At 53.4% G+C, this 121,896-nt stretch overlaps 23 protein-coding genes across 23 annotated transcripts; 17 read left to right on the forward strand and 6 right to left on the reverse strand.

The window, feature by feature from the left end:
- Window positions 1–3,967: 3,967 nt before the first annotated feature.
- Window positions 3,968–9,573, forward strand: BESB_038180 (RNA recognition motif-containing protein; the record flags this gene model as incomplete). The annotated part of the gene is made up of 10 exons (XM_029362404.1): window positions 3,968–4,668; window positions 4,994–5,079; window positions 5,502–5,569; window positions 6,379–6,480; window positions 6,820–6,881; window positions 7,486–7,546; window positions 7,663–7,728; window positions 8,070–8,153; window positions 8,699–8,794; window positions 9,223–9,573. The coding sequence occupies 10 exons, from the start codon at window positions 3,968–3,970 to the stop codon at window positions 9,571–9,573; spliced, it is 1,677 nt and encodes a 558-aa protein (XP_029221369.1).
- Window positions 9,574–12,097: 2,524 nt separating this feature from the next.
- BESB_038190 (putative DNA repair protein RAD51) lies at window positions 12,098–14,732 on the forward strand (the record flags this gene model as incomplete). The annotated part of the gene is made up of 5 exons (XM_029362405.1): window positions 12,098–12,166; window positions 12,608–12,701; window positions 12,859–13,151; window positions 13,682–13,850; window positions 14,299–14,732. 5 exons carry the CDS (start codon window positions 12,098–12,100, stop codon window positions 14,730–14,732), a joined length of 1,059 nt encoding a protein of 352 aa, XP_029221370.1.
- Window positions 14,733–17,377: 2,645 nt separating this feature from the next.
- BESB_038200 (uncharacterized protein) lies at window positions 17,378–19,107 on the reverse strand (the record flags this gene model as incomplete). The annotated part of the gene is made up of 4 exons (XM_029362406.1): window positions 17,378–17,426; window positions 17,849–17,968; window positions 18,152–18,225; window positions 18,970–19,107. 4 exons carry the CDS (start codon window positions 19,105–19,107, stop codon window positions 17,378–17,380), a joined length of 381 nt encoding a protein of 126 aa, XP_029221371.1.
- Window positions 19,108–22,304: 3,197 nt separating this feature from the next.
- On the reverse strand, window positions 22,305–28,824 carry BESB_038210 (T-complex protein 1 delta subunit; the record flags this gene model as incomplete). Its single annotated transcript, XM_029362407.1, has 13 exons — window positions 22,305–22,516; window positions 22,784–22,875; window positions 23,266–23,393; window positions 23,816–23,902; window positions 24,546–24,713; window positions 25,276–25,466; window positions 25,694–25,865; window positions 26,010–26,159; window positions 26,525–26,683; window positions 27,013–27,102; window positions 27,551–27,603; window positions 28,132–28,233; window positions 28,800–28,824. 13 exons carry the CDS (start codon window positions 28,822–28,824, stop codon window positions 22,305–22,307), a joined length of 1,629 nt encoding a protein of 542 aa, XP_029221372.1.
- A 3,781-nt stretch (window positions 28,825–32,605) lies between these two features.
- On the forward strand, window positions 32,606–34,063 carry BESB_038220 (rhoptry protein ROP18; the record flags this gene model as incomplete). Its single annotated transcript, XM_029362408.1, has 1 exon — window positions 32,606–34,063. One exon carries the CDS (start codon window positions 32,606–32,608, stop codon window positions 34,061–34,063), a length of 1,458 nt encoding a protein of 485 aa, XP_029221373.1.
- A 1,870-nt stretch (window positions 34,064–35,933) lies between these two features.
- Window positions 35,934–37,901, forward strand: BESB_038230 (phosphoglycerate mutase family protein; the record flags this gene model as incomplete). Its single annotated transcript, XM_029362409.1, has 8 exons — window positions 35,934–36,119; window positions 36,223–36,290; window positions 36,390–36,479; window positions 36,611–36,693; window positions 36,789–36,852; window positions 36,960–37,004; window positions 37,368–37,478; window positions 37,628–37,901. The coding sequence occupies 8 exons, from the start codon at window positions 35,934–35,936 to the stop codon at window positions 37,899–37,901; spliced, it is 921 nt and encodes a 306-aa protein (XP_029221374.1).
- A 549-nt stretch (window positions 37,902–38,450) lies between these two features.
- BESB_038240 (uncharacterized protein) lies at window positions 38,451–39,948 on the forward strand (the record flags this gene model as incomplete). The annotated part of the gene is made up of 8 exons (XM_029362410.1): window positions 38,451–38,679; window positions 38,733–38,839; window positions 38,895–39,007; window positions 39,067–39,136; window positions 39,192–39,226; window positions 39,285–39,350; window positions 39,671–39,786; window positions 39,842–39,948. The coding sequence occupies 8 exons, from the start codon at window positions 38,451–38,453 to the stop codon at window positions 39,946–39,948; spliced, it is 843 nt and encodes a 280-aa protein (XP_029221375.1).
- A 1,668-nt stretch (window positions 39,949–41,616) lies between these two features.
- BESB_038250 (uncharacterized protein) lies at window positions 41,617–43,841 on the forward strand (the record flags this gene model as incomplete). Its single annotated transcript, XM_029362411.1, has 2 exons — window positions 41,617–42,979; window positions 43,423–43,841. The coding sequence occupies 2 exons, from the start codon at window positions 41,617–41,619 to the stop codon at window positions 43,839–43,841; spliced, it is 1,782 nt and encodes a 593-aa protein (XP_029221376.1).
- Window positions 43,842–44,496: 655 nt separating this feature from the next.
- BESB_038260 (putative ribosomal protein S17) lies at window positions 44,497–45,196 on the reverse strand (the record flags this gene model as incomplete). Its single annotated transcript, XM_029362412.1, has 3 exons — window positions 44,497–44,677; window positions 44,838–44,925; window positions 45,115–45,196. 3 exons carry the CDS (start codon window positions 45,194–45,196, stop codon window positions 44,497–44,499), a joined length of 351 nt encoding a protein of 116 aa, XP_029221377.1.
- Window positions 45,197–47,478: 2,282 nt separating this feature from the next.
- On the reverse strand, window positions 47,479–48,360 carry BESB_038270 (uncharacterized protein; the record flags this gene model as incomplete). The annotated part of the gene is made up of 2 exons (XM_029362413.1): window positions 47,479–47,683; window positions 48,080–48,360. 2 exons carry the CDS (start codon window positions 48,358–48,360, stop codon window positions 47,479–47,481), a joined length of 486 nt encoding a protein of 161 aa, XP_029221378.1.
- Window positions 48,361–50,607: 2,247 nt separating this feature from the next.
- Window positions 50,608–55,665, reverse strand: BESB_038280 (putative GTPase activating protein for adp ribosylation factor; the record flags this gene model as incomplete). The annotated part of the gene is made up of 12 exons (XM_029362414.1): window positions 50,608–50,646; window positions 51,168–51,229; window positions 51,493–51,526; window positions 51,721–51,823; window positions 52,289–52,393; window positions 52,728–52,878; window positions 53,315–53,540; window positions 53,637–53,843; window positions 54,215–54,281; window positions 54,543–54,582; window positions 54,786–54,838; window positions 55,214–55,665. 12 exons carry the CDS (start codon window positions 55,663–55,665, stop codon window positions 50,608–50,610), a joined length of 1,539 nt encoding a protein of 512 aa, XP_029221379.1.
- A 5,200-nt stretch (window positions 55,666–60,865) lies between these two features.
- On the forward strand, window positions 60,866–67,989 carry BESB_038290 (cell division protein CDC48CY; the record flags this gene model as incomplete). Its single annotated transcript, XM_029362415.1, has 15 exons — window positions 60,866–61,163; window positions 61,733–61,822; window positions 62,284–62,393; window positions 62,798–62,921; window positions 63,277–63,399; window positions 63,664–63,759; window positions 64,139–64,333; window positions 64,681–64,868; window positions 65,230–65,446; window positions 65,629–65,885; window positions 66,215–66,493; window positions 66,753–66,881; window positions 67,029–67,152; window positions 67,501–67,652; window positions 67,945–67,989. 15 exons carry the CDS (start codon window positions 60,866–60,868, stop codon window positions 67,987–67,989), a joined length of 2,427 nt encoding a protein of 808 aa, XP_029221380.1.
- Window positions 67,990–68,925: 936 nt separating this feature from the next.
- On the reverse strand, window positions 68,926–74,376 carry BESB_038300 (3'-5' exonuclease domain-containing protein; the record flags this gene model as incomplete). The annotated part of the gene is made up of 9 exons (XM_029362416.1): window positions 68,926–68,982; window positions 69,419–69,458; window positions 70,275–70,377; window positions 70,994–71,104; window positions 71,394–71,504; window positions 71,993–72,147; window positions 72,538–72,626; window positions 72,810–72,890; window positions 73,174–74,376. The coding sequence occupies 9 exons, from the start codon at window positions 74,374–74,376 to the stop codon at window positions 68,926–68,928; spliced, it is 1,950 nt and encodes a 649-aa protein (XP_029221381.1).
- Window positions 74,377–77,745: 3,369 nt separating this feature from the next.
- BESB_038310 (SAG-related sequence) lies at window positions 77,746–78,421 on the forward strand (the record flags this gene model as incomplete). The annotated part of the gene is made up of 2 exons (XM_029362417.1): window positions 77,746–77,966; window positions 78,385–78,421. 2 exons carry the CDS (start codon window positions 77,746–77,748, stop codon window positions 78,419–78,421), a joined length of 258 nt encoding a protein of 85 aa, XP_029221382.1.
- A 1,305-nt stretch (window positions 78,422–79,726) lies between these two features.
- BESB_038320 (uncharacterized protein) lies at window positions 79,727–80,740 on the forward strand (the record flags this gene model as incomplete). Its single annotated transcript, XM_029362418.1, has 1 exon — window positions 79,727–80,740. One exon carries the CDS (start codon window positions 79,727–79,729, stop codon window positions 80,738–80,740), a length of 1,014 nt encoding a protein of 337 aa, XP_029221383.1.
- Window positions 80,741–87,687: 6,947 nt separating this feature from the next.
- Window positions 87,688–88,695, forward strand: BESB_038330 (SAG-related sequence; the record flags this gene model as incomplete). The annotated part of the gene is made up of 1 exon (XM_029362419.1): window positions 87,688–88,695. One exon carries the CDS (start codon window positions 87,688–87,690, stop codon window positions 88,693–88,695), a length of 1,008 nt encoding a protein of 335 aa, XP_029221384.1.
- Window positions 88,696–93,621: 4,926 nt separating this feature from the next.
- On the forward strand, window positions 93,622–94,629 carry BESB_038340 (uncharacterized protein; the record flags this gene model as incomplete). Its single annotated transcript, XM_029362420.1, has 1 exon — window positions 93,622–94,629. One exon carries the CDS (start codon window positions 93,622–93,624, stop codon window positions 94,627–94,629), a length of 1,008 nt encoding a protein of 335 aa, XP_029221385.1.
- Window positions 94,630–97,696: 3,067 nt separating this feature from the next.
- BESB_038350 (uncharacterized protein) lies at window positions 97,697–98,695 on the forward strand (the record flags this gene model as incomplete). Its single annotated transcript, XM_029362421.1, has 1 exon — window positions 97,697–98,695. One exon carries the CDS (start codon window positions 97,697–97,699, stop codon window positions 98,693–98,695), a length of 999 nt encoding a protein of 332 aa, XP_029221386.1.
- Window positions 98,696–103,428: 4,733 nt separating this feature from the next.
- Window positions 103,429–104,406, forward strand: BESB_038360 (uncharacterized protein; the record flags this gene model as incomplete). The annotated part of the gene is made up of 1 exon (XM_029362422.1): window positions 103,429–104,406. The coding sequence occupies one exon, from the start codon at window positions 103,429–103,431 to the stop codon at window positions 104,404–104,406; it is 978 nt and encodes a 325-aa protein (XP_029221387.1).
- Window positions 104,407–106,544: 2,138 nt separating this feature from the next.
- On the forward strand, window positions 106,545–108,122 carry BESB_038370 (SAG-related sequence; the record flags this gene model as incomplete). The annotated part of the gene is made up of 2 exons (XM_029362423.1): window positions 106,545–107,459; window positions 108,018–108,122. 2 exons carry the CDS (start codon window positions 106,545–106,547, stop codon window positions 108,120–108,122), a joined length of 1,020 nt encoding a protein of 339 aa, XP_029221388.1.
- A 1,632-nt stretch (window positions 108,123–109,754) lies between these two features.
- Window positions 109,755–110,738, forward strand: BESB_038380 (uncharacterized protein; the record flags this gene model as incomplete). The annotated part of the gene is made up of 1 exon (XM_029362424.1): window positions 109,755–110,738. One exon carries the CDS (start codon window positions 109,755–109,757, stop codon window positions 110,736–110,738), a length of 984 nt encoding a protein of 327 aa, XP_029221389.1.
- A 1,803-nt stretch (window positions 110,739–112,541) lies between these two features.
- BESB_038390 (SAG-related sequence) lies at window positions 112,542–113,519 on the forward strand (the record flags this gene model as incomplete). The annotated part of the gene is made up of 1 exon (XM_029362425.1): window positions 112,542–113,519. The coding sequence occupies one exon, from the start codon at window positions 112,542–112,544 to the stop codon at window positions 113,517–113,519; it is 978 nt and encodes a 325-aa protein (XP_029221390.1).
- A 2,237-nt stretch (window positions 113,520–115,756) lies between these two features.
- Window positions 115,757–116,611, forward strand: BESB_038400 (SAG-related sequence; the record flags this gene model as incomplete). The annotated part of the gene is made up of 1 exon (XM_029362426.1): window positions 115,757–116,611. The coding sequence occupies one exon, from the start codon at window positions 115,757–115,759 to the stop codon at window positions 116,609–116,611; it is 855 nt and encodes a 284-aa protein (XP_029221391.1).
- Between the last annotated feature and the right edge of the window lie 5,285 nt (window positions 116,612–121,896).

The following is a 121,896-nucleotide window of genomic DNA, read 5'->3' on the forward strand; positions in this document are numbered from 1 at the left end:
GATGAAATGATCCATGTAGACAAGTCGCAGCGCAAGCGAGGGAGAAAACTCTAACCTGCTCAGAACATGGCCAGCGTCCACCGACGCAGCAACGCTCCGGTGTATAGAAAGCTGTAGAGCTGGAAAGATGGCAGGAAAGTCGGTCCGCGCAAAATACAGTGGGACGAGTCACTCAGTCACGCAGAGTGAGAAGGGCTTCGGTTATATCCGGCAGTTGCTGGAGAAGATGCTAAATCGCATGCAAGGCATTGAGATTTGCCGGAAGGGCTTTGAGCCCCTTCCATGCGAAGGTAGCATCGAGAAATTCACCGCGGAAAAACGTTTCAACGGTCAAGCCCACCGCCGCGAGAAATCTGCCCGTTCCGACTGCTGGAAGGAGAAAGAAACACAAGGTATAGAACGAGCTAAACAGCACAGTATCGCAGTGAACTTGAGTATATATTTCTGTCATGCATGCATGCAGAGAAATCCGGCCGTACTAGAGAGCATCGACAGCGTGACCCTGTGGGACCAGCCTTTGCGTTCTCTTCAAAAATACGGGGGAAGTGGTGACTCCTCTTGCAGTTTGCCAGTTTTCTTCTTTTCAACACACGCGGTTGGAGGCACAGCTGAGCTGCGATAGAACCAGGCGTGCTTGATAGTAATTCCCCCCGGCGTTGCCAGCGGGCACAAAGTGACTACCACGCTCTTCGTGGGGGGCGAGCCGTCTCTGAGGCCTTCGCTGGAACGGATGCTTTCATATAGGAGGTTTTGGGGAGAAGGACCACCAAAAAAGTGAGCAACTCCACACAGAATGAGACATATATCAGGTGAGTCTAGGCTGCAGCCGATTCGTCGCGGTTTTCCTCTTGATTCTGATAACGCAACCTACCATGGGAGCTCTTGGTCGGAGACGAGACAACTCGAAGAAATGAGATATAGGGAGCCGTGAATATGTAGCCGTGATTATATAAAAGAAATCGATGTATAGGCCGGCGGCCTTACGCAGGGAACGATGCTGTTAAACGGTATACGCGTGGCACAGTTCACTGTGCCAGAAAACCGTGCAAAGTGGTACAAAAACATTGGGTAAACGCAACTAACGCTTCGTGATGCAGAAGCACGATGTATCACCTCTGGCCCCCAAGTTTCTGGATTAATGACCTAGCGTCACAGCTGCGTAACCGCGCCTGAAATTTTCACACAGGTGTTTCCTCCGCCGGGTGTTCGTTGGACCCACTGAGAGCCACAGTGTTGTCGACCAGTCAGCCGTTCCACCTACTGGCCACACCAAGTCAGCCTAGTGAATATATATATATATATATATATGCGTAAGCCGAAATTGACTTCGTGCCACATTCAGATCGAGAGAGTCGAGAGCCGATCGCTCTGCCTACGCGTAAGGCGTGGCGGCGATGCAGAGAAGACAGCTAATGACTGCGGAACTCTTACAAGGTCTCACAGATTTATCAGCACCTAAGAGCGTGACGGAAAACTGGAACTAGAATCCAAGCTTTCATTCATTGAGGACCATGGCGTGTGCAGTCGTATATCCCGACAATAAGGTATAGAAGGCCTCAGCAAGAATTTTAGTCCACGTCCTTCGTCTCTCGCTGCTGCTGTTAGCAAGTGCGGCCACGAGCCGCCCAGCGGAATGGCCGTGCCCACGAATGTTTGCGCAAAGTGCCCTATTTTATTTTTTTGAAGCACTTTTGCGCTTATTATAAATTGTTTGAATTTTATTACCGGATACGGACCGAACTGTCTCACGACGTTCTGACCGCTATAATGGGCGAACAGACCAACGCTTGAGATCTGCTACAGCCTCAGGATGCGACGAGCCGATATCGAGTCGCCATTTTAAATTATTAATTAGATTAATATTTTTGACTTCAAAATTAACCCATATGGTTGAAGATAATTTAATTATTACATCTATCTTTACAAATAAATTAGAAATAGGCAGGAATTTTTTTAATAATAATAATTTTAAATTATTAATTAGATTAATACTTTTGACTTCAACATTGACCCATATGGTTGAAGACAATTTAATTATTACATCGATCTTTACAAATAAATTAGAAATAGACAGGAATATTTTTTTAATAATGATAATTTTAAATTATTAATTAGATTAATACTTTTGACTTCAAAATTGACCCATATAGTTGAAGATAATTTAATTATTACATCTACCTTTACAAATAAAGTAAAAATAAACAGGAATTTTTTGAGGGGTAGTGAAATGCGAAGATACGAAAAAGAAGAAAACGTATTAGTGATTGACTGATTAATTTGTCTTATAATCATATTATTATCTTTTCAATCTTTTTGAATAAAATTTTTCAATCTACTTTCATAAAATTAAAAATTTAGAAACACCAAAGATAATTCTTTATTTATTCAAACTGGAACGAGTCCCTTCTTCCTTATTTATTTATATACGTGTGGCTGAGTGGGCAAAAGCGTTTGTTTTTTTCTATTCGTAAAACCAAATTTTCCACATGAACAAGTAGTTAAAATACTTTTTTAATATTTTAAAAGATTTATTTTTATCAAAATTGTTTTCCCTATTATGATATTATATTATATAAATTAGGTGCCCCGTCAATTCCTTTGAGTTTCACTCTTGGGGGCGTCCTATTCAGGCGGGATACATAACGCGTCAGCGACTCAAAAGGTCCGTCTCTTCACTGTGGCTGGCGTCACGTGTAAATAATCCAAGTCGGTGTCTGCGCATGCCTATACTGTGGCTTGGGGGATATATCCAGTAATCTTCTCTCAAGGCAAGCGAAGCTCGTTTCGCATTTTTTCAGAAAACCGCAGGTGTTTTGGGTGGATTGTAGTTTTGACTTCAGCACTAGAACCGCAAGGCTGGGCTGGGAGAGGCGCAGGAACGCAGAAGCCGCTACCGAGGTTTGCTGACGGATCATACGTTTACAACGTTCCATGTCGTCCTTGGGGCTTCACGCAACAGTGTATCCTCATGTTTGTCTATCAAAGTCGGAACGTTCTTTTCCTGCTGCTTCTCGAGCGCTTTATTTCCCTTGTATATTTGCCGGAGGGCGCGCGTGCCAGAAATCCCTCTGTTGGGAATACAGTTGAACGTATCCGCTTCGAAATGCCTGGGCTTTTTCCCTGCTCCACTGTGGCTCGTGTCGGTCACCGCGGCTCGACAGAAGGTTTTATTATAAATGACAGTCTGCGTCAACAACAGCCCACTGGATTCGGCAGCTAACCGCTCGCTTAGGGCCAGTGCCTTCCCGTACGCATGCTTTGTTCAAAATAGTAACGTTTGTCGTTTTAACGTCTGTCTTGACACCGAAAAAAGGTATGCTCTCCCAACTTACAATTCACATCCTGCGTATGATAGAGCCTCCCTTGTGCGTATACGTCCCCTGTTATGGTTCGGTATTCCTGTTCCTTCTCTGCCGGATATTTGATTCGGTTTTCGCGGTTTGTCAACTGGCTTTTTGACAATTCTCACACAACAGTGTCACGACTTCTGCGCGGAAAATTGCTGTGTGTCTTGATTTGCTCCACGCGTGGTTGTGGCTTTTCTCTCCTTTTCATAAGTCCACCTGCCGCAAGTCCTAGCTACGGCATACCCGTTTCTCGGCTCTTTTTGTTCGCGAGAAGTCATTGAGCCTGCTTGCGCTGTTCTGCGGTGAGTCGCCACGGTGGCAGTTTCTTCGTAATTGTGGTATGAGCGAATTCAGGGTCACGCAAGGGCAATTTGAAATCCTCTACTGTACCGTCCTGTTTTTGTGTCGCGGTGCGTGTCGCGCCTCTTTGGCTTGGTTTTGGCCGTCTCTTGTCTTCAGTTGCCAGACGCTGGCTTGCAGCGAAGCCGCTGCATTCCGGTGGAGGGTCACGCGAAATTTAGCGTCATATGCGCTCGGACGTACACATGAACCTCCCATAAGCGACAACGTTAGCATGCTCGTCTGGCTACGGGCATTCCCTATACCGGCTTTTTATGACAATGTTTGTCCCCGGTTCCAGAAGAACAGACCCCCTTGGCCGCTCAAAGAGCTCCCTCGCTTCTTTAGCTTCTCCTCCGAGAAAAAAATCCCGAAACGGCGAAGCCGGGGCGGGTTGTGGTCAGCAAGGTGACCTTGTTACGGCACCGTATGCCTTGTTCGCTGACGAAGAAAGCGTAGACGAATTCTACAGGGTTCAGGAAGAAAAAGAGCTGGAGGCTGCACTTCAGCAGCAACACGTTGGAGTGCAGCCCTCGCAAAACCCCCGCGTGGCGTCTTCAGTTACTGGCGCCGAAGAGAATCCCGAATGTCGGAGCATCCTGGTCACACATCTCCCCATATCCTTAGATACGGACACTCTGAAGCTGCGACTTGAAGAGCTGTTCACCAACGAAATCAGTAAGATCCTGTCTGAGACGCCATATTACTGCAACGCACCGTCGTGTCCGCCACAACCAGGGGAACCGCAACTGGTCAAACCAGAGGCATCGGACAAATATGCGAATAGCCGCGTGGTTCACCCACGTCACCTGGTAAACTTGGAAGTATTGGACGTTCCCTTTGCCGTCTGCGGCGTTCGAGTGGCCAAGCCGACAAAGGCAGGTCATCTATCGTACGCAGTAATCGATTTCGCTTCTCCGAAGCTCATGCAAACAGCTCTAGAGTTCTTCGGAGCGACAACCGTCTTACCTGGCACCTTCCAGTGAGTTTGCCCGGGTTAATAGCCTTCCAAGCAGTGAATGCCATGCGCCTTGTTTCTTTGTTTGTCGCGGCAAATGGTTTGTCTTCTGTCTGGACCAAACGGTGGCGGACCACCCTCAGGACCTATTAACTATCTCCACCCTCAGCCATTTTTTTTCACACTGCTGGAAAAGATCACGCGAACCGTTGGGGAACTTAGGGTGCTATCTTGCCGTGGTGCGTAGCATATCGCCTGTAGAACCGAGGCCCTCATATAAGGGCGAACGCATATCTGAGAGATGTTAATGCGTGTTGTAGTCTCTAAAGCGTGCAAATTTACTGTACAGCCACATTCACCTCAACCCGTACCGCACGTGGGCTGCGCCAGTGCCCGTCGATGAATATCACCTGTATATCTCAGGGCTCAAACGAGGTACGTACGAGCATTCCGCAGAAATCTTTTTTAGTTCGCGGGTTCGCTTGTCTAACGCATCCTGGAAGTGCTGCGGATATTCGCGCAGAAGCCCGTATAGGGGCGTTCCTCCCGGCATACCCGATCATGCGTGCGTCTACGTGGCAAGAGAGGCGTGGCTAATGCTATGTTTTTCGTCGATCGTGTGAATGTTTCAGTTAGCGAGTTGAGGTATATTCTTGCAACGGCGAGTCCCTTTTATCATTTCAGTAGTCAACGCCTCAAAGACTCAGCTGCGAGGGCATTATTAGAATACGAATTGGAAGTTACCGATCACAAAGGTGCGCAGCATAATCTAACGACCCCTGTCACAGAAATAAAAGTGTCAAGTGGTTCGACTTCTTTCCCAATCATTGCGCGGTAAATGCCTGGTTCGCCTGCAGACACGACTGACGCGGATGTACTGGAGGTCCTGAAGAGTCTAGGCACTGAGGTGCCCCGCTCCATTAAGGTGCGTTGTGCTCGCTGCACGCGTTCTCTAGAACGCTCACCCGATCAAGGAGGTTGTTTATGTACATTTACTTCTCATCGGCAGTAATAGTGTCGAAATGAAGATCCTAGTGGGATGCACACCCTATCATGGAGTTTGGTGCCCCTCTGGAAGCTGGCAAGTGGTAAGAGACCCACCAGGTTTCTACGAGCAACGAAATCTCACACGAACTCGTTTCTGGTGCATACAGCACTGCTCAAATGCGTAGTATTATGCTCCTGAATATCCCCCAAGTGTTTCTTCATACAATACTCAACTTGAATACTCCGCCGAGGATTGAGTAGGGCGGGAACAGACGAAGGCAATGGGGAACCCGGATCACTCGATTCTTGAGTGCGGGGTGGCACAAGCACGTCGGTTAAGCAGTTGGACATGAGTGACTATCTGTACCGACGGTATCAGGACCAATAGTAGAACGCATGTGCTGTGAACTATAAGTACCGTAAGGGATTTTCACATTGTCTAACTACGTCTTTATATATAGATATGCGTATAAATATATCCGTGCACGCGTGCTCATACACGCGAGCGTCGGTGGGTAGGCTCGTGTTTTTCATCTAATCATTTCTTCACGCACGATACAGGCGGTACCTACGGGGACGCATTAACTGACACAGCTAGTCAAGGTGAGCACTGCATATCTGATCTTCAGTATTGTGATAATCTTGCTGTGGACGAAGCGTGGCGGTTGCTTAACGTCTACACAGTTTGCAGGACAACCTTGTCGCTGTTGAGTGGCGTCAGTCTCAGTGCAGTTCGTGTTTCGGCAGGTCATCATGGACGCAAAATGCCGATACAACCGTTGCCTTGGTTTTGCGTTTCTCCGCTTCAACACCCGTGAAGCTGCCGATCGCGCTCTGCAAATACTCGAGGTAGGTGGCTTGCATGGCCATCCTGTATGTTATAATGCATGCATGTACGTAGCACGAGGATATATCTTCTAATACAGAGGCGTGAATGCGGAATTAGCTGCACCTCACTGCATCACCGGTGTTCAGATACATGTGCATGCGTATGAGATGTATTTGGGCAGTGAGTTTGGTCTTGAATGGATTCACCCACATGACCCGAGTAGGCGTTTCGTCGTCTTCAGCGACGGCTGCGTCTCCATCCGAGACCGTTTCTGCTTCCATTTATCCCTTTCATTGTTCGTCGCCGTCCATTCGGTCCGATGTCGCTATCCTTCTTCGGGATGTCCTCTGTGTCTTCAGGCGCGAGGTCCGTCCCTCGGGCTTATGGCCAGGCGCGTGTATGTGCCCCCCAATAACAGAAGGTGCGCTCCGTAAGGCCCCGCGATGGCGGAAATGTTCGCTTTCTGCCGCCTACATCTTTGCACTTCACAGGTTTCCAGTGTGTCCTTAACCCAACTTCTCCAGTTTCATGCGTTCTTCGCTCTTCGTACAGATCCATATATATATATATATATAGATATATCGTGAGGAGTGCGGAGACACCAGTTGAATACAGAACCGCGCATTCTGTAGATGGCTCACGGGGTATTCTATCCTGCTTCGGAGGCAGCCTGAACAGTGACACCGTCTCTCTGCTTTCGCTGTCCCTGCGGAAGCAGAGATGTGCCGCCGCGCGAGCGGTGTGGCGAGGAATCGCCAGCCAAGCTATAGATGCCAAAAAGGAGGCGTAATGTGTATCTTCTCTCCTTTCTCGCGTCCCTCCACCGTTCTTGTCAAGAGGAACGCTTGGAAAGCGTTCGAGCGGGTAAACGCGGGGCGCATCGCTCACGGGTTCCTCAAAGTCACATGTGCGCGTTCTTTGTCCAAGAAGTCGCTGAATGGATGCGAAGTATGCTTGGTTCTGCATGCCTTTCGACACTCACCCCTGTTTGCTTCGCCGCTGCTTGTGCGGTGTCTCTTCCACAGAGTGACAAGGGCGTGCAGTGGCTCCATTTTCTTGGCGAACCTTCCCGCAGATGCAACGAAGGTACAGTTGGAACTTGGAGGCACTAGCCGAGCTCACGTCCCACATATGCTGGATTGCTTTTCGCACAAGCGTGCCTGTTCACCCCTCTCTCTCACCTGCGTTTTCATTTTGTGCAGGACGAGCTGCGAACTCTCTTCAGCTCATTTGGAGATGTTAGGTCCGTCGTCACACACAATCAAAAGGTAAGCACTTATGCCGCAGCAGATTATGTTTCCTCAGCTGCAAAGCACGCATTGCTCGCATAGTTCTTCTTGGATGAAATACATCTGTGGATGTTAGCTCAACCGCGTGCATGTGTGTATTTATACATGTTTCCCCTGTATCTGCATTCACGCATCCGTTTGACGGCCGCATCGAAAGCCTCATCAGGCCCTCAAGCGTATCTGCCCGTGTATAGGCCTTGCAAAAACAGCTACATTTTAAAAAGTTCGTGGCAATTTGGTGCCCACCCGCGAAGCATAACAATCCTGGAGAAGATCGCGCCTGTGGAGGCTATGATGTTACTGTTATGTTTCGCCCGCAGAGAATCGCTTTCCTCGAGTTCAACTCGCACGAGTCGGCGCTGGCGGCGATCACGCACATGCAGGGCTACAAGCTCCGCTTCCAGGTCAGTGCTGAACAAGAGCTTTTCTCGTCGCGAACGACATTTTCCTTGTCCAACAGAGTAGCAGGCAGGGAGAAGCAATCAACGCACAGACGCACGTGCGAGTCGTGCGCCAAAGGGGAGTCTGGACTGAAGGTTTATCCGCTCGCCGCGAACAGCATGACAGTTGGCAGTTCCCTGTGCAGAATCAGACTTAGCATGCAGCTCACGGCGAGAAGGCAACGTAAGTGGCTGGCACCTGTCCGATGCGCTCCAGGCAGGGAAGTATATCTGCGTGCAATACTGCATGTAAATATAAATCCATACACATATACATGTGCACGTATACACATATGGGTATGCGAGTAAGCGGAACAAGAAAACAGGCGGCAAGTACAGAATCATGCACGCATTCGGTTTCGTTTTTTGTATCTCGACTCACTGGTTGCCTTCGGGGTCTCCGTGGCACGCTGGCCTTACGGCGAGCGCTGATTATCGTTCCCTCTCAAGCGTATTCCGCTTGAAAATGACGGCAGCAGTATGACTACATGCTCTTCTTCGGTGTTCAGAGTCTCGCTTGCGCATGGAGCGTTCGCCGCCACACGACGTATCAAGAAGAAGGCATTGAGGAAGACGAAGGTTATCGTCAGTCGGAAGAGGTTTGTGTGGGGTGGCCTTTGTTCAGACTTTTGCGCTTCTTTCGAGTAAAATGGAGAAAGCTTTTCACATGCACTCCGCATAGGCACAGCTCTAAGTCGCGGGTTCGCGCGTCAACAGGCCAAGGTGTCACCTGCACAGTCGTCTTCCTCGCTCAAGTATGCATGTCGTTGCGTACATAATTCGTTGCCTCAAGATCAAAGCATCAGGAGACATGTCGGATTTAACTCGCAACCGCGCCCTCCTTGTGTGTATGTGGTCCGCTGTACGCGGGCGCACGAGCCTCCTCGCATGCGTGTCTATGCGACGAAGTATTTTCTTGAGCGCGTTTCAAGAAACACGCGCCAACACGCATCTTTTTGTTGACGGGTGTGCGCCGGTTCACCGTCGCATACCCCCTCGGACTTTTGTCTGAAGTCCTTTCTTGTTTGAGCAGGCTTTCGCGTACGAGGCGGCGAAATCCTTGGAGCCTATCATTCCGCGACACCAGCGAAATCGCCACAACACAGCGGGCAGCTGTACCCAGAGTGATTGCAAGTCTCCCTCGAGTTGCGCAGGAGGGGCGCCGAACGAAAACGCCGAAAACGATATGTGTCGCCGCTCCTCGAGTGCAGAAAGCGATGGCAGACAAAGTAATTCTTCGGATCTCAGTGCGCAGCAACAGCTCTACTGGCTCAGCTTCTACGCAGCCGATCCAACGGTCTGCGCGCGCAAGCTGATAGAGGCCATGAACGGAACTCGGCCTTCGGGGCCTTGTCCTGCGCCGGCGAAGACGAGTGAGACTTGAAGACATCAGGCGGCCGCGGCACCGTTTACACAAATTCAAACAGGCACGCCCGTGACGGGTGTGCAATGTACGCAAGTATTCAGATAGGCGTATTTGTTTCGACGGAGTCTGCTTCTGCTTGGGACAACTTGTTTTTTCAACGAGCAAGGACATGTATACATGAACATTTTGTATAGGGTGCAGTCAGGAGGCGGCATCCACATACCCTCACTTACGAGACAAGCCTCTGTAGTCTCGCGGACGCATCTTTTTAGATGCACATATATACGGGTTCCTCGGTATCTGGTCGTGAGTGTTTCTGAGGCCTATGAAGGGGTTCAGGCCCCAGCACCTGTGGCGGCTTGGCCAAATAGAGTGCCGGAGGGAACGAATCAACAGAGCAGGCGAGGGATGTCTATTCCGTGCGTCTCCTTGAAAAGAACGAGTGTCTCGAATTCGCTCAACGTGACACAAGAGCTTTTCCTTAGCTACTCCACACACTGCAACCCGCCCTTAATGAAGGACGTACAGGAAGGATAGCCTGGTCACACAGCAGCACGCACATGTGCGGGACGCGAGCATTCATGAAACGTGCATATCCGTCGTCTGGTTCATTTCCTAGCGTCTCCTTAACTCTCAGACGATGGCAAGTCCTCCGGTTCTGCGGATGTGCCCTATTCTTTTTTCCGAGTAGCTTGCAAGTGTAGAACCCATAACGTAGTGCACAGGCAGCAATGCCTCCGGTGCCGACGTATAGTGATGCGGGAGGCTGGAACTTAGTACTGTCGCGGTCTACAGAGATTCTCTACTTCAGTTTGCGGTTCTGGCAGCATACACGACACATTTTAGCTGCTGAGGTTGTATGACTGGAGAAGCTAAGTATATATGTATACGCACAAACGTATATGCCTTGCCTAAAGAGCTCATGAATGCTTATGCAGGGATTTCCTTCCTACGAACTGCCGAGTAAACTAATTCAGGAGCCCTTCTCCTCTTCGTCTCCGTGCCTCTCATGTGCATACTCGAGCGTCTGGATATTCTGTCCTACATATTTCCGCCCTCCTTAGCAATTGAAACATCACTGCCGATCACGCGGGTCTGAAGGCTTTGCATCCAACACAGAAATCTTGTAAACAAGGCACGTGACGCTTTTGCCGCCAAAAGCCTTGTTTCAACCACCACGTGCTTGCGCGGGGCTCGATTTATTCGTGTCTTGCGATTTGAGAATATAATCCCGATATCACAGCTCGTGAAGGCAACGCCTACTGCAGAAAATAGACCATGCATGTGAGTTCACTCTGGTTGGCACCGTCCGTGCATAGTTCTTCCCCTCTGGACGCCCAGTTATTAGGGTCAATCGCCCTCGTTAGCTGCCGTGCAGCCGTTCCAGTAGTCTTCCTGCGCGGCGAAAAGTCGCAGGCTTGCTCGAGACAATCTTGACGCGCTGTGCGTAGACAGCGCAGCGCTTGGTTGCTCGCGGCCGTTACCCTGTCTGCATTATGAATCGACGCCGCTTCACTTTCCTGGGTCAGAAATCGTGGAGTTCCCTCTGTCTTGGTAAACAAAAAGCATGCTCTTTGTTTCCACGAAATTCAATCCTGTTGGTTTCTACGGGTGTCTGCTGGCGTCTCGTCCGTGCCTGCATGCGCGTGAGTAAACTGGCAAGACACCTCCCCGCGGTACAGCGTATTTTTGCACACCCCCCAGTGCGTTTTTCCTGTCGTGCGGCCTTTGAAACATCCCGAAGAGGTGGCCATAGAGTCCCTCCCCTCCAATTCCAGTCAGCGAGCATGTACTGGCTGTAATGGCCCCTGCAAAGCCGTGATTTTCCTCAGTTCCGTTGTCTCCTCTGCAGCCGGCCGCGTGGCAAAAAACCGAGCGGTTTCTCTGCGACTTCCTTGTCCCGTTCGTTCCATGGTCTAGCTTACGCAACTCTGCAGTATTAGACGTGTCTGTGTGTACGCTCTACTCTCCATAAGACTCCGCATATTTCAAGCCTCAGTCCGACGTGTGCGGAAACAGTATTTCGAGTGTTCCCCCAGGCGGCTGCTGCCGAGGTCGTTGCCACAGCCATACCAGCCCGCAGCAGTCCTCCTGTCTCCCGTTCCTCTCCCCGCTGCATTCACCGACCGATCAGACTTTTGTCTGCCTTTTATACGTTATCTGTTTGTCAAACTTTGCGGAAAAAAGGGGGTCTGAGAGGGAAAAAGCTCTCACGTCTTGGCTATATCACTCGAGTTTTTTCTTCTGGGGCTACCAGAAGAGTCGCGCGTTCGCCTCTCTCTCCAGCGCCCGCGGTCGCTTCTTCATCTTTGCAGTTTCCTTTGCCTGATCCTACCACTTTTCACCTTCTGTCTTGTGAACGTCCGATCCCAGCTGAGGGTTTTCTGTGTCTCTTTCCCGCGAATCTCTGCATGAGTATCTGTGGCCTCGAGTATTAGTTCAGAATATCTGCATCGCTTCACATACATATTTATCTACCTCGGAGTATTTTATTGAAGACGGCGAGCTTTCCTTTGCGCGTTGAGACAGCCCTTCGCCCAGCATGAGTACGGCTTCTCTCCTGCAAGCTCGCCCTGTTTCGACTCAGGAGAAGGAGTCTCAGCCTCAACAGGTGAGAAAGTAGGAGAAGAACGGGCTTGAGACTCCTTAACTTAAACTGGGGAGTCAAGTAGGTACAACCGTACACGGCTTAATTATGTCCATCTGTGCATCTAAGTTGAGACTTCGTTCGCCTCCTTTTTACTCCCGTGCATCGCGAGAAAGGCACCAAGACGTACTTATTTGCGTGCGAAGCAGCGGGCGTTCCGCCAAGCATACAAGCTATGAGCTTTGCCAGAGTCGCCGACAGGTGTATGTATGAATTTATGTATATATATAATCTACGTATAAAGGCATAAACTGCAGCTCAATTCTCTCTGCTCAGGCAGTGGACCGTCTGAATCTCTTTTCAGATCTTTCCGCAGGCCGATCCCAAAGTCCTTGTTTCTCCGCAGGGACACAGCGATTTCACTGCATTCTCGTTTCTTTGCTTTCCTCCGTGTGGTCCCAGCAGCAGCTGGCTGAAGATGTGCAGTCTGGGCCTCTGAAGCTCGAGCATTTGCTCGCCAAGGGTTTCACCAAGAAAGACTTGGAGCTCTTGAAAGATGGTGAGCTAGAGAAAGTCGCCGTTTCCTCAAACAGCGTGTTTCCAGGAGCGGCTTTCTTCTCCGTAGACGTCCAGCAGGCAGGCGGTTTCCTATAAAAAAGGTAAGGAAATAAGGTTTTTGACTCTTTCCCAAGAGTTCTGTCGTCGTTTGCTTGCAGCGGGGTACCAGACGGTGGAGTGCGTGGCGTTCGCGCCGCCGAAGAATTTGGTCGCAGTCAAGGGTCTCAGCGAGCAGAAAGTCGAGAAGCTGAAGAAGGCCAGCAAAGAGCTCTGCAACCTGGGATTCTGCAGCGCCCAGGAGTACCTCGAGGCGCGCGAAAACCTCATCCGCTTCACCACCGGCAGCGTGCAACTTGACACGCTTCTTAAAGGAGGAATCGAAACGGGCAACCTCACGGAGCTTTTTGGGGAGTTCCGCACCGGAAAAACGCAACTCTGCCACACGCTCGCCGTAAGCCCGACCGCCTGTCAGCACGTAAACACTTTATTCCAATCTGTGTGTACCTGTATGCATTTGCAAGAGTCGTGTCGGGTTATGCAGAGAAGCTCCGCGTGAATGAATGCAACCGCCTCTCTCTCGTCCACATGCCATGTGTGTCGGCCGTTGAGTTAGGAAAGCGAATCACCGGAAGCAAGGTCCGCAACACTCCCTCTGTGGGTCCTCTCCTCTCTCAGTCCCGGTGCAACGCGTCTCAGCTGGAAGTGGCCCGCACTGATATCTGCATGCATATACACAAATATATATATGCGTATATGTATATATAAACATATAAGTATATGTCTCTGTGCACCGGTCTTTTTCGCCCGAGTTTGGTGTGCGATCGTGTCTTCCGAGCGCCTCGCGCCTCTCACCCTGCGGGGTGTGCCGAGCAATCCGCGGCGTGTCTGCGTTTGCTTCGATGGTCGCCCGCATCATTTCGTACAATCTTATGCGTGTCCTTCTCGCGAGCTGGTTCTGTGTTTTTCTCTCTTTTGTATCAGGTCACCTGCCAGCTGCCGATTGAGCAGGCCGGCGGCGAAGGCAAGTGTTTATGGATCGATACGGAGGGCACTTTCCGCCCGGAGCGAATCGTCTCCATCGCCAAGCGCTTCGGCCTGAACGCGAACGACTGCCTAGATAACGTCGCCTACGCGCGCGCCTACAACTGTGGTATGCAAGTCATCTGCGCGAGCTCGGAGGCGCCCGCATGCAGCTCGTGACACTCCGTATTCGTATCTTTTATCGTTTTGTCGCATGTAATCAGTGGGATCTGTTTCAGCTCAGCTGGCTCACGTCTTCTGTTTGTATATATACATGTGTATGTGGGCATGCGGTGCACGAGTCGATGTGCGTCTGTATTGCCTGTCGCGTCCTCTTCGTATTCTGTGCGCCGGCACAAGTTCACGCGTCGTGATGCTCTCTTCTCTTCGTTCTCCTCTCCGTCTCTCTCTACTGTTCGGCGTGTCTGTGCGTGCGTGTCGACGCCGCTGCCCTCCTGGCAGAGTTTTATTTCTGCGGCTTCGCCTGCATCACCCCCCTCTTTTACCCTAAATCCTACTCGGTCGCGCGCGTGGATGGTGGATGGGTTATCGCTTGTTGCTGTCGTGTGCGTGTGCAGATCACCAGATGGAGTTGCTGATGGAGGCGAGCGCGATGATGGCGGAGAGTCGCTTCGCGTTGTTGATTGTGGACAGCGCGACGGCTCTGTACCGCTCGGAGTACACCGGACGCGGCGAGTTGGCGTCTCGGCAGACGCATCTCTGTCGCTTCCTGCGCTGCCTGCAGCGGATCGCCGACACATACGGCGTCGCAGTCGTCGTGAGCAACCAAGTCGTCGCGAAAGTTGACAACATGGGCGGCATGTTTGCGGGCAACGAGAAGCTCCCAATCGGCGGAAACATCATGGCGCACGCCAGCCAGACGCGCCTCTACCTGCGCAAGGGCCGCGGCGAAAGCCGAATCTGCAAAATCTACGACAGCCCCAGCCTCGCGGAGGGCGAGGCCGTGTTCGCCATCGGCGAAGGCGGCATCGGCGACTACGAAGACAGCTAACTCGAAACGCGCGCCTCCAAAGCGCCCGCATAGTGAGGCAGAGAGAGCCAACGCCCGAGCAAAAAGTGAACCTCGTGAGCAAAGAAAACCGGCATATTTATACATCTTACACGTCGCGAGGAGCTGGGCACGCGCCGGCGCTTACCGCGGATGGTGCCAGTGGCGGACATGTGGTCGCGTGTGTTAAATGCAAGCGCCGGCGTCTGCGACTCTTTGCCATCTGGTCTCTGCAACTATGTGTAGACGCACATCTACGCCTATACATGTATAGATAGAGATATCCCAGCTTTCTCGGGCTGTGGATAGTCTGCTCTGCGCCAGCACGTGTATGTGTGCCTACATAAAAGTCCGCGTATATATATATGTATATGTATATCTGTGCGTCACAGGCGAGTAGGCCTGCCGGTTTTAGTTTCGAGGTTCCCTCTAGCGATACATTTTTGGATCTTGTCTTTTGAACAAGCGAAGAAGAGGGCTCTGTGCCAGCATGCAGTTTGTTTCTCTCCCAAGCCACGCAGACTGCGCGGGAATTTTTTTCTGCTCGTTTTCGTGTCGGAAGGAAGCACCATCCATTTTTGTCTGCTCTGCGGAGCGTTGAGACTGGGAGAGATGCGCCAGTATTATTCATCTAGCTTGCATGCTGGCAAATGTATCCCGACGCATATTCCTCTCTTTTAGCACCTCTGCCTGCTTTTCTCTGCGACACGCGCTCTCGCTGCTTCTCAGGTGTGGTCCACCTGACCTACGCTGTCCCTAACGGAACTCTTCTTGCGAGCTGGCATTCTTTTCCCGTGTGAATGTACCTGGCCTTTAAATGTTGAAGTTTTTAAACTGTTTTCACGCCGTCGCGCGACGTCAAGCTTCAACGAGACACGCAGGAAGCAGGGACAACATTTCCGCGTTCGATGCCAAGTCCGACAAGGAAATAGTCTGCGTAGTTGAATTCATTTAGATATAACTAAATGGGTGCATGTACAGTCTTTCACGCGTTAACGCGTGCATTGTCTATGTATATAGACCCGAAAGAGATGCTGCGATATATGTGTTGACGGATGTAGGGCTCGTACACTGGAGCTTTAACTTAGCAGCCTGGCAAAAGAAAAAACTTCAGAATCTGAACGACGAGTCCACGTGGGGCGTACGTCTCGGAACCCGTTCATCTTTGAGGCCAACAGACTGGCTGCTGGGTTTTCCTCAGCAAACGTCCTGCCAATGCGCCAGGCCTGAACAGGAATGTGTGCGCATTCATTTAGGCTGCGTTGGCAATGGCAAGAGCCGAACTTGTGTTAGCTCAGAGGTGTAGAGGGTGCTGTGCATGCATGGAGAAGTACGTGTCCACGAAGAAGCGCATGCGCTCATGTTCAGATATGTATACATCTGACGGCCAGTACAAAACTGTATCCGTGCAGCCATCTTCACGCACAGTGCCGGGATGCCGCGCTTGTGTCTTCGCCGATATCTAGATATACCCATTCATTGTGAATGTCTACGCTGAAGAGGCATCTGATTGTCTCTCCTCCGTTTCCAACCCCCCCTCCTCGTCTCTCCTCCGTTTCCAACCCCCCCCTCCCTTCACAAATAAAGTGGTTGTGCTAGGGCAGGTAATGCATTCGGAAGCAGCTGTGGCGAATTCCACAGAATCTGCGGATTCGTGCTTTAAATGGAGGCTTCTCTCCGAGGAGATGCCTGGGCAGGCCGGATGCTTCAAGAGCTCACCAGGATGCGGAATGAAGAAGGGAGAAGCCACAGCGCATCCGAGGACAGCGTACATCAGGATGCCCCCCAACACTCCGTCCGGCAAGACCTCTCCAGTGTGCATCAATCCAAGGGAAAAAGCTATCTGCACGGATAGTTGTAGACATGTTTGTGCCTTTGTATTTGATTCAGTTCGTGTTTGGAACACCAGCACTTTGCTTGCATATCGACGCAGAGGTGCAGATATCCGCCAGTATATACATTTTACATATATATATATATGTAAAAGTGCCTGCGTTTGAGCATCCACGCTTTCCTATAGTGATGTCAAAAGTAAGTAGCGTATATCGGTGCATTGGGACACTGTAACGACAACAACGTCGTAAAGATCAAACTCTAGGGACACGTAAGGCAAGGCAGGAACTCCAGGTAGCACGCGGCCGGCATTCAATCGCGTTTGTATCCGACCCGATACGCCAAGCGCTGCTCACCATCATGAAGACTATTAGCCACGGCCAGACGGCCCAAAAAGCGATTATGCACCTGAGCAATCGCGGTCGCACGGCAGACGACGGTGTCGACGCTGACGTGCCCGAGGTGCTTTCATCAGGACCCAGCGGGTACCCTTTTGCGCAAACAACTGAATGCGCAAGTAAAGTGTATCTAGTGTTGTTTTACTCCGATGTCGGCTCTCATTCTGTCTTCCTTGGGGGGCTAACGATGGAACGCGAATTAGTGAGCATTCAAGCGAACGGCCAGAGAAAAGCAAGCCCTGAAAAGAAGGTAACTAAGTATAATCCAGAGGCTAGACTGCGACTATGTGAGGTAGAAGCAAGCTTGTGCACCTCTGGGGGTGAGGAAGTAATCAAACGCTTATGTGTGAGAAGCACGCGCGTGTACGTTACTGAGAGAGCGCGAGTTTTGGAAGCGAGTCGACGAAGTTCCGGAACCTACAGGACTTCACTCAAAAGGACGGCGACACTCAGGGACGGGATAACCCTGCAGCAAAGTCAGCGAAGGGAGACAAAGGCTAATCTTGCACCATGCAGTGATTCACCGAAAGCATTTCGATGAAAATGTCGGAAGGCTCCCCCTGGCAGACACCTGCAGATTCTGTCTCGGCGACACGCTCGCACGGTACACGTCGTTCTCATGTCCGCCGTTTTCCCTGAAGGAGGGCCTCCGTCCTAGGACGCGTGTACCAAATCGCGTCCAGAAGCTCATTCGGACGTACACGTGTACGCTTTAAACAGTGGAAATTTCTCAGTGTAAGTATCCCTGCGCATTCCGGCAGGAAGGCCTGTGGCTATCGCCGGTGCATTCGTGGCATCTGCAGCAACCGAATATCTCCGTGTTTCCGTTCGTATGCCGCTTCGCCTCGAATAAGGCTCAGTTCGCTTCCGCGTTGTTTTTGAGCTCACCTTGGAAGAAAGTCCTCCTCCTCCAGGTGGGAGTCGACGAGGAAGGGACGGCAGACGCCGATGTAGAACACGGCTAGTAAAACACCTCCGAATCCAGCCAGGCTCAGGTGCATTGGGATCCTGAGGATGGAGCGGGAACTCATGCATATCCGAGAATATGAAGTAATCCGCCAAAGTGAGAAGCGGTTTTCTCTGTTTGACGTGCTGACAGTGCATGTAAGGCGGATGCCTACCACCGCAAGCAGATCGATGCAGATGCTCTTCGGAGCTTTGAAACGTTCGGTTTCCAGTTTGGAGCCTCACCTGTAGACTGCTCGGCACGTTGCCGCGACAAAGAAGAAGTTAGAGTAGTAAAGGAGGCCTGCTGCGACGGCCACCTGTGGTTGAATCAAGACAAATAAAGACGACTCAGGACAGAAATAGGGAACCCTGATTCTCCACATACTGCGACATGCATACACGAAGAAAATAAAAAGAAGCCTCCCCCGCCAGAGCAGCTAAGCGATGTGTAAATGCCGAAAACGCAGTTCCCCAGTTCTAGCCGAGGAACAAAACTACTCCAGTTACTATCTGGCACGAAACTCGATGTGCAGATTTCGCGTGCGCCTTTTCTCATAGGTGACGAGTATCTGCAGTATCTCTGTACCCAGAAAATCGCGTTTGCCTTTCTCTGTAGGACCGTAACGAAGGAAGCACATTCGTCGCCGTTCTGTTCTGGAGCCTTCATTCTCTTCTCACATTCCTGAAAACGCCCGCACGCTCAAATCGAAATCCAATCGTCGTCGCCAAACCTTTCATGGCTGCTTATATACGCCGACAAAGATAGGCGGTCACTGCAAATCTGTAAACAGCCGCGCGTGTGTCGCCGAGCGGGCACCGCAACCTTTGGAATTCTGTGGTTGCGCTAACTGACTTCTGTACGTGCCCGGTGGCTCAATCGCTACTGTATCTGAATCTGTAATTTTATCTGCATAAAACCAGGCTTGTGAGTATGCGCATGCGTGAAGTCTGGCCGTATACATATCACATACGTTCAAACAGGCATGGATCCCTCCCGGAACTGCACCATTTTCCCAGCTTTGTGCGAGTAAATATGGTTTTACGGTGTATTCAGGCGTCACCTGATCCCAGTAAAGATCATCGCCGTCTGTTGAGATGTCGGTATCTTCGTCGATACCGCTCTCAGCGACAGGGTCGTACAAGGGACGCCCATAATGAGACATATGCGGTAAGCTTCTTCGGTCCGTCGGCCGCCGCATCTACAAACAAAGGGTGAAAAAATCAAGAAGCGCTTTGGGAGGTTAAACATCGAGTGTGTCGGTAGATAGCCGCGACACAAGCCCCTTAACCAGGTGAACAGGCCAACAAGCATTTTGCTCACCGCCGCAGGGCTGCTTCTAAATATTGAACATAGTACAGGTGGGAAAACTCCTCTGTGCCGTACATGTATGAGTATATATATATATATATATGAAGGAGCGTTAGTGTGGACCGCGAAATTTCAAGGCTTTGATTACCACTCAAGCCCTTCACTAGCTCTAAAACGCCGATACAATTCAGACGGATAGTTACTTGGTTTAGCAGATCATGGTCCAACTGTTCATAAATGGATGAGCAGCGAGCAAAGGATTCTTTTTAGAGCAAGACGTGACTGGGAGAAGCTGCACTCGTGCTGGCTCTGGACAGATCCAACCGGAAACGACAGAGCTGGTATGGCGAAGCGCGGCTCGTCACAAGGATTCCTCTCATGTTTCTAGCCAGCACCCCGAGCTCATTCCCGGTTACAACTCTATTCGCTGTTCAGACGCCACTGTGGCAAACGTAGACAGTCGGCTGAGCCAGCCACCACGTGTTTTATGCGGTGAAGCGCCTGGCTGTCGAAGGGAATATCTCGCACATCACGCAAGCGGACGCAGCACTCGTTGAATCTATGCAGTTCTTGTCTGCATCTCATGACGCTCCAGGGACGCGAGGAGCTTGTATTCTCTCTCTGCTGTGTGATGTCGGAAACTGAGTCATCCTAGCCGCCGCATGTGGTGTTCTTCTCACTTTGGTTCGGTTTCTTTAGCACGAGAAGCTTGGGTAGCATTGAAGGAGAAAGCCAGTTCGACTGACTGGCAGCCTCGGTCGAGAAGTCGGTTTTCTGTTGCGGAGCTATCTTTGCCTGTCCGTGTTTAGCCGTGTCACAATCAAAGGAGTCCGCCAAAGAGAGAAAGGCGAAGCGACAAAGCGCATCCGGTCTACGGATGACGAGGCATCGCCAGTAGTTTGCAGAGCGGAGGACAACACTCGCGCTTGCATGTACGAGACGGCACGGTCTAAGTCTGCGAAAAAGAGGAAAACCACTTGCTGATCGGGCAGGCGCTGTGTATTGATGCTGTGCCAGCATCTCAAAGAAGCATCACTGTGCTGAAGCTTAAAGCATCCTAGATTCAGTATTCCCGCATTTGCGAGCTGGGGATTTCTCGACACAAGCTTGTGTCTTGTGGAGTTCCGCCTCCTGTTCCGATTTATGTGCACTCACGCCTGCGTGCGCATAGCCATGCCTGGTACCCTTGTCCTGAGTCATTGGCTGTGTGTGCTGCTGCAGGAAAGAATGAAATACGGCTTGACGGAAGATTCCAAGCAGGCCTTTACCGGCATTAGATGCCCATTTGGACGTCGCTTGCCGCAGCACGGTTTACCGGGAGAGGTCCAAGGTTGTAAATATTGGTGCAACGGGGCTTCTGACGGAAATGTGTCGGTATTCTATGATGTCAGAACGGCATTCGCCTATTTGCACTGAATTTTGCTGGCGAAACAAGCCTTGACGTACTCGTTCGTGCCCATTGCGTAGAGGAACCGGTAGCGTTGCCTGTAGAGTTGTGCTATAAACGTGTGTCAGATTTTCAAGTTGCACGTACATCTTGGTGCAGAAAAGTGTGTCGAGATTTGGACGTCGTTGTCGGTGCGCATCAAGAGGAAGCCTCATGAAAACAGTTGCTTGCGCGCCAATGAAGGGTTCCACGCTATCCACAAGCGCGGTTCCGCTTGTTTGTTTTCTCTGGCTCTCTTGGCATACTCACCTCGTGTGCGGGAGATTTCCTCTCCTCGACCTAAAAGGCACGCAGCCTAGTTACTTTCGAGTTCAGAGCTTCTCGACCAGTGCAGTCCTGCAGACTCCATACGCTCGAGCGTTTGGCTTTTCAGACTGCATATCGCCGCGTTTGGAGATCCTGTTTCTGCACGCGATATGGAAAAACGGATGAGGGTGGACAGCGTCGGCGGTATGATTCACAGCGGGGCAGTGAGTGATACATTTATATTCCATGCTGAAGCTCGTTCTCATTTATATTAGAATTCTGGAGGGAGCAGTGCTGCTAGGAATTTTGCAATCTTGCGTGTGCTCTTTTCCATCGTACACGATCCGTCCTTCCGCTAGGTACCATATTCTTGTGTGAGGATGCCGGTGATTGAGAAAAATACGATACGTAGCCTGAACTTACATCGGTATCTTTCAGCATGTTTTATATCATCGCGCGTTAGGGTTCGTTCCGCTGCTTCATCTTCAAGACTAGAGGATGGCGGGAACGGACGTCGTTTGAGGATGCGCTTCCGACTGTAGTCACGATGAGACAATTCTCAGTTTGTCAATAAATAAAAGTATCCCGATGTACGCACGGAGGTAGATACGTGTGATTCTAAGGTCAAGCCATTTTTTGGCAACGGCCCAAAGCAGCAAAGTTAGTTCCTAACGTTTGCTTTCTGAGATTTCTCGCCTTCTCTTCTAACTGGACGTGAACAGAAAGCATCGAATGTAAACCACCGCGAGTCCCAAAAGCTTAAGAGCACACGTGCAGGGAAACATAATCCACGCATAATCACATACACAGCTCTGCTCACATGCGTCGCGGTGTGTTTATCAGCGTCAGTTATTGACTGAGTTAGCGCCGCTGGGTGTGAAGTCGGTTCTCTGTTCTCCCGCGGAGAGGAGATGTCAGTGTGTTTGGGGTTTGTGTTTCGAACTTGATATATAGCGACTGCGCCCGTGCGTGCACTCGGTGTGCGACTGCCGAGCAGCCGAACAAAGAACTCTCCATAGCTAATGAAAAGACAAACGCGAAAAAGCAATTCCGTGCGAACACACGTGTCACAGAGCAGCGCAAATGAGAGACCAGGCTATCGGGGGACAGAAAAGCGGAAAAAAGAGGTGGCTTCAGTTCATGCAGAGTACACACATTCCGACAAAAAACAGCGAAACCCATCACTAAAGAGAGATGCGCGCGACAACCGAGAGTAGGGATCGAGAGAAGACACACGCAAAGATCCGAGAGCATGGGCTTCAAAAAACATTCCCTTCCAAACGCACGACCCGTTCGCCTACCCCCGTGACTCACACGGCCATACGTCTGCACATACGTCAAGACACGGGACGCAGAAAGACGCACAAGGCGGTGAATTTCATGCGAAAACGCGATTATCGGCACATGACGATATCGTCGATCTTGAGAATCATCATCACAGCTTCCGTGGCGAGCTTGACCGCGCTCGAGCTCACCAAGAGCGGCTGAAGCACGTTAATGTCAAGCATATTCGTCACGCAGCCCTGACGCACGTTGATGCCAACCAAATTCTCGCCTTCCGCATGCTTCTTCTTCAAGTCCGTGACAATCTCCAGCGGACGCAGGCCTGCGACAAGCCGACGAAGGATCACAGAAGCGACGTGGAAATACAGAATGGGCCGCGGCCTTTCCACGAAGGTGCCCCCCAGAGACAGCCAGCATGCATAAACAGACACGGCCATCGAGGCGGACGGAGACATGTCGACATGGGCATATCGAAACACAACTCGTACACATCGGTAGCTAAGCCGGCACGATAAAAACGCATGTTGGAGAACTAATAGATCTCGATCGATTCGCAGGTCGCGAAGTCGACACACGAGGAGTCACTCACCTGCGTTCTCGGCGAGCGTGTACGGGATGAGCTCGAGAGCCTCTGCGTACATTCTGACACATAGCTGCTGCACGCCTGGCAGCGTGCGAGACCTGCAGATGCAAAAAAGATTTTAAACAGTCATGTCTGCCTCCTCGTCAGTCCAGCCGCGCGCTTGGCTCTCCGCTGACAGCAAACCTCCTGACAAGCGCCTTCTCCCCGCAACCCAGACAGCCCTAGAGAAGACCACCAAACTCCGAAAGGGGCGGGTGTATGTAATTATAGAGGTGCGTCTGGTGCTATATGCATGCACAGAAAGTGGCATGCATGCGGGAGAATACAAAGCCTAAGCCGCATAAGCACATCCACACACGCGTGATGCCTTGGCATTCACATGCGGACATGCGTGCAGAGACAACACCATCGAGGCAAACCAAAGAGGCCGAAACAGGTCCAGGAGCAGAAACCAATGAGTCGGCAGGCGCGCCGAAAAAATCATGTACCATTCGTTGAGGCGTAGAGACAGTTCAGCCTCGACTGCGCCTCCGCCAGGGAGAAGCTGACGCCGCTTCACGAGGCAGCGCACGACGCACAGAGCGTCGTGTAGGGAACGCTCAGTCTCATCCAGCATCTGCGACACAGCAATCCCGCAAGCACTCAAGTGTCTGATGACAGGGCCGCCACTGCCTACCATGCGCAAAGGCCTCAGCAGTATATCGAGAATCCAGAGAAGAGACGCGATGCGCCGACTCTGCGGCAATCGAGAACAGAATTGAGGTCTTCTCTGGCGTGCGAGACGAAAACCAGAAGTCTCACAAATCACAGGCTGTGGGATGCGTCCGCACACCTATATATATATATATATATATATATATATATATATATATACACACAGATGTAGGCAAATAGACACATACACAGGTGCATAAGGTAAGAGATCTGCGAGAGACAGCTCTTAAATGGGCATCTGAGAGGAATCTGACTCGATACATGCGCATGCACATCGAAGCGATGGACGTCTTCCGAAATTCGAGACGAGCCCTGAGTGCCTACCAAGTTGTTGGAGGCGCGGAGGAGAACCGTGACGGTGTTCTTCGCGTTAACGCCCGTGATGCGGACGATGTGGCCGCTGCCCGGCACCTGCGTGTGGAGCAGGACAGCAATTTTTTTTATTCATGGTCGTTAAACAGTCGCTTGGGCGACTACAAAGATTCGGATGCAGCGGACGTTGCGATGCGCTGTTTCGCCTGCTTCGCGAATCACAACTCCCCGTCTGTATCTACACTTTGAACTTCACTGCCCCCAAATCATACTGGAATTCAGCGTGCTGAACTGCAGAGAATCCACATTAGAATGAGTCTAGGAACGTCCTGTTGAGCCACATGGCTCCAGTGTGCGACTCGCGCTCGTACCGACGTTCCGCGCTCCCTATCCGCATTTACCTCAAGTCGCGACGGGCGTCAAGACATACATACATCTGCGGACCTATCTACCTATATATATATATATATATATATATATATATATATATATATATATATATATATATAGGGTTTAGGGTTTATATATATATATACTATATATATATATATATATCGTTACATATGTCTCGATATCTGTGTACCTCGCTATCTCTACTCTCTTCCACATTTCTGCCAGTCTGTCTGCAGGTATATCTGTATCTACGTCCCTCTGTAACTAGCTACATTTGCATATGTATACCATGAGATAGAGGGCATCGATTGGATGTGGTTGAGGAATTTGAGGCTGAGCGGTGACTCACGAGTTCGTCCTGGACTAGGTCGGCGTGACCGAGCTTGTCCGCGGTGAAGTGGTCCAGCGAGGCGACGGGCTGGCAGCCGAGCGTCCTGCTGATGAACTCGATCTCGTCGCGCTCAATGTTTTGCACGACGAGGATCTTGGCCTTCGCCAAGTAGTCCAGGGACAGATCCTGAAGGCAGAAACAGAGGGCGGTCGACCCTTCCATCACCGTGAGAGACGACGAAAATCGAGCTAAAAAGCGCGCATCTGGTGTTCCGGGCGCCACTGCGTACAGACATAGACAGAAACGCCCGGAACCGAGGCGCACGCTGGACGAAAGAATTTGCAAAGTAGAGAGGTGTGAGGCGGTCAGCAATACGCGTGCATGTGTTTAACTGCCCACTCAGGTGGTGGGGCACGCGCACTCATAGCACGCATGCACACGCATATAATACGCATGTGTATATCGAGTCACGCACACCTCTGATGAGTGGATCTCCTTCATACAGAAGCACACACGTACTCCCTTCCAGGCTCGCGGTCGCCTTCGGGGGCGAAACGAGGGTGTTTCCAAAATAGGGCGCACATGTGCGCATACATACACAGATATCCGTAGAGTGTTATATATATATATATATATATATATATATATATATATATATATATATATATATATATATGGATGTCTATGGATGAGCTACACAATGGATATACGTGTGTGCAGAGCCGGAAAGTTGCGCTTTCTTCCTTACATTGACGGCGTCTCTGAGGATGCTCTTTTGGATAAGGAGCACGTTGCAGCCGGTGGCAGCGATTTGCTTGACCATCTTGGCAATCAAAATGCGCTCTTCGCGAAGCATGCGGTCCATGGCCGAGTAGTCTTTGATGATGATGTTGTTTTCCATGTCGGTCTTGGGCGCCGAGAGGCAAAACTGAATCAGACCTGATTTGCAGCGCAAAGCACAGGACCCTACGCCAGAATATCCACCGTTTAGACTTCAACTCTGTCTTCGGAGAGACGCTCGGCTTCTTCCTTTCACGTCCTGCCTGCGTCTCCTGTCTCGGCGGCTCCTGACTAGGGCGCGAAGGCGTTTCTACGCGACGCCGGCGCAGACGCTGTTGTCTCAACGCCCCGCTTTCGCCTGTCGCGTTGCTCTCGCCTCGCCTCACCGATTTTCGCGTTTTGGATCCTGGACGGGCCGCCCGCGCGCTTGCTGACTTTCTGCTCAACCATGACGATACCCTTCACCAACTCGCTTTCGTCGACTGTGCCGCCGAGTTTCTTCACGACGCGGATGTCGTTCAGATCCACGTTTTCCGCGTTTCCTCCCTCGGGCAGCACCTGCGGAGAACAGCGCCGAAAAAAAGCGCGAAGTCCCGTCAACATCGCAGTCTACGCACCCGACACACGCGCGAATTGACATATGAACACGCAGAGGCGTGAGCCCGTCGTGGCGCGTCTACAGCGGCCTGTGAGGGTATCTACCTTGAGGACAGCATCGACGGCGATGGGGGCGAGGAGCTTGGCGTTGTGGCTGACGACTTTAGACTGCAGAGACGTCGAGGCGATCTGAATCAGCTTCTCGCGGTCGTTCAGGTCCACGGGGACGGCCATCGACTGCAGAATATCTTCAGACTAGAAGGCAGAGAAAAACACGCACGCAAACACCGCTTTCCATCCTCTGAAAACCATGGAGCCGATCCTCTCGCAGGATCGCGCCACCCAGAAACTGGCCTTGATCAGCTTCGCTCGTGAAACACCCGACGAGTGCCCTCCACCGTGGACAAAAGCCGGCAGGCCAGAATGCCTCACACACGTCACGTCGCCTCTGCGCGTGGATGCACACGCGAGATTGGACCTCTACCCGCTGGGCACATTCTTGCTGGGGGGGAGGGGGGGGCGACGTGTCCGTTCCTGACGAGATGCATGCGCGTGCGGGACCAGGTAGACGTGGGTGTCGCCATATCTGAGTAGAGAAGGATGCGTGGGTGGTGCTTTACCTGCTTGGCGGCCTCGAGGAACGAAGACGCAATCAGCTGCGGATGAACGCCGCGGTCAAGCAGCTGCTGCGAAGCCTCCAGGAAGGCGCCGCAGAGAACGACAACACTCGTCGTCCCGTCTCCAGCCTCCACGTCTTGCGCCTTGGAGAGCTCGACCATCTGAGACGCGAAACGCACCGCAGCGCATCCTGACCGCCACAGTTCGGTTGCCCCATCGAGAGTTTCCCAAACGCACGTAAATGCTTCCACACAGGAGGGGCGCCCAGCAGGCGAGAAGCGGTGCTTCGACAAGGCTTCAAAGTGAGTTCGTGAGTCTTCCATGCAAAAAAAGGTCGCGCGCTGTCTCTGATGAACGCGCACTCAACTCCGCTTCTTTTTCTGATTCAGGGAAAGCCTTCGCTCCTGCGCGGGTAATTAGCCAGCTCGCGGCACGAAGAGGAAAATCTGGAAGAAGCTCGCTCCGCGGGAAAGGTGCGCGGGGCACGTACCATTTTCGCCACGGGATGAACGACGGCCATTTCGTTGAGGATTGTCGCGCCGTCGTTTGTGATGAGGACGTCGCCTTTGGGCCCTTGGATCTGAAGCCAAAGAGAGAGAGAGAGGCCACGCATGCGGGACGCGAGTCCAGTCCCTCAAAAAGCGGCCACGCCGAGAGAACAGGTCCACGCCGCGAGAAGGCACTCTCCCCCGCGCGTCTTCCGCCGCAGACGCCGCGCTTCCACGTCTCCTATCTCCCTCCACCCCCCTCCTTCCCCCCCCCCTCTCTTCTCGTGTCGGCTGTCGCGGCTGCAGCCGCATTTCGGCGCGTTGCATATGCGCTTCAGGTCGGTATTTCTTTGAAATGGTGTTATCCATCGTGGGCGCGACACAGCGGAGACGCTCTGCACGCGTACACGCAAGCGCGCCCTCCTGGCGCGAAGGCGTCCGCGGGCGATCGCCAGACGCTAAAGCATGCAAATCCCTCGAGTCGGCCTGCGCGTGCGTGGTGGCGCCCGCAGTCGACGCGCAGGCTGCTCCGCCACTCACCATCTTGTCCATGCCGCGAGGTCCCAGACTCGTCCGCACGGCGTCCGCCACAGCTGAAGATTTGAACGTAGGCACACACGAAGGTTCCTAAGAACGAGAAGGGAGTGTGTCGGACTCGCGGCGATGCTTCGGAAGCCCAGCAGACACTGAGACGCGTCCGGACGCGCACCGCAATACGAAAACTGGGATATGCACAGAGATCCGACGCTCTACAAGTTCCCCAGCACGCTGCTCCGTCCATTGCCCCCCTTTCTACAAGCATATATCGATATATGCGCAAATGCATATCTATGTAGATAGATATAGATATGCAGATTTATATGAAGAGAGCGCACTCCCGTATGTGAGCGTCTGCGCAGAGCCGTGAGACGGGGAGCGACAAAACGGCAGATAATGAGGCATGCTGCGCGCGTTCGCGCGCGTGGGTGCACACAGCAAGTTAACGTTTTCATATGCAGATACGTGCAGGGGGGATTAGGCAGATGGTAAGATTACCAAGGGTCTGTCTCTTCAGAGCTGACTGCGATCGCCACCTATGACTCCACACATGGATGCGGACGGTGTTGTAATGGGGCACCCACCTTTCGCCGCAATAATGTTCTGTCTGCGGATGTCCTTCTGTTTCTCATCGTGGGCCCACATGCCGTCGTGCTTGCCCGCGGCAACCTTGCCTCCACTCCCTCCTGAATTGCATGCAGCACACGGGAGAGGTCTGCACATGCAAATGGTTCCTCAGAAAAAAATGGTAACAGAGGACGCACTGCCTTCTGTTCACGCGGTTCAGGCACTTCGCTTCACGTGGGTGTGCCAGAGCACGGGCGCTCATCCGCAGCACACGCACATTATTTTACAGCACCATTAGCATACCCGCCGAAAGCGCCTGTTTAACAGCCGAGAGACACGTAGATAGACACTTGCACCGTCTGTTCCTAGGCATGCAGTTGACAATACACTCGCAATTTCTGCACTACAGTACAGCGGAAGCCATCTGCTATTTGCAACTGCCAGGTCGGCGGCGCCGCACGAGTTGAAGTCAGCCCCTCCCACCGGCTCTCTAAGGGTGCCTGTCTTGACCCCGCTGCAGCTCCACACCCAGACAGAATCTTCTTTTCCTTTGCACGGGACGCCAGTTGTGCCTGTTTGTCACCGAAGAATCTCATCTCCGTGTACACGTGATGCCAAGTTTTCTTCAGCAGTGACCCAGGCGTCGTGGAGCCACGCACAATGTCCCGCGGCTGAAAACGCTTACTTGTAGCTACGTCAGCGGATGCCATTGTTTCCCAGAAACAATATTTTAGAAATGAACACAGAAGTTTGAAGAAGGCAGACGAGAGGTGGGCTCAGCCCCGGCCGCGGGTGCTCACGCGTGCACGATGAAGGACAGACGGCAGACGGAGAGGGGGGAGAAACAGGACCCGGCCCTCCCTGAGGTCTATACACTCGCAGGAAAGCGAAAAAAACAAACAGGCACAAGTGTTAGAAATGTGTCGTGGTGCACGGGTTGCCAGGGGGGTCGGACTTTCGCAAACAGGGAGCTGTGACATCACCGTCAGTCCCCTTTTTCCTTGCCAGCAGCAGTGGTTGTCGAGTAGGAGGCGCAAGGGATCCTTTACATGCATGCATGTGCACGGTTGGACGCCTAATCCGGGAGGGATGAACAATCAACAAAGGCGAGAGGGCGCAAACAAAAAGTAACAGCCTTGGCCACCGTGCTGAGCTTTTCTACTGTTCCACGAGTCAACCGATTTCCGGAAGGCGAGGGTTTTGTGGGGGGGTTGAACTGCAGACCGCAGTGCTAGTAGAGCATGTAAGGACGTCTGTCTTCCATACAACGCGTGAACACACGGAGTTGAAACACGCGATACGATGGGCGGAAATGGCCGTATAACGAGTTATCAGCACGGAGTTGTAGCGCAGGTATGTGCGAGTTAAAGGTGTGGTTTGCTTTCGAGGAGCCACACAGATGGTGTCTTTCTGTGTGGGAGGCTCTCTGGCGGTTGTCTACAGGGCCACGACCCCGACGGTGGGGGTGCGGTCGACGCGTATCTTAGTAGAAGCAGTATTGGGACTTGCACTACCTTGAATTATTTCTAAGTCTGTATCGTATCAATATTCCGGATGGTGCACTTGCGGTCTACAAGAGGTTCAGGTTGCGCCTGCCAGTAGCGCCATCATTTGCTAAACTGGCAGCCAGGGCGCGTGGGCTCAGAGCTTCACCTCCAGCATGGTGTTGCCGTGTTTGTTCGGGCGCGTCGGAAGCTTCAGCCACGGGACACGTTAATAAGAAGTCAGCGGTGACTGTTTGCGATGCCTTCCTTGGAAGTTGCCCGCGCCTCATGCCACATCGATAACTGAAGCTTCGAAGATCCCCTAACGGTTAGTGTCGGTGCTGCTCGTTGCCTCTTTGGTACAGCAGTGTGTGAAAACTGCCTTTATCCACTCAACGCCTTCTTCCCTGGGCCGGCGTACGGACAAATGGTCCTCTAGTCTCGATACGCTGTCCATGACCTTGGCACGCAGCTGATTTTAAGATAATCGCCAGAAGCAAGTCCCTCGCGCGTGCAGCTCACGTTTCAGTGGATTCAGCAGCTTTTGCAGCGGTGACAGAAAGGGCGGTTCTGTCTCAATGATGGACAGGAAAGCACGAGAAGGCGAGGATGCCGAAGTGGGGAAGGGGGGGTTACCAGATCCAGATCCCCCGTGCTCGAGATACGCGCACTGGCGAACGAGGGACAACAGTGCCACATTTGACATTTGTATTTCTACGTGGTGCTGAATTATTCCAGTGGCAGAAGGTACTTCACTCTTACTCATCAAATGGACGGGGGCACTGTCCATATGGGTTCATCACCCCCTGTGCGGCGAATCCCCGTGGCTCACTCTCCGCCTTGTACCACGAAGGGCTTCGGTGGCTCTCCGTTTTCTGTGTACAGTAGGCAGCAATACAGACGTAGACGGGGGACTCCTTCGCAAGTTCGGCGGTGTATTGCTGGCCGCCGTCTGTGTACGATGCACTCTTCGAGTCCAGCGCCGGAGTAGAGCAGGCGTCCCCTGAAAAAGGCGCGGACACTGTATGCGAACACCTACTACTGCGGCGAAAAGGGGAGTGTAACTTTAGGTGTTACGCGACCGTGCAGCTTACCTGAAGATTGGTTCTTGAACGCGTCGGCCGCTGGTTGCTCATCCCCTTCATATTCGGGTGTTCACTGAGTTTTCACGTGCCGTCCAAGCGCCGGGTGTCAACGAAAATGCTCCGCAAAGACAGAGGCCGGTCCATGCGGCTGGACGTTTCTTTGTGGACAAACTGCAAACTGTGCCGCTGAATGCAAGTGGTTCCCCCTATTCTCAGCACCGGAGCCGAAGAGACGGCTACAGTGCTCTTTTCACTCAGATATGGTCAATGAGCTCAGTTTGAGTTCATTCTTCTGTAGCTTTCTCGTGAGGTGGCGCAACTTCGCTTTCCGGCGCAACAGCCAGGTTTGGGGTCAACACTTGAATGGGAGGTCGCAACACAAGCACTGTGTACGATAGACGCACCTCTCACGCCACAGAGAAGGCACAGCACAAAAGGCATTGTACTGGATAACCGCGACACTGCATGACCGGCGAGGTTTACGGTTGTCCTCTTGAACTCGCCAAATTTCGTTCTCTATAAAAATATCGCGTTGTTGCGCGGGTGCAGATCTACTTACACAAGAGTAATCACCACGCAATATCCTGGACATACGAGCGAACAGGATGTGCTACACGTCAGTTCGTGTTTTGCTGGCTTGCTGGGTGGTTTGTGCCCTGGGGGCGCGCACGCCTGACAGTTGCGCTTCCAGTGCGGTTTTCACGTATTACAGGACAACATAAAGAAGTGTCTGGTAGATTGTCTGGATAAGCATCAATCTCGTGTGGCAGCAGCTGCCATACTTAAACGCGGATCTGTATCTGGCACAGGCAGCATGATCAGGGGGGAGCGCGTTACCACAGCATGCCCAGCCACTTGTGTCTTTCGCGGGACGTGAAAACGTTTCTCTCTGTACGCGTTTGACGTCACTGTTGCCACATCGAAGGGCGGGTGCCTTTCGTGTCTCATAACTGTGCACTGTTGCCTTTGTCGTTCGCATATTTCTGCTGTGTTTCATCAGCCGCATCCCGATAGAGCACAGTCGTGCGTGAATCACAGGCTGAGTGGACTTCCGCATTTTCCAGCCGGAGGCACGCGAGCGTTCTAGCGGGGCCTGGTTCAGGACACACAGGCGGAATCTCAGAGACGCGAGCTAGCCTGGTGCCCTGTCTCTTACCGGTGCCTGTTTCCGATACGGCCCTTGACGAAACGTGTTGAGCTCTCCATATCTTAGTTGCTTGTTTTAGTGCTTGTGGTCTGGCATGATGGACGCAGCAAATTCGTGTAAGCGCTTCGTTTGTCTCGCATGGCTAGTCGCTGCGCTAGTCTTGCTGCGACTATGGGCGAGGGGCGACGCTCTGCGTCCGTCATCCAATCATGGAAATAAGGGTGCTTTAAGTTTCGGCCTACTTCAGGATACTGGACAAGGAACATCGTCATGTGTTGGGTGCAAGAGGGCTTTCACCGCTCGTAGGCAACGTAGTGAACCGAATAGTGGTTCGTGGCTTGAGCAGAACGACGCTAAAGACAGAACATCCGCACAGCGGAGCCAGCCGTCAACGCGATGGGGCAAAATTGCACGCCTGTTCGGACTCAAGAGAGCGAGACGGAAAGACAAATCCTCAGCAGCTGCTCGAAGACATCCTACACATGTTGGAAAGGGAATCATCCAACTTTTGCGACGTGCGAAAGCACTGTTTGACCGCAGCTTTTTACAACCCGTGAGGCGTTTTGGCACACGCATACGAAATTGGTTGCTAGGGAGGAGACCAGACGAAGTCCGGTTTCAAAAAAGTGAACCGGGGGACGTCTTGGTGGCCCGTCTGTTGGCCCACCTGTCACAACGTATTCAAGAGACACCGCTAGACCCTGACCTCTTCAAGCGGAACGCCGAGGAAGCTATCTCTAGATTCTACTGGCCTGAAGGTGTTCCGGTTGAAGTGATGTCAGAAGTGACAGGATCCAGAAGGGTGCTGGTGAGGGGTCCACTTGTTGGGAGGGGGGCATTCTCCCATGTATACCTGGCAAGAGACGCTGAAACGCAAGAGAAATTTGTTTTAAAGGTTGCAATTGAAGAGGCAAAACCCACAGCGGCGACATTCGATGAGCTGCACGCAGAAGCTGAAGCTTACAAGCTCTTTCCGGCCGTCAAGACGCCACAGGAAGCCCAGGAGAGGCTAAGGTTTATGGTGCCGAGCGACGTTGTCAAGATCCCGTCCGCGCCACCGTATGCGTACCACGGTCGCAAGAGGTCAAGAATTTGGGCTCTGAACTATTTTCTTGTTATGCCAAAAGGGGATGCAAACCTCTCACAACTGCTCGACGCATTTCTCCAAGACCACTCCCTCTCCACGGATACTGGGATCGGCCGTGTTGCGCGGCTGCAGCTGACGTCCGCGGTTGTACGTTTAGTAGCGAATCTTCACGACCAGGGGTTCGTTCATGCTGACATCAAACCGCAGAACATGGTCGTCATGAAGGACGGACGCATGCTCCTAGCTGACTTCGGCTTTCTGAGAAAGCACAACTCTGTTGAAGAGCCGTGTGGCACTCTAGGGTACGTTGCTCCAGAACTCTTATCCGCCGGCCCAGTCAAGTTTCGGTATTCAGCTGATGCATGGGCCGTTGGCGCTACTCTATTTCGAATTTGGTGTGGTCAGTTCCCGGCGAAGGTATACAGGCGTCCGTGGCAACTAGGTCCCGAGGACTGCATGTCGCGTCCGCCTGAGCCCGTCGTGATCCTCATGGGGCAATTCCTACAAAAGGTTGAAAGGCGCAGGCTCCATCCCTTGGCAGCCATGCGAACCCCGCAGTTTCGTCAGATCAACGAAGAGGTGGAACGCGCTCTGATTGAGGAGAACCAACAAGATCTCTCAGGAATATCGGGAGGAGATGGTTCGATGACTGATATGGCAGCCACGCGACCCCGGCAGTTTCGTCAGATCAACGAAGACGTGGCAGGCGCTCCGGTTGAGGAGAACCAACAAGATCTCTCAGGAATATCGGGAGGCGATGGTTCGATGACCGATATGGCAGCCACGCGACCCCGGCAGTTTCGTCAGATCAACGAAGACGTGGCAGGCGCTCCGGTTGAGAAGAACCAACAAGATCTCTCAGGAATACCGGGAGGCGATGGTTCGATGACCGATACGGGAGCCATACGACCCCGGCAGTTTCGTCAGATCAACGAAGACGTGGCAGGCGCTCCGGTTGAGGAGAGCCAACAAGATCTCTCAGGAATATCGGTTGGAGATAGTTCGATGAGCGATATAGGTGCTGCAGGAGTGTGGCCAAAGGAATTCATAGGGAAAAAAGGTACTAGCAGAAGAAGGTTGAGCGAACGTAGCACAGACGACGGCGATAGCTGGCTAGTCTGGCAGAGGGACAGTCTGCCGAAGTGATTGCTATACCACAGACGGAATCCGCGATTCTCTGCCATATCTCCAAACGATCGAACTGCGAGAAATCTGAATTCGCCGCACCATTTGACTACGATATTCCGTCCACTCCTGGATTCCTGATCTCCAAATTATTCGTCGAAGGCATATGCAGGGGCTTGTGGAATTTGGTGTCCAGCCGCTCAGTCCACTTTAGGAAGCCTGGGAAAGAGAGGCATCAGTGAGGTTGACGAACTCTAAAATGGTTTCACGCCCGGGTGTAGGCACACTTGGGAGACATCGTGTTCCGTACTGTGCGATGCCAGCGGGCTATGAAGGTATTTTCGATCGCATGGCTTTTGTGCTGCGTAAGGACTGTTCATGCCAAAAATGGGCAGAAGCCCACCAGATACACATACGGATCTCTAAACTTTTGCATGACGCGCCAGTATACCACACAGTTGACACCCAATAATATACGTCGCCGCGCATGATTGCATTCGCAAAAGAAACATGTGATACCCCAGCACAGTCTCCTACCACTGCCGAGCGAGTCCCCATCAAAGCCATTGCCTTACAGCGCGGTTTGACATAGTCTGCATTCCGACCTAGCCGACTCTCTGTGTATCGTGCCGGTAACTGCGTATCTCATCAGCGGCCATCGGGAAATAAGTCGTTCTAGGTATCTTTCCACCGCAGAACCCTGCAGTTGCCAGCCCGTGTGAGTCAACAACACGGAACCTAATGGTACTAGAAAATAGGAGATCGCGTTAGTTCTTGGGAAAACGACTTCCGAACCCGACGAGCTACCAACCTGCTCTATCCCGTTTAATATTACATTAATTTTAAGAGCCAAGAGGGATGTTCCCAGATCCTCTTCGGTTCGAGGAGCCATCGTTCAGGCTCAACTCTGACATCATTTTGGGACTCGATATGCGGTAGAGCTACGCTCTCTCGCCTCTGCAGTGCTTGCATATTCACTACCACGCGCTTGCTCTTCAAATAAACAATTCGGGCAAACGGCTATGCACCCCGTTTTCACTATACATGTGCGCAGTGGATGCCCTGTCGACTCTGCGTGCTCATGTGACGAGCGTCAGCAGTGGCCTCACGCATTCTTTCGTCAGCCTTTTCAAGGCCGTCGGGCTCGAGTTCGGGGTTTGGTTGCGTACTGGTTGGCAGAGGTCGTGTATTCTTATGGGAAAAGATATACAGCCACTGACCCAGTTTCTCCGAGGGAGCTCCACGGGTAACAGCGGGGTGCTGCTCTCATGAAAATGCAACCAGATTGGATGTTGTGAAGCGAAAAACGTTTCTTGGGTGTCTTCCTTCTCTTGCGTGCTGGCTGGCGAATCCTGGCCTTCAGTTCAACTAGATGCATCTCGCCATAAGGGGCGCATGCAATCTCGCGGGACGGGCTGGTAGGGGGCAACAACCCTTCACAATTTATCCAGGCGTGGAAGGCATAGCCCCCCCGTCTGTGTTGCATTGAATAACAGTGGGTCTCTGGTTTCTAGCGAGTCTCGCTAGCCGCCGGCGTCAGTGCAGCCGTACACCGTCGTCGGTCATGAATGCTAGTTTTTTGTCGCGACGGTCGTGGAAAGCCCCGTCGGGCGGGACGCCTGCAACCTTGAGCGGACCTTGCTGATGGTAGAGCTGAATTTCTCTACCGCAGCCGGTCTCTGCACTTCGTTGGTATTCGACAGCTTCAGCCACGTGCTCGCCCTCTCACACTAACTTAAGCAAAGCTAGTCGGTGGATCGGCCTGAATTTAAAGCTGTGGCGGGATCTGCTAATCAGCCCCTGCACGGCGTTTGCTAGCGCACAGCAGGTTTAAAAGCTGGACTCTTCCATTCAAGCAGAGAGCACGATTGTGTCTTTCGTGCTTGCGCAAATGGAAGGACATTCGGATGGTAATGAAAGACATCCATTTAGCAGTGCGGCCTCGCCTGTAGGACGTGAATTCGTCGACACAGTTCCACAAAAGGATCTGAGTCGTTGTTGTCTACCATCCAACGTGTGTGAGCTACTCGTTGTTCGCCATGGCTTGACGGAATACAACAAGCTTCATAGGCTCCAGGTGCGTGCATATGTCTACCTATGTATCTAGCTAAGGTCTCTGGGTGATACTGGTGAGCCTCGGGTTGTCTCATCTCGATAAATTGTCCGTCGTTACACCACAGGGCCAACTAGACATCCCGTTGAACGACGAAGGAAGAGAGCAATGCAGGGCATGCGGAAGAGAGGTGAAGTAAGACAAGACAGGGATGGGCGCGAGTGACGCTAACGGCGTTGCTTGGAGGTTTACCATCGTGTGCCTCATGGTGGAGTGCTGCTGCGCCCTGTGTAGGCGAATGTTCGCGAACCCGGCCACAGGTGAAATTGACGTCGACGTGGTTTATTCAAGTCCCTTGAGTCGAACCGCAGAATCAACGGAAATGTAAGAGCTCTTAGGCAGCAACCAACGACGCCGCAGCGTTCGGCGGAGCTTACGCGTGTTTTGCCAAACAACTGTTCAATTACCCTCCCGCGCGCACTGTGCGTATGCCTGTTGGATGCCTTGTTTGATAGAATATGCAGGGAATCTGGTATATTAAGCTCTCGAATTCGTCACGACCCCAGGATCATGGAGTGGAACGCAGGCATCTTACAAGGTAAAAGCCGACGCGTGAGTGGTTGCTGGAGAGAACCGATGTTCGCCTGTAACAGCAGCCACACGGCACTTTCCCAAGTGTGGTTTGAACTGCAGGGTACTTACTTTCTGAAATACAAGAGAAGTTTCCGGCAGAGTGGGCCCTCTGGAGGAAGAAACGGTGAGCTTACGCGGCGGTCAGATTTACGACTAGTTTGAAGTCAGCACGTCGATTTTCGTCGAAGCGGTTCCCTGACGTTCTGTTTGGCGACTTTCCCCCCTCTCCAGAGACCCGGACTATATTTTTCCTGGAGGCGAGAGCCTGAGAATGAGGTACGTGACTATGTACAGTGGAGAGTTTCAGCGGCAGAGCGCTGCGTGAGTAAACCAGTTTTGATTGAGGTCGTCCGCTTGCATGAATATCTCCGTACTGCCATTGGCGTTAGTCTGCATATGTTCATTAGCATTTACATACGTGACTGTGCGGCACCTGTGACTAGAGCAGCACCAAGCATCTCTTGGCGAAGCATGATGACTGATCGTTGTTCAGTCACGTACGATGTACTTCAAGTTTCTATTGATCCCCAAATGCTACTGCATCCCACTGCTCTATTCACGTGGTCACAAAGCGCATATCGCAACGCACCGTCGTGGTGATTCGATGAGTGCTGGTTGTCTCGTGTGGGCTGGCTTCAGGTACGCTCGAGTAGCGTCATTTTTCTCAGAAATTGTTCGCAATCAACAGGGCAAACGCGTGTTGGTCGTCACGCATGGAGGTGTCTTGGACGAGCTATTCCGAATCATCAAGTGAGTTCACGGGAGGCCTGGACGTCCCTCAAGTTTGTAGTAGATGACGCTGCACTTCACGAGGTATGCTCATAATGCTCGGGAGTTGCGGCGCACCGTTATGCGGCAAGGCCTGTGGATGTGAGGTCCTGTGACTTCTGGGTTCTCAGAAGGGTGCCTCTGACTACATCAACGAATGCTCCGAAGCTGAACGCCGAAGTTCATGTTGTGCGCGCTGAACTGATGGCGGAAATGCAATCTTCGACCCGGCCTCTCTTGGACTCGACTCCAGCAGAAAATGGCTCTTTTTCCCAGGGAGAGGAAGCACGCGGTGACTGTCACGTACAATGGACGATCGTTCGCTGGGGCAAGGTTAAAGACCCTCAGAATATTCCAGCGGGAAGTTGCAGTGCACAAGTGCCAAACGCAATAGAATATGTCTGAGGATGACACTTCCACGCGCAGCAGACTGAAGTACAGAAATAACGCTGCGACGGCGCAAGGCCAGATATTACGGATCCCACATTTTGGTGGTGGCGGGGCGGCGGTCTTCTGTCTTTTCGGTAGTGACAGCAACGTTAGTCAGTAAACCTGGCTCGCCCAGGTCCCCCGGTATGAAGTAATTCAGGTGCTGTATTTCGTCATAGCTGTGATGTTAAACGGATCACTGGCGAGGCTGCAGGCTGTAAGTATTTTTGCAGCTATGTAATTATCAGGCAAGCTCAGCTGTCTACTGAGACTCATTCTCGATTTTAGAGGTATACCTTCAATCTCTCAATGGTTTGCGGTTGAGCAATCGAGTTTTGCCCCGCCGCCGTCCCCCCTCCCCCCCCCCCCGCTTTCCCGTTTTCCGCTCGCCGCACTGGTACGCGGTGTACGGACAGAGCCGTGCTGCGGCGTCACGTGGTTGCCCGTTTTCGGATCGCGGATGCGCCTAAGGCTAAAGCTGATACACGGACAACTGGGAAGCCTGTGCCTTTATCAAGCATCGTAATGAAGCACTTACGTCTTCCCTTTTGCGTGGGCGCTGCCGTACTGGCAACCGCTGGAATCTGGGGGAAAAGCCAGGCAGCGGGCGGCAAGGACCTGCCGCCCGGCATCACCCAGCGACTCGCGACAGAAGCTCGCAACGACTGGGCAGATGGTGTGATGAAACTGTCGTTCAAGCAAGAGGAAACAGATGACATTGCAAGCAAGCAGGCCATGAGGATCTGCGGCGAAGGTAGCCGCACATGCTTGTTTAGCCAGAATGTTTCGTATTTGCACGCACTGCAGGACACCGTGGTCTGCTTGCAATGATTGTAGATAGTACCGATTCCGACGCAAGGATTTTGACCGCTGGGCAGTTAACCAACCAGCAGCTTCTGATCTACAGCGGAAACGTAAGGGGGGAAGGCTGCACGCAGCCTCTGTCGCGCACACCAACTTGGCTGTCAGGTAATAGAGGCAGAGTACAATCTAAAGGACATTGTGGTTCCAGTGGAGACAGTCAATGACAAGTGCTTTGCGATTCGTGCACAGAAAGCACTGGCGACCCTGTACTGCGCCCGGTATGCTGGTGTTTCCTAGCTGGTCGTGAATCTGCGCGCCCATGCTGTACCGGTTTCAGCGATACGCGCCGGCGCGATCAATGGCTCAATTACATTCATGAAGCCATTTTTTGCAAGAAGACTGGCGTTGTAAGCTCTGGCCTCCTCAGAAGGAGAGTAGAAAGATCATGCAGTGTTTGTACAGAAAGGAAGACTACCAGCCGAACCCGGAAAGGATGTGTAAGTTGACTCCTATTGCAGTCACCGTCCTGGAGTCTTGCAGACAGAGGGCCTACAGAGAGCAGATTGCCGTTGCTGTTGAGATTGTTCCCACTGAGGAACCGTCCGGGATCAACCTCCACCTGTAAGTGTACATTCGTAGCTCGATCTCTGATTCTGCCTGAGACCAACTTGGTCTTCCAGAGCTGACACTCCCGTGGGCAAGCCACGCATTGTCATTAATGGCCTCACAATTCAGGTTCGTGAACACTGCGAAAATGCAAACTTCTGTCTCGTCGAAAGCACCTGTTGCTGCAGGAAATGGAGGGACTACAACAGGTGAGGTCAATAATCCTTTCTCATCCAAAAACTCCTGCTGATGGTTTTCTTTTCAGCGTCGCGCTGTGTCAGAGTGAGCAGTCTTTAATGCGTCAGAAGTATGTGGCTGAACGCAGTTCCTTCTAGTGTGATCCCTCAGCCCCCACATCCGAGCATCTCGGACTTTCCTAACCCTCTTGCTGAAAATGATCCCGAAAGCCCCAACACGTTTAACTCGGAGGGGGAACCGAAGGGCGCGCAAGGTACATAGAGCTTCATAAAGCAAATAACACTGTGTTAACGTCGTGCTCGCTTCAGAGCTTGTCGCCATCCACGAGGCAATGGCTGAACAAAACGAGGTCCCTATCACTGATGAAAGGGTACCGAAGGCAGGCTACGCAGCCCATCGCATGGGTAGAGAATAATACGCATCCGACACAAATAAGCTCGGGCGTGGTGAAGTGTGTTCATGCTATGCACCGGAGGCATGTGGCACCAACGCGCCTGGTTTCCAACCAGGCCCTGCGTGAGACGGCGGTGTGCTTTTTGGGCACCTCCAAGCTTGCGCGGGACACATTTTGTACCGGCCCGTTTGCTTTAACGGTGTCGTACCGTCGCTGTGTTCGACATGTGCCCCGCCGTCACCAACCAGCATCCGACGCGTCTTAAACCGTGTTCAAAGTGGGACATTTGTTGCTCCACCGCTAGTCTTCAGCTCATGACAAGAACTGTAAGGTATCGGTGTTGTCTCAAATATATGAAGTCCACATGGCAACAAAGTTCACCGGGGGCCAACCAGTGACCTCGACTGTTCGTCCCACGATCCGTACGAATAGCACATTTCTCGGAGGACGATGCCAATATCGAAAAAAGGATGCTACAAACGTGGTTGTCCAGGAAGTGGCCGTCCTGCAGACGAGAGCCTATGGCGACTTGTAGAACTCTTCGAAAGGGAGAGACACCCCGTTATCATCTGCAGGGCCTTCACAGAAGCATGGTAAGCCTCTCACTACCGGTGCCTGCATCACGATCACGATCCCAGCGACACAAACCCAAGGGTTAACGGCCGCTACACCGGCGATGCGTTATGAACTCAGTGCTCTGCTGAAGACATGTGGACTTTTACGGGTTACCCTGGTTCTCGCTCCCCTCCGACTTTTCTTCATCTCTTTCCGAGCGTTTAGGGTTTAGGGTCCTTCTTGTCTTGCATCCCGCTGCCGCTATTTGCCGAACGGCAGTGCATGCTTCTTGAGTTTTGCTATGGGGCGGCGAGTGGCTTGCCAGCTCTCGATGCTGGCTGACTAGCGACTCCACGCAGTTGCGCGGACGGATGCCCCGGAAGGGGACGCGCCAACGTTCACGCGTAGCCGCGCGTGAGCATCATTCACAGAGCAACGACGGTGTACTGTGCATGTATTCGCTGGTATTTCTGTATTTGTAGTCCGTTCCCTCGCTCGTTTTCGTGGAGCACACATTCTCTCACGGCTTTTGACCTAATGCCCTCACATTCGTTCGTCGAGTCTCTGCCATTGCTGGTGGTGCGGAACACTCGTCGCCCAGCCAACGCGTGCCACTTTTTTTCAGAGCTCACCTGCAATTCCAGGTCGTCCGTCGTGGTGCTCCACAAGGTGCTCTTTCCCGTGCGTTTACAGTCACGAGTGGTTTGTGAATTTTCAAATCACGGGCGTCTCGTGCGTACGACTTGCAGTGCGAGAGGTCCGAAAACGCCGTGGACCGGTGAGAGACAATCTCTTGTGGCACTCGGCGCCGTGATTCCGCCTAAAGGAACCAAGGTCGGACATATATGACAGATCTGACCGGCGAGCAAAGCGTCTTTTTAAGCGCGTTTTTCGCGGGACGGCGAAATTGGCGGCGCCTCCGCAGCCAGCATGCTTATCAGACACGATGGGTCACGACGCCCGCAGCTCGCGCGTGGTCGTCTTCTACAGCGGACACCGCGGTCACACGGAGGCTCCCTGTCGCCACGGCAGGGGTCTCGTTCTCGGGGCCGGTTGCGGCCACTGAAACATCAGTTGATAGGTCGAGTCTATTTCTCAAGACCTGGCAGGTGGGCCTTCGGTAGCCCGTGCAAGATGTTCCTACGGGTTTCGTCAGCAGTTTCAGGCAGCGACGATAGAGGTGACACGACGAGGGCGCGGCTGCTTTTCGAGGGCTGCAAGACCACCACCACGGAAGTCATATTTAGTGGGAAATGGGCAGACGTCCTCAACTTCGTTCGTCAAGAAGATGTCATCACATTCGCATACAGGGACACAAGTGCAGGTGAAAGTGATGGATCGCATCCCTTGGTTCGTGTGGGTGATCCGGAGAAAGACCTGGACGTGGTTGTTCATCGCCTCTTTCCTGAGAAGAGGGTAGTCATGTTCACACATGCTGCTGGAGGTGAAGTGCAGAGCCTGACGCAGCACGGAGCAGAACAGTTCTATCCTGTTTGGACACCGTCTAGCATACCGTTTCAGGATGCCACAGCGCATACAACAGATCACTCGAAGGGAACGGATTCCCGTGAAAGACAGACAGTGAATCCCGTGTGTGCGTCAAGAGAGTTCAGACCCGCGTCCCGGCAGGACCTTGCAGCACCGGCAAGCGAGGCCACCACAGAATCCGGCGGCGTGTCCAGGAGATCGACACTCAGGCAAGAACCTGAACCGTTTTTTGATATTTCTTGGGTTGAGTCCAGCAGCATCGACGGTTCTGTACTATCGTTAGCAGCAGATCGTTCTTGCGTGCCCGCCGACGATGGTCCCGGACAACGAGCATTGAATGAGTCGCAGTCCAAGGAGGCTCGTGCGAAGGCCTACGCACAGTCCGTGGAGTCCGACGTCCTATCAGATGTTCTGAACCCTGAGATTCTCAAGTTTTGCGCAGATGTGGAACAGGGGACTCCATCGGTGCGTTTCCACCCCAGTGCCTCGTGGGAAGCCTCAGCGTCAGCTCCGCCTACCGACGGGGGGACGCGTCGCGTCTCCAAAAGCTCGGAGCCTGGGCTACAGGGGGAGAGCCGAGCGGAAAGCGTCATTTCGTCGTCATATGGTAGACTTTGGGAAGGCGGCGACCTCCGGAATGCGTACCTAAGGCCAGTTCGAAGCCGGTCGGGAGTCCAGCTTTCGAAAGAAGCGAACCTGCGTCCTCCGTCCGCTCGCGCTGGATGCCCTACGCAGATGCTGCTATCTGCGGAGGGGGGTTGGGATGGTCCGACGGACAGGCACCCGGTTGCAGGTGGCGGGCCTGTTGATCCACGGCGTCGAATGCAGAACGCGAGGCTTTCGCCGCCCTATACGGATTGCCAGCCTAGTACGCCGGTACACCAGCAGGATATACCGACTGGACGAGGCCGACGTCACCCAGCAAATGTCCTATGCACGGATCCCGCGCAACCACTTCCACCCGATACCCCTGCATCAGCTGGTCCAGAATTTTCTTATAGCTTCCCAGGTAGGTCGGGTTAGCACGTGCCTTGCCGGCGTTCTCTCACCGTCGGTCCCTGTAGCTCTCCTAGCGGATTCACGTGAGCCGAGAAGCCGCTCGCCAGTGAGCGGTACGTTTCCTCTCAACTTGCTTCCGCGGTGCCCAGCCACCGCATTGCTTTCAACAAAGAAACGCTGAAGGGATCAAACAGACATATGGTTGTCGTGCGCATTTCGTGGAGTGCGCAGTTCATTACTAGACGAGCCTGTGTTGAGCTGTAATAGCCAATCCTGGAAGGCTTTTTGTGGTCCTGTGACGCCACTGAGAGGGCTGCCAGGCTAAGCTGTGTTCTGGAGGGGATCGTCCTGAGGCTCTGCTTCTGGCACTCCTTTCCATTAAGATTCGGGAAACACGAGCCGCACCTAATACGCCTTCAGCGGTCACTGTGGATTCTGTGTGTTCGCTGTCAGGGAAGGCCAGGGCACTCTTCTACCCCGAAATCTATCCGGATCGGGTGGAGGTGACAGACGAGTTCCCAGATCTCGCCGGCCCGACACATGTCGGCATGCCTTTCCCGAGTGCCCCTCCACAGATGACCCTCTCGCCGACGGCGCTTTCAATGACCTGGGCGCGCTCAAATGCAGTTTTAGAGGCGCCGGTACGCCACTCGCTGGTGTGGCCGGTTGCCGCTCAGGGCCTGAGTACCCCGCTAGCCGCGACGCCGTTGCATGGGCCTATATACCCAGTGGTGTCGCATCCGCAGTCTCGCAGCCAACTGCGGCCGTACCACAGTTACAGCATGTTTCAGCCCGCGGTCGCGCGGCCGAACGTGTATCAGTCCGCAAGGCTGCGCCCTGTCAACGATATGCACGATATCCTGACGTCATGAGGATTCTACCTCTGAAAACCCCAGAACAGTGGCTGAGTGTGGAATGCGAGTGGTGGTGTCGGGACAGCCCAGCGACTGAGCTGACTGCCGACAACTGTAAAAGCGCCAACACTGTGTGGGAAATTCAGTTGAGTGCTACGCCTTGCCAGCTTCAGAAATAATGCAGACGTCTCTGAACTAAGATTCTCGTTCCGCTCTTCAGTTTGTGCTCCGTAATCAACCTCGTGCGCCACAGTGCACTTCAGCGGAAAGCAAATCAATTCGACGCACGCCAGCCGAAATCGCTCAGCGAAAGATGCCATATGGCGACTGGCCATAAATAAGAGCCATTGCTCAGCAAATCTTCAGCAGGCGCGTGAACGCAAACGCAGAGTTCTTCTATCTTCGCACAGAGACAGACGAGGGCTCAGACAAACCGCACCGAATCATTCAAGCCAGTTGCCTGAAGGGTTCCATGCTGATACAGACTTTACAATGTTAGGTTGATACGAGGAGTAATCGACTGTAGCTGACGCGCGCAGTACGGAAGCCAAATTCGCACCATATAACAGACAGGGGCTCGCAATTACGAAAGCCGATATTCGAATGTGCGGCAGTGTTTGACCGTTCCCTGTGGCAGCCGCTGCAGGCCGCCGTCTCAGCGCCCCCTGCAATTCTAGTCTCGCGGCTCCTTATGAAGAATGCGGACAAGAACATAATTTTTCCATGGGCCTATTCGGTATCCCAGCGGCTGGATGCGGACGACGTCACCGAGCTTGGCCTCGCTCTCTTCGTCGTGAGCCCACACTTTCTTCGTGTACCGGAAAGTCTTTTTGTAACGCATGACGTACATGAACCTGCGTATGCACCAGAATACACAACACACCGTGAAATTGGAGGATCCCGGCACAAAACGCTGTCTGAGAAATCTCTAGGCCTGCATGAAAGTTGTGTGGAACTTGAACGCGCTGGAACTACACAAAAGGCAAGTGGCCCGAAAAATGAAAGACTGGTTACCTGTCGCATGCCACCCGAATGGATTTCGGATGTTTGTCGTTGATGACGTATCCAATCATCTCATTGTTGGGAAGCTTGTTTCGCATGACTGAAGCACCACAAATAATACAGAAGAGAGAAACTGTATTTCCAAGTATAGCATCCACATAAACACAGTGACGCCTAGAGGGTAGCGAACCCGCGCTGCTTGACTTCCTGTCCAGTGAACACGAAGTACAGCAGAACTGCGGCGACTCCAGTAAGCCTACATGGATCCACCATAGCGTGTAATCCTTACATGTTCGAAGATATCCGGCGGTGTTGCGCTGCCACGTTTTGTAGTGCCAGTGCAGCAGCGGAGCAGAGAGACTGAGCGCCATTTTGCCGGCGGCGACGTCTGCTGGCGCAGAGCGCTCTTCTGTTGCTTCATACACCTCAAATACGAGGCGCAATGTGTCTTTTCCGTTTGTTAGAAATGGACTTTGCTTTTCCTTGACAGGCAGATGAAGTTCACAGCTGCCAAGAAACGGCAGCCCCGTCAGCGCCGACCATGAACCCGAGGAACAAAGGTAGACCGGAAAGGAACATGAAATCCACAAGGTCAACAACCACGCGAGGAAACATCTTGTCCTCGAGCTTGTATGATCAGGAAACTCCAAAATAGACGGGCAACGACTCTGGCGCGGCCCTAATCTTACTGCGGCTTCCAACAAGAGCCTAAGAATGTGAACGCGAGTGCATGCATCGGGCATGCATTGTGGCTTATTGCCCTCGCATGACGCCGGGCGGGCACGTATTTAAGCCGGTTCACTGATATGAAGTTATCAGGGCGCCTGTTCAACGGGGCGTTCCTGTGCAATTTGAATTAGCCATGGCTGAGAGGAGAACTTGCTATCTGCTGACAAGCAAAGGGCCAGAGAACTGCGCAATCACAAATCTGCCTTCCTGAGCTGAGCATGTTCGTACCTTCAGGGCAGCCTGCCGGTACACGCCACACGCCACCGGACAGATACGCGTTTGAGTGAAAAGGGCCATCGGTGCTCGTCGGTCCTCGTGCCATGAGAGTCACAGATGCTAAGCTGTCCTCGCGTCGAAGGCACTACAACGTGCTTGCTCGGCAAGTCGCGTTCAGCCTTAAGAGTGCATTGCACTTCCTTTTCCAATGTGGTTTTGACGCATAGCTCTTATTCGCCGGTGTCTTGGCTAGTCGTCATGGTTGTCTTGTTTTGATGCATCCAACGGATATGGCTAGAGTAGGATCTGTGCATGCTCCGCAAGAGGCCACAGGAGATATCCAGGCTTCTGCCGCATCCACCGGACTGCGAGCCCGCATACAGGACTGGTTACAGGCGCACGCCTAGTCAGCTGCACAGGACGACACGAAAAAAGCACACGCCGCGTGGGTTGGGCAGCATGCGACTGTTGACGTATTTCCAGTGGAGAGGAGCCTCACATCACTCCAGTCGAGAGAGCCTATGGCAGAAGGGAGGGCAGATTCATCGATGTTGACACCTCCAGCTTCGCTTTAGGTTTTGTTAAAGCGGAAACTCGCGCCCCTCCACTACAGGGGGTCTCCTGACATGTGCGCCGATCGATCTTCATTTCCCACGATACATTTTTGCATGCCTTGGGCGAATGGGAATACGTGTACGCATTTCGTGTTCGGAAAGACCAGCGGTGGCGATGTATGAGGCAGCAGATCTGCAAGATATCGCAGTCGCAAGCCTGCTCCCCACGTTTTTCATATCCAAGAGGCATAGCAGCGATCGTAGCCCACCTGAGGTAAAAGCATAGTGGCTAGTATTGATGCACAGTGGTGACTGGGAGGTAAGTTTCCTCCTCTGGCGTCATCATAACGTGTTTATTGTTCACTGGATGCCGTGATTCCGTATGTATTCTCACAGGCTTCCCGGAGCGCGTCTAGTTCTCCATTGCGTAATCATTCGTGAACCTCCACGGACTGCTATCGTTTAGCTCTACTCCTGATTCGTGGAAGAACACATGAATTTTGCAGTAGAAGGCAACTCGCTGTGTTCCACGGTAAACGATGTCAACTATAAAGGAGGCGGTAAACTGGAGTAGAAAAGTTGGAATGCGCGCCGCGTACTTCGACGGAGACTATGCAAACACGTATTCGTATTTTGACGGCAGCTCTAGGACAGCCTTCTAGTGCCGGGATTAGTAAGATCACCGCAACGACAGAGATGCCAAAGGACCGACTGCTGGACATATCCGACCGGCAAGCAGATCAAGATTTGATCATGCCTTGCATCTTTCACAGCATAATGCTGATGCATACCCTGCCCCATCTTAAAAAACAAATTTCAACCGTCTCTCAATGTTTCCTTTGGCTCACGCACAGGCAAGCACGGAGCATGTGTAAAGAGTTCGCAATTCGGAGGGACGGAACGGCATGCTCACAGTGTGAACAAAACAGTGCGGAGTCTTTGTTTGGATGGAGAATCACGGCCATCGAACGAACGCATCGTGCCTTTTTATGCAGTGGTGCACGTGAAGCAAGTCGTCATGCTGCTGGCCTCATGAAAGCACAGCAAGAAAAGCAACTTCTAACACGGGACTACGCTGAACAGTAAGCTCTAGGTCACAGTGGTTACAGAGAGCACCCAGTCTGCAGGTGAACACCGACAAGCCTGACGGAGACTCATTTAGTTCCTGCTTCTTCGAGTTTTTTGGCAAGATTACAGTATACTCCTTCTTCGTCCAGCTGTGACTGAACAAGCTCTTTGAGGCCATTCTGAGTGAAGAACTCCCCTGCAAATTTGAGGACATTTTGTGGCCTCTCTTCTAGAACCTTCGTCATGAATAGTGCGAGCATCTCTGCAAGTTCCGCGTGATGCTGCAAATATCTGCAGGCAGCAGTCACCGAGAGTGTCAGCGCCATTCACAAAGCGGCCATGCCTCTCGCGGTGAGTACTAGACTTGTTTGACAGTTTCACTTCGAGGCACCCGTATGCCTTCACCAGGAACGGTGATACGGCCCATTCACCTTTTAGCATAATATGGGGATCGTCTCGTATTTGGTTGCTACGTGATCGAATTGTGACGCCACTGAACGTCATGGCCAGTGACTTCGTGTGAGAGATAAGAAAGTTAGCCTAGGTGCTTTAGCTAACCGCATACACGGTACCTTGATGAACGGGCACGGCACTGATCCTCTGTGGAGTCTGCCTCATTTTGAAATAGAATAGCAACGATGAGCGTCAGGCTCACACCTCAGCCTCTGCCTGGAGACTGCCGCTCACTTTTCATTCTCAATCATTAATGCGACTTGGTTCCTGCGTTGTTGCAGCTGTTGTTCTTCTGTAAGCTTCGTGGCCCCTTCCACAGGAATGCTGTCACAGTCGTCTAGTAAGACGTCACCTTCGGACGCAATTTCCTGCCGAGCGAAGACTTTGGACTCAGCTGCGTCCGCAGAGCTGCGGCTCGCACCAGAAGAAACTTCCTTCTCGCCGTGTACCGGCACCCAGCTTCCCGCCGAGCTGCAGCATGACGAACCTGACGACCGTCGACTTCCATCCGGCATGGTTTTGTGCTCTGGGAAGTGACAGACGCCGGTACGCGCTAAACGTTCGTAAGACCGGGAGGTATTACGTGGCTTGTACCACAATCGCGCAGATGGCAACCAAAACTGCTGCCGGTCTCATAGTGAGCCGGATGGTGCCTCTCTGCCCACTTTGCTAAAAATAGGTCGACGCTTCATGCAAAACCATTTTCCCAAACCCCAGATTTGACACACAAGGTTCTACCAAGGGGGGAACGGCTTCGCATGCACAAACTGCGCCGCAGCGTACGAAGCCCCGTAACGGTGCGGACTGACGGCAGTCAACATACCGCATGCACGCGTGAGACGCGTCTAATTCCTTCTTTCTTAGCTAGTCCGTGAAGGATCCATGCTCCCATAACTTGCAGCATGGTGTATAGTTTGTAGGAACAGGTATGCCCTCGGAGCCAGCGCAGTACAACGAATAGATTTCGCGACCCTTCAGCAGATAACCGAAAAACCGGGTGCCCCGAACCCTTGAGCAGCCTATTCGATACCCATGCTTCCCCCGCGCGCTTTCCTCATTGAGTCTGAAGCAGGGGGAAAGCTCTACCCTCTTTTCCGCACATGCTTCCGAAAGGGTGGACAGACAGATTACAGAGGTCGACACCTTACACCGCAAATCAGGCACGTCACTCTTATATGACGCAGACCGTCCAATGAGTTTTGCGAGCCTACTCGGTGGACTCCGAGGGATGTCCCTCGCAGCTTCAATGGTAAACTCAGGTGAAGATAGACGGGTGACCAGCATCGACGGAAGTTTCCATTCTATGGCCGCCACTCGTAGCGCGGTGCATGCCCGCTCCGTAGGGGTTCAGAGGGTTCCCAGATCCCGAACCGCTCACAGTAATAAGAGGGAGTATCGCGACCAACGCAAGCTCAGCTGGGCAAACTTTCAACAGCCTATCTCAGCCTCTACGTTCTTGAGTGAAGCCTGGCTTCTCTGGATGCTTCGTTGGAGATCGCATCAGAGGTCTCCAGTCCGACTGCGGAAAGATTTGCCTTTGCTGGACTTCCCCTCTCGTGTGTGCCTCCGGTTCTCATTCGAGACCGTACACCACGACAGGACGAATTCGTGAGTTCCGTTACAAGGTGTATAAACCAGCTAGCTGCGAAAATGTCGTGGACTGTGGCAAGAGAGCATTCTAATATGCGGGTATGCGGGACCGTGACGGCGCAGAATTCCACGCCAGAAACCCTCGAATGCCGACCTTGAGAACACATGCGGTCGCCGGCGCTTGGGCGCGACAGGTCCAAAAGTGCATGTCCGGCTGGTTGAGGCAGCAGCATATTTCGAGAACACTGAAGAGCACCGCGAACATGAAACTGTGCTTTTCACTGGCATGTGAAAATACGCAGCCGCTGACGGCAAACGAAAGCACATAAACTAACCATGCGCAGAGACGATGAGGCTTGAAGTAGCACACATCAACCACATGGCTTTATGCGTGAAAAAGTGCAGTGGCAGCTGCGCGGAGACATATTTGTGGAAACAAAGACTACGTCATACAGAAGGACTCTCTAAGCAAACTCTGGAACCTGGGCACATTCCACAACGTACAGTTTCTTTCACACGCTTGTTTGTTTGCAGGCAGTTCATTGTGGGCGAGTGCACATGCATCAGAGTCGTTAGCCATTGATTTGCCGGCCGCCGCGGACACGACACCCATTATCTTTTGTCCCTTTCTCTCCGCAACCTTCCCTTACACATTTTACGCAGCAAAAAGACACAAAAACAACGTATGCCTCGCTGTTCCTCTCCCAGCAGCCAACGAGAGAAACCAGAAACGCCCAAATCTCGACTTTCGATTGCGGGTTCAGGCGTACAGACACTTGCACGCGCTCCCCGAGACAGAGGCTCTCGCCCTCTCTTGCTTCTGCTGAATGTTCCTTCAGTGCGAAATTGTGTACAGAACCACTTTTGCAGCACAAAAGAGACTGCTGGCATATCCATCTACAAGAGCAGTCCACCTCTAGATCCTGCGTCACCCCCCAGACGAACGCCTGCTTGCCGCCGACGCCGAGCCCAGGCGAACAACCCGCTTCCTTCCCATGACAGCGTCAATCCACGCGCGGGCACCACAGAGAGAAAGCAGTCGGCGGACCAGCAAACCCCATCGAAAACGACGATATCCGCCAGACATATCGCACTGATGGCGCAGACGAGAAGAGATGGACTCGCAGTTAGTAATGGTATCTGCCAGAGCTTGCTGCGTTTCGGTGCCGCGCTTAAGAGCCTGCAAGCCAATCTCTCGCGCGGCTCATCGCCTGAAAACACGCACAGGCACCCAGAAAGGAAAACACGCACTCTGTGAATGGCCGCGCACAAGAAAATGTGGCACACACCGACCACGAAGGCCATTCCCTGGGCACGCAAGTGTTTCAGCGCATTGCCGTGGAAACCTTTAGGTATCCGCGAACCCCGGGAACCAGATCTCTTCCGCGTGCGCACTCACGTAGCCTCACAAACAAAGCAGCATCAAGAGTGAATCGCCAACCAACGAAGTAACTCTGAACGCCAAAAAGGGCATCGCCCTCCAAGGCGCGGGCTCTGGACTGGCATACACTGCGCATAAAATCCCTCGCCGGCATCTCCGTACACAGAGCGAGAAGACGAGGTCAACGCAACACGTCACACACACACACAGGCGCTCCCAGGCGCAACCTGGCCAAAGCCAGAGCTGCGACGGGGTCCCGCGGCCTTCGGTAAATGCGAAACGGAGTATCCGAGGACTACAGACCAGAGACGCATTGCATTCCCTCATGTTTTGCCTCTTTTCTGTACTTACATCGCTGCCAACAGACGCCAGTGTCGCCCACCCTTGCTGAGCGGACGCCTTGAGACTATCCACTGAAAAAAGAGAAAGCAGTGCAGGGGTCTGTCGGGTGTCAAATATGCAGGGCGCACACACGCGGCACTAGGACCGAACACGAGAGCGCCCACAGGAGGGTAGCACACATGTGCGCAGGTGCGTGTTCAGGCATAGTGAGACATCAATCTCTCAACTGAATACCCCAACCGCTACCCGCCCCTCTGCATTTAAGGGAGACAAAGATGCCGAAACCCCGAAGTCAGGATCCCCCGAGAAGCGCCAAAACAGCCTTCGAACTTACAGTGGACAACGGCTTGATCCTCGAACGCGGAAAACTGCGGGAAGAACACAGACACAAAGACCTGCATACGGTACAGCGAGACAAATACGGAGAGCCGGACGACGCCCGCGCGCGAGTGCGGCGTGCCGGAGATCGCAGAGGAAGATGGAAATCTCGAAACTGGGAGCTCAGTGATGATACACAAACAGCACGTGCGTCCTAGCCACAAAAAATGCAAAAAAATCTTACTCGACTTTGCCTCTTGGTCGGATCGACGCCAAAATACTCATCTGAGGAAATGCTTCGCTTCGAGGGATCCACTGTAATGGCCGCCTGGTAGGAACTCGACGCTCTGAAAAGAAGAAAATCACCAAACTCCGTCTTAAGGTCTCTGCCCCGCATTTAAAATACACCTCCAGAAACCACCTCACGACACTCACATACCAGAAATCAACGAGTCTACATACACTACATATACAGCTATGTATATGTACATAAGACCACACCAAGCCACTCTGCCGCGACGCCAGGCAACACAAACCTTTCCCACAGCACACATATTCATAATGTAAGAATATGTGTATCTGCGTCGCAGCTTGCCTCCACATGTGCGTGTTTATCCACCTGCGCATTCCGCTTTCCGCTACTGAACAAAATCTCCGCCCCTCACATACTTCCGCCAGCTGTTGCAAGGCATGCTCTGGATTCTCCACATGCGTGCACGCATGTATATGCATGTGTATATAGTATATTCATGTTGTATATGCATAGGGATCTGTGCAGTTTCAGAGGCAATGCGTGATCCTCGTCCGCGTACCTGTCGGCGCCCGACGTGCCGAAGTACTGGTCGGACGAAATCGACTTGGCGTTGCTGAAGCGTGTCGGGTTCGCCCGCGCAGCTGGCATGGGGCTCGTGTTGCCGCTGAAAGAGACAGACCGGGAGGAGCAGCGAGAACTTGCAGACGACCACGAGGCAACGTTCACGGGACGAACGCAGAGCGGAGTCCACACGCAACCGAGGGCGTCTGAGAGCCTCTTAACCCCCAATCGACGCGGGGCATGGAAGAAGCTCTACGCTGCGTGGCTGGGAGGACAAGAAAGCAAGCGGCGATGCGGGCGCCAGCGGCCACGCCCGCCACGGAGGCGGGCACCGCCCCAGAGAGCATACAGAGGGCGCTGCGAGGGACGAGGGAGCGAACTCAAAAAAACGAGAATGTCTCGGGGATGAAACAGAGCAGACACAAAAGGACCCTCACCCGGTAGGCGCGCTCGGACTTGCGGCCGGACTGTAGAATCCCGAGGCGCTGCCCGGCGATGAGAAAGACGAAGGCAACGAAGACGCCGACACGCCCGCAAATCCAGCTGCTCCCGAGACAGAGGGAGGCGACGACGACGGCGGAGCTACCCCTGAAAAAAGACCGCACACACTCGCACTCAAGCTGAGTTTCAATGCCTGCACCATCAACTTCCGATCGCCTTCCGCTCTTTGAAAGCTCCGCTCACGCGACGCCTGGCTGTCGAGGATCGCGGCTGCGACTCTGACGCCTCGTCCCACCCATGCCTCCCTCGCTAGACGCCGTCTCCCGAGGTCTCTGTGCCCCCCCACCCCCCTCCCCCCCCGCCGCCCCTTCACTCTCCACTCTGAAGCTGTCTTGGGGGCGAATCGCGTTCCGAGAACAGACCGATTCCTGCAGCTTGCGGGATTCTCCATTCCCTTCGCATTCACGTCGCTTCTCCTTCCTGCCGTGGGCCGCTTCCTGGGGAAGCTGATGCTCGCTGCGTTGGTTCTAATCGGGACCCAATCCCCAACCCCCCCCCCCACCCGGCCGCTCCCGCTTCTCACCGAATCCACCGGCCTTGGCGTGCGCCGGCTCGTGGAGACTCTTCTGCTCGGCGATGGCAGCTGCGTTCGCGGCCTCCGCTTCGAAGTCAAAATCGAAGTCGAGCTTCCGCGCCCGCAGGCCGCCGCCCGCGGCGCGGCCGCTGAAGCGATCCTTCGCGAAGGACGCTTCGCTCTGCGCCGAGGGAAACGACGCCGAGGCCCGCGGGAGCGGCGCGGGCGGCGCGGCCTGCCCCGTGAGAGGAGACAGGCTGGGCGCCTGCGAAAAGGAAAAGAAGGGAGGCGCAGCAACGCAGCCGCCCGCTGGAGCGGCTGCAGCGAGCGCCGCCGATGTGGGTTGAGCAAACGCCGCAAGCCCCGGTTGAGAGAACGACGCAGAAGAAGGCGGGGCGAACGGCGCAGGAGTTGCGAAGTTTGAGGCGGCGGCCGGCGACGGAGAAGAAGAGGACGCGTCAGCCGCAGCGGGCGCACTCGCAGAGGCAGCGGAGGCGATCACCCAGCCGGCGGTCTGCATCTCTTGGGAGACCGCGCGCTGCAGAAGAAACAAGGCAAGGTTACCCACAGTCCAAGGTAGCTGAACTGCTCGCCCGTCGGAGGATGCCCGCGCAGGCGAGGCTGCAAAATGCCCGCGCAGGCGAGGCTGCGGCGCACAGGTGGCACGGCTGGATCTAACCGGAGGGCGAGCAACGGGTATTATTTCTACTCGGGAATTGCGGTTCAGGTTAAGAGTCATACACACAACCTACTAAACGACAGCACTACAAGAAGGGAAGTCCCCACGCCCCGTTAAGCAGAGAGAAAAAGGGATGAGATGGGAAGCGAGTCTCGTCCGACAGCTTCGAGCGAGAGAGAGGAGAAGCTTGACAGAATGAAATTAGATGCAAAATGAAGGTAAGCCCTCACGTCGAGCTGCTGCTTGTATTTCGCAGCGAGTTTCCCGTGGTAGTCGACGGCTTTCGATGCATCCATTCTGAGAAGGCAGACAACGAACAAGATCCAACGCACTTTCCTCCACCTACCTGCCGCTACTCTCATAAAAATTTACAGACATACATGCATAGAGGCACAAATGTATGGAGAGACACCCTCACGCGGTGCCTCCGCATGCGCTTTCAGTCGACGATCACGGAGGGGCCGCGTGCCCGCAAACTTCACGAAAACCACGTCGACGGGTGCATTTCTCTGAAACGGCTTCGCCTATCCCATTCCTATCTGCCGGTGAGGGGCCTACCCATGCTCTCGAAAGAATTCGTGAGCCTTCTTGTTACCACCTGCAAACGAAAACAAAGACAACACGGCACGTTGCGTCTTCGCCCGGAGAGAAAACACCAACCGAAAAAGGGGAACAAGGTGTCGTCGGGGAGCGACGAAACAACTCCATCGCCTGCTGTTCCTCACGACGCGACACTTCACTAATCACCCACGCTCAGGGCACAAAACGCAAAAAATGCAGGAACAAGAAAACGGAGCTCACCCATCTCCATTCGAAGAAGCTGCTCCGGGTAGAACTTATCCATCTCGCAGGACCTGCACGCAGCGGAAAGGTAAAAACGCGACGACATGGAGAGGGCTCTACTGCCAAGCTATGTTTCGCTACGCCACAAAGAACTCTCTCCAGGGTCTAAATGCGTGCGGTTCGTCACAGGACGGTGGAGCACTTTTTCATCGCATTACCCACTCCTCTCCTCACAAACCCACAAGACAACCGGTTTTCCTGCTGGCGTCACGGCGCAAGCATCCTCTAGTCGCCGCCGTGTTCACATCTGCCCTTATCACTTGAGAGATGCTCAGCTTATTTCCCACATATTTGACCGGGGGCCGCAAGTGAGTTGATGAAGAAGGCACATCCCAACGACCACTGGTTACCGAAAAAAGTACGGTTCGGAGTGTATCCTCTCTCACCGGACAAAGGAAATGTGGGTGCCCAGGCGGCGATGCTTTCCACTGCAGGTGAGGCAGAGATACACTCCGTAAGTGACGCTGAGCCACGTTGGGTTCCGCGTTGCGCAATCGAAGCAAGTGCGATTGTCTCTCCTCAAACGGCGGAACACTTCGTCGCGATCGCCTTCCCCCACGTAGCGTTTCGCATCGACTGGCATCTGCATATACATTCGCGCGATGGTACCGCCGAGTGTAGGCACACCCGAGGCATCGGCGACCGCTGTGGCCTCCACACTGGCAGGTGTATGTACACCGGAAGCAGGCAAGGCGGAAGCAGAAAAAGAACTGGGGGAAGTTGCAAGGGCTTGACCGTTCGTCGTTAGAGAAGCCGAGGAGGGGTAAGAACTAGATGCGAAGGACGAGGCAGGCATCGCCTGAGATGCAGGCATGTCTGAGAAGGAAGAGGGATACATGGTGGAATCAACGAGGTCGGATCGACACGGTCGGATGAAGTAGATGGATAGACTCCGCAACAGTTCGCCAAACAGGAAAAGGGAATGATAGAGCAGCCGCGAGCCACGGCGCTGTGGGAAGAGGGTAGTTCCCTTAAGAGACGAGGAAGAGGGTGGGCGACGCGGCAGGATCGAGAAGCACGGCGGGGACGCAAGGGTAGCCAAACGCGACTGGTACCAACGAACTGGCGAGGACCGTCGCCCGGAGAGGAAAATAAGGGAGAAAAATGAGGAGAGAAGGCTGGGGCGTGCCGTCGTCAAAAGAAAACGGGCTAACAAGCTAGATCGATGATGCAATGGAGGAAAAACAGAAGTTACAGAGTAGGCAGCCAGCATGACTCGCTTAACCGCCTCTCGCAGACAGCGTTATCTTCCTCTACTCCGAAAACTTTACTCCTCGGTGCTCCGGTAGATGCCTCTCCTATTTGGAAAAGGGAGGAAGACGAGAAGGAAGGTGTCAGTTGAGAAAAGAGGGCAGCGCGTCTCTCCAAAAAGGGAAGGAAGCTTTTCCCGTGTGGCAAAGAGCTGACGCCGTGTAGTCGTCGTCGGACACTAGGGAACGACGACAGGCCTGCACCGAATCGCAAGGCATCCGAGAGACGAGGGAACGAGAGGAAAAAGAAATGAACAAGCAAGCAGAGAGAATTCCTGAAGATAGGAAGAGAAGAAAAACTGGTGGTCGCGGCGGCGTGTTTGCAAGCAACGACGCCGCAGAAGAACGAGCGGACGACGTGTTCGGCACCCAACCGGGAAAGAGAGACGCGTAGGAAGGAGGACAAAGATCTCGATATGCAGCTAGAATCAAGAGAAATGGAAGGCAGGGACGCGGTGAAACTGGCTAACAAGGAACAGCCTAATCGGTCGCGTTAAATCCAGAAAACGAGCTTTGTAGACACAATACGAACGAAACGGGAGAGAGGTTGCTTTGGTCTTGCGCTCAACGCTGCACGCGCAAGCCGGGACGTCTTCGCTGCTTTTACCCTCCTGCTCGGCGACTGCATTTCTCCAGTCATTATCACACACCGTATGGACGCTCGTAGTATAAACGCCGACACTCTCGCTACCTAGCGGCATGTGCCTTCGTAAATGGATCTCGACATGGCACTTCCCTCGGTGACACGATTTTGCGCGGTGGCGCCTTGCCCGTAACAGTACCTCTCCTGCTTGCCCAACGTGCTCACACAGTAGAACAAACCTTGGGTAGAGATGTCGTACTGTCATGAAGTTGTGTGTATTTCATGTCAACTGCTCGAGAGCAAAAAATACATATTCATCTCCTACGAACACTGTGCTGAGTCAGGCAGGGCACATGTGGTTGTAGCTTGCAAGGCTCCTGCTCTAGTGCACGAAGGGATCGAACATGATCGAATGAAGAGGTACGCGTTTCATGGCGCCCGACACATGAAACACGTTTCCAGGTTGATGCCTACCGACTGGAGTTCGTCAGTGTAATGTGTGGCTTCCATCTGTAGGACAAGTTAGTTCACTGTTGTCGATGCGCCGTGCGTACAGGCTCAAGCCCCTCGTCGCACGTTCGTGTTCTCCACAATGAAATGACCCTACGAAAACTTCTTCTTCGTCTGCCTAGTGGGATAGATAACATACGTGAGAGAAGATTCTTCTTCATAGGAAGTTGATTCACGCGCAGATCCTTAATTAAATGCAGCAGCGACACTGTTCACCGCAGTGTCGATGGTGCGTTTCACGGCGCCCTTGTACATCAGGATGTGGGCTCGAAAAGTGAATTCTACAGAGCAGCTGGAAGTCGAGTTCCAGCAGGAGACTACACACATGCATCCTTGTTGATTACGCCTCGTTTTTCCCAAACGAAAACGAACCTAACACCAGCGATGTCTTGACAGGTTTCCTTCCTCATGTATTCCCCGACCGGGGTGGTACACTGTGAATCGAGAAGTCACAGAGAGAACAGACTCTCTAGCTTTTGAAGTGAAAACTGCTTCCGTCGCTTCACTGGTGTACGCAGACAGAAAGAAAAGAGAGCGAGCAATTCACTTTAGTCCTAGGAATTTTGGTATCCTTGCATTCATGGTAGGCAGACTCATTTGCGAGCACTCCGAAGGAACTGAGAACCCTGTAACGGTATTTAGCTTCACGGAACGAGAATCGTGGTGAAAAAGTTGGTTTTCACTACAGCAGAAAAGTAGGCAGCCCATGAACGAAAAGTGCCCTTTGAATCAATCTGCAACAGGAGCAAACTGATCCCCGCCCTCATGCCCAAAGCGCACTCTGGCAGTCTTGCATTAAGCATTTTCTCTTAGAGAGCACTCGCGTCTAATCCTTGGATTGTATCAGCACCTCCAGGTCGGCTCATTACTCCTTTGTCATTGAACACAATTCAGTTAGGGACGCTAGTTCACCGTCTAATGTAATACATGAGCTGGGTTAAGAACTCACTTCTTCGTCCCACTCCAATTTAGACAGCTCCCATGTCACTGCTCTTCTTTTCAGATGGGCGCGTTGAGTTGACATGCGGCCCCGGGCACAGTGCGAAAAAACTGCGCGGCGATGCTCAGTCTTGTCGTTCTTTCCGGGTTTGAGAATATTTTGCCACTGAGGAGGTCGTGAAGCGGGAGAGTCCACGTGTATTTTGCATTTGCATCATTGCATTCCGCCAGGCGGCATTGGATTAATCCTTCGCTATCGCCTCTCGAATTGGGCACTGTCTTCTTGGCTGACTCGGTGCAGCACTGCAGCCGTGTCCGCGACTCCATTTAGCATGTGATAGCGGAAAACAACAGGGCGACATAGAGATCCGGTGCCTGTTGATTCGCAAACGTGCAGGTGACGCGGTATGCTACGAGACGGAACACGATTATTTGTGACATCATTCTCGCCGACTGCCGGGTGCCTTTAAGGGATGAGTGCGGCTGGGGCCCGGACAGAACAGGGAAGGGATGCCACCGCAAATTGGCCCAGACACGGGGCCCCGCAGGAGTTTCTACAAAACTCCTGCTAAATCCGCAGACCCGACGACCTCGTTTCGGTTCGAGAAAAGGAAGATCCCTGAGTCTCAGGGGTGACGCCGCGTATTTGCTTCTGCGCGATGTACCTCATACAATTTGTTGCTTACGGTGGACCAACAGCAGCCAAGTAGTCAGGCACACTTTCAAGCTCCGTTTTTCCGAGTTGTCTCGTCATACGCAATACTGAATGCCTTCCTCGTTCCAGAAATGTTTGCGTCCCCACCCCTCCAGCGGCGGTTCACGGCGCACGGGGCCTTCAACGTGGTAATTACGGCGTAGATAGAAAAGGATTGTCGAGGCGTTTCGCCTCTGTATTCTGAGGAACTTACATGCGTAGGCGCATGTGCCCTGCCCTAGGGTCCTTTGTCTGACGTCCGAGGCCAAAGTCCGTGGAGCACCGGTGGTTTCAACTACTGCCCGTACTGTCAGGGCTCCCTTCCTCTGCATTTGCGGAGACACTGAGGGAGACAAGGCTCGTCATATACCAGAAAACTAGCCATCTGCCTGCTGGCAAACATGCGAGTGGCTCCCAAACGGCAGCGCACTGTCACCCTTGTCCTACGACACTGGAACGTCAACAGAAGGACGCGGCGCTAGCCCAAGAGGCGCATGACCATATTTTTGTGCTGATCATGTGCAGCCGGGGTAACACAGCAACATACGACAGATACACTTCCCTTCGCCGGTGATAAATTTTGGTGTCTTTTCTGCAGGTACGAATGCGCACAGCGCATACACAGAAGTTTGGGTTTTGCATCTTACGCATCCTTGAACACAAATAGAGTTCTATGCAAACAGAGCAAGGCTGTGCGAGCGGACCGGCTGGCCGTCGTTGTTTGTGTGCAAGCGTCTTTTGTCTGGCTGTCGGCTCCCCCTTGGTGTTCCATAACCTCAGCTCCTTCTCTTTACCATAACAGCTTTGTCCGTACTGCTTTCGTGCGTTTCTCACGTCTTCCGCTTCACTCTAGACTTGCTTGTTGTTCCGCGCGCCAAGCCGTTTGATCGTTTGTCAACGTATTCGCTCTCTTAGCCGCTGTCTTCGATCCTGGACTGCCCCCCTCGTGTCTCGCGGTCCTTTCTGACCCTCGTCCTGTTCATCAGCTCGCCCTCAATACGGCTCCGCTTTGCTTTTCTAAGAATTTGCTTTTTTTAGACGGTGAATCGCCCTGGTTCGCGAAAAGTCGCGCGTATCATTGCTTTGTAGCACCCTGTCGCCGCCAACGCGCGGAGTACCACCAACGACCACCACCCCAAGTTATCTCTTCGTGCTCGGTCGTCACTCTGTGAACCCTTCCTCCATCCTCTGCTGTGCACTCTTCCAGCTTTCTGGCTGTGCGTATCTCCGTCTCAGTTGCCCGCTGTTTCTCCGAGGACTCCACCGAAACGTCGAGGAAACAGCGACTTGCTGTCTTTCCGTTGTTTCGCGCGGTAGCGCCTCTTTCCAAATCTCATTTGAAAACCCGTGTCGCGTGGAGCTCGTTTCGCACTGCCTACTCCTGCCTACTCCTCCTCTGTCAAACCGGTCGGCTCTCCTCTGCCATTGAAATTTACGGGCTTTTGGAGCAGTCGAGACACTGCGAAAGGACCACACGAGCGTGGGTGGCGTTTCTGTGCGACGTCCAGCGTGCGTTCCGCTTCAAGCGGCACGAGGCACACTGCGTCCGTGTTTTTCTCTGCACAACTTCCTTGTGTACGGCAAAAAAGAATTGTAAGCAGCACCTGTTCGACTGTGCTTCCTACGGCTGTTGATTGGACAGCATTCCTCCTTCGGGCGCCTTTCCCTTTATACGAGCCACTCGTGCTCGTCAGCTGAACTGTTTGTGCTTTTCCTACTCTCTTGTTTTTTTTCCAGTTCTTCTTTTAACTTACTGTATCGTGTTTCTGTTCGTCCCGTTTTTCGTTCGTTTCCGGCCCCGTTTCACCTGTTTTTCTCTTTTCTCTGCCCTTTGCGCTGGCGCCCACGCGTGTGACGAACTGCGAGAGAGTGGCGGTGCCCTGCTTTTCAGTCTACGCCTCAAGCGCGGTTCTGTTTTTTCCCCGTTTCCTCTGCGACTGCCGCACCTGCTTTCTGCGATCCCGCGTCCACTCCGTCCGTGACCACGCTCTCCGCGTCGTTTTTCCCTCTGCGTTCTGTGTAGTTGCAGCGAGAGAGTCTCGCACAAACAGCGTCAGACAAGATGGCGGGCGGCATTCGCAAACAGCAGCCCGCGGCTGCAGAGAAGAAGGATGAGTCTCAGAAGAAGAGGTCCCCGAACCGACTCATCGTCGAAGAAGCCATCAACGATGACAACAGCGTGGTGGCGTTGAACCCTGCGAAAATGGAGGAACTCCAGATTTTCCGCGGCGACACCGTCCTGCTCAAAGGGAAAATGCGACACGACACCGTCTGCGTCGTCCTGGCTGACCAGGACCTCGACGAGGGAAAAATTCGCCTCAACAAAGTCGTCAGAAAAAACCTCAGAGTCAAGCTCGGCGGTGAGCGCGAAAGCGAACCACGCGCCAGCCGGCAGGGGCGCCGACGTGACGCAGCGCGAAACGCAAGGGCGGCGGAAGGCGCAAGATAGAGGGAGGGCGCAAAATATTGCTGCTTCGCGTTTGTGTGCGTGAAGCACGCGGCTATCCTGAGTAGAAAAGACTCTGTGAAATCTATGCGTGCTCGCGTGGGAACGCCGCAAGGCAAAGATGTCTCGCTCTTCGTCCTAACGGCAAGCACAGCGGAGGGTGGGCCCTTCCTTGCTCGTGGAATGTGGGCGCGGGGACTCGCTGGTAGCGCTGTGTGTACGAATGAAACTGGCCTGTGAGACGTGTTTTCAGATTATGTGTCCTCCGGCATGAATATGTGCGGTGTGTGTGGCTACCAAGAGTTTGGGGATCTCCAGCACCTGCGCCTGTGAGCACGCCGCGAGACGGCCGTTGGCAGTCCGGAAGGCGGAGCCTCGCGCGGCTTCACAACCTTTCCGCTGGAGAGACATGCGTCTTCTGTGTGGCACATTCGCGGCGTGAACACGCTTGACCTGGAGAGATGCATGCGCTTTTTTTTTCAGATATGGTTCACGTCAGCGCATGTCCCGACTGCCCGTACGGCAAGCGCATCCACGTGCTTCCGCTCGACGACACCATCGAAGGCATCACAGGTGAAGAGTCGTCTGCAGCCGCAGGCTTGCTGTCCTCCGCTCTCTACAAACGTGCACAGACGCCGCGTATTCGCCCTGAAATCGCCGGCAGACACGCCCCGCGACAAACGTGTTGCGCCGCGCGTGCGCCCTGCGTCGCTCCACGCCACCCCATATATTCACCAGCTCAGCGGTGGGAGGGAAACGCGGGGAGGCACATTCGAAGGCGAGAGGCGTGTGTATGTGTGCGGAGGACTCTACCGTATGCAAGGTGTGTGAGACATGCGGCGGCGGAGCTCTCGACACACATTGTGTGACCGCGCGTGGCGCGCGCTGGAGTGAAGGCTGCATACATCGGACGGTGTGCCGTATCTGTACTTGTGTGCTGTATCTGTACTTGTGTGCTGTGTGTCGCCGGGCGCGGTCCCGACGGAGGGAACCCGATTCACCGATGCATCAACTTTCGTCTTCTGACCGTGTAGGCAACCTGTTTGATATCTACCTCAAGCCGTACTTCATGGAGGCGTATCGCCCGGTCCGCAAAGGCGACCTTTTTCTCGTTCGCGGCGGCTTCCGCCCTGTCGAATTCAAGGTACACCTCGACATATTCTAGCATACTCGCCGTCCCATGACCGAGCGGGCACACCTTTTCGCCCCGAATTCTAGTCGTCAACGACCTTTTCGATCGCAGATACATACATACATACATACACACACGTATTTACAGTTTTATGCCTATACATATATATACACATGCGTGCATGCTTGTATGTCTTCGTATTTTTTGCATTACGACATGCAGACGAACGCCGTTCCCCTCTGAGCACTGCTCGTTAGAACGCTGCATGCGCCAGTGTGGTGCGTCCGTTGCGCGAGCTGTGGGCGCTGTGCGGACCTCGCCTTTTATTTTGCTGGGTCTCTTGGGAGGGTCGTCGTGGAAAATTGTCTACCTCTCGTTCGAAACACGATCTGAGAGCGAGTGCGGTTTTTGTTCAGGTCGTCGGCGTCGAGCCCGGCGAGTTCTGCATCGTCGCGCCCGACACGGTCATCCACTGTGAGGGTGACCCCGTTAAGCGCGAAGAGGAGGAGCGCCTAGACGAAGTCGGCTACGACGACATCGGTAAGCGAACTGCAGCATCTGTTTTCTCTTTTCTTTTCGCGTCCTGCGATCCGCAAATGCGCACTCACGAGCCTTACAACGTGCGGCTTCTTCATGGCCAGTGAGAAGAACAATAGCGTTTTCCGCGTTTTCATATTCCCTCGTGTGCCAGGGAATTCACCAGGCAGATTCCATTCGACACCGAGGGATTTCCGGTCTCCAAAGAGACGCAGGGGACCCAGACCCTAACCCGTTCTTCGTGCGCTTTTTCTGCGGCGCCACAGAACCGGCCAGAACAACATTTTTCTGTTATTCTGGAGTTTTGAGTTCGACGACAGACGCGGCGAGAATGGAGAAATGCGTGCTGTCTTTTCAGGTGGATGCCGCAAGCAGATGGCTCAGATTCGTGAAATGATCGAGCTGCCCCTGCGTCATCCGACCCTCTTCAAGACGCTCGGCGTGAAGCCCCCCCGCGGAGTTCTTCTCTACGGACCGCCAGGTAATTTTCACGTCCACCTTTCGAAAGAAACGACGCTGAGCGCGCGGCAAGAACTCTCCCCATCCTTCCTTATCGTGTAACCGTATCTGGAGCGTTGGCAAGCGACGCCGTGCCTCGCGCGCTGCACCAATTGCGTTTCTTTGCGCGTTTTCGAGTGTGCGTGTGGCGTTTCACAGTGACTGAGCTTTTGGGGCGTGGCTGCGTGTGCTCGCTCACTGTGTAGCGGCCGATATCCGCGAACGCGTTATGTTCCGTGGCGTCCAGGAAGCGGAAAGACTTTGATTGCTAAGGCCGTCGCCAACGAGACTGGCGCGTTCTTTTTCCTCATCAACGGCCCTGAGGTCATGAGCAAGATGGCTGGTGAGACTTCAGACGCTTTTCGACGATCTGCAGGGACTGAAGCGCCTCACACGACCTTGTGAACACGCAGCCCATATATGGCACGTCGTGCTCTGTAAACACGCCAACATTTCTGTGCATGTGTACATATATGTTTGCATGTATGGAGTTGATGGCTGGCTGTGGATGTAGACACCGCCCCCAGCAGGCTTGTGCGTGCGTGTCAGTGGGAAAGACAGAGCATAAAGATCGTAGCTAGGCCATGTATCGCTATTATCACATTATAAGTAGCTATCGTCTCTGTGTTGCCCTGGGCAGACGTTCAGCCACCTGTGTTGGTGCACATGTGCACCTCTGCATGACACGTGGACGCGTGCGTCGTTTTTGCCTGACTTCTCAGGCGAGGCGGAGAGCAACTTGCGCCGCGCGTTTGAAGAGGCGGAGAAGAACGCACCTGCGATTATCTTCATCGATGAAATCGACTCGATTGCTCCCAAGCGCGAGAAGACGAACGGCGAAGTCGAGCGGCGCGTCGTCTCGCAGCTCCTCACGCTCATGGACGGTCTCAAAGGCCGCGGACAGGTTGTCGTCATCGGTAGGTGTCCACGCACTGCGAAACGCGTAGCCCTACCCAGTAGGCAGATATCCATTATCATCGTGTATATACGCATTTATATGCATATGCATAGATGTATATACATGCATATATTGCTACATGTATAGGTATATGGGTACAAAGATCGATATGTATTCATATATGTTTACATCCATACACACGTATCTATACATATATGTGCATATATCTGCTTATACCTATACATTCTGTATGTGTATCTACAAGTGACTTTGCGGACGTGTTGGTGTGCACGTCGGGGACGAGTGTGCCTCGTGAGCATCACGTCGCTGATGTTGATTCGTTTGTGCGCGGCTTTTTTTTGTCAGGCGCGACTAACCGCCAGAACTCAATTGACCCCGCTCTGCGTCGCTTCGGGCGCTTCGATCGCGAAATCGATATCGGTGTCCCTGATGACAATGGCCGCCTGGAAATTCTCCGCATCCACACGCGCAACATGAAACTGTCCAACGACGTCAAGCTCGAGGAGCTCGCCGCCAACACTCACGGCTTTGTCGTAAGTTCGCCCTCGAGTTTGACTTGACGATCAGCTTGTATTCTCGTTGGGTCGGCGGTTGCATGCCTGCGACTTTGGAGGCGGCTAGCAGGGCGCGCGAGAGGCAGGCTTCGTTCCCATTTTCGTTCTCATACATATGTGTGTATATGTATGCATATAATATATATATGTGTATATATGTATGCATGTATGTATCAGCAAAGCCTCTGCGACGCACCTGCGACCGTCGCAGCGTCTCAGTTGATGCGTATGCTTGGATATGCGGCATTTGTTGCGTCTAATTCTTCCGCGTCGATGCCTTTCCTCTATTTTTTGTGTGTCTCGCTTTATCCGCTTGCGTGTGGCTTTTCCGCGTCTTCAGGGTGCGGATTTGGCGCAGCTGTGCACGGAGGCCGCGTTGTCCTGCATCCGCGAGAAGATGGATTTGATCGACTTGGAAGACGACACAATCGACGCGCAGGTGTTGAACAGCATGGCGGTCACGCAGGAACACTTCACCAGCGCGCTGCAATGCTGCAACCCGAGCAGCTTGCGCGAGACGGTTGTGGAAGTCCCCAACGTCAAATGGGACGACATCGGTGAGGAAATCGGCAAAATACATAGGAAGTCGAGAGGTAAATTCAGCAGCGTGCCTCCACCTCGCGCGCGCGTCCTGCCTGTATTCTGCAGAGAGATGCCTTTTTCTTGTCACTCTGTGCTTCGCGAGTGCGTAGCTCAGCGTTGCATCGTTTTTCGCTTTTCGTTTTCGCTCTGCCTCCAGGTGGGCTCGAAGACGTGAAGCGGAACCTACAGGAGATGATTTTGTACCCGATCGATCACCCAGAGAAGTTTGAGAAGTTTGGCATGAGTCCGAGCCGCGGTGTGCTTTTCTATGGGCCCCCGGGGTGCGGTAAGACTCTTCTCGCGAAAGCCGTCGCCAGCGAATGCTCCGCGAACTTTGTCTCCATCAAGGGCCCTGAGCTCCTGACCATGTGGTTCGGAGAATCCGAGGCGAACGTCCGCGAAGTCTTCGACAAGGTGAGCAGTCGTTGCTTGACGAAGTCTGCGGCTCTTAGCGATAGGCGGCCCCGTTGTCGCCTTCGTGGGGCGATAATGCCGCTGCAGGCGTCTGCATGCAAGCTTCTGCCGAGCAGGGCAGCGTGTTTTGGCTCTAAATGTGTAGATACGTGTTTGTATACATGTGTGTATGCATGTGTACTTATGTGTCTGTATGCCTACGTACGTATTTACATACGTTTGCAGAACGTGTATGTATGTGTATGTCTATATGTGTATGTATTTGAGAGGATTTGTGGGGCTGTGCACGATGGAGTTCGTGCTCGGAGTGGCCTTCTTGTGTTTGTCAGGCGCGCGCGGCGAGTCCGTGCGTGTTGTTCTTCGATGAGTTGGACTCGATCGGCACGCAGCGCGGCAACTCGCTGGGCGACGCGGGCGGCGCCGGCGACCGCGTGATGAACCAAATGCTGACGGAGATCGACGGCGTGGGTCCGATGAAGAATCTCTTCTTCATCGGCGCGACCAATCGCCCGGAGCTCCTCGACGAGGCGCTTCTTCGCCCAGGCCGCCTCGATCAGCTGATTTACATCCCGCTGCCTGACCTGCCGGCACGCATCAGCATTCTCCAGGTGAGCCTCAGCAGCGAGCGACGCGCGGAGATGTAGGGACACAAGGAACGCAGAAGCGAGCCGAATACTGCGCCACAGTCTCCAGAGGAGAGGGACAGGAGGCGCGAGTCTCCAGGCGCACATCGGCAACACTGCAGAGTGTGAAGTGAGGAAGGAAATGTAAGCAGAAACATAGAGGAGGGGCGGAAAGAGAGAGAGGGGTGTGTGTAGAGGCGTTTGTTTTTGAGAGAGACGTTTGTGGATGCGCATGTGTTTGCAGGCGACGTTGAGGAAGGCGCCCGTCGCGAAGAACGTGCCGATTCCCTTCCTCGCGCAGAAGACGGCAGGTTTCTCCGGTGCTGATTTGGCTGAGCTGTGCCAGCGTGCGGCGAAGGCGGCGATCCGCGACGTAAGCACCTTCGAATTGAAAGCCGCGCGAAGGAGGGGGCATTGCTTGAGACAGGAGTACCGAGTGCATCGCGTTTTTTCTTCGGCGGTGTTCGACGCCGCTGAGCAGCAGGCGTGAGGTTCTGGCGGCGGTGCGTGTGTGCTGCAGGCGATCGCAGCGGAGGAACTCGCGCAAGTCAACGTGGGGAGCGACGGCATGGAGGCTGAGGAGGAAGATAAGCCCGAAATCATCTACGAGATCACGCGCAAGCACTTTGAGGAAGGGCTCTCAGGTAAACGCCGCAGGCTTTGCGCAGAGGGGGGGGGGGGGGGGGGGGGGGAAGGGGAGGAAAAACGCGTAGCGGGAAGTGTGAGGCGCCAGAGAGAGAGAAAGACAGTGCGAGAGATTGTCGCAAGAGTTTCTCTTGAGGCGAGATTCGCCTCGACGGGTTCCTGCGTGCATCTTTTTTTTCTGCGTGTGCGTGGAGCCACATGTGCATGCGTGAGCCAAGCTGTTTGTGACTATCATGTTGAGGGGATGATGTACAGTGAATCCAGCGTATATTTGAAAATTCAACATGTGTTGTACGAGCTGGATCTCAAAAAATTCACTTTCGTCGCGTCTCTTCCCCTCTTCTCAGGCGCGCGCCGCAGTGTGTCTCAGACGGATTTGACAAAGTACGACAACTTCCGCATGAAGTTCGACCCGATCTACAAGAACCAAGCCGCTGGCGGCGATGCGCAGGTCCTCATCGACTGGCCTGAGGACAACGCCAACGACGCATCCGGAGGGGTAGGCTAAACCAGGGCCGCCGCATGCGCGCGTGCGTCTCGGCGGATGCCTGCGCAGGCATCCCTCTGGCGGCGCCCGCCTGCGTGGCCTTCACTGTCTACACGCGCAGACATCTGTCTGTCTGCACCTCCTTGTCTACGTGTATCGATATATGCATATATATGTATGTATATGCATTTACATATTCATATCTTTTTATGTATTCTCCCACATGCATATGTCACGCGCCGCGTGGTGCGCTTCGCTTGAGTGAGGCTGGAGGCGTCAGCGATTTTCTTTCCTTTTTTTTCAGGTTGTCGGAGCTGACGGCGGCGACGACGACGATTTGTACTCGTAGGCGCCAAGCGCCGCGGGGCGGGCGCTAAAGAGCAGATGAGGCCCGACGCGCCTGTCTGTTTCTCCAGGTGCGTGTAGGGTGTACGCGTTGTGTTTTTGTGTGCGGCTCCTGCCGGAGGTGGCTCGCGGCTGCAAACGCCGCTTCAGGTGCCCAGTTTCGTTTTTGCGCGAAAACCGTTTCAAGATTCTTTTGAGAAACCTGAGACGACGCAGACTCGAGGCGGCAAGCCGTGACCGCGAGGTCGCACGGAGAGGCCGCGCCGCGTTTCAACTTCGAGCAGGAGAGGGATGTGCTCTGTCGATTGCGAAGGCGCCTGCTCGAGCTGCAGCAAATGGGGCGTTTTAGATGGCTGAGAGGACGCCAACAGACGGAATCCGACCTGCGGAAATCGGCGATTGCGTGTAGAGACTCTGTTTCGCTCAGTGGGATCACGCGTGCTAACAAGGGCGCAGGAGAGGGGCAGGTGGGCAGGTCTTGTGAGCCTCATCCTCTTTTTTAACTTCGGCTAGTCATTCGCCTCCATTCATCAATTCGACTGTGTCGCAAAATCAGCGAAAAAACTCCTAAAAATCAAAGAGGAAAAGAAAAGTCTCGGAAGGCAGACCGAAAGGCAACAAACAAAGGGTTCAGTGACCAACAGCAAAACCGACGAAGCAGCGCGCAGGCCACGTCACGCACGTCTCGACTAGCGCCCGCTGTCGCGCTAGCCGCGTCGCGACACCGAACAGAATGACACCTATATCCGAGCGATTACAAATATGCATATATATAAAAATATATATATATATGAATGCATAGACATGCACTCATCCATGCATTACCATGAATAAATGTACGTGCAGTCGAATACGCTGTCACAGAGGCGACGCCTCGAGAGGCGTCGGGCTTCGCTGACGCGAATGGAAACCGAGTCCTTGTAGAGACAACGAAGAGACTTCACTGTGTTTCCTCTTCGTCTGGGGCCAAGAGCAGCAGAGGATCAACCTCGGATTCCTGAAAATCGCAGCAGGTGCGCACACAGACATTCGAACACGCTGTATACATAGGTGCATGCAGTGGTAAAGGTGAAAACTAAAATAAAATATGCATGCAAAAAAATATATAAACATACGTGTATATTTTATGTACGTGTTGACGGGAGTAACTGCGCATGCTGTCGCCAGCGGCGAGCTCGCTGCCTATCCCTGAGCAGGGATTCGAGATTTCTATTTGGCGTGCCCATCTCCTGGACAGCAGAGCTTGCTAGGGTCGAGCGGCTGGAGAGTTGCATGCAGTTCAGATGTACATTTCTTGAGCGAAGCAACATGCCCTTCAGACTGGCATTTTCGCAGAAAGAGAATGAGCTCCCTGAGGAAAACTCCACAGTCTCAGCCCTTCTCTCGCATGAACAGAGCATCTGAACGACGCTGACCGGAGCCGCTGCGCTTACACTCGTTAACGCCATTCCCGTCTTGTGCCGCGTTCGAGGCCTGCAGATGAGCGCAACGCACGCGACGCAGATGAACCATAAAAATTCGCGGAAGACACAGACTGTGCAGCACATAAATCAAATAGGGGTATTGATATCGAGAAATGCGCACTAAATATACGCATGTGTTTATCGATAGTTGATACTTGGTACGTAACAGAAAATCCGCAGTGTCCATTGTAGCCCTCCTCCCCTCTCGCATTCCTGTTACCCTCATATATGATTAGTTCACGCGATTCCTTGATGCAAGGAGCATAGATCTGTAGTGCGTCTGCATGTATACTAGGATATTTATGTGCCTGGGCTACATGCCGCCAAACGCACGCAAGATACGAAGGTGGAGCAAACCGAGAGATGTAGCCAATGAAATACTTTTTACGAAATCGACGAAGAACGATTCGCTGGTGGATAGCACCCAGGTGCACCCACGTACCGCGAGCTGTGTCGCAGGCCAGACAGACCGGTGACTCCGAAGGAAAAGCGCAAAGTGGAGAGAAGCGAATCAGAGACAAGAGACAGAATGCCTAGATCATTCGACACAAACCGGCACGAGGCCATTTCGAGAAGATTCAAATCGCGACAGTCCCTGACGGATGCGCAGCCGGCGATCCCCTCGTTACATACGGAACTACACGAACCCGTAATGGAATAAACATATATATATATATATATATACATATATATAAATAAGTAGATTAGAAATGTGTTTGCTTATGCGAGCCGCACAAGTGAACCGGGTCGCGGGTGAGAAGGTCGTGACTTAGAAGTAGACGCTGGCTCGTTTGAATTACGATTTTCACTGAAGCATTCGACTTGCCTTTCCTTGAGACTCCAGTAGTTGTACAGGCCGTCGTAGCGGTCTAGGTAGACGATCTGGCCGTCTTGAGACTGCCCCGCCACCTGCACATCGACGATGTCTCCTGAGGCAACGAGATGAGCGCGGAAAAAAAAGGGACACGTGACACTGCATATGCAACGATCCAGCAGGGTTTGAGAGGCTTTGAACAAGAAAAACGCGCTTCTGAGAGCTTGCATGTGCAGAGGAAGCGACAGCCCGAGAGCCCCGGAATAAGCTGACACAGCAGTGAGAGGAAACAGGGCAAAGAAGTCGAGCTCAAACACAAAAAAAAATGCTAGTGCCTACAAGCCTACAAACACGTGCTGCCGCGCGACACGGACAGATCCGAGTGCTCTAATCAAGATTTATATATATATATATATATACGTACATACGTACATACATACATACATTCATACATATATATATATATATATATATATATATATATATACACCTATATGTATACAAACGCAGTTATGCATATATGTATGTCTGCTGGCAGATAGCGCGAGACGCACAGGACAGAACGCAGCAAAGAGGCTGAGACGGAAGCGTCGCTCCACGGACAGCGACAGAGTGTGTTCGCGAGGCACGACTACGAATAAAAGGCGAGGATGCTGAAAGGGGAGACGAAGAATTCTCTCCGGCTCCTGTTCACAAACTCTGGGTTTAGGGTTTAGAGTTAAACGGCGCACCGAGGTTCACGTCGTGGAAGCGCGAGAGCGCAGCGGGCGTTGAAACGACGCCGTTCCTGCCGCAGTTCAACTTGAAGGTTAGGCCGGCACACGTCCGCGCCGCGACCATGCCTGAGAGAAAAGAAACAAGAAACGGAAGGCGCGTGCACCAGCCCACACGTGTTCCAGACTCCCTGCACAAAATGTCACCCGACAAACATGCACGCACGCAAATCAGCACATCGCGGACATGCATCCATCTACACGCATAATCCTCCCTGAAAATACACAATTATATATATATAGATTTGTATGTATTCATAGGCGCGCGTACGTTTGCATGGGCCTGAGGTGTTACGAGAAGGAATCGCATCGACTTTTCTATTTGAGTAAACTCTCTTAAAAGCTCGTCGTGTCTCACCCTGAATGATTGCGCCGGTCGCTGAGATCTCCGCCGGAGAGTTCAGGTGGGTGTTCAGGTGTCGATATGGCAGGTACTTTCGGCAGCTGCGCCGAACGACCTCGGTGCACGCTGAAAATTGAGGACAAAGAAGAAAAGAAGGAGCCCGACGTTGGGTCCGATGCAAACACGACCCATACGTGGCAGGCGTGTCCGTGTATACATATATATACATATATATATATATATATTGTACAACGTATACGCATGTAGCTTGCCATGTGTGTAATATGCCACATAAACGTGCGCGATGCCGGATCCGCGTAGAATGTTAGATTCAAGCATTATGTGTGCGGTTTCTTCCAGCGTGAGACTCTGTTGCCATCTATGGGTGCTGCTTCAGATGGAAACGCAGCATTTTGCTTCTGTACAGAACAATCTATAAACACATGTATGCATATATATAAAGAAAGCCAACAGGTGCATATATATATCCACGTAGTGCGGATCGGGCCGCGACGACAGAGTGTGCGCGAGTAAAAAAGCACGTGTCTGTGTAGAAACACTGCAGAGACGATTGAGAATATTTGGGAAACGGTTCGCCGAAGCGGCGCGCTTACAGCCCAGATGAAAGGCGAGGACGTGCGCGAGGTCGAGGAGGTGCGAGACGCCGAAGACTGCGTAGCGCAGAAGGTCTGTGCTCAGCGGGCGCCCGCACCAGACGGAGGGATCTGCTTCCATCGCGCGTTTCGCCTGCGCCGAGACGCCGTGGTCACTGAACCCCCCGAAAAGAGAAGACACGCAGCAGACAACGAGACAGATCAGTCGTAAAGTTTAACGCACACAACACTCCAGGCCGACAAAAAAATTCACTGAAGAGACCAAGCGACGAGAGACACCTGTGGAAGAGCGAAACCAAGTCAGGGTGCAAACGCCCCCCGATCCCAGAGAACCGCAACCACTTCGAAGCCGCGGCCACGCGCGAATCTCGACAGGGAACGCTTACAGGCAGAGCTGCCCTCCACTGAAGCTGAATGCGTGAGCAGCTGTTGATACACTCCAGCTGCACATGCACAGCCTGCATATAGGCGTCGACGCGCGTCGATGATGCGGCTCTCAAATTACTCAAGTGGCCTCTGCGTGAAAGTTCAAGCGCGCGTCTCACCGGAGGTTGAGGAAACTCCGTAAGAGCTCTGTGAGCGACGCCTGGAAAGGCGCCTCGCCGTCCCTCTCGCACAGCACTTGGTGCGCCACCTGCAGGAAAGTAGGAATCGAAAAAAGCGCCGAAGAAATTCGATCAGATTCCAGGCTCGCCTCCGTGAACTTATGGCGAGGGAAGGCTGTCGCGTGTCGGTCTCTGGGCACGCAGAGAGGACGGCAGGTTTCGGGCCTACGGCGCTGCAGATGAAATCCGCGCGAAGGGCGGAAGGAACTTGCCTGCGTGTCGAATACGTTCCGCAGCCGAATCCCGTGCTGATGAAAGAGCGCCGACGCGTCTTCTCGACAGTCGTGGCAGACCTGCAGCGACAGAAAGAGAGGGAAGGGGCCATGGGCGACAAAAGCAAAACAGACGAGTGCAGAGAACAGGAAACGAGGCGACGGAGAGGAGAACATGCGGGAGCAGGAAGAAGAAGAAAACGAAGCGCGCTGACGCCGCCAACTGAGAAGAAAACCACGGGAAAAAGGCGACAGACACGCCCCCTGTTCACGCAAACCACGCGCGGAAGCACGCATCGCGCGGACGCCGCAGCCAAAGTCCCTCGGAGATGCAAGCGGCCACGACTCCAACCCTGAAAGGTACCTTGACGATATGCGGCGACTCGAGGATTTCCTTCAACTTTGGGTTTTCGCCGACGATGCCCGTTTTGAACGCGTCAAGAAGCAGCGTGTGGCTCGCGGTCGCGAGCTGCACCGTGCAGACTCGCCCGAAACGGCCGAGAGCCACGCCCTCGCAGTCGAGCGCCACAACCTGCCGCGACAGGTCTCCCGTGAGGAACGGCGACTGCGACGCAGCGATCTGCCGCTGCACGACGAGGTAAGTCGTCAGCGGCGAGGCCGGAAGCAGCGCAGAGGACGCGGGGCGGAAGAAGACCTCGTCGAGAATGGCGTCGCAGTCATCGGGGTCATCGACCAAGTGGACTTTTCGACTGCGACGGGCATCCCCAGACGCCAACGAGGAGGCGGGGCGGGATCCAGCACCTGAAGAGTAAGACGACAGCGCGCGCTCACAGAGGCGCGCGCGCGCCTGAGGAAGGGGAGGATGCCCGAGGCAAATGGCTGACAGCGGACGTGGAGATGAGCTGCGCGCTCTGACAGAAAGCCGAGGAGTTGACGAAGCGGATGATGAAGGCTGGGGCTGACGCGGGAGGGTTGCCGCCGGGCGGCGAACAGAGAGTAAAGCCGTTGAACGCGAGGCGCTAGGGCCCGGCGTAAACAATGACAGAGAATCAGGAGTCAGGAAGCGAAAGAAAAAAACTGAAAAAGCAACAGGTGAAACCGAGACAGAAGGCAACTGGCGCGTGCAAAGTCCCACCCCGGCGATTTGGCGAGGATCAGGGATTCTGCGATTCGCACTGGAACAGGTCGTGGGGTTCTCCACAAGCGGCGCTGAACGAACGAGAAAGTGTGAAGCCGACCAGGTTGACGAACAAAGGGATGCAGACGGCCGACCGGATGGAAGCGTCGACAATGCCGAGGGACGCGCTACAGCGGGCGAACACCGGCGAGGCGACGATGCACGCGAGGCCCCGGGATACGATGACAAGACCGGCGCCGAGGCAGAGGAAAACGGCGAAGGAAACGATGAAGAAGACGACGACTGTGATGCAGAGGTGCAGGGGCACCGGCACGGCGAAGGAACTAATGCAGACGCTTCTGAGCTTTTGGACAGAATAGGGAAATCGCTTGTCCGTCGGCTCCTACACCGGCGAAGGAAATGGCGCTGCAGCGCCGGATGCGGGGCCCCTCTTAGAGAGCATGCGACGCCAACTTGCACAATCTCCATCTTCAGGGAGATATCAGAGCAAAGCGTGAAGAGAACAGAAAGGGGAAGAAGCGTGCACCTCGGCTGCAACGCTCACCCCATACCGAAATAGGGGAGCCGTTCACTGTACATACGCCCGCGGATACATCGCACGCAAGCGGATAAGAGACAGAAGTTGTAAACGGTAAGCACCTCCACAGTGAGGCGTCAAGCGCGCATTTCATGCGGCGTTTCGAACGGATGAGGGACAAGAAGATGAATGAACAAGAGCCAGGTGATGTACGCCAGTTTTCGGTCCTCACCTGAGCCAGGCAGGGGCTGCAGCAGTGCCGGAAAGCCAAAGGAAGAAGGGTTCGCTAACGAACAAAGGATACGGAAATCGTGTTCGTCTTGCAGAACATGCGTGTGTAAATGCAAGAGCAGGGTGAACATAGGAAAAAAGTCAAACTGGATTCCCCCGCGTCCATCTGACTCGACTCTTGACTCTCGCTCACTCGGGCGGGCGTGATTGACTCCTTGACGGAGGAATCGGCGACAACAGAGGCCACAAACAACACGAAGGCAAAGCAAGTTTTTCATCTCGGAGTGTGTCCAAGGGAAATTTTCGAAAAAACAGAGCGTTGTGCGCATGGCTCTTCCGTCGGCGCTCGGCGCAACTGTTCGCGCGAATTTTAAAAGAAGAGAATGCATCTGTGTCTCCGCATGTGCCACTGTCTCCCCCGGCCCGCGACTTGCCGCAGCTTTGGGGCTGAATCGCCCCTGCTTTCCTAGTTTCTCTCAAGTTCACACAGCAAAAGTGGTTTGTGTCCGCCCGGGGTAGTCTGGTATTGCCCTCCTCCCAGAAGATCGGATTGTGCCCTCTTAAAGTGGTCGCCGCGAGGCAGGTAGTCATGAAAGCTTGTCAGTTTGAGCATAGCTGCTGGGCTGAGCCACTAATAGTTCCTGCTTGGCATAAACGGATCTCGCGACGGATCTCGCGACTTATTTACGTTCGAACCGTGTCGCAATCAGTGTCTCCGGGATGTGTTCTGAGATAGCGTGAAAACACGAACTAAAGACACAGGCGGGAGAGCGTGGGGCGGGACGGGGCGGGGGGGACCAGGGAGACAGAACAGAAGACAAACGCGGCTAATTCCGCGCAACTATATGCAACTCTGTTCGAAGCACACGTCAGCGGCGAAATCCTAATGCCTATCAATAACATGCATTGGACGCCAGGAAGAACATTCTTATAGGGGATACAACGATGAATTACACAAGCAGATGCGACAAGACTTCGCCTTGGGCACATTCGAAAATCCCACGTTCCCGTAAACGACATCCTTTATTAGCATACAAAACCGTATTTTCAGGCGGGTCTCCACAAGCTCTCTGTCAAATGAAAAGAGAAATCTCTCATAGCATCTCGCTTCTCCCACTCGAAGTGCCCATTCACTGAGCACCGAACTCCGGCTCTAGGGCAGACGACACCTACAGCGAGCGGAATGCTTACACAGACAAACAACAAATCTCGAGATCCACATACACAGCAGTCTTTGTCTATGTGCTTCTCGCCCCACCCCCCCCTTCGCTCGAACTGCGTGCGCGATACGTGTATATCCTTCTAGAGTAGACAGATACAAAGTTGTACGCGTGCTTGACGAAACAAATATAAGTGATTTTAGAGATTTCGGCTGCTTTCCGTCGATATGACGCCTCTCGGTCATTCAGCGGGTTCCGCTTTGACGTCCAAGCGGCCCATCGGCGAAAATACCTACCACAGCTCCATGCTTCTCCGGCCGTATTATGTCACGGCTGAGTGGTTTAGATCTTGAAGGTTTTTGTTGACTGGATTCAAGTTCTCTTCGTGACCATCGTGGTAATTGCCTCGCCATCTCCTGTTGCTGGTCCTTGGTCTAGTGAGATCTTTATCCCGTCCCTTTGCGCGAGCTCCGATTATACGACTATATAACTTTTGTACCCTCACAACAGGCTGACGTTCCTTTCAATTAGTGAAAGGCGCGCTGACATCTCACGGCCGATTTCAGCCCCGGTTGCCTCCAGCTAGTTTGCACCCTGCCGCACGCTTACGGCGAACACAGGGCAGTGTTTGGCTGCACCGCGAACGGAACGCTCCAGAAAATCCTTCACTCCGAAGCAATTTGCCGTTCAGGAGCAGGTAGTACGTCTGCTTCCACGGGTACATTATTAATAAGCAGGGCGTCAGTCCTAAACCTCAACGGGGCTGCCTAGTGGCTCCACATACTATATGCTCTTTCCAAGCGATCTGCGGCGGTCAGTGGTGTTTTCGGCCACTGGTTCGTATTCCCCAGTCTCGTTGTGGGTCCGTATCGGCTGTCTACCACGAGCGGTAGGTCCGGTGAAAATTTACCATGAATATGGATCTTTTCGTGTGAATCTGTCCGCTACGGTTGCCGATTTAGCACACGCTGCTCGAACTTTCGCCTTAGGCTGTGTAGCTTGACGCTGTGTAGCGCGGTGGCATGCGCGTGCGCGTGCCGCATCCACGCGCATCTTAGAGGCCCGCTATCGGAATGCCAAAGTAGACACACATTGAGGCGTTGGTGATACGTCTGTACGGCTGAAGAAAGACAATACAAGCAAAAAATTCGGCTGTCGAGGGCAACCTGGATTTCCGCCCACCGCCAAAGACGCTGTCGGCTCCACACCCACCTCTCGTCACGCGATGGTCACCCCCCGGACCGGCATGGGATCCGGGCGCTGACACGGGTGATTATACCACTCTTAATACGTTTATATTCTGTGATGCTGCAGGGAAATACTTTATCCACATGTGGACGCCGGGGTTCGCCCGCTCACACTCAAAGTAAAACAGGAGCATCGGCATCCACGGGGAGGGGCAGATCGCCATTCCGTGAAAGCCGTGCATGCTGAAAAGACTACATTTTTTATCAGTTTGAGCATATCGCCATCATACTCTACGGCAGTCTTCCGAAAACCACAATGGCGGGTGAGGGTTATTGGAGGTCAGGCTAGGCTCGGGCACTGGCGGCTATTTTTCTGTTGAGTGCGCATTCCGTCAAGGCATCGGGCGAGACGGTTCACCAAGTAACAGACCAGAACTGCCACGAGGGAAAATTCGCATTGAATATGCCGACGACGCAAGATGCACTGAACTTCAAGTGTGGTAGTGCATATCAGAATCTCGCACCGGCTGAGGGAGATATCGTGTTCGAGGATGAGGGAAAATTGTCTCTGCCTGATGTTATACTGGACAAGGTGCTCCCTGGTGCTACGCTCAACCCGAACGGCCCCAGGGGTAACGTTCTCACAGTACATAAGAGGAGGGAAAATAACGTGATGTTCGTCATCGCATGAAAAGCACTCGACCAGGGCGTTTTTCCGGGCGACAAAAATTCCGTGACGCAAATGAAGGATCCTGTAGCAGGGGAAAACGCCTGCGCGATCATCATCACCGTGATGCGGAAGCCCCTTCCGCCATTCCCTGATCAAGTTTACAGTTGCTCCCCAAGCAAAGGCACAGACCTGGTTGTCTCGACAGCCAAGTGTGCGGTGAAGATGAAGTGCCCCACGAACCTCGCTCTTCAGCCTTCGGACGACGCCACAGCGTACGACGACAAGAACGGCGGGTGAGCATACGTGAAGCCCCTGAACACCCTTGTTGCCGAGGCGGACAGAAAGAAGAGCGGTGGGGAGTACACACTGACGGTTCCGCGTCTTCCTAACGGTTCTGACTCTGCTACTGGTGCGACGCTGCGGACGGTCAGAGCAGTCGAGGGGGCGAGAAGTGTTGCCGGTTCCGCATTACTGTAGAATCAGCAAATGCAGGGGCGTCGGGAGCTCACGGCTTGAATGGCGTCGTAGCCGCTTTTGGCGCTCTCGTCGGAGCCTTGTCTGCTGCAGTCGCTGTGGTTGGTTTAATGTGAAGATGACGGCGGCTGTGCCGCGATCCAGACAAACAACTGGCGGCACAGCCAGGAGTCGTTTGCCAGGATTTCGTAGCGCTAGTTCGTGAGCTGTGTCATGGTTTTTCCAAATTTTTTTTAGGGCTGAGCGCTTGGTTTCCCGCACCGCGTCTCAATAGTGTCCGGGCCAATACTTGCCACTGATAGCAGGAGCGATCTTGTAATCCATTGTAAGGGTTTGTTTACATGAAAAAAATGGCTTTCTGCCAGCTGAAGATGGGGACGGCTCTCCAGCTGTGTCAATGTGTAAGAGTCGATGCGCCTTTGTCGCATGCTGTGATCCTCGAGTCCACTACCTTGTGGCAAAGCTCTGCTTGTGGTGTTGCGTATTTCAGTGTAAGGCCGAACGTCCTTTTGTGTGAGGTGCATGCCGAGTAAATGCGCGAGCGAAGAGCAATGTCATTTGTTTGGATCTACACTACTGTGAACCTTGTAGCATGAATATTAAATCCGCTGGCGGTTTTAGCAAGCACTGTCATTGCCAGTCTGCGCGGTAGAGTGGCAGTTTGTTGACAAGTTGATGAGAACGTCGCTGCGAACCGAGGGCTCACAATTTAGAATAAATCCTCACCCGATCGCGGAACACCCTTATCATCGCAAGCTCGAAGCCTCGATGGTTTGCGTGCGGATCTGAGCCGCTGATACACAATAGTAGAGCAGATGTGCTGCTCGCTATATTCCTGCTATGTTGTGGAGCGTGAGGGCGCGCTTGTGCGTGCGCTTACTTTTCGTTCCTACGTGGGTCTGGGGGGCTGCGTCCACGGATGGGAACTCGAATCGGCAGAAAGATGTGGTGAATCCGCTTCAAAACCACATGAGTGGACAATACCTTGTCTTGGTACATGACAGCTTCCAGCCCGAGATCTTTTGGACTGGCTGTGTGCGGCCCCGGGGCCCCGTCTGCCCCCCCCGCCCCCCCCCCCCCCCCCCGTCCGGCCGACGAGAAGTTGCCCAAGACACGCGCGCACAGCAACGAGATTTGGAAGGCGGATCCAGCGACCGTCTTCCCATCCATCGATAACTGCTTATTTATTTTTCAAGGAACAGTTGTACACGAAAGCATTTGGTGCTGAAGCAAGTGTGGGCTACTCGCATTGGCGCCTGTTTGTCGTGGCATTTGCTTGTCTAGCGTAGAGGTACCGCAAGCCAGGCCAAAGGTGACAGTTACATCGGTAGTTCTGCTTGAAAGGATTTGTCGGCAACCTTGGTTTTTCTGTGTTAGAGGGGGTTTCTTCCGACCTCATTCTTGCACGGGGGGAGGCACAAGGGTGGGAAGGAGTCCTCCCCGTCGGCAGGGTGTTGCAGTCCGTACGTGTATGCCCTCTGCATTGAACCGCCGGCGGCCTTCAGCGCCTACTCGTGTGTATTCTTTCACCTGGCTCCCCAGTACGCCTGTCTCCACGATGCGTGAAAACAGTACCAGAATGACGGGAATAGTCTGGGCTTTGTTGACTCTCTGCGTGTTCTCGGCAAGGTGCGGCTACTGCACCAAGCAAGAAATTCACGACATCTCGGAGAAGGAATGCAGAGAGGGGAAGGTTTCGTTGCCGCTGCCGGCAGACCAGGACACGCTGGTTTTCAAATGCGGCAACAAGTTCCCTAAACTCGATCCTGTTGGAGGGGACACTGTCTACGAGGACGAGACCAAGATAAAGGAGCAGGCGACTCAGCTGGGCGCGCTCCTGTCCGGTGCTACTCTTAAGCCTGACGCCAGCACGCAAACCAACACCCTTCATGTTACGGAACGAAAACAGGAAAACGTCAAACTTGTCTACGTTTGTAAAAAAGGCGCATCAAGTGCCGGAGCTCACTCGCTTTCTGAGCGATTGCACGAGGTTGACGAGCGGGAGGGACTATCTGGATCGTCTCCCGACCAGTGTATTGTGATTATCAACGTCGATGGAAAACCCCAAACAGCCCATCCTGACGTCAACCTTGAGAAGCCTCACCCAGAACACCAAAGCCAAGAAACACCGGCGCCAGACACAGTCTACACCTGCTCTCCGGGACATGACGCAGATATTGTCGTCTCCAAGCCCAACGCTGACGTGAAGCTGAAGTGCGCGGATTACCCCAAACTCACTCTGAAGCCTGCAGAAGAGCTGAATGCGTTCAACGGCCAGGATGGCAAATGCGGCGAGGTGAAGCCTCTGGCTACGCTTGCGCCTGGGGTGAAGAGAACAACGCCGAGTGAGGACGGCACGTACACCCTGAGTGTTTCCAGTCTGCCGGCCGGTTCTGAGTCGAAGGCGTTTTGTTACCGTTGCGAGGCTGAGGCTGGGCTGTCTGGGAAGGAGGCTGGTCAGGCGTGTGAGTTCCGCATTACGGTGAAGCCTGATGGTGCAGATGAGTCCGGCGTTAGTCGAGTGAACGGTTCGAGCGTCGGTTTCACCTCAGCTGCTGTTTTTGCTGTGGGAGTGTCTACTGGCTTCTACTGAGACGAGAAACGATGTCCTCCACACAGGGAGTCTCTGACATTTTTCGAGTGTTTATACCGTTGTAGGGCACCCGCACGGCCGCCCCTGTTTCAGGTGGATGCGTTGCTTCTCCCTGGCTCATGCAAGCACACTGCGACGATCCAACCGGTGAATAGACACCTCACGGCACACTGGTTTTGATCCTGTTCCTTATGTTTGGTAAGATCTGCGAGTGTGTCCGATTCCAGGGGGTTTTATGAGGCGCACTTGTATTAGTTCTTGCCTGTACTCAACTACCAGGCTGTCTTTGTCGCCGAGCTGAGGTTGTCGGTAGTATGCGAAATGAGTGTGCTGTTTGACAGTTGCTTCAATGACGCATCGCGAAGCGAGTGAAAACACTTTCCCGCTTGCCGGTGAGGACTTAGGGCGGGGGGGGGGGGGGGGGGGATTCTTCGTGTATTGCAGAGACTGTCCTGCGCGCAGTAACGGCGACCCGCACTCTCAATTACACACGGCTGCCGCGCGCAGATAATAGGGACCTTGTATAGGACGAGTCCGCTTGAGAGTTGGGATGTTTTTAAGAGGTTATGTAAGTGACTGTTGACCTGAGTAGCCTCAGTTTCGCTCAAGGCACGCACTTTACCGTAAAGTCTCTCGTACTGCCACGGCACCTTCTCAATATCCAGACGTATCGGGGAGCTACAAGGGATCGGAAGTCCACAGGTGTCTTAAAAGGTGCCAGATGTGGTGCTGTCTTGATTGCTAATCTTCATCCGAGAAAAATGAATAACCGTGGAGCCCTCACTCAGTCCAACAGAGGTGGACGGCGACACCTTCTTACGAGGCTACCCAACGAAACAGCCGGGTTTCGGGTTGAGCCGGATTCGGATTGTCATACGGCACAGTGTATGCTGGGAGCTGTTTGCGGCGTCAAACCAGGTCCTTCTCATCCCGCTTACCCTCCTTCAACCGGCTGCGCAGCAAGACTATATCTGCACGTACCATGAGGGTTCACTGGCGAGCCTTTACGCGCTCGTCTCGATGATGTATCGTCGTTTTTGTGCAAAAGAATCTATGAGTCACTGGCGCAACCAAGCTCGTCGGGCTTAGCAAGGAAGGTGTACTCCCAAATGGTCGTGCCGGCACAGCGAGCATAGGCAGCGTTGGTGTGCGCGCCGCATCAAAGATAGTAGTGTTTCATCACTCGCTCTTTAGATTCGTCGTCTCATTCTACCAGCTGAACGTAGAAATTTTCCAGTGCGACGAGCACTTCTTCATTCTGTCATGCAGTTGTCAACGCGTAGGGACAGGAACATGTGTTTTCCCTCATGTGTGCACCAGAAGATTGAGTTGCTTCTGTCGCTGGGCTAGTGACCGCCCTGTTGGGTGAGTCCGCCGTGGTCACAGAGCGAGCCTGCTGTCTCGGCATTCGTTCTCTGTTGGAAAACCGCCAACCTGTCGCGCTTGAATCTGTACCCTGTTACGGCTAGAAAAAAGGGACTTCTGCCGAGACTAACAGTGCCATGTTGAATATGCTTTTGTCGTACGGGTCCCCTGTTTACTGGCTTGGTCTGCACGAGACGCGCTCTCAGTCATGGTGGAGAACATAGCCAGCACACATGCGCCGGTGCACACGTTGAGAACGGGCGTGTCTTGTCGCGGAGTGCCTGGTTCGAATTGTTCTGCGTTGTCTCTTCTGCTCCCGAAAGACGTTCATCATCTATAGTAGAGATCCAGTCTGCTTTAGGAGTTACAACGGAACTGTCTGCGTGCGAGCAATCGACGGGGTTAGCGCACGGGCCGAGCGTGCTGCCGATATTAAACGGCTCCGGGGGCTGCCGGCTTCCGATACGGTCTCGTGGTTCTTGTACAGTGAACCGTAGGAGCTCTGTCAGGTCGCGAAACTAGGCCCTGTGCACCAGAACAGGGAGGCGCGCTGTATCAGCTTTGCTTTTCAGATAAAATAAGTTCAGGATTCAGGATAAGCTGGGAGTTGACTGATACGTACAAGCTCCGCGGAATTGCCTCGTGCTTACGATGACCGGTGCCCGCATGGAAATGGCAGGTGTGATTTTGACCACCGTGGTCGCCTGCTTGTTGACTGAACCAGATATAAGCTCAACTGGAAAGGATCTCCAAAAATCAACGACAGCACCTGCAAATTCACTAGAGTTGCCTGTTGGAACAGATCAGCTGCTCTTGAGTGAGCATCCATTTCCTACCCTCGACCCCAACAACACCAGAGTCTGCAAAAACAAAAGTAGCCTGTCGGCACTGGACGACCTCCAGAATGTTTTGCCAGGCGCTACGCTCAGCCCTTCCAAAAAACCGAAGGCCACAGCCTAACGGTGACGCAGAGGAAGGCCGACGACGTCAAAATGGTTTATGTTTCCAAGGAGGTCGCCAACTCCGAAGTGGTCTTTCCTCAGCCGCATTCTTTAATGGAAAGCATCAAGGACACTTCAGAACAGCGCGTGATACAGATCACTGTGCGTGGTAAATCCCAGCCGCCCGTAAATCCAGCGCCGGTCCCTCGTCCACCAGAGCGGCTAAATGGCGAAGCAGCACCTTCGCAAGATAATGTGCACATATGCTCTCCCAACGCTGACAAAAGCATTACCGTATCGCACCCGAATTTGGAGTTCAAGCTGAAATGCAGTGCAGGACTCACCTGCGAGCCTCAGGCTGCCCTGGATGCCTTCGCATTCGCATTGCTTTAAGTAGGATGGAGTGGTCGATGAAGGTGACAATGTGTGTTAGTTCTGGGAAAAACTATGTCTCTCCATATATGAGTACAACACATTCACAGGCATTACTGCATGCTTTCGGTGTATGGATACTTTTCAAGAACCATGGCTTCGGTGTACAACATGGATGGATAGCCACCGAGGACTCCGGCTCATTCATTCGTAAACCCGATTTCCTGCTTGGCAACCACTGCTGTCGCGCGCCTGCCACCATGGACCCCGAACGCTGTTGTGAAAAGCATCTGCGCTTAATTATCTCAATGCGTTCTGATGCGTTGTAGACGTCCCCGACGGGTTGAAACCCACGCTCATAAACACCTGGATAGATCGGAGGCACCCAACTGCTTCATGCGTTGCTAATCGGAGCACCTTTCATATTGACGGCTTGGGAGGTGCTCTCACATGCGGCAGCGTTTCACACTTACCCCTTTTGCATGGCGTCGGTTAAAAGTGGATACTAGCGGGCAGATTATAAGGCAGTCATCACCGTTGTGCTTTGATCGACAGACATGCCACGCCTTCTACCGTGTAATTATTAGGCACAGCTGCTGTGGATGCCCCACTCAAAGACATCGAGTGCCCATACAGGGCTCACTCTCCGCTGTAGGCCGCACAACAGCATACGAACAAAGGAAAAAACGCGTCACAACGTGTAGGACTGTCTCTGATTTGGCAGCCACGCGAGAAAAAAAAAACAGCTACTGCCTGCCTCAGGAACGGACAGCAACCGCGCCCTGTTTGCGCGCTGGGATTCTTCTTGCCCTGATGCAGGCGGATCTGTTTACCGGCATCGTACGCTGACGTGACGTAGACCTTCACGCTGCTGTCGTGGTCATACCCTTCTCAAATGCAGACAAAGTGGGATGAGTCCTCGAGCGACCAACGCAAACGGGGGCTGCTTGGTATGTGTGACGCAGATTGTTCACTTGCCCGAGTCGAATTCTACACGACAGTGAGTCCACTGACCTTGCTTCTCTTGTCTGGCAGCAACCCCGCATCACGGTCGCTCTGGCATATACAAAGAGCATCGGCTGGTGAAGGGTGGCGTGATATGCGGCCATACTAATAGTCTACAGCATAAAATACCACCGACAACCTTCACCACGGGGCGCGCTTGTTGCGGTTGCTCGTATGAACATGCGAGTAAGCCCGCATAATGGTAGTCGCTGTGGCTTCAGCAAGATTTCTGTTCTGCAATAGTGCTGACTGCCTTTCTATCCTGTCTCCTGTCGGTCGGACGTCATTAGTCGCTTCCAGCGAGGCTGGAGACTGAAGTGACAGCATGCTTCTTGGGGTTCTATTCTCCTATGTGCGCTTTGGCCGCTGCCTGCCGTCCTGGTACCTATGCACCTCCACGTTCTCTGTGCCGTCCAGCTCACTTGTGGTCTCTGCGTTGCTCGCTATTTTCCCCATTGTCACGCATGTGCGTGCTTCTTTCCCTGCCTCTCCTGAACTCGTTCCTAGCAGTGTTAAACGCCGACGACGGGGGGTCGCAAGGCGCAACGGCCTTGCCCTCACAACTCCTGGACAGACAAAGGAAGTCGGTGCACGCGCCTGAGTGGCCTGCCCAAATCGGCATCTCTTCCTTAGTACCGTATTTTATGCTTCGCGAGTTGTATGCTCGAAATGTTGCACCGTTCTGTCGGAAAGACCGCCATTGCGCGTGCTGCGGTCGCCCTGTGTTTGCTAACAGGGGGGGGGGGGTCTATTCGGATGATGAACCCCTCGAGAAATCAACAGATGTGGGTGCCTCAACGGCAAGGTTCCGTTGACGCTCCGAGACAAGGTGGCATTCAACTGTGGATCCGGTTTTCCAAATCTCTACCCAGATGATCCATATGTCTATCAGAACGGGGCAGACTTACAAAATAAAACCGACAGAAAACCCCAGACTCTGCCCTCAAAGCTGAGCCTCTTACTGATACAACAGCCGCACTCTCACGGTCACGGGGACACTGACGGGCAGCCCCAACTTGGTTTATGTTTGTGAGAAAAATTAACAAGGTGTTGCAAAACATAGGGGTGCCGTGATTAACAATGAGGCGACGACACAGTCAGAGCAGTGCACCGTTGTGGTCACCGTTGAAGGCAAAGGCAGCACCGCTAATGCTGAAAACGAAGCTATTCCTCCACCCCAGGCCCCAGAGGAAGGAGAGCAGAAACCGTCGCAGAACGACGTCCACACCTACTCTCCTGGCGCGGACGATGAAATCACTATGTCGTCCCCGACCCAGAAACTGGCGTTGAAATGCACTTGGAGCCGAATGAGATCCCCGATGTCTTTGAAGACGCGAGTGGTAACTGTGACGCGCAGGAGCCTTTATAGTCCCTCGCCCCTGAGGCTGAACGGACGGAAAAGGAGGGTGCGTTCGCCTTGAGTATATTCCTCGTCACCCTGAGGGTTCGGGGCCGATGAAGCTTTGCTACCGATGCGCACCGGGTGCCACTCAGCCCGAAGAAACCTCAGAGGAGGGATGCAAATTCAGAATGTATTTATTAAAGGAGGGGCTGAATCAGGAACTCAAGTTTTGCGTGGGACTGGCCAGCCGCGTTTGCGATTTTTGCAGCGGCGGCCATTTCTGTAGCGGCATTCGTTTGAGTGCGGAGGGAGACGTGCACGGCGTTCGAGGCAGGGCGCAACGCAGCCACTCCCATTTCGGATTCAGTTTGTATGTCTGGTTGGCTGCAACACTATACTGTAGACTTGGTTCCAGTATCTGCGTATTCCACTGTTTGCGTGCAACTCGTTAGACAAAGACGCTAAGCTCGTTGAAAGCGAATAACTACCGCTCCTAACTGATCTTGTTCAATAATACGGCTCTGGGTCCGCCCTATTCACGTACTTTGAGCGATGGCGTCCTCGGCATGTTTGATTGCTATTCGGCACCATAGCGTTGTCCATGCGGTAGTCACGTAAACAAAGCATTCCTCGACATCATCAGGATTGCTGGAGAAGTGCTACGTTGTTCGATGATTGGAGTTATCAGAACGTAGAGCCCATTTACCTGATACGATTAACCGGACAAGTTGCATTCGCGCAGTGCGTACCAAAAAACGGGGTCGTTTCACGGATGAGCTGAGGGCAGTCGTTTGATGAAAGGGCTGTTGCAATAGTGGCTGATGCAAACCCGCGGCTGTGAGGTCCGTCGTGGATCTCCTGTTAGAAAAGGGATATGCAGTTCATCTCTAGATCAAAGCCGATCTGTAAGCGACACTGCCCAGACTACAGGCTGCTGAGCCCCTAACCCCCAGGGACCCTCATCTTTCGTTTCTTGAACACAGGGCAACCGAAAGAGCGAATAGAAAGTTCCCGGTGTTGGGTCGTGGTCGCGCGCACCGCTGCACTTGTTCATGGCTGCCACGTGAGGCAGGTGGCGGTGGGCTGCCAGGGCTGAGGGACGGGCGGAGTCGAGCCTGGTTCCCGTTTTCTCATCCCATCTCGCCTCCCTTTTCCAGCTCGTGTGGAAAGCGTGTCTGTGCGCCACGCGTTGGTCATCTCGAGTCGTATTCCCGTGGCCTGGTGGAGGGCCTGCGTACGTCGGCGACTTCCGCCGCGTCTCTCTGTGTAGGACGTCCTCCCCACGCGGCAGCCGGCCCGATGCTGTCAGCCTGAGTTTGCAGCGCCACTGCTGGACAACACACCGCGGGTTATTCTTGCATCGCGCGCTTACAAGATACTCGTGTGTATTAGGCCATCTGGAATATCCATTTCTGGTGTACATATATGGAATGCCAGTCAGCTGCCACCGGGCAAGACACCCCGTCCCGTGTCTCGTACGTCGAATAATTGAATGGTCGTCTCAAGGTTCTCCTTCAGGAAGACTACTCACTCCGATCTCTTCTTCTTGTACGGGTGGCAGTGTCATCACGCCCGGGTGAGACACTGGTTTTTAGATCTCGCCTGAGTTCGCAGTTCGGTCACAATTGCTGCAAAACCCCGCGCACATGTCGCGACGTACGAATGACACATTTTGATAGCATCCCAGTTCGCGCTGTTACCAGACCGCTATTCTCAAAATTTCGATCCAGAGAACGCTTCACTCCATCTGGGTGGCTTGCGCCTTCTGAGAAGTCTTTAGCTCCAGCTATGCACCGTCTTGCAGGGGCCCAGCGCCGCCGCGTATTAGGGGAATGGAAAAGGGTGAGCTGTAACGAAACTGGCATGCTCCCGGATGGTATTTACATAGCTTGGCCCGCTGTTTGATTCACCATTTCGGCAACATGGCGATCCGTTATCTCAAGATGGATGCTGCGACAGGTGCAATGATGGCATTCTATCTACTGGCAGGAAACGCCTTAGCCGACAAGAGACCCAAAGTAATTGACAAGACGACATGTGCGTCGGGACGTCTCGATCTCTCGATGAAGACAGAAGAACAGACACTAGTATTTCAGTGCAAAAAGCCGTTCCCTCATTTGGACCCGTCTGAAACAGAATACGTCTTCAAGGAAGAGTCACAGCAACCCTCAGCAAAGGTTCTGCTCGACACGGTAATTGTGAAGGCCACGCTTACCGCTGCTGCCAATTCAGGGACGCACTACACTCTCAGAGTTCCGGACAGGCCAACAACTGACACTAAACTCGTCTACGTTTGTAGAAAACAGGCAGTGGATAAAAAGGCGAATAGGTCGCTCGCTATCAAGTCTGAGCCTACGGCGAAGAAAAGTCCTAGGAACTGCACTGTCACTATCACGGTAGTTGGCAAACCTGCCGACACTGAAGACGACCGCTCTCCTCCACCTGGCCCGGAAGACCAAAATGATGATAAAACTTCATCTGGCAAGACCTATACGTGCGCTGATGGCCACGACATTAAAATCACAGTCTCGAAACAGAACACGAACCTGAAGCTGAAGTGTCCTAGTTCACTCATTTTTGAGCCCACGAAAGCTGCCGAAGTATTTGATGACGAGGACGGTGAATGCAAGACTGCAAAAGCGCTAAGCGTTCTTGTCCCAGAGGTGGAAAGGCGAGACGAAAGCGGCGTGTTGACTTTGAAAATTCCTCGTCTTCCTGCAGGGTCGAAGAATACGGCTCTTTGCTATCGCTGCCGAACTGCATCCGCTGGGAGTCAGAGGGAGACTGAACAGGGGTGCGCATTCCGGATATCGGTCGTAGCAGCTGAGTCCGCTGATTCGAGATTTCCTGGGTTAGAAACCATCGGGGCTTTTTTTCTATACATCATTGGAGCCGTATTTGGTGCTGTGACAGCTGTCTCTCCATGTTGAGGGAGCATCCGCTTCGACGAGTAACTTTACCAACAGATACCTTGTATACAGACAGGGGGCGCCGGAGTGTTCTCATGCAGGCTGCAGCATTAACCTGTGCCACAGGCAAATAGATCCTCGACCACTGGTCAGTTTAGAGAGTGACGCGTCGTGCGGAAGCAAGTGGCTCAGGGGGTTGACGTCCTACTGCAATCCCAGCGTGCGCCCAGAGCTGGAGGAGACATATTCGGAGTTACCAGAGAGATCCTCTGTCGATGGAGCGCATTGTGGTTCCTAATATATGAGAAGGGAGTACAATGAGCCGATAACTTACATTCACGTGGTCAGTTTCGCTTCCACAAGCCTGCTCCGAGTTTGGAGTTACGAACAACAGTGCTACAGTTTCCTGATGCATAAAGCAGTGTCCCCCTTCTTCGATCATGATCTTACACGGAAATGGTCTCCTCGAGTGCTCGCATGCAGATGAACGTAGAGTTTTGAAGAACCGGGAGCTGTGGGTTAACAGCCAGTGCGGGTAGGACAACCAGCCTATGCACGCAGCTTCAACGAGTTCACTCACAATTCACGTAACGATCACAGTGACGAAAGAATGACTTGTTTGTCACGGATACAGACGTAGAGCTTGACAGGTCTATGCCTGTCTTGTAAGGCCTTTTCTCAGGCAATCCATTTGATCCCACGTCCACAACGTTTTCACCGTGCTGGTGCGCACCAGCAACAATCGAACTTGTATCACCATATCGGCGGCTAAGCGGTATTTTTAGGAACCCTTGAACACCGACAACAGAACGAAAGATGGCTGGCGTCTTATCAGTCCCTATGTCTCTCCCGAACTTAGTGTGACAGTGAAACCGTTTGCAGGAACTCTGGCCCGATACGCTTGCCCGTCCCCTCTGATACATTTGTTGCATTTGAACGACAACGTAACTGCTCTGCTTCTACTTCTTGGTTTCATATCCAACAGTGGTATTTCCCTCCGCTGTTTTCTGTGTTGTTCAGCGTCCGGCATAACGAGGTGGTGAGGCCGCGACAGTCCTGTCTCTCAGCGCCTCGTTACGCGTCCCTCTTAAACAACAGGATCACAGTATCATATGAAATTTCCGTTGTTTTCTACATTAACACCGGGATGATGAGTGGCGGCCTCAACATGCTAAGATTTGCGGGCGGAATGCTTGCTATACGTCTGGTCGCAGGAAAGGGCGCGTGCCTAGCGGAATGTGGCCTTACGGAAGGTTGACAGGTGCACTTCTGGAAATATTGCACTGCAGATGACAAAATGAGCATGGGACTGGAAGTTAAGTGTCCAGAGCTTCTTCATAATATCGATCAATCTGGTGGGCAACAGGTGTATGAAATAGTCTCAAGAGGGACGCCGACGAAAAAAGTCGACCTCCAACAAGTCACCCGCGGCGCTGCTATCACACCGGTCCCAAAGAACGTATGCACTTACCCCTAGACAAAAGGTTGAAGACGGAGAAAAGGCTCAGTTTAATTTGCCAGCAGACCCGTGATGAAGACTGCCTTCCTGACGTCGGGCGCCCCTTCCCCGCCGACGCCAGTCGAGAAATGCATCGTAACCATAACCGTTGACAAAAAGCTCCAGAATGAAGAGCCTCACGCAGGTTCACCAGGTCAACCCGGTCAAGAAGAGGGAAAGGGGAGATTTTTATGCCTTTGGAAGACGTCTATTCGTGCTCAGCCGGCAAGGTGACACCCTTGCGCCTGAAGATGAAATAAAGGGTGAAGGAAGCGTTCGGACTTTGATAGTTTCTAGTCTCCCTGGCAGCTCTGCGTCGAAGGCGATCTGTTACATATGCGATAATGCGGAGGGCGCTGATGGCAAGAAGGCTGACTAGAGTTGCCGGATCCGAATCACGTTGAACTCCGCTGACGCGGCTGAGTCCGCCGCTGGCGGCTTCTACAGCGCTACAGCTGCTTCTCGCTCGATGGTGGCGGCAGTTGTTGCTGCTGGAGCGGCGGTGGTTGCAGAATGATGCAATGGATCCGCCACGCTTACAGAGGTCCAAAGCTTTCCTAGTGTGGGGTGCATATATCTTTCTGCTCCTCACGACGAAAAGCCCTACCGAACACCGCTGCGTCAATCTATCCATTGAGAGAGGATGCTTCTCCATTAAGGTAACTAGTACGATACCTGCGACAACTGCCGAGCTTCTCCTGAGGTTCGCAGTGGTTTTTGTGATCGAGTAGTTTCTCGAGAGGCCCTTGGGCGATTGCCTTGTCCTTCATGCTTTAAAAGAGATACGAACCAATGCAGCACTGGTATCGTTTGAATAACCTTGCAGCAGTCACGGCTACTGACCGCGGCGGTATTCAGCATTTTCTTCAATATACATTTGCATCGATGAACCATCGCGTTTGTACTGCACAGGAGCTCCACAGCAGCAGCCACCTGCGAAAAGGCATGCTTGTCACACTTCCCACAATTTTCAAAAGTCGTTTTGAGGGCAAGGAGGGACGATGTCAACAAGGGATTCTCGACAGCACCCAGAAAGCCTTTTTGCACCATTGTTATCCGAAGACATCGAAAACGCACAAGAGGCTATGAATAATATGTGTTCCAGTTTTTTACCTACTGAGGAAAATTATTGGTGTTTTCTTTTCTTGTAACGCTGCCACATCCTCACTCCTCTACAGTATTATCTAAAGCGCCAGCTCAATCTGATTAGAGGCTCCTCCAGTCTCATGCCTGACAGTTCTCTTGCCATCCTCGCTCACTCGGGCTCGTATCGAGCACTGATACGGAAGCCTCTCCCGCAGCGCAGAATCCTTCCTCTGTTCTCAACGGGACTCGACGGCGGACACCAGACTGGGGGCTCTCTACTAGTCTGGCCGCAGAGGGTGGTAGGGTGATTTGGCGTGTAGTGCAGAAAGCAGAGACGCTTGCATCACAAATCCACTAAACATTGCTGTTTTATTATCGATCGCTGGCAGCGTTCTCGCTGCGGTCGTCGCACACTGGTCGGGTTGAGATACTACCAGACTCCGGCTAGTTTCAGTATGAGTGGGTCGACGCCGTCCGTGTGAGAGCTTCGACATATGCTGATTTTGGACTTTAGCGTAGGACAAGTATTTCCCGGCTACGAGACCGGCTCGGTCTCGTTTACTAAGTCTTGTTGTCGTAACAGCTGCCTTCTGGTTACAGTGGAAAACACATATCCACTGGAAGCGTGCGCATGTTTTGGGGCAGAGGGGCGCTCGTTTTTCCGTCGTCGAAATTCGTGGCATGGCGTTCAATGAGATGAGTCTGCGCGACGCATGCGGGAGACGACGCCTTTTTGTGTATTTTATCTTGGACGTGAGCGTAAAATGCATTGGTATGTTGTGGAATGCCATCATGCCGACAAAGCTTCGCTGGCGCTCAACAGCATTTAAACCTCACAAGTGAATGATTTTCTCGGGTTCTTCTTATCCAACTCTTGCAATCTGGCGCGATGGATACGCCTGGAAGCATCTACTTTAGTAGATCAGCACCCATGATTCTGACGCACCGAAGGTAAAAACCGTCCACACAGGCCCAGTAGGGTTCACCATGGTCGCCGTCAGTGTCCGCTACGCACTTTTTCAACTACCATATCGCCCAGGACGTTTGCGCGGGGTCTTCTGCGCTGCTCTGGTCGCCACATACACGATCAAATCGCTTGCAATTGCCCCCCTTTGAGCGAACAGCGCACAGCACGCGCATTCGCACACAAGACGATGTAGTTGCCCTGAGCTAGGATGCTTCCTCGACACTTCAGCGCAAGCGCACCGCTGAAACGATGGCTTCTTTTTCCGGTTGAGGCGTGCAAGGGTGTTCTATTTGTGCACGCCAGGGAGCTTGCTCTAACAATGACGCCTCTGTTTACAACATTGCTTGTTGGCGCACCCGAGGCCATTCGCTGTCTTGCAGCGAGCAACACGGTTCACCGCCGTGACAAGAATGCTAGAACTCTACGAAGAGATAGTGGCAGAAAACCGTATGTGCACTAGGAAACCGACATATCCTTGTGACAGGCTCAGCTGCAGTCTGACTCCCCAAACTCCCTTTCCGAGGCCACAAAACGTACCATCGGGACACGCGGAGCGCAGTCAATCATAGTAAACCCCGTAGCATAGAGGCAAACAAAGCTGAAATGGTGCCTCCAATTTTTCCGTATCCTTCTAGTCGTATTACACTCGCAGTTGTCGTCCTCCTGCGTGGATGTTTCTCGATAGACATCCATGCGCGGAGGCGCTGGACCCGATCTGCTCACCCTTGTGCGCATTACCGGCAGCTGCGGCGTATCCCGGCATCTCTGCCAAGCCACCTAAACCCTGAGACTCGGAGCAACGTACTGGTACACATTTGTGCTTTCACGGCCAACCTTTTTTCAGAACCCGCAGACTAGCAATCGGTCAACATCATCGGGGCTTTCTGTGTGCGTACGCGACACTCCCCAGTTCGAATGGTCTTGTTAGCGAAAACGCGCACAAGACACCAAGTAGTCCTCATTGAATGCACGCCATATCTACCTTTAAAAAGCAGTCCACTTTTATCCGGCGCGTATTGATGCTATTGCTTTTACCGCGTGAGGCTGGTTATGCACTTGTGCTGCGACAACGTGTCCGGAGCCACTGGATTTTCGTGTCTTCTCGTCGCCCTCTTGGGCAGTCGACAACTCGGGGTAATGCTCCCCCGGTGTAATCAAGTCGCAGCGCGCGTTTGCTGTGTTTCACATGTTTGAATGTCTAATACCTGTGTGCCTTTCTCCATTCCTTCCACAGCCAAGCACTTATTCCTTTTCCGTGATTGCCGGGGCGTCGGCGCTCAAGGCAGAGTGGGTGCCGAGGAGGTAGCTGAAAGCCAACACCACTGCTGGGTAAAACAAAGCGGTTGAGTAAACCACTGTTCTGCGCGTCGCCTGTTCTGGCGTTCAGTTTTACACAATGGCGTGCAGTGGCAATGGAAAGGTGGCGGCCGCCGGGGCCTTTCTCGCTCTTTGCCTGCTGACAGGGACGGGAGTCTGCTCGGATCAAGTACTAGTTCACGAAGTGAACAATCAAACATGCAGTGATGGGAAGCTCTCCGTGACACTGAAAAACACGGTGACCCTGCAGTGTGCGGACCCCATTCCTGTTCTCGACCCTGCTGATCCCAACAACGTCTACAGGGACGAAAGCCCTCTAGAGCCACCCACGACTCTAACGACTCTAAACCAAGTAGCACAAGGCGTGACTGCTGTCGCTACTGAAGATCGTAAAGGCTGTACGTTAAACATCACGGGAAACCCGAAAGACGGCACAAAGTTCATCTATATCTGTAAGAAAAACCAGGAAGCAGGGCCTCGCATGGTAAAAGCCTCCCTCGACGAAGAGGCTAAATCTGCTCCGAAGGCGCTCGAGAAGTGTGTAGTGACCGTCACGGTAAAACATGAAAAAAACCCTGACAAAGATGAAGGCGGTCTGAAACCTCCACTTCCAGATCAAGAAGCAGGGACACCACAAGAGGACCAAGTCCACACCTGTTCCGCTGGCCAAGATACCAGTCTCACAGTCTCGGCACCCAACCAGCAGCTGAAGCTGAAGTGCGAGTCGGGACTCCACTTCGAGCCTCGGGCCGTCCTCAATGCCTTCGATGACGAGAACGGCAACTGCGACATGCAGAAGACCCTGGGCAGCCTTGTGCCTGGTGCTGTGAGGAAAGGTGAGGAGGACGCGCTGACGCTGCAGATTTCGCGTCTCCCGGAGACTGGGGGGTCGAGAAAGCTGTGCTACCTGTGTCAGCCTTCTGCTGATGAGATTGCCCAAAAAGGCTCAGACAAGGCTTGCCGATTTCGGATCACAGTAAAACCCTCTGAAGAGTCCAGTGCCCGTGGTTGGTCAGGGCTTGGGGCTCATCTGTTCTCTGTGGCGGGGGCGGTGCTTGCCGCTGCCACTGCACTGTTTTCAGCGTGAGGGTTAACGGACGCCTGACAAATGCAGACGTGTAACGGTTCTACTGGCTTTTTGACTACAGCCCAGAATACCGCACTTTTCGTCGCCGCGTACTGGATTCTTCTTCCGTCATCGGGATCGAGAGTTTCCGGCACGTCCTTTACGAATTGTGAGCGTGGCAACGAGTACAAAGACCCTTCGCTGGTGCACAAACTGCACGACCAAAGCAACCTTACCGTGCTAGGATATTTGGATTCATTTAGCATTCCTATGGCGCTTCAGTCATGCTCTGAGACGCATCTGTACAAGTTATCCGAGACTGCCGCGAACAGCAAAACAAGGCGGCCGCACGGGGCAGATGGTGCTGCCTACCAAGTGTCGTGAACTGGCAATGGCGCGAGTCAGTCGACCGCAGATTCGAGCCCTCTTGTCTTTCGCGACGTGATTACTTGCAGTCTGTCAAAAAAAGAGTCTTAGTTCAGCGAAGCGTGATCGCTCGCCGGAGTCTGCGTCATTTTCGCTGCCAAGGTTGTCCACAACTTCATACAGGTGTATAGGAGATATAAATTCAGTATTGCAGGTGAGCCACCATCCAGCCCGAGTGAGGCCTCCCCAACGACCATGGCCCCGAGTTGGTGCCTGACGTACATGCCGTAACATAGGTGCGTTCAGTGAGCTACATGGAGCTTGTTGAACGAACATGCTCAGTGATGGGGCGCCTTGCCTTGCTGCGGCATCCGTTATGCAATGAGGAAATCGCACTGGAATTACAACCCTGTACCTTGTTAGCACACGGAACCGAGTCACGAAAAAAACGAAATGCTTACTGATTTCCGGTGTGCTGTGGCGACATCAAGCAGCTGGCGTTCTTGCTTTCTTTTGTGTGCGGTCGGTAGTGATAGGGGATACGATTTGCATACGGCTTCACTTCCCTCCACCCTTCTCTCCTCTGAAAACTGAATAGATGATATTCTGTGAAGGTACTACTCTTGATCTGATGCATTCTGGAAATACATAACCACGCGGTCGTGCTACACATTTGCTTCTGTCCTCGTTTCCCAGTCTCGCGCCTCTCCCGGGATCGACGCTTTTCGTCATACCAGGGGTTTATGTGAGGAGCAACAGGGAGCTGCAGACACACCACTTTTATGAGGGATCGAACTAATGATTCGTATCCACATGGTTTTTGTCAGCTTTGCAGAACTTCTATAAATGTTCTGTCTGTCTTGCAAGAGAAGGGAGGCACAAGACACCGCGACAACATACATCCCCATAGAGGGGCGTCATCCAAACATGAACATGAAGTATTTCGTGCCGTGACACTGACTTTTTTCTGTGAGTTTCCGGAGCCATTGCATAAATCTTCGTTCTGGATGCGGCGTCTCAACTAGACGTGGAGGTTCCCGTGATTCCAAGGACCGTAGTCTCCTGAGTCTCATCCGAGTGAGGAGGCAACACCCCTGGATGAAGAATTATTTACCGCGAGATTGCTAGACTAGTTCCTGCTTCCATTCTCCAATGGTGTGCCTGTCAGCTTTTAGGACTACGTAGAGCTTTCGGCTTCGATGTTCTCGAGTGCCGGCGTCAATAGCAAACATACCTCTGAAGCACCAGTGACAGCGTGCACCTAGAAGCCGCGGCACGACAGTGACTTTGACTGGGGTGTTCATTGGTCGTCGAAAGTAGCTGCTGAGTGTCGTCAATGTGCAGTACTGTCCCGTGACTACTACAATTGCTTTGCTGACTTTCACATCCTACGGCGATGCATGCAAGCCGTACTCTAAGCGACTGGGCATCTGCGACTGCTTGTCAGATCTAGTAGTGTTAACCCGAAACCAGTCGTTATGACACAAAAGTGCGCGGCGGAACCATGAACGCGAGCAAGTCAAGCACTTGAGCGAGTGACTAAACGAAGATCCGGTTCAACTGGGAAGCTTAGCTTACTGGTGCATACCCTGTACCGACCTAAGAGAGGTCTGCAACTCTGGTGACCGGGCGGCTTTCGCTAGACCAAGCTCGCCAGGCTGGTCGCCCCATAAGCTCCAGCGGAGCAGACTGATTCCAACGAATTACGTGTCTACGTACCGAGACACATACACACAACTGGAGCTCCAAGGTTTTTCTCGGCCTCGATCACTTCTGACTCCCTGCTCTTCGAAAATGGCCATTTTTTCTCTTGAGAGTACGAAGCAAACCCAATTATCGAGTTATAGTGCAAGGTGGATTGGTGCAACACTGAGCTTCTACCGCCAGCGGACGACCGCCGATCCCAACGGAGTTTCCGAGAGGTCTGGTCCTGTTGCTGCCCCTGCATGGATACCTCGACGCACGATCGTGTAAATCATTATCCTAGTGCCACATCATGAGTCTTCGTCCCCCCCCGTACTCCGTCAGTGGGTTGAATGGTTCTGTACTTGCGGCCCACCCGGGGTACTCCCGTGGAGTTCCCTTTAGAGGCAGCCACCAGCCTTCTGCATCGTGCTTTGTTCTAGAGAGAGAATCAAATTTCTCTGCCAGAACATCGCTTGTTGCTATGTCTTCTCGAGTGGCAGTTCTTCAGTTGCGCCCATGCGGGTGCGGCTCACCGTCTATGGGCATGCGCAGGCTACCGTTCTGTACCACCCGACGGCACGGGCGCGGAGACAGAGGCCCGGTCTCTCCTCGGAGCTCCGCTAGTTCCATATGGACAGACTTTCCACTCTCCTTTGCATGTGATTGAAGCATTGCACATATGCGAAAGTGTCGAAAGCACAATTTTTACCGCACGCCTGACGCTGCCGGAGATTTGTTGACGCTCGCGGTAGAGCGACGAAACAAATGCCACGACATCGTGACGGGGCTAGGGGACTGGGGCTTGAGCTGCACGTGATTGGTTACGGTAGCAGGGAATCCTCGCAATATTTTCCTCCTGCCAAGCGTCAAAGCATAACTCCTGAAGCTAGCCTAAATTCCTTCAGGGTTCGATTTAGCTGAATAGTGTGACGCGGGCTGCACATCCCGTGGCATCGAAAGGTCTTCCGGGAGACCACTGAGCATATCCGCATGCGTTGTACCGTTATCACGTAAGCTTCTCTTCATCCGAATCACCATGAAGGCCGGACAACTCAGGGCGGTGGCATGGGTTGAGGTGGTTCTTTGTTTGTTGGCAGGAAGGAGCATGTGCTTCGCTCAAGAGCCTGTCAAAGTGGTTGATGGTGAGACATGCAAGGGCGGTAGTCTGGCGTGGTCGTTGGGACAAGAGGATGAAACACTGGTTTTTGAATGTAGGGACCCGGTTGCCCTCCTGGACCCTTCTGATCCGAGGTATGTTTTCGGCGAAAAGACACCGTCAGAAAGCGTTCTGCTCGACGAAAGAATCCGCAAGGCGACTCTGACGCTGAACAAGCCCGCCAATAACGCTTACACTCTTACAGTTCCGGAAAAGCCGAAGACTGACATCAAGGTCGTCTATATCTGTCGAAAGAATAATGTGGCTGGTGTAGGGGGTGTGTCGCCTGCGTCTTCTCTAGATTCCTTTCCAAAAGATCTCGACAAGTGCACCATCACTATCACGGTAGTTGGCAAACCTGACAACACTGAAGACAATAAGCATCCACTGCCTCCTGCTCTAGAAGACCAAAAAGATGATCCAGCTTTGTCTGACAAGACCTATTCGTGCTCTGACGTCCACGACACGAATATCACAGTCTCGGCACCGAACACGAACCTGAAGCTGCAGTGTCCTAGTTCACTCATTTTTGAGCCCACGAAAGCTGCCGAAGTATTTGATGACGAGGACGGTGAATGCAAGACTGCAAAAGCGCTAAGCGTTCTTGTCCCAGAGGCGGAAAGGCGAGACGAAAGCGGCGTGTTGACTTTGAAAATTCCTCGTCTTCCTGCAGGGTCGAAGAATACGGCTCTTTGCTATCGCTGCCGAACTGCATCCGCTGGGAGTCAGAGGGAGACTGAACAGGGGTGCGCATTCCGGATCTCTGTCGTGTCAGCTGAGTCCTCTGCATCGATTGCTTCAGGGTTAACTAGCTCTGGAGCCATTTTTATTTACATTGTCGGAGCCGCATTAGGCGATGTGAAGCATTTTCTTCATTGAGATGGCGGCAGGAGTGATATGCGTCGATAGAGGACGGAAAACCGTCCTCTATTGTCTGACGCTGGAATGTGTTTCCTCCTCTGGGGAAGCATGAGGGCACATCGCGAGCTTCGATGTGCCACTCTGACGGGGTCCATTCCTCCGGATAAGCTTGGCGCGTATGGATCGAGGAAGAACGGCCCACATGTGGGACGGTGTCCGAACACAACCGATTCTTGCGGAGTGCGAAAGCAGCGCATATATCATCTGCGGGTGTCGTGTCGGAAATCCAGTTTTTAGCTCGTAGCAGGAGAGCCACAGCAGCAGAGAGCCCGGATCGGCATCGGTGTTGTCCTCTGGCACGACAACGCGTGCTTACTGCTTGAGGGGTTACATGCGCGACCGTCATTTAGTAACCGGAACTCCCGCGGACTAGTCTCTTTTGAACGAATCGCACACGCAGGGATTCCAGATCCAGAACGAATTAGCTAGGGGTGCGTTGAGAAGACGCCACGGAGACAGACGCGATATTATATGGCAAGTATTTTGTGCACCAGGTGCGCGTATTGGATGCGACCCCTGCGTCTTTAAAAGGAAAAAGATGCAGTAGTCATATCCCGGAGGGCTGTTGGATGAAGGTCTTTCAGTGTTGCTTCAGAGTGAAGTCTCTTGTATCACTGAAACACGCAATGATTAGGTTGCCGCTATGCAGCCATCGTAACAGTGTACGCACTACTACAAAATGAAATTTTATCATATTACGCTTGGCACGCGCCGACGCATTCGGCGGACTGCCTCCTGGAGGTCGGACTCGATAGAAACGAGGACCGCTACAGTCTTTCCCTGCTGACAGTTTGAGGGCATCAAGAAAATATGAGAGACTCTGGCTGGCATTTTGTGCCGGGACTATGGCGCGCTATGCCATCTGCTGCGTTTTTCTTGTCGGCGAACGCGATCCGGGGCGTTCGAAGCGCGCGTGCAACTGCTGGTTGCCAAACGTGCTGCTGATTCCACCGTACCTAATGTGCGTGACATCGAGACCACGGTAAGCACAAGAGAAGAAATGCATTTATATATAGCGTACCCTATCTAGCTATGATCTTTATGTTCTGAATGCCTGCTTTGTACGGAGGATATGGTAACTTCTTTGTACCAATATGTATACGAATACATAAATGTATTCAGCGGCAAGGGCTTGTGGCGCTAAATCAGTGTGTCCTACGTTTCGCTCGCAAGGGGTGCTCTGACGAAAAAACCGAGACGAAGGACTGATACTAGGTTTGGAGTCTTTCTGCAGTGACTCTCTCGGCACGCCACACGGACTGGCTGCGCGTCCTGTGGCGCCGCCACAGCAGCACGCTCTTTTCGGGCGCGACGAGACACGTTCCGCATGCCGCACTGCATGTGCTGCAAGAAGAGCCATATTTTGCCAGCCACTTGTTTTATCGTGTGCTTCCTCCTGTAACACACAGAGGATCCTTCTGTCTCACTCGGTCTGTTGTGGAAAATTGTCGCCTTCTGAGGCTTGTGCGAGGATTCGAGTCACCCCCTCGTCCGCAGAATCGACACGCCCGTTCTGGCCTACTTGGTGGCCCATCTGTGTTCGCCCTTGTGTTCTGGGGATCTATAGGCCTCCAATATCCACTTTTCCCGGTAACCCTAACTGTCTTTCTTGGACGTCCACACCCTCCAAGACCTAACCCATAAAACGGGCTTGGCACGACAGAGGAATGACCATACAACAGGCATTCGGTTTGTGCGGACACCGGCGCTGGCCTTGAGTGAATCCCGAAATTTCGGTGAAACAAGTTTATCTTCTGTGACGCTCGAATCGTAAGGTGGCCAGCAGTCACAGCACCATGTTGAGCATCGCAGCCGGAACCCTGGCGGCCTTGTCTTTGCTGACAGAACGGGCGTCAGCGCGGCCGACGTGACAAGCCACAACGTTGACGCACGCGCATGCGAGCCGGGAGAACATGCAATCTCAATGACAAATAAGCGAGACAAGCTGACGTTCAAGTGCCCAGATTTTTTGTGAAGCTAGACCCCGACGATCACCTCTCTGTGTACAAAGCGAAGCCGCCGTCTTCGACGAACACAGTCACGCTGCAGGAGGTTATCCCGGAGGCTACTCGCAATGGCCAATTTCGCCTCACGAGAAGAGGCTACCGGACAGAAAAAATCTCATTTACTTTTGCCAGCAAAACAACGACCTGGAAAACATAACCCTTCTCGCGTCTGGCTTGCAGCCTGTGTTGCAGACCGTGGAAAAATGCGTCGTGACTAGTGCTGTGAACGCAAAAGCCCCCGTGAATACCCGAAGCCCAACGCTCCTCTGCCAGATGGTACTGTCTCAGAGATTATCACTCCAAGTACGATGCTCCTGTTCAGACTAGCATCTGAGTTGTAGTTTTCTCTTGCTGTTAAGATGAGTGAGAAAAGAAATCCATATATTACGCCTACAACATAGGGTGGTGAGTAGGAAATGTCGGCATTGAAAGACGAGTATACGACAAAGTCACAGAGATCACCGTGTAGGCGCCGAAGTCTGACGTCAAAATGACATGCACCACAGGTCTCGTATCTGAGCATACGAAGACATCCAATGTTTCGATGGTGAATATGAAGGCATCAATGATCCGAGCGTCATCATTCCTGGTTCTAAGAGGAAGCATGAAGGATATATTCATACGTTGAGCATTCCTAGCCTCCCTGAGAGTCTTGAGTCGAGAACTCCATGCTACAGGTGTGACGGTGGGGGAAATGGAACCAGGAAAGGGACTGAGAGGGGCTGCGAATTCCGTATCACAGTGGAGCCTGGGAATGCAATCGATGCCAGTGTTGGCGGCTTACGAGGCTCTCCTATCGCGTTTTATTCGGTGGCTGGTGCAGTTTTCGCGGCTGTGTCAGCGACATAGTGAAGAAAGGATGACAGATGTGGGTGCTGCAGCTGAGCTACCAGCATTTAAATGCGGCGTACAGATGCCTGGCGAAGCTTTTTTCCGCTGTCTCGCTTCTTTGAGGCGCATGGTGCCAGTGGAGCCTGGAGTCCGCCGCTAGGGTCGGTGACCAAATAAGGGCGGCGAGGCACGACACTTAATATACACACTACGCGGCTTCTGGACATATGAGCCTATCTCGACCGTGCATCGCTCACAAGCTCTGGAACCTCCTGTGCACAATGCTCCAATTTTTAGGACGAGTAGACTACGACATCAGCGAAAGCGAATAACCAGGCCAGTTTGAAGGTTTGCCACTTCGTCGTAGGGCTGGATCGTATGCGGGGTGCGCAGGGCCTCACTGGAACTAAAAAACCTCCTCACTTCATCGACTTCATCGAAATGCTATTGTGAGCTGATGGCCTTTACTGTCGGCCGATCGGCACTCCGTTATTCTTCGCGCTGGATCCCTTAGCGAATGTCGGGCTGAATGAGGACTGCGAGTGAACGCCGCGTTGGCAGACTTAGGGTAGAGAACTGCTGTTTCTCGGGTATATCTGCCCCTTCGCAGCGAAGTTGTCCCGATCTTCGCTCCGCTGGCCATTGCTCATGTGCCCGCGCAGTATCGAGCTAGCAGACCGAACGACGTCGATCTGACGTATTTTCAATTCTGAATTGTTCAGTGTCCACGTGGTTCTAATGGGCAGACAGATGTAACAGGCGGGGGCGTCTGAGTGCAAGGTTTCTTGATGCCAATAGGGAGTGGCAGCAGGGAAAATTTGACGTGGATGGCAGTGTCACGGAGAATGCGCCCTTGCAGAGCCTTTCCAGAGCAGTCCGGCATGCCGCGTTGTGCTACTAGTGAGATAGCCCGTCGCCGCTAATCCACGTTAGTTTGCTGTCCACTTTGCCACTTACGTAGTCGACGCCCGCACGATATTTACATCTGGTTGTACCTGCCTCACTCGGCGTCATCTTGCAGACTTGACAGTTCGCAGCTTGCTCCTGCAGCAAAGCAGACACAGAACGCACACCTTATCGTTGCCCCCTCTCTCCCGATTTCTGGCTCGGGAGGGCGTGCACAGCGCATCACAGCGCAGGTGTGTGCCAAGTCTGCATTTGTTCAGTCTCGCCTTGCGCTTTGAATAGTTACCTCTCGTATGCGTAGCAACCCCTCGTCGAATTCCTGGTGGGCTGCCCGGTCTACTTCGCGGGGCTACAAGACGCGATTTGTTTATTACACTACTTTGCCCTGAATAGTAAATAGATCTGTTGTATGGTGCGCCCTCCATGAGGAGCGCCTTCACCTTCGCAGCTCGCTGCAAGGCCCGGTTCTGCCAACATGTGAAAAATAGGACAAGACGCATGCGTTCTGTGGCGGCGCAGTTTGAGCTTGGTCGCGGCATTTCCCCCTGTGTGGGTTCAAACGTCTTTCTAGTGGTAGCTACACCATCAGTTTAAATATTTTGCATTCCTCCACCTGTACAGAAAGTTGGCATACCGTGGGGACTCCAGAACTCCTCGAATCTTCGCTCATGCACCGACCGGGTCTCGGTGTTGATGCGTCACCTGCGCTACCTCACACATTTCGATAATCAAGGAAGCACCGCGTCTCTTCTTTGCATCTGAAGCTGTTCCATCGCTTTTTTCCGGTGCCGCCTCGAATTGTACAGCGAGAGCTGAAGTATTATGTGGAGGACGACATACCTCGTAACGACCAGTAGCTGAGAATCTGGTGTGGTGCAGCCCAGTGTACCATACAAGGTTTTTACTTGTGTGAATATTTCAGACTGGACTATGCACGGTGCTGTCAGAATGGTGGGCATCCCCGTGGCATTCACAGGATTGTGTTTGTTGACAGGAACTGCCGTGACTTTAGGGAACCCAACAGAGGTAAACGACGTTGGCGCCTTGTGCCGAGACGGAAGACTTGCACTGCCAATGCCGCTTGACCAAGAAACGTTGGCTTTCAAATGTGGAACAAAATTTGGACATCTCAACCCTTCGGCCCCGACTGAAGTTTACGAGGGAGAGTCCGCGTCAAAAGATGCGCAAAAGCAATTAAAGCAGGTAATCACTGAGGCTACTTTAACACTCGACTCTCCAGGCGAAGGCGATAAGACTCTGACTGTCCCAAACAAGCACAGACCGAAACATGAGGTTAAGTTGACGTATGTTTGCCAGAAGGACGCTGTGGAAAAAGAACTTGCTGCCGACGTCGATGATGTCAGCACCGGAAACACCGATCACAAGCAGTGTGCGGTAACGATCACCGTCCACGGCACAGCCCCGTCGGAAGGCGAGGCGCAAAAACCCTCTGCTCCCTCTGAAGAAGAGCAGACAGACCCTCCGTCGTCGAATGGCGTGCACACATGCACTCCAGAAAAAGCCACGGAGATTAGCGTATCGGAACCAAAGTCGGAAGTGAAGATGAAGTGCTCCGACAACCGCAAATTCAACCCAGCGAAGAAATCCGAAGCCTTTGACGCAGAATGCAAAAACGTGAAGACTCTGAGCACCTTTGTTCCAGGGGCTGAGAGAACCGACGCCGGCGATATTCATACGTTGAGCATTCCTAGTCTGCCCGAGGGCGCTGAGGCGCGAACTCTCTGCTACCAGTGCGAACCAGTAACTAGTCTGGGTGGCACGATTGCTGACAAGGGCTGCCAATTCCGAATTACTGTAAAGGCCGCTGAGGCATCGGGGTCGGTCGTGGGTGTTTCCCCTGGTTCTGCGGCTGTGCTCTTGTGGGTTGTCGGAGCAGTTTTTGTTGGTGCCATGAATGCAGATTGAGTGAATGAACAACCGAGGAGGATGCAGTTTCTGTGTTGAGAAGTCAAGACTTTGGGTGCGAACTTGAGAGTCAGGTAGCACCCTTATTTCTGTTTTATACGATAAACCAGTCTGGCGGTTCGTTCCACTTAGCGAGTGTGTGGTAGCCCCGTTTGTGGTAGCTGGGACGGCGACAATAGAAGCGATTCTCGCTCTCCTCCAGAGTCCTCTGTGCCCACTGTACGCGTCTCGAAGGTTCGAACAACCCTGTAGAATCTGTGTAACCGGTAGAATAAAGACACCTCTGACGGAGGGTTCCCTAAATGCTCGGACCGCAGAGTGCCTCAAAGTATGCGTCCGCCTACCGCGAAGCTGCTGGATGTAAGCTGAACCCGACTTCCGAGCGTCGACTGAGCATCCCAGTGGAACTGAATACCGGATCCTTCCACCTACGCTACAACACGTAACGTGAAGGAGACGTTTCTTGCGCGCTGTATACTCCCCCTGAACACTGGAAGTGCGTTATACGCGATTTGACTAGAGCTTTGCTCCACCTCTGTCGTCGCGAACTAAAGGCTATTCGTCACACCACACACTTGTAAGTGTGTACGGGGTCTCTAGTAACTTGCGGACTGTGATACGAGAACGCATTCGCGTCTCTCGTAGTGATTCGCTGTTTTGCCAGCCGGCGTCCTCGAGCCAGCCTAAGCGCTTTGACTCTATCGTTGAAGGCTAACGAGTGTGTCTACACAAGCAACCATCGTTTTCCAGGCCACGAAGTGCGATCCACAGGATGCCGATCTAGCATCGTTAGCGCCCCTGACCACGGTACTTTCAAGCTCATCATGGTTGATTCCAGAGTCTCTTACCCCACATTTCGCCAAGGCATACGTGTGGGCATTTCTGTCAGCTGTCACGACGGAGGCAGAAGCGTAGGGCCTTTGCGTAGCAGTGATTTCGTTTTTGACATCCTTCACCCCGCGGTGCCTCAAAATGCAGTTCCGGCGAATGTTGTATAGCTCCAACAACCGAGGCTCCGCGAAACTTCTCTGTGTAGCACGACACTTTTCACCTCACACGCTACATTCCAAGACTTGCCCGGCGCCAGCAGGTACCTGTTCGTTCGCGTCCATCCTCCCGCTGGGTTCACTAGCACGCATCTGCGTCAGCACCGAAGCCATTTCTCCAGGGAAGATGCAGCTGTTCGGCTCAAAAGACACGGGCGTCATCGCACAGTCAGAAAGAGGGGGTCTGGCGAATCAGGCGAGAAACGCCTGGGGGGGCACCATGGTACGCGGCAACGCCTGAGGATAGGAAATCGAGGCCGAAGGCGAGCAGATTGAGGGATGCAAAGTTATCGTCGCACTCAACTTGGCATTTCGGTGAACTCTTTCCACTCTCGAGGAAGGTAGCGAATTGACGTTCCATGGAGGCTATGCTCGCAGCATGTGGCGTTGCGCGACGCCACGGTCGATACGATTGAAGCGGTAGTTCTACTCGCCTCTTTTTCAGCCCCCTCTGCGTTCCGCTGAACACTGCCAACCTTATGCGTGAGTATAATGGTCGAAGATATATTGTTAATAATATCAGAAGGTACTTTTTCCACAATGGGTGTACACATGCACAGCCATCTTTTCCGACCGGCTAGCCGCCGCAGCGAAGCCCGGCAAGACACTGCGGTGGTGACCTCCCTTCGGAGCCTACGTGCGCGGCTTGGAGGCAACACCCTTTCTCTTGAATAACGCTATTTCTTCGCTGCTGCCGGCGTCTGTTCATTCCGACTCTGACCTTCTACAAAGGACCGAAGCTGCCTGTCTTTGTCGGGGATTGGGTGAGCCTGGCTCTACTCAAGCAGAAAAGGCACGCGACAACGCCCCAGCAGTGATGCATTTCCTTTCCAACAGATTTCCTTAGTGATGTGCTGGACTACTGATTACTGAGTCTATGCCTTCTATGCGGCAGTAAACTAAAGTGTTATATAAGTTTGCTAAGTGATTATCACCAGGAAACAAGCACCCGCAAACCGCCATCGGAGACTCGGGCGGCAGCGAGCGGACATGCCACTGTTGGGCGAGACGCGAGAAACGCCCGCAAGTGAAGCTGGGGATCGACTACTCTTTCGTGCGTTCTTCTGGTTGGTTTTCTCCTCGATTTTCACAATGGCAAGGGGCGCGCGAACGGCAAGCTTTGCTGTGGCTGCGGCATGGTGCTTGCTGGCAAGGCATGGCGCCAGTTTGGCTGACAACGTCCAAGTTGTCACGAAGGAGGCATGTCCAGGCGGAAATCTTGCATTATCGCTGCCGGTTGGACAGAGTAGTCTGACGTTCAAGTGCGGAGAAGGCGTTTCTACACTAGATCCTGCCAGCGAGCTTGATGTGTACAAGGAAGGAGCACAGAAACCGGAAAAAACACAACTAACTGCAGTGATCAATGGGGCAACTCTCAGTCCCAGCGATTCTGACAGAGGGCACACTCTCAAGGTTTCTGACGAGATCAGACCGAAGAACGACACCAAGCTAATCTACTACTGTTGGGATAAAACGAACCCTTCAGATACGGATAGACTCCGTACCCAAGAAGCGCTGCCTCCGGAGACGCCTGCCGACTACTGCAAGGTCACAATCACAGTCTGGGGAACATCCACGCCGGAAAAACCTCAGCAGATCCCTCCACGTCCCCCTGAAAATGGAGATGAAACTCCCGTTGAGGGTGCGAAGGACGTGTACACGTGCTCCGCAGGCAAAGTCACTGACATTACCGTTTCGGAACCCAATGCAGAAGTGAAGATGAAATGCACCAACAAAGGCACTTTCAAGCCCAAGAAGACAACGGATGCATTCGACGGCGCATGCCAGAGTGTCAACGCTTTGAGCAGCCTTGTTCCGGGTGCCACCAGGAAGGACGAGGGCGGCATTTATACTCTCACCATTCCCAGCCTTCCGGACGAACCTGAGGCGAAAGAGCTCTGCTACCTTTGCGAGCCGGTGGAAGCTGGCGAAGCCCAGAGTGCTGGACAGGGATGCCAATTCCAAATCAGGTTTAACGGAGCAGCAGCCGAGTCGGGCGTGGCTCAGGTACGGGGTTTCGCAGCTTCATTCGGGTCGGTTGCTGTCGTGCTTGTCGCCGCCCTTTCGGCTATTGCCGCATACTGAGCAGTGGAATCCCCTATGCCTGAAATAGCTAATCAGCATGTCGAGTACGAATTGCTTCACGTCTCCGCGTTTTTGCTAGGTGAACCGGGTTTCTGCTCGCATAGGCGGCACTGCTTGCCGGGATGCCGATGATCGCTTGCCGACAGCGATACCTTTTCGAACAAAGGAGCCTTTGGGTCAAGGACGTCAACAGCGGATTCCCGGCAGTGTTTACAGAGGGAGGGGATGCACAGGAGCTCTTATTTGAAGAGATTTTCCTTGCCTCTCCCTGCACTGGCGAGGTTGAACGGCTGCGTGCTCGCTCGGACCCTCTTCTCAGATGCGCCAGTTCTCATCCACAGGGTGGAGAGGGCAGCTTCTCGAGGCGCATGGACACAACCACGCAGCTCCTTCGTCAATTATGTCCACGGTTCGTCAACCGCGGCCAGCCGTGGTGTAACCCATTAGCATTCTGGTGCTCTGCCTTACCTCCATTTGCAGGACGGCAGACGTCGCACTCTGGATCTCTTCATCATTGTGTTATGGGAAGTGGGGCTAGCTAAGGATTTCAGTATCTCGTTTTTCTCTCGCAGAGTGCCTGCATAGATATCCGTTTCCAACGGACCAGACTCGAGCCCGTGCCTCAATGCTGAATATGTTTAGGGCTAGCCAATCAAATTGCTGACCCTTGCTTTAGGGACAATATGTGAGAGGGGCGACCGGGCCTGGATAATGTAGCTGCACACTGTTTTGCAATTAAGGTAAGGTCCGTCATACGCACCCAGGTTCGGAGCGGTGGAAGCCTTGCCTCCTTCTTGTGCGCGGGTGATGGTGAGACAGCGATGCGACTCTTGGTCGGTAGCAGGTATGGAAGACCACCGTTGTTTCTGACGCCGAAAAACCAACTAAAGCCCTCGCTGTGGCCGTGAGCAGGCGCGCTTGTATTTTAAACGCATGCCGCGAGGTTTCTTGTATCATGGAGCAGAACGGCGATTTCTTAGAGACTTTTCTGTAGCGTTTGTATGAAGTCGGCCTCATGGCGTGACTGAATCCCTCGTGGCCAAAAGGATTCCATAAGGCGTTCGCACTGGGTGGTTCTCATGATGACAGCGGCGCACATCTGCAGGACGGCACGTAGCCCCGAAGGAGGTGACACGTAGGATTGATCGACGCTTTCTTGTCCTTCAGGACTCGTAGGGCGGCGGGTCACAACCCGATTCGACTCTAGCGGCATAATCACCGATAGTGCACATCTCTTGGAGCTCGTAACTGCCGACCAGACCGAACCTGCTGCACACTGCCTGCGGTGGACTTCCTCCGAGGTCAAGCACATCCAACAGTAGTACTTACGGCTGATCTCGGTGAGCTGCGAGTTGTCGGGCGCTTTGCTGCTGTTACGAACAGCATCCTGCTTCAATGGAGACACCAAAACGACAGCTGTGTTCTCCTCATTTTCAGCGCCCTCCTGTAGGAAAGAGTGTTAGCCTTACGACGCGCTAGAGCTCCCACCGCCTGGCTCTACATCAGCTGGCCGCGAACTATACAGCTGCACGGATGGCTCCCCGCGAGGCGCTCTGGTGGCTGTTTTCTCTCATTTGCTCGAACTAGGTTCATTTGCCTTTCTTTTGCGTTGCCTCATAGTAAATACACCAGAGAAGGGACAAGCTGTGGAACGTTACCAGAGGTAGGGCCTGCGTTTGAGCCGATTGTCTCTCGCAGGCATGCGGGTCGGCTGCATGCTTTCTGAGGAAAAGTACAAGACATCATCCCGCGCCTTAGTGGACGCGCTCAGAGAGTCTGACCGCCTGTGTTTTATTGAAACTCCCGAGTTGTCCGACGGGTGTGGCGCTTGCAAGTCGCTTGCCCGCGTACTTCTAGGATGACAGAAAAAGGTTTTATTGTGCAATATTTTCGATTTCAGGCCACCTTGAAGCGATAAGCTAACGCGTTTGCCTGAGCGCGTATGTAATGCGCCACAGTGCTACTCCGATTTGTGCGTTAATGGCTGAGGGCGTAGTCCATTTTCCGGTGTGGCCGTTTCATATTGCCAGCCTGTGCCCCCTCGCCGCGTCGACCTCACCGCTCTCTACAGAGACGCGAGCGCCCACGCCACATCTTGGATGACTGCGGCACAAGGGGAATCTGTAGAGAGTTGCCGACTGGCAGGAACTGCGGATCTGTTCATTTTCGCTTTAGAATCGCGTGCTGCTTGTTTCCGTGATGGGCTGCCACGTCACAATGGTGAGCCTGGCCAAGGTGGCTCTGGCCTTGTGCTTGCTGATTGGAAAGCAAATGTGCTTGGCTGTGGGGACAGTCCACGAAGTCAGCAAAGACACGTGCAAAGACGGCGCGGTTGCGTTCGAGTTGCCCGCTGAACGGGACAGTGTGGCTTTCAAGTGCATTTCGCCATTGGTTAATCTCAACCCATCCGACCCACAATATGTTTTCAAGAATGCGTCTGCGCCGCAGGAGTCGAGGGTCAAATTGAGTGGGGAGATAAGTGGAGCTATTTTAGAAAATAACAAGCCGGAAACGGGAGAAAACACGCTCACAGTTTCCTTCCAGCACAAACCATCTCAGCCAGTGGAGCTCACGTACATTTGTCAGCAAGAAGCTGTGAGCGGAGATACCCCGTCCGTCGCTGCCGACCGCGAGGCCGACCAGGCAGACCCAAAGTTTTGCAAAGTGACCATCACTGTCGCTGCCAAATCATCGCCGGAACAACCTGAGCAGGAACCCTCTGAGCAGTCTGGAGGCGGCAATGAAAACAACGGTCCCACTGCACCAAAGGATGTGTACGAGTGCTCGCCGGACAAAGCGACAGAGATTACCGTATCGGAACCGAGATCCGACGTGAAGATGAAGTGCACCGACAGCCTCGTTTTCCAGCCTGAAGAGAAAGCCAACGCATTTGACGCTGGCTGCGAAAGTGTGAAGTCTCTGAGCTCCCTTGTTCCTGGGGCCGGGAGGCATGATGAAGAAGACATTCATATTCTGAGCATTCCGAGATTGCCGGAGGGATCTAAATCCATGGCTCTCTGCTACCAGTGCAGACCCGCAGCAAATCTTGAGGGGAAGAACGCTGAGAAGAGCTGTCAATTCAAAATCACGGTGAAGCCAGCTTCCTCGGCTGATTCGGGTGTGGGCGGTGTGCGCGATCAATCAACTTCGTTTTCGGCAGCTGCGGTCGTTGCTGCTACTTTCGCGATCGGTTCTTTGTGAAGTGAGGGGTGGTGCGCCCAGAACGACTACGGAGTCGCCAGCAGTCAGGAGCAATGATATGTGGTTAGTTGACGGCAGGGGGTGTTTGCAGCCAGCCAGCAGTTTCGGCTCTAGTCGGCACATCGTTGTAAGACCTGCTTCCCCGCCGGTGCGTGAAGCGTCGACATGCCTGGACTCAGAGGCGGGACGCCGACGCAGCATGCCGCGTAATTTTCAGAACCCACTCGTCCGTCTGCACGTGTCGGGTGATGAGGTGCAGAGTCGCGTTTAATTCAGGGCCCGTCAGTTCATTGGCGATCACGCACCAAAACGCATCCGTTTATATGCCGTCGCTCTGTCGGTTTTGCAGCCGTGAGGCTCAATCCCTGGACGCGTCGCACTCTCTCCATTCCGATGCATGGATGAATGCCGCACAACCACACCCAGAGCAGATCACCTCCGTGCTAGCCGGTGTGTTGTTTACGTAAGAGAGCCTCTGGCAGCCCCTGATTTTCTGATTCATGTGTAGTAGCCGCCGCGAGGTACCAGGCTTTTCTGCCGCGCTCCGATCGACTTCAGCTCTTCTTGTACGGTCGCATGGCTTGGACCGCGCAACGACGCCGCTGTCGACCGCAGGCCACCTTGCGACAGATTAGTGTTGGTGGAGTTCTGGGTTGGCTGGCGCCTCACCTGTGCGGATGTGAGGGGGGTCACCTGCGGCGATCAGCAGATTAGGTTGTAACAAAGGCGAGGAAGCAAGCTCACGACGACGATGTGGGAAGTAGACGAGACCCCGCTCAAATACACTAAACACTCGCTCACACATAGGTATTTTCGGGGCTCTACCATATATAGCGCCGCGCCAGAAGCTACGTTCTCTGCTCGGAGCCGGGTCGTCTCCTGTGTCTCACTCTCAAGTGTCCGGTACTGAAGGTGTTGTGCAGAAACTTAGGCTTTTCCTTGCGGCCTTATCTGGTCTCTTCTCGCCACGCTGGCCAAGGCGCAACTCGCTCCTGCCACGAGAAACAGGGAGGTGATCAGCGGTTCCGCTCCCTGCGCCGCCTGCTAGTCTCTAAGGAGGCAAGACGCGACGCATTGCAACGGCGTGCTCCGCGACCACGCACTCCGGGTCGCCCGGAGTCCCTGGTCGACACACTAGAATACGCACTCGCGTCTCTTTTCAGTCTTACACTGCAGTGCTTTTTTCCCTCTGTGCTGCGAAACTGACGGGTCTCGCATCGTCCTGTTCGTCGCTTTGCAGAGGCAACCTATGAATCGGTCACGTGGTAGGGCGCTGGGAAATTCGTCGCTGACCCTTCTGGCCTGCTGCCATCTGGCAGCCTGTCGCGGGCGCCGTTCCCCATGTGCAGAGCGCGGCAAGGCCCAGGCGTTCCAATTTCTCGTAGGTGTGTCCTGATCATCCGGTGGCGTTAAGCTGGACTTCAGTGTTTGTCTGAAGATCTCTAAGTTACAGCCTGGTTTCTCATGCTTCTTCAAGGAAAATCGGATTTGCTGTGTGTCCAAGGAACCGCGACAATTCGTTTCCAAGCACGCCGTACGGGGATCGCGGCGGCATCGGGGCGGCAACGCGACTTCACCGGCTTTCACTCAAACGCTGTGGGAATCAGGAAAGCACATAGCATTTTTGTCAGGTTTGAGTTGCTCCCTTTTTTTCTCCTCCGAGCAATACAGCAGGCAATAGAACGCCGGGGGTGGAATCCAGTCGTCATAATCTGTACTGGCGAAGTGATCTGCCGGTGTCAACTCATCTCTACGCAAAAGACATTTGTACGTGCAACAGTGGCTAATTAATTCGGCTCAATGATGGGCGGTACTGTCAGGATGCTGGGCCTTACCACAGTTGTCGCAGTTCTGTGCGTGCTGCCTGTAAACGGGGACGAAGCAGTCTCGGGTGGAACGGTTGTGGTCCATGATGTGACCCCCACTTCATGCAAAGATGGGAAACTTGAGTTGCCGTTACCAGCCAAACAGGAGAAACTGGTTTTCAAGTGTGGCGATTCACTTTCTCACCTCAACCCCTCCGACGCTGGCTACGTCTACCAGGGAGAGACCGCGTCTAAGGAGTCGAAAAAGCTTATGAGCGAGGTAATCTCCGGGGCAAGTCTTCAAAGTAAGACTCCAGCTGAAAATCAAAATACTCTCGCTGTCCCCAGCGACCGCAGGCCTGATCAAGGAGTAAAGGTGACATTCATTTGCCAGAAGGATCCCGTTCAGGGAGACCCGATCAAGCCTTCCGAAAACACGTGCACGGTAACTGTCAACATCGAGGGCAAAAAACAGCCCGAGAAAGAAGAGGAAAAACCATCAGGCGAAGAAGGCAAGGCGGACACGCCCTCACCGGCAGAGACCCACACATGCTCTGCGGGCAAAGTGGAAGAAATTTCAGTCTCCAAAGCGACAACCGAAGTGAAGATGAAATGCCCCCACGGTCTCACCTTCAAGCCCGTCGAAGCATGCCACGCATATGCGGCCAACTGCCAGGACAGCGTGCCTCTGAAGTCCCTACTCACGGGAGCTGAGAGGAAGGACGCCGGTGACATCCACACTTTGAGTGTTTCCATCCTCCCCGAGGGCTCTGAGTCAAAAGTTCTTTGCTACCGTTGCGACGCTGGCGACGCTGGTGCCGGCAAGACGAAAGAGCAAGAATGTCAATTCCGAATTACTGTTAAGGGTGCTGATTCAGTTGATTCAGGGGTTGATCTAGTGGCTGTGCGGACGGGTGTCAGTCTGTCGATGGTCGGCGCATTCGTTGCCGTCGTGTCTGAGATGGTTTCCGAGTGAGTGGAGAAACGATCGTATCCTTGACTGCTTCCCTTGCTTTCTTCAGTGGGTAAATGCCACGGTGCTTTCAAGGTAAGCAGCGAGCGGGGCTCTGCACAACTCACAATTTGACTTCCCTGGATTCGTCTTGGCCAGTTGAGGCAGAGGGAGCGCGTACGCATGATCTAGTAGTTACCACATCGCATTTTTCATAGTCGTGTGTAGGCTTTGTTTAAACTCATGTAGCCTTTGAGTAATCGCTCAGGTGATACCATGCGCTTGGAATAACACTGTAGGGCTGATGGGGGTTTCCGGCAGTGAGCCGTTTCGGCAACCCCAGCCTGGAACGCCGCATACTGCCGAGGTTTCTGATAGGGCCTGTAGCAGTGACATGCCACTTACGGATGTTCACGGCACTGAATGGAGTTTTGTGAGGCTCACAGTCGTTCCAGCTCCGGGTCATTGCACGCGGACTGTGCCCGAGAGGTGCATAGCGACAGTGTTGTTTATCAAGCACCTTGCGAGAGGCAACAACTGCACGTGCCCCCGCTCCCACAGTAAAGGAAAACAAGAACATGGCTCTCCACCCTTGCCTCTCACTAGCAGAGCGCTTAATGGAGTCCTCCACAAATTTCCGGGTCGGGAGGGCTGCGCGATACAATGTGTGTGGCGCGTGATACATCGTTGTTTTCGAAGCCAGGCTCCCCGCTGTCACCCTGCCTTTCAGTTGGTTCGTTCCCCCCGAGTAAACAGTGAGCACATCTGTCACAGCATCTGCAGCACCTCCACAGCGGTACCGTCGACAAGTTCTCATGCCACTACACCGAACAAGAAACTTGCCTGGCAGCCTTCTCGCAGGCTTCCTTCCAAGGGTCTACTATGCTAGCCTCATATTTTCTCAAGTAGAACACCACGGACCTGGCTGCATCCTACCACTCCGCCGACCTATCGTCTAAGCTTGTGCTCATTGACGCTTCCACTTTGACGTTATTCACTGCGCAGTGCCCCAGAATGGTAAGCTAGAGAAGTCGTTGTGGATCGTACCAACGGAGAGAACCACGCAACAAACGGTTTCACCCACCTTACGTCGCGTTCAACCCGCCATTGTTTTCCGCGGTGATGACTCTGCCAGCCACTGCCAGGGAAAACCAGGCGACCAGCTTCCCCGACTGGCGTGACTATCATGTAAATTTCTTCGCGCTTAAGCACCGCCGATAAGTTCAAAGATACAGCAAGAGCACCATGTGGTTCATCATAGCGCACGTATGGGGATAGGGGCACCCACAAGTGCAAAAAAAAGAATGTGGCGTGCGTGCGTACTTAATGAATCCAGTCGCAGGGGATCGATGACGGGGACTGACAGGTCGCCAGCACAGTACCGTGGACTCAGAGATCCTCATTGACCGACTTCCGCCCTTGGTAGTGTGCCTAGGGTGCGGGGATGACTGTGGAGCTGCTATAGCGCTGGCAGTGAGACGCGATACCTTCATGCTTTCGTTAAGATTCCTCCCCGCGATACTGTGAAGGGCGTCAAGATGTGGCAACGTGAAAAAGAAGAAGCCACTGTGCTTCGAACTGGCAGTTCTGACTGCCTGCGTCGCGCGGCATTCGGCGTCCTCCCCCCTGTACACAAGCGTAGCCCGCTTTTCCTCGGGCTTGCGCCGAGTCGGAAGTGACGAGACACGAAGGTCTTGTCGCACTGCTGAAGTACTTTTCACCAAAGACAAGAGGCAAGACAGCATTGATTCGCTGCCGCATAGTGCCGTCCATGTGCCCAGACGTATGCAAAAGTGAACCTTCAAGCAGTTGTGCAGGGCCGTGCCATTCCCTCTCTCCACCTGGTCAAGAATAAGAGAATTTAGCCACCGTGCCGCTGTTGGCGCGCGTTCCTATCGCAGACTCGTATTACAGGCAACATCGGATAGCCGCCGTCACCCATTTTCCCGCCATAACAGTCCGTTTGTCCATCCGTTTGGTTCGTTCATTTCCGGCTACATGGGCGACTCGAGGCGCAGCGCGCACTCGCTTTGCAACTGAACAGGGAATGTTTGGGCTCGGGCACGACACCAGCAGTCGCATCAACATTCCTTGGGTTCCCATTACGTATTCCCACAATGGCGAGGAGCGTGGCAAAAGCGGGGCTGGCGGTGGCTGTTGTTTTTTTTTCTTTGCTAGAAGTACGGAGCGTCAGGGTGGATGAAAACCCAGTCGAACTTGTCAACAATCAGACATGTAAGGAAGGAAATCTTGCACTGCCGATGCCGATTGGGAAGGATATTCTGAAGTTCAAGTGCGAAGATGATTTTCCCACGCTGGAACCCGAAGATAAACTCCAGGTTTACAAGCAGTTGAGCTCAACGGGAGCAGTGAAAATGGCACTAAATCAAGCAATCAATGGAGCGACCCTGGATCCCAGTATACCCGGCGGAGAGCATACCCTCAATGTCCCCAAAGATAACAGACCCCGGGAAGATACCACGCTCATCTACTATTGCTGGAAGAAACAAAGCGCTGAATCCCATAGTCTCCGCACTGTGGATGAGAAGCCCCCCGCGGCGGCTCCGCATTGCAAAGTGACTGTCACCGTCAGTGGCACCTCTCCACAGAGTAGCGCCGAGCAGGAACGTCCACCTCCATCTGAAGGTGAAAATGAAAACCACAGTAGCTTTCCCCCGAACGACATCTACAGGTGCGCTGCCGGGGAACCAACAGAAACTACGGTGTCAGAACCGAACTCGGAAGTGAAGATGAAATGCGCCGATGAATTCACCTTCCAGCCAACTGAGACATCCGAAGCATTTGATGGCGAATGCGCAAGTATAAAGTCTCTGGCCGAACTTGTTCCCGGGGCTGAGAGGAAGGATGGACACGGCATTCACTCTCTGCGAATTCCGAGTCTGCCCGAGGGCTCTGAATCCAAGGCTCTCTGCTACCAGTGCCAACCCGCAAGCAACGTGGAAGCAAAGAAGGATGAGAAGAGCTGCCAGTTCAAAATTAGAGTGAAACCTACTGCCGCAGCTGACTCGAGTGCCGGTAGGGGCGTGAGCGGTCACTCGACTTTGTTTTTGGCAGGTGCGGTTGTTGCAGCTGGTTTCGCGACTGCATCGGAGTGAATGGGGGTGGTGCTTGACGTGACCTCTTTAACATAGTCAGCAAAGACTGCTTTTGACACCGTTGTGTGGCACCAGGCTCCATCATACCTGGGAAACTCACTAATAAATATGCGGATCAACTCCGCTGAGTCGGCTGCGGCCGCACCTGCCGCATTGTTGCTCGGAGGGACCAAACGACCCAAAGTACGCACATCTCTTCCAGCAGGCTGAGACAGGCTTATAAGCAATGTGTGTCAAGTCAATTCTTTCTTGGGAGACCCTAGTAGCGCTTGCAGAGGCCCGCCGGCATCCAATCAGAGCCGCTTTAGCTCGACTTGCTATCCAGCGCGGACGACGTCGGCTTACCCGGCAGCTCCAAAGTGTTTGATATGCGCACCGCCAGTTCTTGAGTGACGACACTACTTTTCTTTTTCCCCACTTACCGTGGACGCTTTTATCACAGGGAGACATGCACCAGAAGGTACAAAACACAGGACCTATTTCTGTTAATCGTCAGGCGGCCTGCTCTGCAGGTGCAGTGTACAGCTATTGAAGCCACGAAACAAAGCAAATCCAAGCACACCCGAAAACCACCTGGAAACCCGACTAAAAGAACAGCTTGAAACGCGATGCCCAGCTTGTGAAGCTGACAATTACCTTGTGAAACGACGAGGGCGCCCGGCACTTTCAGGCATGCCACCCCGCGAAGGCAACAGTTTTCGTTCCCTGTGAGTAGCATCGATGGCATGAGTGCGCACAAAAACGTACGATTTACCAGTGACGACGTCAGGCGTTGCATGCTGGTCATTGACGCTGCTGCCCCTGCGTTTTGATTGGGCTTCTGCCTCCGGCGAAAACACAGACCCAGGAAATCAGTGTCCTCTGTGGATGACGGGTTTCCGGGGCGCGGTGAACGGCCCGCACGGCTGTGAGCCAATGGGCTGCACCATTCTGCGCTCCCCCCAGCTAAACTCCAATTCCCTTACGCGGGCACACCAAAGAATCTTCAGACCGCTAAACACTACAGAGGCGGTCTTTTTTCGCGCCTTTCGCTCAGCTGGTAGACTCTGTATGGACATGCACAGCAGGTCTTTCTCCAGAGGCGACGAGGCGGTGCGCCAGCGAGTCGCCTTTCGAAGGCTACGATCCGGTTGGCGACTTGCTGACCAAATCTTCTGACACATGGTTACGAAGAAAACCTTCCCTTTTGCTCCGCCCGGCTATGCAGGAAACACCGTGATTTCTTTGACGTTGTTTTTAGAGGGCTTCCAATCCCTGCTTCAGTCGTAATTAGAGACGGCATACTAGCCGCCTTGACGCCTCCAGCGTAGCTGGCCTGCTATTTTCCCGTGCCCGTGCGCCAGAGCAGGACCTCTGTGTATTCATGCTCGAGCGGACCTGCATTGCTTTCGCAGTTTCGGCCCTTGCCTCCACCGACAAAAACCACGGGATGCCGACTCAGGGACACCGCCAGCGCGCTGCTCCGGGAGGAATGCGACTCGTTCCTGAAGCGAGCATTCCGGCAGCCACGCGTGAATATTTGTTCAGCTTCGCTCCTCCACTCGCGCCGTCATGATGAAAGGCGGGGCCACAGTTTTGGGGCTCACGGCGGCTGCTGTGCTTTTGTGTTCTCTGATAGGACATGTTGCGAGTTCACCGGAGACGGCGATGCAAGATGTGACGAGCAAGACATGTCCCTCGGGCGCCGTCGACCTGTCGCTTCCTCTTGAGAAGGAGAGCTTGACTTTGGAGTGCGAAAAAGGTCTTTCCGGGATTGATCCTAGTGAATTATCTGCAGTCCCCACAACAACACCGCAAGGGAAAGAGACAGAGGTGCCTCTGCAAAGCGTGCTCCAGGGTGCTACACTGCATTCCAGCGCGGCCGGCGCGCACACTATTGAAGTCCCTAAAGCCAACAGGCCACTACACAACACTAAGGAAGTCTTTCACTGTCGAACGCCTAAGAGAAATTTTGCCCGAGCACCCGCGCTCGGCGAAGTTGGAGCCTGAGTTGCCAGCCGTGGACGACTGAGAGGTGGTAGTCACTGCCGTCGGGAACCACTCGCCCCCCCAAAGCAGAAACCGTGTGGACAGCCACGAAGCAGCGATGAAAACAGCGACGCACCTGCCCCGAAAGATGTGCACACGTGATCGCCGGGTAAAACTACTGAGATGACAGTATCGGAACCGAAATCCCCATTGAAAATGAAGTGCACTGACAGCCTCGTCCTCCAGCCTGAGAGAAAGCCGACGCATTTGTCTCTGGCTGCGAAAGCGTGAAATATCTGAGTACTCTGGTGCCTGATGCAGAGAGGCTGTGATGAGGGAATCCATACTCTGCGTATACCGCATCTGCCGGACGGATTTGAACCCAAGGATCTCTTGTACCAGTGCCAACCCGCAACAAAAGCTGAGGCGAGGAATGCTGAGAAGAGCTGCCAAAATTACGGTGAAGCCTGCTGCCGCGGGCCGACTCGGGCGCGGGTGGCGTGCGCGGTCAAGCAATGTGGTTTTTGTCAATGGCTGGCGCCGTTGCTGCTGCGCATGCGGCGACCGCACGAGAGGCAGGGGAGGAGCCCTGCCTCCAGCATGATGTCTTCGCAATCAGTACATCTGGTCCATTGCCTACAGAGGTCTTTCCACGCACGCTCTGCCAATGGCTCTTATCTGCGCGGGCGGCACACTGATGTGGATTGGGAGTTTGAGGTGCTACGCAGTCAGGCTTCCCGGACTACTGGCGCGGCTCATCTACACTTCCCAGGAGATCCAACAGGATCCGCACATATCTCTCGCAGCTGTGAGGCGGGAAACACGCTGTGATGCCGCGTTGCCTCTTTTAGTGCACGGCTAAAGTTTGCACTTCAGAGTGCCTGTGTTTCTCTTTTACGCGTGAGCCTAATAAGGGGAACTGTGAGTGCGTGTGCGAGCCACGTCGGGGGCTCCGATTCCCTCTATCTGCGATGCTTACGATGCTTCTGACACGCGTACAGGCAAGACGCCTGCGGCGTCGTCGGGTCGTCTTAGACCGGCACATTTACCCCAAGGGACGCCGCTAGGAAAAAATGACATGTGGCGGACCAGGCGAGAGTTATTCAGTTTTGTGTAGCGTGTTCCGCGTGAACCTCAACTGCGCGGTGGACACAGCTTCAGGACGCTGCTTCAATTAGACTGCGACCGTCATTTTGGGGGCAGGGCATTTTAAAGGTTACACGACCCTACGCGTACCGCTTCTGTGAGAAAGCGACCTGCAGATTCAGCGGCAGCAAGCGCCACACGCCCGTCTCATCGCCGGACACCGGGGTATTCCGCCAACGGGCACCACTCTTAGCTGCCTACAGTATTTCAGAAGGCTCTGCAGTTCAGCCCTGAATGCCGCGAATGCCTGCACCTCACCCCAGATGCCCCCCATGTTTCCGCCTCAAAATAGGCTTTACTTACTCGAAATGGAGTAATGCGGTTTGGGAATGCAGTTCATTTGCACAGAGTCAATAGGCGCTTCTAAAGCGACAGCAGCCATACATAGCCCAGCTGTGATCCCACGCTTTCGGTACCTGCGTGGGACGGCGGGCTAACCTCTAGTAGATAACACAAACCTGTGGCTCGGAAATCGTTTTCTCGAGGACTCGCCGATCGTCATTCAGTTAGCTGCTCACTCCATCGAATTTTTCACGTTTCGACACCAACGCCCCGCTCCCCCGTCCCGTCCGCCCCGGGGGTCACCCCGGGAAACCGGTCCCCGGGGGTCGCCGTTGAATCCACTCGACCATTGCGCACCGTGGCGGATCATCTCGCTAGTACTGCGTAGAGCGGCCCTCGAATAAAATGTTATTGTACATTCAAAAGATCCCAGAGCTCGATAACAGTGGAAATTCTTCGCCGAAAACCACACAGCGAGCCAGACTAACGGTGTAAGTAAGGAGCCCTGGAGCATCCGAAACCCGCATCGACAGCAGATCTTAGAGTGGCACTGAGCTCCCGTGGTTCGCGCATCATCGGGACATGCCTTCGGTGCATTGAGAAGAGAAAACGACTCTGCACGACTAGATATATGGCAGCAGGTTGAAAAAACACGAATAACTTCATCTGCCACGAGGACATCATTCGCGCAACGAGTATTTGGTGCGCTCTCGCCGATGTATACAGCAGAGCTCCCCTACTGGTGTGCGCGACACGACTGCTGCGCGTCGATAGCCACGGGCAGCACCGCCGAGCCGGCCTGGATCACGCCTCGAAGTAAAATCCAAGTCGTCTGCACTTCCACTGTTATCCATACACCGCTTGCATGACGTTGTTCGGCGCAGATCAGTCCACACGAGCGGGATAGGTTGTTGAATTTACTGCCACTACGACGGGTATGTCTTGCAGTTGCTCCGGACCCAGCGCCAGCCGCAACGCCGACCGATGACACCAGGATGCACGGCTTATCCCAATTCGGTCTGCAAGATAGTTCGTTTGCCTTCTTTCAAACTGAAAACGTTTCAGCGTGTCCGAGCACATGGCAGTGGAGTAAGGCCTCACAGCCTGCTTCTTTCAAAAAACATGTGCGATTTCATTTACACAGTTCACGGAAGAGGGGTGCGTTTCAGGGGCTATCCTTGACAGTCCATAACTCCCGCAATCCGTTGTTGCTCGCTCACACATCAGCTTGAGTTCCCTCGTACTGTTTGGCGTGATGCTCGTCGTCGGCTCGTTGATGAGGAAGCTCGAAGGAACTGCGGCGGCTCTCTGTCTGCTGCCCGGAGTGTACCTGGCCAATCGGCTCTAACTCACGAAAACCTATGCAGACGCGTTCACCAATCCTGCTGCCCCCCATTGCTGCGGGGAGTTAAGCTCGAGATCGCTGGCGAGGACAGAGGACACAAGCTCACCGTTCCAAGCAAGCCAGAAGCGACACAACAGCTTGTAGCCTTTTGCAGCCAAGGCAAGCTAAACGATGAACACTTCAAGGCGCAGCACACTCCACTGAGAAAGAAGCATTTTGACGAGAAGTGCACCGCGTCCATCAGCTTCCTTGGGAAACCGCAGGCCGGGGCCCATCGATACGCACATAAGGACGGCGCCTACCCGTGTCCCCCTGCTGGCGAAGAGACAAAAATCACCGTCTCGCAGCCCGACACAGACTTGAAGCTGAGATTTGATTCAGATGCGACCTTCATGCCCACGGACTCTGCCAGCGTATATGACGACAGTAACGGCGAATGCAACACTGCGAAGCTATTGACTGACCTGCTGCCTGAGGCGCAGAGGACGGATACAGGCAAAGTGCATTCTATCAGTATCCCTTGTCTTCCTGCCTGTTCTGGACC

The sequence above is a fragment of the Besnoitia besnoiti genome, chromosome II (genome assembly GCF_002563875.1).
Source record: "Besnoitia besnoiti strain Bb-Ger1 chromosome II, whole genome shotgun sequence".
NCBI lineage: Eukaryota > Apicomplexa > Conoidasida > Eucoccidiorida > Sarcocystidae > Besnoitia > Besnoitia besnoiti.